General features: G+C 43.7%; 1 protein-coding gene across 2 annotated transcripts; it reads right to left on the reverse strand.

Annotated features, from left to right (window-relative positions):
• Nucleotides 1–9,981: 9,981 nt before the first annotated feature.
• NSUN3 (NOP2/Sun RNA methyltransferase 3) lies at nucleotides 9,982–67,306 on the reverse strand. Of its 2 annotated transcripts, none has more exons than XM_082246807.1 (5): nucleotides 67,159–67,306; nucleotides 61,456–61,796; nucleotides 52,198–52,352; nucleotides 47,175–47,296; nucleotides 9,982–10,245 (listed from the first exon to the last, which is right to left on the reverse strand). In XM_082246807.1, exons 1-5 carry the CDS (start codon nucleotides 67,251–67,253, stop codon nucleotides 9,987–9,989), a joined length of 972 nt encoding a protein of 323 aa, XP_082102933.1. In that variant the 5' UTR covers nucleotides 67,254–67,306; the 3' UTR covers nucleotides 9,982–9,986. The 2 variants fall into 2 exon arrangements, with proteins under 2 accessions (XP_082102933.1, XP_082102934.1); XM_082246808.1 differs by lacking the exon at nucleotides 9,982–10,245 and adding an exon at nucleotides 28,483–28,680.
• Nucleotides 67,307–118,323: the final 51,017 nt, after the last annotated feature.

A 118,323-nucleotide genomic window follows, 5' to 3' on the forward strand; every position in this document is an offset into this window, starting at 1 on the left:
ACTCTGGGGTCACAGAGACCTTGTAAAATAGTTATTTAGTCAGGTAGGCTGTGCTATTGGAAACCGGCAAGTCCTTCACCTGCATTTTTGGAACTCGTGGACTAAAAAGTTTTTTTATTGTGATGCAAAGTGTTTTCTGTTTTTCTCCACTAGATGGCGTGGGAGTGAGCAGTAAAATTCTATACTATTATTAAAATAGTTTAAAGTGGATTATTTTCTCTGATGTGTTGGCATGTTTCAGGGGATGTGCCCTTATCTAGGGGGTCTTATCTCTTCTTCTACCCCTGGAGATAGGCACCTTCTCTCTGACATGCAATATTTTGTAAATATTCATGGTAAATTGAGTAGAGTATTAGGATGTGATAATATGTGTTTGCTTATTAAAATCTTGTTTCCCTCGGCTGAGGTTAAACAACATTTTAGATGTATATATATCTAGAGTATAGTAACTGATATTATAAGTATGTTGCTAATTTTTCATACCCACAGTGTTCTCTCTCGGCTGAGGTGAGACAGTGCCTTTGGTGAGTATGGTTTTTGCCTTATAACACTGTAGGATGTACTGACAGTCAGTTAGTCAGTTAGGAAGTATTGTAATGTACATATTGTTTCCTATTTTTGTTTCGTGTGGAATGCCACACGTATTTGTACACCAAAGTTTAACCCTTTCCTTTTTTACCCTTACCCATCCATTTTTCCCAGGACATCCACTCTCAGGCTTGAGAGTCTCTGTCTCGGTAGACTCCGAGGACGTAGTCTCCTTGGCAGGGGGAGTGTGTAGCACCCTTGTCTTAATGCAAGGTTGCTGTTAAATTTAGTTTGCTGAGCCTTAACTAGCTTGGCTGTAATTATTCTGTGGTCATTGAGCTTCCCTTCTTAATCTAGGTTTGACTGCGTTTCTCCCTTCCGTCAGCAGGTGGCACTGTAGCCTCTGACACTAGTGTGAGAATTACAGTTAAACAAACTGTTAATGTCCATGTCTCTCTCAGCCAATTACAGTGTCACTACGGCATTGTGGGAGATCTTATTTAAGAGGGGGGAGGTCCAATAATCGGTCTCTTCCCGCCCGGACCCCCTTGGGGGAGGGTGTGTGCTGCTGACTAGGCCTGAAGCCTGAGGCCTGGTCAGATACCTGGGATTCTGCTGAGGAGAGCCAGCGACCCACATGGGAAAGATCATCCACAGACATCCAGTAACCGGTGTGAGTAACCTGCTTGTTTCTTATGGAGGACCGCTGTCCAGACAGTACAGACCACAGAAAGGGATTGTGTCTAGTGGAGAGAAGATGTCTCCCAGATCAATCTGAAGCTCATGGATACCTAATGATTCTCAAGGTCTGCTATCCTGTACTGCTGTCTGAATACCTGTCTTTTGCAATGGGAGTCTGCCTAATAGACTGTTCTTAAAGGGTGTCCTGGACCCTACCCCTCTCTCCCCCGGTTTATTCTTGTCCTGTTGAGAAGAAATAAACTATTCTTTTACTTCAGCATAAAAGTGACTGGCGCCCAGCATTTATTTTACCTGCATCACTACCCACCATGCCTGACAATTCACACCCACAGGAGGTATGTAGCCCCTCTCTGCCTTTGAAGGTCATCACTAGGCCCTAGGGGGTTCTGGGGGTCCGCTACAATTGGAACACCCGGAACTGCGCAGGACCACATGGGCATTCCAGTGTGAACTTGCCCTCAAAGAGAAAACCAAGCAATTAAAAATTGAAGTTGTGATTTGTGAACAGATTTAGGCCCCATTCACACACGGATTCCGCCAGGCGGACTTTGTTTTTCCCGCTGAGCAGGCAGGTGACAGCGGAGACACAGCTGTTAGGTCCCCATTCATCTCTATGGAGGAATCGGATGGAAACAGACCGTCTGTCCGTACTCATCCACTCCCATCCAATCCGATCCGCTGGATGAATGGAAAATAGGGTTTTCCATCCGCCCGGTTTTGACAGATCGGATGTCAGTGAACATGTCTCCGCTGCATAGAGATGCATGGGGCATCCATTCAGATCCGCCTGAAAAACTGACAGGTGGATCTGAACAGACTCCATGTGTGAAAGAGGCCTTAGGAAAATCTGAAAGAAAGTATTGCTAAAAATGATTTGTAGTAATAATAATAAAATAAGCAAACCTTTTAATACAGTCATCACTAATACCTAAAACAGCCTATTCAGTGCATGCTCAGAAGTACATCTAGAATTTAGATATTTCTATATACTTTACAAACGTAACCCCTTCCCGTCTGCCTTGGCATCCCCTTCAAAAGCTTTTAAGGCCTAGGGAGGCGGGAAGGATCGGCAATCATGTGACCACTGTTATTGGCTGTCAGAGTGGTCACATAATCGAAAACTGGTCCCGCCGGGTACCAATGTCTTCTTAGGATGAGAGCCTTTTTCACAGCTCAGCCTTTGTGCTCTGAGCGTACTGGAATGGCACTCCCGGGACAGAAACATTGCCCGCTCAGGAACGCATATATGCGGCATGTGGACCCAAAAGCCCGGCTTTTTGCTGTAACATATGTGTTACTGCGGTGTAAAAGGGGTTAAATCTGAACTGTAACCCGGTATATAGGATTCAAATGAATGCAACTCTGTATTTATCATTGCATAATCAAATCTATTGTTAAAGGCAAGCAGTGTAAGAACCTGAATTTGACTTGATATCAGAATCTAGCAGTCCTTGCATAGCAGAACTCTGACTGGGAGCAGGAGAAGCAGCACAAAAAAGAAATCAGTTAATGTGCTAACAAGGAACATGTAGTTGCTGATAAAAACAGACTGTCGCTTCTCTTTCATTGTCCAGTCAAGGAATGAGGGAAGGACAAGGCCTGTGAATATAACCTAAAGTGTTACTAAATCCAAACAATAAAATCAGTCTGTATATGCAGTAAAGCATGCTGGTTACACTCACTGTAGAACCTAAAAGGTTAATCCTCCGCATTGTGTAAAAAGACTGTTTGAGCCTGTTTTCTCTGATCCTCCCCTTCTTTCACTGTCCCCAATCCATCCCCTAATGCAGAGCCTTTGGAGTCACTCTGCACATGCTCAGTTTGGTGTGTATTGCTAGTTTTTTTTTTCTTTGGGAGGTGCATGTGATCAGCACAGGGCCAATCAGCACTGTCCAGACACAGGGTAAGGGGTCCTGCAGCCTCATAGGACAGTCAGATTAAAATGAAAACTCCTTCTACAAGCATTGACCAGACACTGATAGAAGTCACAAGACTGCTATATACTGAGATATTTAGCAGTTTATATTTACTAAAATAATTGCATTTCCATGTTCTGTGTACTGAGGGAAACCAGATATAGTGATTGCAAGGTCCTGGGTTTAGTAACACTTTAACCACTTAAGCCCCGGAAGATTTTACCCCCTTCCTGACCAGGCCCTATTTTGCGATTCGGCACTGCGTGACTTTAACGGACAATTGCGCGGTCATGCGATGCTGTACCTAAACGAATTTGACGTCCTTTTTTTCCCACAAACAGAGCTTTCTTTAGGTGGTATTTGATCACCTGTGCGATTTTTTGATAATGTGCTATAAACAAAAAAAGAGCGTCAATTTTGCAAAAATAACAATATTTTTCAAATTTTTTTATATGAAATTCCCCCCCCAAAAAAATGTAAAAATCAAAATTTTTTTAACATCTTAGGCCAATTTTTTTTCTACCATATGTTTGGTAAAAAAAAATCACAAAAAGCGTATTTTGCGCAAAAGTCCTTGCGTTTACTAACAAAGGGAAAGATTTTTGTCATTTTTTTTTTAACGCGTAATGGCGGCGATCTGCAATTTTTTTGTGGGACTGCGACATTGCGGCGGACAGATCGGACCCTTGACTGACATTTTTGACACTTTTGGGGTTACCAGTGACATTACTACAGTAATCAGTGCTATACATATGCACTGTTACTGTAAAAATGACACTGGCAGTAAAGGGGTTAACTTTTTTTGAGAGGGAGGGGTTAAGTGTGTCCCTAGGGGCGTGTTTCTAACTGTGATTGGCTGTGGCTTGATGTGTAAGAACAGTGATCAACGGTCCTACATAGCAGAACCGTTTGATCTCCATTCTTACACAGGGAAGAATGACAGGCGGCTTTGTTTACATTAGCCGCCTGCCTTTCTCCCGGTGTAACGGACGATCGCGAGTGCCCGGCGGACCCGATGTCGCGCGCGGGAGAGTCCGTGACCGCGCGGGAGCGCGCTCACTCCCTAGAGCCTCACAGGCTAGCGACGTAGCCCTACGTCGTTTTGCCTGTGAGGGGCTGACCGCCGCCGTAAATAGTCGTGCGACGGTCGGCAAGTGGTTAACTGAAGTAGAGAAGAAAAACTAGGTCTCCTGCTCTAGTCTCCTGCTCTAGCTCTAGTGTGGCAAAGCGGTTTACATCTCAGGACTAGATGGACAAAAATCAACATTTTGATGGCAGATAAAAGAGCTCCTGAATATATGTATTTAATCTGTTTATTTAGCTGTTTGCCTGGAGTTCAGCTTAAATTGGTATTATTTTATGTTTTTTGACAATCTGTAATCTTCATTTGCACAGCTGACCTTTTACATTTTCACACTGAATAATAAGAATTATTTTTAAGGAAATGTCTGTGATTTTTCACTTTTGCAGACAAATTTGAGAAAATTCCATACATTCCCATTCACACAGCATACCTAAAATAATGTCTTAAAAAATATATATTTCTTATCTTTTGTATGTTTGTTTGGAGCTGGCTTCTGGGAGACTGCAAACCGCTCTGAACATTTTCAAAGTGTGTCTCTTCTCAAAGACTGGAGACTCACTGAGCTTCTCCTTATTACCTTACAATACAAGAAGCCCAGCTTCTAGATCAGTGGTTCTCAACCAGGGTTCAGTGGAAACCTAGGGTTCCTCCAGAGGTTGCTAGGGGTTCCTTGAGCAATGCGCAATTTCTGCCTCTCAGATAAGTTCCCCTGACACCATTGATCTTTTTAGCTATCTGGAAGAAGGTAATTCTTCCCAATGTCCACAAGTGTAAGGAACATTCATCCCACTGACCATCACACTAATGTATCATGGGTTGTAAATATAGTCATTTTTAACATGGGTTCCCTGAGACCTGAAAATTATTTCAAGAGTTCCACCACATTAAAAAGGTTGGGAAAGGCTGTTCTAGATCTTTAACCATTTGTTAGGACAGACAGTGTTCAAATCTTGTTTACAACTGATAATAGAAACCACCAGCAGAATAGAGACAGGGTTAATTATGATAAACATGAACTCCCTGACCCCTCATAACCATTACACAGAAAGGAAAAGTAAGCAGGATTTCTTCAGTCCTGAAGTTTTTGCACAAGAGCATTAAGGCTCCGTTCACATGTAGGCGTTTTGGGGAGTTTTTCTGCTCTAGGATCAGCTCTCAAAACGCCCAACAAGACAATTCCTATTCATTTCAATGGCCCCTGTTCACATCTGAGCGTTTTGACGCTGTGAGCAAAATGCCCAACGCTCAAAAAAGTACATGAGCTTCTTTTAGGGCAGATTACAGGTGTTTTCCATTGGTTTCTATTCAATCTAAAAACGCCTGCACAAAAAACGCCTGTAAATCGCGGTAAAATCCGCGCGAAAACGCTACGCTCAGGTGTGAATGTAGCATTAGAAATGTGAACCGCAAAATATGTTTTTCAAGTGATGCTAGGTGTTATCCTAATTTGGCTGCAAAATACAATTTAGACTGATTGTGAACGTTTAAATTAAAAAACAAACGTCATACTTACCTGCTTTGTGCAATGGTTTTGCTCAGAGCAGCACCGATCCTCTTGTTCTCGGGTCTCCCTCGGGCGCTCTGCGGTCCTCTCCCCCCATCAACCCCCCCCCCCCATAGCATGCCCTGGAAAGCTTCAACTGGTTCTTTCATCCAGTTGGACCAGTGATGGCGAACCTTGGCACCCAAGCTGTTTTGGAACTACATTTCCCATGATGCTCAGCTACACTGCAGACTGCATGAGCATCATGGGAAATGTAGTTCCAAAACAGCTGGGGTGCCAAGGTTCGCCATCACTGAGTTAGACCAATAAGGTCGGAGGGTGGACTTCTGGTTTCTATATTTATAATAAGTTATTATCCTAAGCATCACCATGGTACCATTTTTTAGTGCCGGCAGACAGATCTCTTGCAAAAGCAATCCTAGCGGCTAAATAGATGTAATAGACTTGACTTGCAAGGGCTCTCCCATCCCACTGGGAGACCCAAGTGACTAGCCAGCATGTCCTGGCTGGTCGGAGTGCTGAACAAAGCTGGAATTAGCTTTGATAGACTCTCTGCTATGGTAACCTGGAAGCATTGACCTGATCAAAACCACATATCTTGGTGTATTGAAAGCTTTGAGAGATTTTGGGTCTTATAGACCCAAGATCTCTCCATAAAGAGTACCAGTCACATGCCTATTGCTGTCAGAAGGATATTTACATTCCTTGTGACAGCAATAAAATTGATTATAATAAAAGAAAAAAGGGAAAAAATAAAATAAAGTGTCCCCCCCCCCCCGGTCACGTGCAAAGGTGAAGTGTGTGTTGGTCCCACGCGCTCGCAAACAGAGATCGTCCCATACATGTAAGGTATCACCACGAATATCAGAGCATGGGCAGTAATTCTAGCACTAGACCTCTCTTGGATGTCTAAAGTGGTAACCTGCGCTGAGTAAAAAACATACAAATGACAGTATAAAGTGAACCTCAGTACAAATGATACACATATGTATATATATATATATATATATATATATATATATATATATATATATATACACACAGCTGCAAGAAAAAGTATGTGAACCCTTTGGAATGATCTAATTGGCCATAAAATGTGATCTGATCATCATCTAAGGCTGGCCATACACTATACAATTTTCTTGTTCAACTTTCCTTTAGATTTACCAAAACCATGTAATATAGGGTCAAACCTAAACACTTTCAATTTGTATGCAGTCAGGCAGGCCCTTGCACTACATAGTTTAAGGTAAATCTAAAGGAAATTGAATAAGAAAATTGTATAGTGTATGGCCAGCCTTAGCCATACAACAATAGACAATCACAGTCTGCTTAAACTAATAACACACAAAGAATGAAATGTTGCCATGTTTTTATGGAGCACACCATGAAAACATTCACAGTGCAGGTGGAAAAAGTATGTGAACCCCTACACTAATGACATCTCCAAGAGCTAATTGGAGTGAGATGTCAGCCAACTGGAGTCCAATCAATGAGATGAGATTGGAGGTGTTGGTTACAGCTGCCCTGCCCTATAAAAAACACACACCAGTTCTGGGTTTGCTTTTCACAAGAAGCATTGCCTGATGTTAATGATGCCTCGCACAAAAGAGCTCTCAGAAGACCTACGATTAAGAATTGTTGACTTGCATAAAGCTGGAAAGGGTTATAAAGTATCTCCAAAAGCCTTGCTGTTCATCAGTCCACGGTAAGACAAATTGTCTATGGGTGGAGAAAGTTCAGCACTGCTGCTACTCTCCCTAGGAGTGGCCGTCCTGTAAAGATGACTGCAAGAGCACAGCACAGACTGCTCAATGAGGTGAAGAAGAATCCTAGAGTGTCAGCTAAAGACTTACAAAAGTCACTGGCAAATGCTAACATCCCTGTTAGCGAATCTACAATACGTAAAACACTAAACAAGAATGGATTTCATGGGAGGATACCACCACAGAGGAAGCCACTGCTGTCCAAACAAAACATTGCTGCACATTTACAGTTTGCACAAGAGCACCTGGATGTTCCACAGCAGTACTGGCAAAATATTCTGTGGACAGATGAAACCAAAAAAAATCCTGTTAACCTCAGATAAAGATGCTGAACAGCGCAGATGCACAGATAATGGCCGTACCTTGAAAACGTAATTTCTGACGAAACGTACGTTGAGTTGCGGCGTGCTGATGTCATCCCTGTGTTCCCGGAAGTGAGGACGGGCGGAGGAGCCGACCGGCCGGCGGCTTATCTGTGCATCTGTGCTTTTACTCTGCATTTGTGTAAGTGCATTTCTTTTAAACTTCAATAAATCCTATGGGTTTACGCTATGGAGCTATTAAACTTCTTTTTTATGGTGGCGTTATTTGGGAGCCTCTGAGGGCAGTTCTCTGGGTGTCCATTGGAGTTTATTGGCCATTATCTGTGTATCTGTGCATCTGCACTGTTCAGCATCTTTATCTGAGGTCAACAGGATTTTTTCTGGATGTCTCCTCGATTGGTCACCCTGTTTTGCAATTACGGGCTTGATTTACCATATATCTGGTAAGGAATTAAATTTTACTGGTGGTGGATACTGCACAGCGTGGTGACACCATATTCCTTTTCTTCACGGATCGGGATTTATTGGACTTTTTATTGGTTTCACATTACCCATTTATTTAAATATATATATATATATATATATATATATATATATATATATATATATATGTATCATTTGGACTCATTTAATTGATTGAGGTTCACTTCATACTGTCATTTGTATGTTTTTCACTCAACGCAGCTTGTTTTTTGTTTATTTGGTTTTGGTGATATCACACTGGAAGCTGCAGCTATTTATCTATTTATTTTTCACTTAAGCGTGGTTACATCTTTAATTTTATAAAGTGGTAACCTGTAAAAGCTTTTAAAAGCGTCGCCTATAGATAGTAAAATTTATGTTGTTTGTCGCTGTTGCACGGGTATGCGCAATTTTAAAGGGTAACATGTTTGGTATCTATTTACTCGGCGTAACATCATCTTTTATATTTTACAAACCCGGGAGAATATGTACTGTGTTTTTTTGCATTAACATTCAAAAAGTGTATTTTTTCCCAACAAATTGTGTTTGAAAAACAACTGCGCAAATACCGTGTGACATAAAAAATTGCCATTTTATTCTCCAGGGCCTCTGTTTTTAAAAATATATAATATCTGGAGATTCTAAATCCTTTTCTAGCAAAAAATAAAGGATTGTTACATGTAAACAAAGAGTGCCGGAAAAGGCCTGGTCTAGGAAGTGGATAATTTGTATAGTAAGTACAAATACATTTGTAAGTTGTAAGCCTAGTTTATTTATTTATTTTTTTTTTTAAATAACAAACATATATTTACCTCCTCTCTGCAGTTGGTTTTGCACAGAGCAGCCTGGATCCTCCTCTTTGTGGGTCCCTCTTTGGCTCTCCTGGCCCCCCTTCCCTCCTGTTGGGTGCCCCCACAGCAAGCAGCTTGATATGGGGGTACCCGAGTCGAGTCACAGCTCTGTGTGTCCATTCAGACACAAAGCCGACACATGGCCCCGCCCCCTCTCTTTTCTGATTGGCTGAATAATTTTGATTGACAGCTGCAGGAGCCAATCTTGGGGGGGGGGGGGGGCTGCTGCACACAGAAGGTGTTTTTACCTTAATGCATAGAATGCATTAAGATAAACGAAACCCTGCCTTTACAATCCCTTTAATAAAATGCTGTGGATAATACACCCTTTTGTCTTTTGGTTTTGGACACTTGGGCATGCTCGCTCCCAAGCCAACTCTGTGTGTCCATAAACAGTGGCCCCGTCCCCTGCTCTCTCCTCATTGGCTGTGATTGACAGCAGCGGGTGTCAGTGATTCTCAGCCAACAAGGAGGGAGCTGAGAGAGCCTCTGCTCTTGTGCACATCGCTGGTTCAAGATCGGCTCAGGTAAGTATAAGGACGGGCTGGGGGGGAGCTGCATACTGAGGGTATTTTACCTTAATGCAGAGAATACATTAAGGTAAATAAAAAAAAAAAAAACCTTCTGCCTTTGAACGACTTTAGGAAGGTTCATTGCAAACACTTGTCCTCCAGAAATTATTTTACACTCACATAGGTATTAACACTGCCTATGGAATCCTGGATTGGAATTTGGAATAAGTGACTCCAAAATCTTAATCAACCAACCCAGGCTTCAGTAAAAAATATCAACTACTGACTTCAAATAGTGATAAATAAGTCAAATAAAAACACAGAAACAATGGCTAGAACTATTTTTTTATTAATTTAGATACAAACATGGGGCCCCAGGATTTTTCTTTATCAGGCACAACTAGAAGTCCATGGAGGACATGTTCAGCAAACCTAAATTCGTGAGATAATGTTTTGGCCATGTGACTCAGGTCTACGGGGATAACATCACTGCAGGAGTTCAAGACATCAGAAATGACATCGCTGTTTTCTGCTTTGGAGAGAGTGCATGTAGAATATACCAGAGTTCCTCCGGGTCTAAGGGCATTGATTGCAGACCTGTGCACAATTACAAACAAGAGCAAAGAAAAAAAAAAAAAGCTTTATTTGAAGGAAAAATTGGCCTGTCTGCAAAGTCAGAAACTTCATTTAGCTGGGATATTCTCCCTGTCTGACTTCAAGACATTTATGCTCTAAAATATAATGGTTTGGTTTTCCCTTTAGCAGCTGATGACCTTGCATTAATACACATAATATGGATCCTTCTCTGATCTCCTGAGGAAGCAACTGGGGAAACATGTTGAGATAGAGATGAGAAGAAGACTGCACCCCCATGTATCACTGAATATGTAATAATACCAAAGGACTGGCTGCAATAATATGACGTTTGTTAAATGAAAAGCATAGCCAAAGCTTTTTTTTGGCCGTACTTCTCTTGTAGGTCCTAGATTCAGTGATTGCAAAGTCTTGTTTTTTTTCTTTTTTTAAATAGCAAACATGTTATACTCACCTCCTCAGGGCAGTTGGTTTTGCACAGAGCAGCCCCAATCCTCCTCTTGTCGGGTACCTCTTCGGCTCTCCTGGCTCCTCCCTTCAGTTAAGTGACCCCACAGCAAGCAGCTTGCTATGGGGGCACCTGAGCCAAGTCACAGCTCCGCGTGTCTTTTCAGACACCGAGCCGCAACCCAGCCCTGCCCCCTCTCTCTTCTGATTGGCTGAATGATTTTTAGTAATAGCAGTGGGAGCTAAGCACTGTGCTGCTGTCTTAGCTAATGAGGAGGGGAGTCCCAGGCAACTTAATCCTACAACATCGCTGGATAAAGACAGGCTTAGGTAAGTATTAGGGGAGCTGATTGGGGCTGCTGCACACAGAATTTTTATTTTTTTTTATCTTAACCACTTGCTGACCACCCGCCGGCTTTTTACTGCGGCAGGGCAGCTCGGCTGCATCCAGTCACGTAGTACTACGTGACTGGAGTGCATGTGGTTTCGGTGGCGCGCGCGCGCCGCCGGAGCCGCTCTCCCGCTGTGTTTAGACACAGTGGGAGGCGGGCCACGGGAGGAGAGGCGGCGATCGCCACCTTCCTCCATCGATCATCCGGGAAACGGAGAGAAGATCTGCCTGCTTATATAAACAAAGCAGGCGGATCTTCTCTCAGACAGGCAGGGGCAGATCAGCAGTTTCAGCTAAGCTGAAACTGCGATCTGTCTGTGCCTGTCACAGAACCCCCCCCCCCCCCCCCCCACACACACACACACACACACACACACACACACACTTACACACACACAGTCAGTAAGCACAGAGGCACACATTTAACCCCTTTGATCACCCCCAGTATTAACACCTCCCCTGCCAGTGTCATTTATACAGTAACAGTGAATATTATTTAGCCCCGATTACTGTATTAGTGTCACTGGTCCCCAAAAAGTGTAAAAAATGTCAGTTAGGGGTCCGATCTGTCCGCCGCAATGTCGCAGTCCCACTAAAAATCGCAGATCGCCGCCATTACTAATAAAAAATAAAGAAAGAAAAAGTCCAAAAATCTATCCCGTAGTTTGTAAATGCTATAACTTTTGCGCAAACCAATTAAAATACGCTTTTTGGGATTTTTTTTTACAATAGATATGTAGCAGAATACAAATTGGCCTAAACTGATAAAAAAAATTTATTTTTAAAAATTTTTTATTGGGAATGTTTTATAGCAGAAAGTAAAAAATATGGCGTTTTTTTTTTCCAAAATTGTCACTCTTTTTTTGTTTATAGCGCAAAATCTAAAAACCGCAGAGGTGATCAACTATCACCAAAAGAAAGCTCTATTTGTGGGAAAAAAAAGGACATCAATTTTATTTGGGTACAGCGTTGCATGACCGCGCAATTATCCGTTAAAGTAACGCAGTGCCGAATCGCAAAAAATGGCCTGGTCAGGGGGCAAATCCTTCCGGGGCTGAAGTGGTTAAAGCATAGAATGCAAAAAAAAAAAAAACCTTCTGCCTTTACAATCCCTTTAAAGTGGTTCTAAAGTCAGAAGGTTTTTTTTTTTTATCTTAAGCCCTTCTCCCTAGGTGGACATCATATGATGTCCTAGAGTTAAAGTTGGTAAATCTGAATCATTCCTGCAGCTCCAGTCATCATTCAGATATCTTCTTTTTCAGCCAGTGAATCCTTGTCATGTAAAAGCAATCATAGCGGCTGTTCAGCTGTTTGATTGTTTTTACAAACGGTGGGAGGGGAGGTCTCCCCCTCCCGCTGCCCTCCAGTGCTTCTACTGGCTCGCCCAAGCGATCAGCAAACCGCAAATGACTCGGCCGCGGCGGCTGTTTACCATAGAGCTGACTGAGGACCAAATGTCCCCAGTCATCTCTTTGACCTTCGGAGGCTGGGCATGACGTTATGACATCACACCCGGCCTCAGCAGTTGTAATACTGACGTTTTCCCAGGTGGGAAGCCGAGATCATTTTTTTTTAATCTCAGGCTTTCCAGGCTAAAGGAGAGATCTGGGCACTTATAGACCCCAGATCTCACTGTAAAGAGGACCTGTCATGCTTTATTCCTATTACAAGGGATGTTTACAATCCTTGTAATAGTAATAAAAGTGATTAAAAAAAAAAAAAAATTGAAGGGAAAGTTAAAAAAAAATAAATAAATAAACAATAAAAATAAATAAAATAAACAATAGGATCAAAAAAAATTTAAAGCACCCCCATCCCGGCACACAGAAGCGAATGCATACGTTAGTCGTGCCCACATATGTAGACCGCGTTTAAACGCTACATGTGAGGTATTGCCGCAAATGTTAGATTGAGAGCAATAATTCTAGCCCAAGAGGAGTAACTCTGATGTAACATCATCTTTCATATAATACAAAAAAAAACCCAGGCTAACTTCAGTGTTTTGTTATTTTTTGATTCATGAAACTGTTTTTTTTTCCTAAAGAAAATGCGGAAATTGCTGTGCAAATACCAGGCGACATAAAAAGTTTCAACCACCACCATTTTATTCCCTAGGGTCTCTGCTAAAAAACATGATGTTTAGGGGTTCTGAGTAATTTTCTAGCAAAAAAAAAAAGATTATTTTAACATGTAGGAGAGGAGTGCCAAAATAGGCTCGGGATGGACGTGGTTAATGCATTCTATGCATTAAGATAAAAAAAAAAACCTTCTGTGTGCAGCAGCCCCCCTAATACTTACCTGAGCCCATCTCGATCCAGCGATGTTGCAGGATAGCTTCGGCTGTCTGGGGGCTCTCCCTCCTGATTGGCTGGCACACAGTAGCGAGTGCCATTGGCTCCCGCAGCTGTCAATTAAAGCCAGTGAGCCAATGAAGAGAAAGAAGCGGCGGGGCCGAGCCGCGGATCCGTGTCTGAATAGACATACAGAGCAACGGCTTGGCTCAGGTGCCTCCATAACAAGCTGCTTGCTGTAAGGGCACTTGGCAGGAGGGTGGGGACAGGAGCGCCGGCGAGGGACCAGAGAAGAGGAGGATCAGGGCTGCTCTGTGCAAAATCATCACACAGAGCAGGTAAGTATAAGACCCCATTCACACTGGGGCGACCTGTCAGGTCGCCTGCCATAGAGAAGCTGTGGACCCGTTCTAATAGGAGCGACACAAGTCGCTCCGACTTAGAAAAAGGGTCCGGAGCTTCTTTGGGGCGACCTGGAGCGACCTGCATTGACTTCAATGTTATGAAGTCCGTGCCGGCCGCTCCGAGGTCGCGGTGCGAACTGCGCACCGTGACCTGTGAGGTCGCCCCGGCAAGTCGGATCGCCCCAGTGTGAACGGGGTCTAAAATGTTTGTTATTTTTAAACAAAAAAAAAAACAAGGCTTTAATATCACTTTAGGAGCATCAATAGAAATGAAATTGAATTTATAAGTGGCTTTGTAAAGGGTCTGTATCTTTTTATGCACTTTTACCTTTTGAAATATTTGTTTCTATCCTTGGTATGGTATTAAACGCAAAACCATTAGGCAACTAAATATTGTAATGTTAGTGAACAAACTACAATAATGAGCCGTCATTAACCTTAAAGAATAAGTTTTGTTTGTTTGGTCAAATTGCACAATTATTACATCACATCTTAATGCCATCATTAAGCGGAAGCTGGTACTAACACAAAGAGAAACTGCAGCCAATTAAATGTAATGCTTGTTTTGCTCATTATCTGGTGGGCTATAAAATCAATGTAGAGTGCAAGAATCAGAAAGTTTAGTCTAGTAGACACTTTCAAAAAGAACTTGTCATGAGAGAAATATGTGCAATGCAAGTTATGTGCCTTTTTTAAATGCTTACTCCCTGGTGGTCATAAAGCTATTAGCTAATCACTGTTGTCTATGTATCCAGTGGAGTGATAATGCCTGACGGGAGATGTTGTGGTGGCTCACTAAGGCCTCTTTCACACAGGTGGTAATAACAGGCAGTTAAGCCACAGTTTTACCACTTCCCGACTGCCCACAAAAAGCCTACTCTACAGCTGGAGGGGGCTGTTCACATGGTGCTGCTGCGATGGCTAGTGTCAGGAAAATGTATTGTGGTATATCCAGTTGACAGACGTCACCACCTCTGAAACTGCCCCATTCACTTTGAACTATTGCCAAAACTTTTTTTTTTTTTTTCATTTTGGATAGAGCAAGGGAGAATTATAACCACTATCAGTTTTTTTTTTTTCGCCATTTGTGTCCCATTGCAGAGATTTCCCTTCACTTCCTGTCCTATAGCCAAACAGGAAGTGAGAGGAATTCCCTGCAAGTTAAGGGAATTTCTTGGGGAACCCCAGGTCACTAGAACTAGTGTCCCCATTGGAAGATTTCCTCTCTATTACTTTTCCGAGGGCAACCCAAAATGTGGGATTTTCTTTTACCTTCACTTTCAATGATAATGGTAAACAGAGCAAATAGAAAGGGGGAATCTCCATAACAGGGGTACAGACAGCAATAAAAACCTGACAAAGTATTCTAATCCCTATCCAAAACTAAACAAAAGTTTTGCATTTAGTTATACTTTAAAGAGGTTGTACACTGAGAAAAAAAAATTTTCTCTTCTTTACATCCTGAAAGAGAAACCCATAATGAGCTAGTATGCATCGCATACTAGCTCATTATGAAATACTTACCTTAGAACGAGCCCCCGCCGTGCCGTCCGCTTACCTGTATGACGGGCGACATGTATAGTCGCCCGTCTTCCGGGATCGCGGCATCCGGCCATCTGATTGGCCGGAGCCGCGGTGACGTCACTCCCGCGCACGCGCACGGGAGCCGACGGTCACGGCACAGGGCTCTGAAGGAACGGCACGATCTGCCGTTCCTTCAGAGCGCATGCGCCAGTGACATCACTGGCTGCATTAAAGGTAAATATCTCCTAAACGGTGCATGTTTAGGAGATATTTACAGTACCTATAGGTAAGCCTTAATATAGGCTTACCTATAGGTACAACTTCCTGAGGAGGGTTTACTTCCTCTTTAAGTCTATCAACAGCTTCCTAAAGAAATTGGACACATTAAAACCAACACTTCCACACTAGATCTAAAGGGTATTTAAAGCCTTTTAGGAAGCTGCTGGAAGTCTTCTAAACTACGCCTTTAAAAGAGATGTATGAGATTATTTTTTTCCCCCATTTATACTTACCTGGGTGGATGCAGCATTAGTCTCGCGGCGCTTCTACACTGAAAACTGAGCGATTGAACACCGCTGATTGCTCGGTTCTGATAGCTCCCTGAGTAGAGAGCCGGTAACTGTCAGTCACCGGCTCTCTGCTCTGCCCAATCCTCACTCATTGGAGCGTTGGGCTGTGGAGGGGCAGGAAGCAGCCAGCTCAGCCTATCAGCAGCTCGCCTAGAGGCTGAGCCGGGTGTTGGTCCAGGCACCTGGCGGATCCCGACTCCGTGGTAGTGATGAAACGGTGCCTGGACCGACTTCTGTAACATCAGCAGAGAGCGAACTTAAAGCGGAGTTCCACCTAAAAAACAAAAAAATACATAAAAATACCCCCGGGACAGTCAGGGCTAGTACATTCCACAATGGATAGCCTCTGAACTGTCCCGGGTTGCACTTACCTGCAAGAAGAAATACTTACCTTGAAAATGTCTTCTCCAGCGCTGCCATCTCAGGTGTGGGCAGCTTGAAGCCAGCGCGATCCTCTTCTCCGTCCTCTTCTGTCCCACGATGCACTGCGCCGGCCCCACCGTCACTTCTGGGTCTGCAGCGTCATCCCTGCACAGCTTCTGGGCATGCCCAGAAGCTGTTTAGCAAGGTATGATGGCGCCTGCACCGGAACTGACGTCGGGGCCGGTGCAGGCGCATTGATTCCTGGGAGTGATGACGTTCAGCTCCCAGGAATCATTGCATGCCAGGAAGTGACAAATCGCCGTGCCCGCCGAGGGGAGGAAGAGGAAGTAAGGTAAGTATATTATCTTCTAAACAAGGTAAGTTAAAAAAAAAATTGCGATTATCCATTTGTTTTTCAGGTGACCCGGACCAAGAAGATGGAACGAACTTTCATTTTCGGGTGGAACTCCGCTTTAAGCCCGCTCTCTGCTGAAAATGGGTCACAGGAGTGCAGAACGAACTGCACTCCTGTGATCAATAGGAGATGTACAGCCAAACAAGCTTTGACTGTACATCTCCTTTAAGTATGATCAGGTTCCACATTTATAAATCTCTTATTTCTTCTCAGATACATTTTGCCCTATGGATTTTATTGCCCATTATATTCTTTCTGTGCTTTCTACAAAGCAGCATGTGAACTGTATATACCAGGATGGCTACTGTTATTACAGTGGAACTGGAATAATTGGAAGGAGACTTAAAAACAATAAGAAACTTGACATAGCTGGGATTTAGCTGAACCTCAGTGTTCAAGGTTATACAGAAACACTATATGAAAGAGCTCTGCTTATTTGAGTTTTCTCCAGAACTACAACCGGCATTTATTAAACCTTCTAGCAATCAACCAGGTGCCAGGAAAAGCTTTGCAAAGTTTTGTTTTTAGCTATACCTGGAAACAATATTATATTTAAAGGGCTCCTCTCTCTAGGAGGAATATTATAAATAATACAGTACAAAAATAAAAACCAATGTGCAGGCACAATTCAAAAAATGATCAACTTCACCACTACTTACCTCACACATGAAAAATATGAAATAAAAAACAAAAACATAAAAAAAAACATACTATGCAGTGAAACCAGACTCAGCGTTTCTACCAGCTATGTCAATAAGTAACGTACAGGCAGCAATAAAATGGTGGAGCACACCATTGTCACCTGCCAGTTTAGAAGATAAAAAATAATGAGGCCCTTTGACTTGATGACTGCGTATATTTCCCACCTAGGCAGGCCCGGGTCGATTTTCTCCCATTACTTGGAGTGCTTCTTCCTTATACATTTAAATCTAGGTGTTTATATACTTACCAGTCTTCACGCTGCAAACCTGGATATGACTTCCTTCATATTCTGTATATTGCCTTTTCCTGTATGTTAGTTGTCCATTTTGCAGAGCTGTTTCTCCGTTTACTATGTGGTCATCTTCCATGCTCCTTAAAGAGGAAGTAAACCCTCCTCTGTAACTTGTACCTATAGGTAAGCCTATAATAAGGCTTACCTATAGGTACTGTAAATATCTCCTAAACATGCACCGTTTAGGAGATATTTACCTTACATGCAGCCAGTGACGTCACTGGCGCATGCGCTCTGAAGGAACGGCCGCTCGTGCCGTTCCTTCAGAGCTCCGTGCCGTGACCGTCGGTTCCCGCGCACGTGCGCGGGAGTGACGTCACCGTGCCTCCGGCCAATCAGATGGCCGGATGCCGCGATCCAGGAAGACGGGCGACTGGACATGTCGCCCGTCATACAGGTAAGCGGATGGCATGGCGGGGCTCGTTCTCGGGTAAGTATTTCACAATGAGCTAGTATGCGATGCATACTAGCTCATTATGTGTTTCTCTTGCAGGTTGCAAAAAGAAAACAACATTTTTTTGGGGGTTTACAACCTCTTTAACGTTTACTCCATAATCGTTTCACTGGTCATTTGAGCCTTTGTAATGTGAAAACAGTCAATAAACCCTAAAATAGTTAGGCCCCTTTTCCATGGGCACCCCCATTCCCATCTCCATAGAGGATCCATGGACTGATCCCCTGCTGATTTGGATCAGAAGGGAAAAGAGATGTCACATGATATATTATGTATGTTCCCATCAAAAAGCCTCAAAGTATAACTAAAGGCAAAACTTTTTTGTTTTGGATAGATTGGAGAGGGATTAGTACACCTGTCTGTTTTTATTGCTGTCGGTGCCCCTGTTCTAAAATTTTAATCAGACCCATTGGCTACCTGCGATAGAATTTTGGGGTCTCTAGCAGCTTTGGTTCGCCCGTGACAGCAATTTACCCACGGCGGTGTGTGCGTCCCACCTCAGCCCCTCCTCCTCTCAATCAGCTGTTCGCTAAGTCTTAGAATTTCCTCGGACCTTGTGCGCATGCGCACCGGGGCTCGCACCAGCCGGAAGTGACGAGGTCCGATTTTTTTCACAGGTGCGACAAAATTTTACAACACCCCATTGAGGAGAGTTACCCTGTCTATTTGTCCTGTTTACCATTATCATTGAAAGTGAAAGTAAAAGAAAATCCCAAAGTTTGGGTTGTTCCCAGAACAGCAATAAAGGGGAAATCTTTCAACGGGGGGCCTCCAAGAGATTCCTTTAACCACTTTAAGACCAGGCTTTTTCTAGCACTTTTTGTTTACAAGTTTAAATCAGCATTTTTCACTAGAAAAATTACTTAAAACCCCCAAACATTATACATTTTTTTAGCCCTAGGGAATAAAATGGTGATCGTTGCAAGTTTTGGAATTTGAAAAAATACACTTTAATGAGTAAAAAAAAAAAAACACAATATATACCCCAATTTTTTTTGTAAAATGTAAAACATATTAGGCCGAGTAAATAGATACCCAACATGCGTGTGCCTGTTTAGAGTTACAGAGAAGGTCTAATGCTAGAATTATTGCTCTTGCTCTAACGTTTGCGGTGATACCTCACGTGTGGTGCAAATAGCGTTTACATCCTGTGTTCCTCCTATTTAGGAACACAGGTTTTTAGAAAGCATCCCCTAGGAACACATTTAACCCTTTGATCGCCCCTGGTGTTAACCCCTTCTCTGCCAGTGTCATTAGTACAGTAACAGTGCATATTTTTAGCACTAATTAATGTCACTGGTCCCCCAAAAGTGTAGAAAGTGTTAGGTGTCTGATCTGCCCGCCGTAATGTTGTAGACCCGCTAAAAATCGCTGATCACCGCTATTACTAGTAAAAAAAATGTATAAATAAATAAAAGGACATACCGTATTTATGGGCGTATAACACGCACTTTTTCCTCCTAAAAATAGAGGAAAAAGCAGCAGTGTTATACGCCAATATTAAAAAAAAAGGCCAGGAAGCATCGCCGAGAGCAGAAGGGTCGGGCCGGGCCGAGGAGAAGGAAGGACGAGCTGTCATAAGAGCAGAAGGGGGCAGGCCGGGCCGAGGAGAAGGGAGAACGAGCGAGCGCAGTCATCGGAAGTCCCGCCTATGACAGACGTCACACGTCTCGGCAAAGGAGGCGGGACTTCCGATGACTGCGCTTGCTCGTTCTCCCCGGCCCGGCCCACCCCCTTCTGCTCTTATGACAGCTCGTCCTTCCTTCTCCTCGGCCCGGCCCGGACCGCCCCTTCTACTCTCGGCGCTGCTTCCAGGCCTTTTTTAAAACAGATTTGGATAGTTCCAATGGCGCTTGCGAGGCTGCATATATTGACACTGTGCTTACGAGGCTGCATATATGGACACTGCTGATGAGGCTGCATATATGGACACTGCTGATGAGGCTGCATATATGGACACTGCTGATGAGGCTGCATATATGGACACTGCTGATGAGGCTGCATATATGGACACTGCTGATGAGGCTGCATATATGGACACTGCTGATGAGGCTGCATATATGGACACTGCTGATGAGGCTGCATATATGGACACTGCTGATGAGGCTGCATATATGGACACTGCTGATGAGGATGCATTGCTGGACACTGCTGATGAGGCTGCATATATGGACACTGCTGATGAGGCTGCATATATGGACACTGCTGATGAGGCTGCATATATGGACACTGCTGATGAGGCTGCATATATGGACACTGCTGATGAGGCTGCATTCATGGGCACTGGTGAGATGTAATTTGATTAAAAAAAAAAATGTTCTGAGTTCAAAGCTGTTTATTTTAAATGTAAGCTTTTTTCCTGAAATTTCTCTCCAAATATTGAGGTGCGTGTTATACGCCGATAAAAACGGTAACTCTTTCCCCTAGTTGACAGTTGATAACTTTTGCGCAAACCAATCAATATACACGTATTGGGGTTTTTTTTTACCAAAAATATTTAGCAGAATACAAATTGCCCTAAAATGATGAAAATTTTTGATTTTTAATTTTTTTTTTTTATTTTGACTGTTTTATAGTAGAAAGTAAAAAATATTGTTTTTTTTTTTCAGAATTGTCGTTTTTTTTTGTTTTTGTTTAAAGCGCATAAAAATGGCAGAGGTGATCAAATACCACCAAAAGAAAGCTCTATTTGTGAGAAAAAAAGAACATAAATTTTTTTGGGTACAGCGTTGCTAGACCGCGCAATTGCCAGTTAAAGTAACGCAGTGCTGTATCGTAAAAAAATGGCCTGGTCATTAATTACTTCCGGACCGCCTGCCCGGCAGGCAGCCCTTCCTGCGCGAACCGACGTAGCTCTACGTCGGTCATGCTACTGCAGCTAGGGGCTGCGCCTCCACTCGGCAGCGGGGACACCGATGCACGGGGCAGGTGGCTTCAGATTCCCACCTGCCACCCGCGATCGTAAACACAGCTGACCGTTCTTCTCTCTGGAATAATCACAGAGCACCTGTGACCCTTCTATATAGGATCACAGGTCTCTGTGATCATTTCAAAAGCCCAACCCCCATACAGTTAGAAACACGCCCCTAGGTACACATTTAACCCTTTGATCACCCACTGTGTTAACCCCTTTCCTGCCAGTGCTATTATTACAGTAACAGTGCACATTTTTAGCACTGATTACTGTAATAATGTCACTGGTCACCCCAAAAGTGTCATAAATGTCAGTTAGGGGTCCGATCTGTCTGCCGCAACGTCGCAGTTCTGCTAAAAAACGTAGATCGCCGCCATTACTAGTAAAAAAATAAATAAATAAATAAATCTTTCCCGTAGTTAGTAGACGCCATAACTTTTGCGCAAACCAAAAATCAAACTACGCTTTTTGTCATTTTTTTACCAAAAATATGTAGCACACAACAAATTGGCCTAAAATATTAAAATATTTTGATATAGCAGAATGTGAAAAATATTGTTTTTTTTTTCAGAATTGTCGCTCTATTTTTGTTTATAGCGCAAAAAAGAAAAATCGCACAGGGGATCAAATACCACCAAAAGAAAGCTCTATTTGTGGAAAAAAAAAGACATACATTTTATTTAGGGACAGTGCAATTGTCCGGTAAAATAACGCAGTGCCGTATCGCAAAAACTGGCCTGGTCATTAAGGGGGCAAATCCTTCCGGTCCAGAAGTGGTTAAGGGGGTAAAACCTTCTGGTTCTTAAGTGGTTAAAGAAATCTCTGAATGGGGTACATACTACCAGAGGAAGTGACCACAGAACCTATGCGCCTTTTACTTTAGTGCTATAGAAAGTGAAAAAAAAAGGGTAAATGTGTTTCCATTTGAGGTGAAGGGAACGTATGTGCACCAAGGGGTACGGTTTGAGAAGAAACACAATAACTTTTTTATTTTTTATTTAAAACATTGGGATTTTTTTTTTGAATTTTAACAATGATAACTTCTATTAAATAATGTAGATTCCCTTACTGTGCATTTGATAATATATGGGACTTATTTAAACTAATTTGATTACTAGTTATAGAACACTCTAATAGATTTGTTTCATTTCACACGTGGGAGGGTGATGATTAGGATTATTTAACATAGTAGAACTGTGAGCACTACATGGTGTTTATTCATTTACTTGTGAATCAGATCATACTTGAGAATTAAATGCAGCAGCTGGGGTGTTGCGGTTGGCTTTATTAGGAATAATCGCATGAAAATGAGCACAGCAAGCTTTACTTTTATAAACTGGCCCATTCTTCCTTATAACCAGTGCTTTAAGTGACCCAAAAGAGATGCCGGTACTCTATTAAAGCCTATACATTTTGTCGACCCCCCCACACCCCACATCAGGGTCTCCACAGAGCACCCCCCTGGCCTGGACTGGGACTCCGGAGCAGGGGGACTCACTGGTGGTGACTGGAGTGGGAAATATTCTTGGGGGGGGGGGGGGCAATTGAGGGCACAGATGTCCAAAATGAGTGTACTGGTACGCTAAGGCACACAGAGAGGTGGCAGTATGCTCAAGAGCCATATTTGGAAGTGGCGGTACTGAGTACCAGTGCATACCGGCCCACTTAAAGCACTACCTTATAACACTTCTGTCCTTGGCACTGGCCCATGAGTGTGATTATGGTGGATACAACCCTGGACAGGGGAGAAGGGGGGTCCTACTCCACCCTGACATCAATTATATACAGTAAGCAATGATGTTAATTAGGACATATACTTCAATGTCATCCACTATCAACTTCTCAGTACGGACGGACACAAGTAAAACGGAACTGTTTTCAATGCGTCTCATGTGAAAAGATTTAGAAGAGAAAAAAAATATTGTCCTTTTCTAAAAACCTGATTTTTCCGTCCTTAACATTTTAGAGCCTTAAATATACAGTGTATGCTAACGAATGAATAGATATGCTGTATGCCGAGAAAAGGGTCAGATTTAATGATACCATAATTTAACCATATTCAATGTTAAAAGCAAGCTGAAACAAGTCACTTCTGCTAAATCTTAAACTTGCATTAAGCAGGACATCTGTATGAGTCAACAGTGCCACCTCGTGTTCTATTCTGTGTATCCGATCCCATTACAAGCCAGCAAAGACTCCATAGTATCTGTTAGATACACTTCATAAACCTGGGCAAAATACTGCATTTAACACACAAGTTGATTTTTGTAGCAATTCACTTCTTACTTTCAATTATTTGGTTAATATACATTTTAACAGGTTTATTCTGTTTGCTTACCAGGAAGGTACATTCTTTTCAATTGCCTTGCTTTTTTCTTTTTTTTTTATATACCTACCCAAAACATTGCAAGCTGTTGTTGAGATCTACAGAATATGTTCATAAAGTATAAAGTAACTGCAAATAGAAAGCATAACTTCTGGGTATTGTTGTCGGAGGGACAGTAAAATCAAGAGGAGTGAAGGATTCATTCACAATCATTACACCTGATAGGATGGTAGACATGTTCATATCCTGCTAATGAGAGAACATTACAAGGAATGCTACATAAAGTTCCAGCTGGTGGAAAAATAAATATAACACATTTATGTCAATACATAACAAGGTAACAAACCTGCAAGATAAAGCCATGAACAAGGAGATTTAACCACTTAAGCCCCGGAAGATTTTACCCCCTTCCTGACCAGGGGGTTTTTTGCGATTCTTTACTGCGTGACTTTAACGCACAAGTGCACGGGCGTGCGACGCTGTACCTAAACGAATTTGACGTCCTTTTTTTCCCACAAACAGAGCTTTCTTTTGGTGGTATTTGATCACCTGTGCGATTTTTACTTTTTGCGCTATAAACAAAAAAAGAGCATAAATTTTGCAAAAACAACAATATTTTTCACATTTTTTTTATATGAAATTCCCCCCCCCCAAAAAAATGTAAAAATCTAAATTTTTTAACATTTTTGGCCAATTTGTTTTCTGCTACATATGTTTGGTAAAAAAAAAAAAAAAATCGCAAAAAGCGTATTTTGAGTTGCGCAAAAGTTATTGCGTTTACTAACTAAGGGAAAGATTTCTGTCATTTTTGGTGTTTTTTTTTTAACGCGTAATGGCGGCGATCTGCGTTTTTTTTTTTTTTGCGGTACTGCGACATTGCGGCGGACAGATCAGACCCTTGACTGACATACATATGCACTGTTACTGCAAAATGACACTGGCAGGGAAGGGGTTAACTTTATTGGGGAAGGAGGGGTTAAGTGTGTCCCTAGAGGCGTGCTTTTTACTGTGATTGGACATGGCTACTAGTGTAGGAACAGTGATCAATGGTCCTACATAGTAGAACCGTATGATCACCATTCCTACACAGGGGAGAATGACAGGCGGCTTGCTTACATCAGCCGCCTGCCTTTCTCCCTCTGCACCGACGATCGCCGAATGACCGGCGGACATCGGGTCCGCCGGTCACACGCACGGCCTTGCTAGGGAATGAGCGGGGCGGGTGCGCGCCTCTGCGGGCGCGCGCTCGCCCGCTATTGGCTCCCAAGCAAGTGACAGGCTAGTGACGTGTATATATACGTCACTTTGCCTGGCCGGGGCTGACTGCCGACGTATATATAGTCGTGCGGCGGTCGGCAACCGGTTAATAAACTATATACATCTGAATGCAACAGTAAAACTGCTGAAGGACGACTGTCAATTAAAAATAGGTGCTGAAATCTCTAGAAGCATAGTAGTCGCACAGGACAATTTCTGAGTCATGGAGCAACCTATGTTGATGTGGACACTTTGCTACACTATATGGGATGCCCAATAGAAGGCAGCAGGCATACCTGAATGATGTAAACCAGTGGTCTCCAAACTGCAGCCCCTTGCTTACCTTTATCCGGCCTTTGGGATACAATTGCTCTAGGCACTAATCCTTCCACTAACACCTCCAAGGGGAGACTATTCCTCCCACTGATGCCAATAGTGGGACACTATTTCTCCCACTGATGCCAGTGGTGGGACCCTATTACTCCAAATGATGCCAATGGTGGGGCACTAGTTCCTCCCACTGATGCCAATGGTGGAACACTATTCCTCCACCCGATGTCAATGACGGGACACTATTATTCCACTGATATCAGATGGGGCACTATTTGTCCTCCTACTGACTACAGGCTCTAACTTTTTTACTCCCACCAACCACAAAGCCTAAGATATTGTTTACTTCCACTGTTGCTGAGACATTTTCTACTCCTACTGGACACAATCTGGCCTTCACTAAAGTATGACCTGGCCCCTTGTTTAAAATGTTTGGAGACCCCTGATGTAAACCAATAGCTGGATCATGGAAATACAAAGCACGTGTACAGAACATGGCTGGCAGCTGGAACTGTAGAACATGGCCCATGCTGTATGCGCACTAGTCAAGTTGCCTGAGGGTGGTCCCATGACATGGGATCATTCAAGGTGCGAAGTCTAAGGGCCAGCTGGCTTTCACCAGGTATCCCCTTATGAAATGGCGGTTTGGACTCTGCTGCATGGTGACCCCAGGTCCCATCCCTGGGGTTAACCCTGCTCTGGACACTACAGACAGCAGAGAGCACAGGTAACCATATCAGAGGTCAGGGCAGGCAGCAAACACAGATAACCAGAATACAAGCCAGAGGTCACGGCATGCAAGAAAAACTGATAAGAAGAATACACACTACAGGGCAAGACAGGCAGCGGACATGGATAAGCAAGCTAAAATCCATATACAGGAGTTAGAGCAGGGTACAGACAAGTTTAACTGTCAGAACTATCTCAGAGATGCATTACAGCTGGTTTTCACAAGTGTTGCTGAGGCAGTGAGCTTGGAGCTGCATTAAGCTCAAACAGGCCAGTCAGGAGGGAAACGCTGTGCTGATGGCCACAGCTGGGAGGGGAACATTGCAATGATTGGCCTAGGCTGGAAACTGCACTGACTGGCCACAACAACAAGACTTGGGGTAAAATCCTGACGTGTGTGTGGCCGCCCACCATAGAAGCAGCTGCAACGCTGGAACACTAGAGGTAAGTATTTACACTCTGGAACCATGGTAGTCACAAAAGAAAATCTCTGTAAGCATGGTAGTCACTCAAGGCAATATCTTGAAGCATCGCAGTCACACAAGTCAATGGCTGCAAGTATGGTAGTCACACGGGGAAATCTCTGGAAATATGGTGGGCACACAGCGCAAACTCCGGAAGTATGGTACTCACCTAGGGCAAACTCTAAAAGCATAGTAGTCTCACAGAGCAATCTCTGGAGCACAGTTGTCATACAAGGCAATCTTGGGAAGCATAGCAGTCCAACAAAGTATTCTCTGGAAGCATGGTAATTAACACAGAGCAATCTTTGGGCTATAGTAGTCATACAAGGCAATCTCTGGAAGCACAATAGTGACACAAGATCATCTCTGGAAGTTTATTAGTCATTCACAGCAATAACTGGAAGCATAGGAGGCACAGAAAGCAATCTCTGGAAGCATGGTAGTCATACAAAGCAATCTCTGGAAGCATGGTAGTCACACAGGGCAATCTCTGGAAGCATGGTAGTCACACAGGGCAATCTCTGGGGCACAGTATTCATACAAGACAATCTCTGGAAGCATGTTAATCACACAAAGCAGTCTCTGGAAGCACAATAGTCACACAAGGCAATCTCGGGAAAAACAGTAGTCACACAGAGCAATCTTGGGAAGCACAGTAGTCATACAAGGCAATCGCTGGAAGCATATTAGTCACACACACAGCAATGTCTGGATGCATAGTAGGCCAGAAAGCAGCCTCCGGAAGCATGGTAGTCATAAAAGACAATCCCTGGAAGCATGGTAATCACACTGGGCCATCTTGGAAAAATGGAAGTTCCATAGGGTAATCTCTGGAAGCATGGTAATCACACTGGGCCATCTTGGAAAAATGGAAGTTCCATAGGGTAATCTCTGGAAGCACAGTAGCCACACAAGGCAATCTCTGGAAGCATTTTAGTCACAGAAGGCAATCTCTGGCAAACACTGCAAAGACCCTAATGTGTGTTGTTGTATGCCGCATTGGAGCAGCACATGTCTCCAATCACCTAGTGCACAGAAAGGAAAGTTCCAGAAGCATTTTGTAAAGTACAGTAGTCACATTCAATAATAAGCTGACATTTTTGGGGGTTAAAAAGGCTACATCAGGGCTATAAAAAGGCACAACGGCAGTAGTAAATATGATATCCTGACTGAAACTGTCTCTAGGCTGGACACACTACTTTTATTTAGGATCTTCTGCAGTGTACCACAATTCATGACATGTTCCTTGTGATGCGCATCAACATGGGTTCAGCTGTGCTTTGGGGTGCTCTTCTAATTCAATGACACTGCACCGCACCGCAATACATAGGCATGAATGGGCCCTTCTGAATTTTTCTTTATATTTGCACAGGAAATATATAGAAATGAAACACGTGGAACTGTATTTTAGGAGATGTATATTGTTTTAAAGCTTTACTTTATGAAATTGTTTTAAATTATTTTAAATAATGGTTTTCATCATGTCTTACTGTTTTTTGTGAATCTTTTTTTCCCCCGGAAATCCTGTTAATAACAACAATTGGTGCTGCAGGTTGACAATACTAAGTCACTTCCTCAAAATTAGCAGCAGTGTTGACAACTTGCCATGTAAAGACCTTTAGCCTCGGTTCACACTATGAGCCGTATGTGAATCGTACAGGAATCAAACTGCATTCCTGTGGAATTCAGTGTGGTGCAATTTGGGCCCATTAATTTTGAATGGGCTCAAATGACACAGATTTGCACCAAAGATGTGCATGCACATTTTTTGGAGCCACACAGGAACCAGATCACACGGTTGTTTTGTACAATGCGATCTGATGTGGGCAAATGTACTGCGATTGCAACCTGCATTTGGAGTATTATTACCTTTGTACTGACACCCAAAGAGGAATGTAAGGGCAGTGTGATTGGAATTCAGTGTGGGAAACTAGCACAGATCACTGCGTTTCCAGCACTGCATTAGCGTGAATCTAAGCTTAGTTGGCCATTGGTCCGCATATCTGATGACCTGAAAGGGCAGCCCAACAGCCAACAGAAGGAGCACACATGGCAGGCTGACAACAGTGATGCCAATTACAAGGCAGTGGCTTAGTATTGTGAGCGTGCAAAAGGAAGTGATGTTACTGGCAGCATTTCCAGGTAAGAAATTTTGCAAAAGATTTACAAAAAACTATTTGCTTATATCATGGAGTAGGTACAAACAATCAGATCTTGGGTGCACATACAGTTAAAAACTGGGACTAAGGGGTACAAATTGCGAAGTTGTTAGTAACCACAAAATACAAATACCCTCCCAGGTAGAAGAAGAAGAGTGTGAGTGTATGGGAAATGATAAACACAGGAGGATCTGGAAGTAGAGTGTCTTACACATGAAGATAGTTTTGGACAGCCCTGTTTATCAGAGATACGATCTGTAGCATATTCACAATAACTGCACAGACTTGTCTTATTCTCCAGTCATGGCAAAGCATTCACAATGACACCAGCACAGTACACTCAGGGTAACAATGATGTATGCCTCGGCTTTACTCCAGCTTCACAGATTTTATTTTTCATGTCAAGTCTAGAGTGAGAAAATTATAAAGGAGGGTTGAGACTTTTGATGGATTCCTCCTTAAGAAATAAATGACATGATGCATTAGCCCAATAAGACACGCAAGTATTTCTGTGATCAATCAGAATGGTTTTTGAACTCAGCATTTTTCATTTTACCATGGAAAAAAATAACCATTGTTCAAGATCCTCAGTGGCTTGATGGTATTATATTCAGAGATCTATATATTCAGAAATATTTTCAGTGTCTAAATCACTTGGCAGCAGATATTCTGAGCATCGCTGTAAAACAAAGGCATAGAATCCGAGCAGGAAGTGGCAGCTTTAATAAATTCAACAAAAATCCCATAATGTGGAAAAGGCTTGTGATCTGTTCACTGCTTTGCAGAATTAGACTGGCTATGACATACTGTACAGTACATGGAAAAATCAGTAAATCAAAATTAAAATTAACATGTCATCAAATAAAACATCAGCCTGCAGAACTAATTCTTGCCATGGATATGAAAGGGTGCCTGCAAACCAAATCAATAAATTTTTGACAGGACTTCTATTTTTTGGTACGGGGAGGTTACAGAAGTCCGAAAGTGTGAAGGAGAGGATTTGGGAGAGTTTTTCTGTGAGTGTCACAGAGAGGTTTAGGCTTACATCAGTATACAGGCAGCCCCCGGGTTACAAACAAGATAGTGACTGTAGGTTTGTTTGTATGTTGGAACAGGTAAATTTTTTAAGTGTAGCTCCAGCCAAAATAATACGTTTTTTTGGATAGCATAGGGAAGGGTTAACACCCCTGTACCCCTGATGAGAAGATTTCACCTCACTTTCTGTCCCTATGACAACTGGATTCTGAAAATTTTGGGTTGTTGTGGAAACAAGGATTAGTGATAAAGCTTCAGCGGAGACATCTTTTTCCCATGATAACTCTTACAGGAGTGAATTTCCCTTCCTAGGGGGAGATTTCTCCTCACGTCCTGTTATCTCCCTCCGTTTGTAAGTAGGAGTAGTTCGCAAGTTGGATGTTTGTAACCCGGGGACCGCCTGTAAGGGGTTAGGGTTACAAAGAAGGCCAGCGCAATGGTTACAGAGAGGGCAAGTGTGATGCGACGCCAACAGGTCCACGTCTGGAGTGCCCCCAACGAAGGAACAACTGCAGAAAACACCTCCGGATGAAGGGTCCATTCCGCTGCATTCAAGGCCTCTCACCTGAGGCAATCCGCCCGCCAAGGTTTCCACACCTGAAAAGGGAACAGCGGAAGAGCTGGAACAAGGCGCACTGCCCAATGAAGAATTGACACATCCAAGGCTGCAAGGTTTCCACACCTGAAAAGGGAACAGCAGAATGCTGGAACAAGGCGCACTGCCCAACGAAGAATTAACACATCCAAGGCCGCAAGGACACCCTTGGTGCCCCCTTAGTGAATGACATAAGCCACGGTCGTGGCATAGTCGATTGAACGTGCACCGGGCAGCTGCAGGTGCCCGATCCAGTGAACCAGGCAAAGCTGGATCGCTCTCTCAGCCCCAGGACATTGATCAGTAACCTGGATCCTCCAGGGACCATACTCCCGAAACAGAGAACCCGCCGAAGACTCCTTCCCACTCAGACAGGCTTGCATCCGCGGTGATAAGTGTTCAGGAAAAAGGGGAGGGAGAATTCCAGCTCAAGACTCCATGGTCAGCCAGCACAGCCGGATCCAAAAGTCCAGAGAGTTTGGATTCTAGTCCCATTCGAGAAGGATCGCCTTCTGGGGGATCACCGAGAGGGATTGAGCGAAAGGGACCGTCTCGAAAGACGGCACCATCAGTCCCAGAATTCACATACAAGTCCGAAGTGCCGACCATGTGCGGGACATAAACCGCAGTCTGAAGTTCCAGGAGTCTTTTCCCTGGAGAGAGAAAACACCCTGACTGAGGGTGAGTCCAAAGTCAGGCCCAGATAGTCCAGTCTCATGGAAGGAACCATGGATGACTTCTAAACATTCAGAACCCACCTGAACTCCTCCATAGTTCTTGTGGTGACTTCCAAATCCGTTTGTCAGCACCGCAGGAGACTGCACACGGAGAAGCAGATTGGCCAGCAACAGCGCCAGGACCGGAGCCACACATTTGTGAAGACCTTAGTAGCATAAGCGAGACCCAAGGGCAATGCCACAAACCGATAGAGATCCTTCCCCGGGCAAAAAAAAAAAACGGAGAACCCGTAGGTGTCCTGAACATAACAGGATGTAAAAGTAGGCAGCTTGATGTCTATGGAGGCCAGGAATCCCCCTGATGCCCCGCCATGCGAACCGCTACCAACTTGAATTTTTGATTTGCCCGGAACCATCAAAGGACCAGTTGGTCCAGCTTGTTGAACCAGAGCTTGAACTGCCCCACAGAGCGCCAGTAAGCGATCCTGGGACAGCCGTACATAGGAAGGGTAAAAACCATACCGGAAATAAACGAATCGGGACTCGATCTTGCAACTGGACCGCATGACCTCCTGAACCCAGCAGCCTGGGATCCGGGCCAGCCGCAGGTCCTTGACAGGCAAGGACCTACCCCCCACCCCCTAGATGGGTTAGGAAGCACCTACAGGCTGAGTAGGCCTAGTCCGCAGGTCTGGAAAAAAATGATCTCATGTTCTCCAGACCAGGGTCATTTAGAACCACACGCGGAAGTCTGGAAGGACTTCGCCCCATTGACCGTCCCCGAGGGACAAAGAAACTGTTTGCGAGCCGAAAGGGAAGAACCCCTACTGCGACGAAGGCCCTTACTCTTGTTAGCCTGTGGAAGAAAACACTTATATAATGTCATCCAGGGCAGCCCAAACAGGCGATCCCCCTAAACAGGGAGATCAATTAAGACCGTCATAGAAGTTTGATCCGCAGACCAACACTATGGTCAAGTAGACGCTGGACAACCACCGCCGAAAATGACAAGGTGACCCATATAAGGGAGCCTCGACCAGCGCAGCTGTGACCCCCCAAATCGCAGGGTGTTACGCACCGAAACAGCCAGTGCATCCACCAGTGCCTGTCGCGGCAAGGGAGGTAGAAATGTCCTCTTCATCATTCGAGGAGACAGGGTGCGAGGTAACAGACCCGGCAGGTAGGCCCCACGTCTGCGGCGGCTGAGCCAGAGTTAGACTCCGAGACATCAGATGAGGCAGGGGTAGGTGGAGAAGCGTCTCAGCGCACCTACCACCTTCACCCAGGCCAAAATGCTTCCCGAACTGCCGAAAAGGCATAGATGGACAGTGGAGATCCGGGAGGCCCTGCGGCCTCCGTGAGGGGGTCAGGTGGGCTCAAATGGCCTGCAGGGTTCATACTGAACCTGAGGAACCTGCAAGAAACTTTAAAAAAAAAAAAATTTTTTTAAAGCGGCCCCACAGCGCCCCCCGGAGATCAGGCACCCGCTAACAGACCCCCACAGAGAGGGAGACATCCCCCTCATGAAACACTGTCCTCCAGGCACTCCCACCAGCCTCCGCAGCAAAAAATCTTCTGCAAAATGGCCGAAAACACACCATCCACAGCAGAAAACCCCACCAAGGGCCCCCCTTGCAGGATCGGTCGAGCGCCGCGGACAGCGCACTCCCTCAGCCCCCCATGCAGCCTGCACACTAGGCCCCAGCATCAGGTAGGCCCAAACAGTCCCCCACGTGGGAGGGGGAGGGGGGGTAAGGAGGGGATGGTGGAGAGGAGGGGGGTCACAACAGGACAGAGGAAACCCAGGAGTGTTAGGGTCCGACCATCCCAGAGAGAGGGCCTGCGTCCACCCCAAAGTCCGCCAGGGAAGGGGAGGGGAACGTTTACTCACCATACCGGGAACACAGGTGGGCGCCATCTTATGACAGGACCCCACGCCACCGGAGTAGGTGGGCTGTCGACCAAATAGGAACACTGCGACATCAGCCTAGACCCTGTCGTGTGCGTCCTGACGAGACATTTAACTCGCGGGGCAAGTCCCCATCCAGTGGGACTATGTCGGGGCCAACCCAGCGCGGAGCTAAGACCTGCACGCGCTCGATGGGCAGACCGGGGTGACCACTGGATATGGGGGTCCAGTCTGGCGCCCAGCCCGGCATAATTGCTAGAAGATCTCACAGGAAAAACGATCCGGAGAAAAAAAGTCTAGCTAAAAAAGAATTTACATAAAAAAATTACTTCTATGCCAGGACCAAAGATCCCAGCAAAAAACTAGGTCCTTACTCCTGACGAGGCAGATTAAAAACTGGCATCCTATGCAGGAAGAGAGAGGGTGTACCCTCCGGGACTGCCCATATGCATAGCCAGAACTTTTTTCTGCCTAGTGTCCTACTCCTGTAGGGGGCAGTATTACCCTACTGATATGAATCAGAGAACTGCGTCCGTCAATGAACGATAGAGAAATCGCAGATTGCTGCCATTACTAGTAAAAAAAAAAAAAAACAATAAAAATTACATAAATCTTTCCCGTAGTTAGTAGACGCGATAACTTTTGCGCAAACCAATCAAAATACGCTTATTGGGATTTTTTTTACCAAAAATATGTAGCAGAAAACAAAATTGCCCTAAAGTGTTAAAAAAAATGTATTTTTTAATTTTTTTTTTTTGAGAATGTCATATAGCAGAATGTGAAAAATATTGTTTTTTTTTTTTTTCAAAATTGTCGCTCTTTTTTTGTTTATAGTGCAAAAAATTAAAAATCGCATAGGTGATCAAATACCACTAAAAGAAAGCTCTATTTGTGGGGGAAAATAAGACGTAAAGTCAGCATTTACGTTGTTTTTTTATTTTATTTTATTTTTATTATCTCTGCCAGAGATTAATTAGAGGGGGTGGGAGAAGGTGGATGTGGGTGATTGCCTGAAGAGCAGCTTTAAATCTTAAATTTTTCATCTAGCATTAAAAATCCATGGATAATCGGAAAATATTTCACTCCAGACTGTCTACAGTGATATCTTAGTCCGCTACACTATTTAGATTTCCTGGCAGAATAAGAAAAATAGAGAAGCTGATGGGATGGTAATTTCAGGAGCATTATTGGATTTAGCACAGTCCAGTAGGAAAGCATATATCAAAGAAGACAAATGCTGGAACAAGAGGTCGCGTTCCCAAGCTGGTGGCTGCCAAACTGGCAAATGTACGGTCACACCGGGGCAGGAGGCCAGAAGTAACAAAATACAGAACTACAGAGGTTTAAAAATAAATACCATATATTTAGGAATAACGAGCTGAATGCAACTCAATTAGTATTTAAAGTGATGCTGTCACTAAAAAAAAAAAAAAAGACAAAGAAAGCCAGTTAGAGCCCATTCACACTAGCGCGACTTGTGAGGCGACTTGTGTCCCCCCAGGTCGCTTGACATAACAAAAGCAATGTTAATCAATCAGTGCCATCTTAATTGGCACTACTGAATTCGCTCCGACTTCAGAAAAGGGTCCTGTACTACTTTGAGACGACCTGTGATCCGACTATCCCATATACTTCAATAGGAGTCGCCTCCTTATCTTAATTGAAGCGACTTGTTATCAGACTTTCCAGGAAGAAGAAAGAGATTAGCCAGGCATTCCCCACATTGCAGCCATGCCTATATGGTATATTATATACTGTATATATATATATATATATATATATATATATATATATATATATTCCATTATCTCTGCTTGGTCTGTGTGAGTGGCACTAGTGGACACAGATAAGTGGCACTGGTGGACACTGATTCATGGCACTGATACGTGGCACTGATAAGTGGCACTGGTGGACACTGATTCGTGGCACTGATACGTGGCACTGGTGGACACCGATTCGTGGCACTAATATGTGGCACTGGTGGACACTGATTCGTGGCACTGGTGGACACTGATACGTGGCACTGGTGGACACTGATACATGCCACTGATACGTGGCACTGATTCGTGGCACTGATATGTGGCACTGGTGGACACTGATTCGTGGCACTGATATGTGGCACTGGTGGACACTGATTCGTGGCACTGATACATGGCACTGATACGTGGCACTGGTGGACACCGATATGTGGCACTGGTGGACACTGATTTGTGGCACTGATACGTGGCACTGGTGGACACTGATTCGTGGCACTGGTGGGCAGTGGCACTGGTGGACACATACGTTACACTGGTGGGCAGTGGCACTGGTGGACAGTGATACGTGGCACTGGTGGACACATACGTGGCACTGGTGGGAAGTGGCACTGGTGGACAATGATACGTGGCACTGGTGGGCAATGAGGAAATGAGTAAAAAAAAAAAAAAACAGAAAAGGGGAATTAGGTCACAACACATCATATTCTGATTGGCCAAACACAAAGTCGTCTGTCATATAAGTCGCGCAAAATAATTCACAAGTCGCGGTAAAGTCGCAGTAAAATCGCGGTAAAAAGTCGCTCCGACATGGGGCGACTTATGGTCGCAGCAGTGTGAACCGGCTCTTAAAGTACATGTAATATTTACCAGATACAGTAATGCCTCCAGTGACACCATTTTTTTCTCAATGCAGAGCTACAGCCACCTCTGGAATCCTCCGCACCCATCAATTCTGAGTGTGTTGAATTACTGCATCGCCCTGCTAGCGGTTCCGCCTTCCAGCGGCTACTTGCCAAATGGTGAAAAATCCAGCAGTGGCTGCACCTCTGCAGAAGAATGAAGAATCGAGTGTATCTGGCTTTGCCAATATAAAGTGAACATGTGATGAAAGAAATATGAGAGGTGCCATTGCTGGCTTGCTTTAGAAGTTTATTGTTCTGGTTTTAAAGCCACTTCTCTACATGGTTAGCTCTGCATGTGAAACTGGCATGCATCCAGTGAAGTCTTTTAACCACTTAAAGACCGGAAGGTTTTACCCCTTTGGCCCCTTTCACGCGGCTTTGTTCCGTCGAGGGAGCTGTTCTGCTCAGCGGGGGATCGATCCGCCGATGCCCGCTGTGCAGGCGGATGACAGCTCCGTCTCCGCTTCTGTATTTTATTAATTCATGTGGTTAGAAGATTATATATTTTTTTAGCACTGATGCACTTTTTTGATAACATTTTTAGAATTTACAATTTTTAGTGCACTTTATATTTATTCCTATATGCCTGATAGCGCTGTTTTAAAATTGTATTCCATTTCATCAGATCTTTTATTGTCCAATTTTGGTGAGCGTGTGCAAATTAAAGCCTTGGTTTCCTGTTAGCTGACAGGAGTGGTACCCGATGTGGTCTTCTGCTGCTGTAGCCCACCTGCTTCAAGGTTCGATGTGTTGTGCATTTGGAGATCATTTTCTGCATACCTTGGTTGTAACGAGTGGTTATTTGAGCTACTGTTGCCTTTCTATCATCTCAAATCAGTCTGCTCATTCTCCTCTGACATCAACAAGGCATTTTCACCCACACAACTGCCACTCACTGGATATTTTCTCTTTTTCAGGACCATTCTCTGTAAACCCTAGAGATTGTTGTGCGTGAAAATCCCAGTAGATCAGCAGTTTTTTAAATACACAGACCGGCCCATCTGGCACCAGCAACCATGCCACGTTCAAAGTGACTTAAATCTGCTTTCTTCCCTATTCTGATGCTCGGTTTGCAAGTCATCTTCACCCCATCCAGATGCCTAAATGCATTGAGTTGCTGCCATGTGATTGGCTGTTTAGCAATTTGTATTACCAAGCAATTGGACAGGTGTACCTAAAAAAGTGTCCGGTGAGTGTATATCGCCAATGGTTTTCACAATGCTTTAAAAAAATGGCTAGGTTTCGAGCATATATATAAAAATGTAAAATATTTTAATTTCCACAATGTATTGCAATTATTTTTAACATTTTCCTATTTATCTAATTGGTCCTGAGGTTTGTGAACTTACTCTGTGAAGACCCCCACACATTCACTTGAATTCTGTGACACATATTCACCATGTCCTGTGAGTAGGCACTGCTGTGTCACACAATTCACAGAGCCTGCCTTCTAAACTACAGAGGTGCTGAGAGGTGGAGTCAGTACAGGAATCACTACTTCCAGGCATAGAGGTTGTTCTGTCTCAGCATCGATTGTACCTGTGACCCTCTTGTAGACCTCCAGTCTGTAAGTGTGTGCAGCAGGTTGAATGATGGCTTTAACAGATAGTTTACTCAATGAATAAAGACTCCAGAGGTGTTCTCCAATGCTTCTTTATGCTTCAAGTTAGCAAAGACATAAACATAGAGGCTTTTCCATAGTGGTTTACAATGAAGTTACACAGCTTCCACACTCTGCAGTCTCCTCATAACAACTAAACAAAATGGCAGTTACAGCAGGAAAATGGAGATGGGAGAAACCATCTAGCCAGAAACAGCAGGGGTGCTAGGAAGATACCAATATCATAGCATAACATAACATGTAATAACAACTGCTAGACAGTTAAAGCTGCGTGGCAGCACACTCCCCGCCTGGTATCGTGAGATACCACTACACAATTATTTTCCATAAACATACAATTAACATTGCATACAGTAGAATGCTATGTAGCCCTCTCCTCTAAGCTAACTATGCTAGAGATCTAAGTGACTCCTTCACATAACACTGAATCAGAATTTTTGGAAGCAGGCATAATTAGGACTGTCTCAGTGACTGGTCTCAGGAAGGTTTTTGGGCTCCTGTCCTTTACAATCCTGACTTCCACACTTCGGACCTTTCCATCATCACTAGCAATGGCCTTTGTAATAACTCCAACTGGCCACTGGATCCGATTGGTTTGCTTTTCTTTTAGAAGAACCAGGTCTCCTTCCTTTAAGTTAGGCTTCTGGGTTTGCCACTTTTTACGTCCTTGAAGAAGTGTGAGGTATTCCCTCCTACATCTGTTCCAGAAACAATCTGCAAGGTATTGAGCATATCTCCATTGACGTTTATATATGTCTTTTTCATCAAAGATGCTCTTTGGCGCTGGGATCTGTCCAATTTTCCGGCTCAATAATGCAGCTGGAGTTAAAACAGTTGGACATTCTGGGTCTGTGGATACAGCTGTTAGCGGTCTTGAGTTGATTATTGCTGCGACCTCAGCAAGGAATGTAGTAAGTACTTCATGGGTAAGACGTGAAGAACTCACATCAAGCAACATAGAATCCAATATGCGCCTTGCCATCCCAATCATACGTTCCCATGCTCCGCCCATGTGTGAAGCGTGTGGTGGGTTGAATTTCCACTGGTTTGCAGTGGCGGAGAAGGTGGCCCTTGGAGGTGGCTCTGTCTGAGAAGCTCGCTCCCGCAGGGGTTTGTTAATTCTCTGGGACGCTTTCTCCCTATAAGTGAACTGGTTGGTCAGTTTTCTCTCCTTCTTGTTCCTGGATGGTATTTCCTCACCTTCTGTCCATTCTTCACTAGCCTGAGCGTCAGACTTCCCATCTGTATCTTTGTCTCCCGGCTCTGTGGAGTCGTTGGTCTGAGTCTCTTCAATGACTCCCAACTTCGCCATCTGTCGCCGCGCTTTATCAGAGTCTTCGTTTAACATGTTTCCATCCAGGGAGAAGTGTACGGCCAGCTGGTCCACGATGCTAATGGGTTTGTAGGCCAGTTTCTTAAAACTGTACCTCACAATGTTCTGGGGGGCATGAGGGTTGTTTGCAGTCAGGATACGAGTGAATTCCTCCTTAAGTTCAGCGTCACTGAGTTCCAGCTGGTCCGGAGGCTTAACCAGAGTCTTGGCCTGCATCCATTCATCAGCTCCAACCCCAATATCTGTGGAGTCATCTTCATCCTCCAAATTTATTCTTGAGCAGATGTTGGAACTCAATGCTACAAATTCAGGCCGGATTTCCGGATCAGTATCTGGATCCTCCAGGTGGAAATCGATATCTTCTTCTGAGTTTGTAGAAGACTGGTCCATTAAAAACTTGAGTCTGTTGGAATTGTCCTTGAAGAACTCTTCATCCATAATCTTGATGAACTCCTTGTCTTCGACTGAAGAGGCAATCTTGTTGTCATCACAAGTAGTCTGGTACACTGAATCACCAAAGTCCTTTTGAGAAGTGAGCTTGCAGTTAATGCTTTGGAGTGCTTGATATGGAACTTCGTTCTTAAAATCAAGTCTTTCCTTCACATAATAGTGCGATGGACATTTCATCAATTGACAGGTAACATTAGTTTTGTAGGAAGCTACATCCAAGAGCTTGTGAGATTGGTCTAAGCAGACTTCTCCTATTATCACCCATCCAAGATCGAGTTTCTGGGCCTGAGGAGCATCATCTGGACCGTTACATAACTCTCTTATTTTATGAACTCTAGGAATGTCTCTCCCTAGTAGAATCAAAATCTTAACATCCTTGTTAAGTGGTGGAATGTAGTTAGCAATGTGACTCAAATGAGGGTGATGACGTGCAACCTCTGGTGTGGGGATTTCTTCTCTGTTGTTCGGTAGCTGATCACATTCGATTAGAGTTGGAAGAGGAAACTCTGTGTCCTCATATTCTGATGCAACTACGAAGCCATGGGCTCTTCTTCCAGAAGTATTGACCTTTCCTGCACATGTCTGCAAGGTATAGGACCAGATCTCTCCTTGAATGTTGAATAGGTCAAAGAATTCTGTACTGGCCAATGAGCGATTGCTCTGATCATCGAGTATGGCATACATTTTTATGGATTTTTGTGGACATCCTTCAGGAAAAACTCTTACAAGACATATCTTGCTACAAGACTTGCTATGAAGCCCTTCTCCACATACCTCTGTACACCTTGTGGTTACGGGGTCGACATATTGCTCAGTTCTCTCCCCGCCATCATCTGATGTAGTCTTGGGGTTGCTGCCGAGTGAAGGTTTCCTTTTGAACAGATCTGAATGAAGAGCGTCCACATGTTTGTCACTGTTGCAGAGAGAACATCTGATGGCGATCTTACAGTCTCTAGCTAAATGATCGGAGGATGCGCAACACTTAAAACAGATATTATGCTCTTTGAGAAATGACTTGCGTTCTTCAATAGGCTTGTCCTTAAATGCACGACATTTGGAGAGAGAGTGTGGCGCATTATGAATAGGACACTGTTGATTAAGATTGCTAGCTTTGATGTCTGTAGCTAAGACGTTGGATGCTATCGCGGTCTTCCCCACTGCAATAGGATGCCTTAAATCCTTGAATTTACCGTTGGTGGCAATACCCCTTGAAGTACTTAAAGGAATGGTGGTTGTATCTGGATAGAAGAAGCTTGGGTCATTCTTGGATCTTGCAACCTTCCGCACGAACTCTGAAAAATAAGAAAAGGGAGGGAAGGAAACACAATGCTCATACTTATACTTTGATCCTACACTAGTCCACTTTCCCTGAAGATGACTAGGCAACTTTGCTACAATAGGATTTACGCCCTGAGCAGTGTCTAAATAGCTAAGACCTGGTAAACTAGGATCTAACTTAGCAATTTCAAGTTCATGAAGGAGGTCACCTAACTCTCTAAGCTTATGATTGTCCTTAACAGAGATTTTAGGAAAGTCGTTTAGTCTCTGGAATAAGGCAGATTCAATGACTTCGGGGCTCCCATAGTCTTGTTCTAGACGTTCCCAGGCAGCATCAAGGCCTGCTTTAAAGTTATAAATGTAGACAGATTTAAGTCTCTTTACTTGTTCTGAAGATTGACGCCCCAACCACTTTATTAGTAAGTCAAGTTCTGCTTGAGGTTCAATGTCCAAGTTCTTGGTTACCGCCTTAAATGTAGATCTCCAACTCCTGTAGTTCTTTGGGCGGTCATCAAATCCAGACAGTCCAGTTGTAATCAACTCTCGTCGAATCATATACTTGCTGAACTCTGCAATGTCAGTGCTTTCAGTTTTTATAGCCACAGGGTCTACTGATGGTGTGCCGTCTTGGACTATGGTTGGTATCTGATGTTGGCTGGTAGGTAGAGAGAAAGGTGTTGCAGATGGGTTTAATTTAGGTAAGGGTCTGTTGACTGAAGGTCTCTGAGCATTTGAAGTCAAAGAGAGCTGTATCAAAGGGGGTATAGAGTTCATTCTGTAGTCTTCTGCTGTGCCCTTGTAATCTCTATGCACATAGGGTTGTGGTGGCACATGAGCTGCGTAGGTTGATTCACTTGATTTTGTGACGTGCGGTAGTTGTGGAGGGTCTCTGTTAGTAGGTGCGTCTAGTTGACCAGCTTGCTTTGGCGACACATTGCCTTCTGATCCACTTGCTGGATGATTATGAGAAGAATCTCCAACTGTAGGTGGGACTGTATTGTCGTGGTTCTGAGTTAGGACATACTGTAGGGTCCTTTCAACAGGGTCTTGACAAGCAGCTAAGCTGGTACAAGCTGCTCCTTCTTCTTCCAATAGGGCTTGTTCCAAGACAGATAACTCTGCTAAAGCTACTTCCTTTTCTCTATTCTTCTGAAGAATTTCTAGCTGAGCCTCTGTTTCTGCTTGTATTCTTGCCTGAATGCGTTTAGCTTCTGCTTCCTTGCATTTAGCTTCTGCTTCCTTGCATTTAGCTTCTGCCTTGATGGCTGCTTCTTTTTCAGAGCAGGCGGCTTGAACCTGGGCTACTGCAACCTTTTGGCGAGCTTTGAGAATTTGGTCGCTCAGTATTGACCTTATAGAGCAGGACCGCAATGACTTAGAAGAAGATTTATGATATGAGCGGGCAGACCTAGAAGATTTTCCTGAGTGTCTTGAAGAAGCAGAGTTACAGGATATAGTCTCATATAGCTGTGCCAATCTCCCTTCTATCTGTGCCTTTGCTTCAAGATATGTACTATGCCTCTGCTGGTCATTAGAAGTAAAGTCCTTTAATTCCAATGCAGCTTCCTCTATGTTGGAATGTGACAATAGGGAATAGTACTTCTCAGAAAGTCTTTTATAATTCTCAAATGCCTTCTTAACCCTTGAGAGAGCAGTGTTCAATTGCTCAGAGTTGTTGCTAGTTTCATTAGTGGCTGTTATACAACTTAAAGTCTTTTCCCATAATGCAGTCAGGTTACTAGATGTTTCTTCCTTACTTGCTTCATAAACCTCCCTTGCATTCAAGGATGGATGAGGGGCTCTGACAGGACGAGCAGAATGAAGTAAGGAGTCTGCTTTATCTTGACTAAATGCAGGTAACTCTGTGAGATCTCTGTCAGACATAATAAGTACTGTATTTCTGGTGTCTTGTTAGAAATCTGCCAGAGCTCAGCTCTGTAAGTAGTGACTTCTGTTATTAAGCAGGCTGGCTGAGGTATTTTTTGTTACAATAGTGGCTATTGCTGGAACTAGTTCAAACTGGATCACCTCAGAAGGCTGTAACAGTAATGAAGCAGTAATAGGTGGCTGGTTTCATATGCAGAGTGATGCTTCTGGTGACTCACAGACAAGTTTGGTACTTACAGTTCTGAAGCTGTATATTACCATGGACATTTACTTCAAGTACTTTTTGGAACTGTACTCTCTGAAGCTGTGTATTCCTGGAAATTTACTTTTTGAAGCTGTGTACTCCTGTAAATTTACTTTTTGAAGCTGTGTACTCCTGTAAATTTACTGTTCTGTCTCAGCATCGATTGTACCTGTGACCCTCTTGTAGACCTCCAGTCTGTAAGTGTGTGCAGCAGGTTGAATGATGGCTTTAACAGATAGTTTACTCAATGAATAAAGACTCCAGAGGTGTTCTCCAATGCTTCTTTATGCTTCAAGTTAGCAAAGACATAAACATAGAGGCTTTTCCATAGTGGTTTACAATGAAGTTACACAGCTTCCACACTCTGCAGTCTCCTCATAACAACTAAACAAAATGGCAGTTACAGCAGGAAAATGGAGATGGGAGAAACCATCTAGCCAGAAACAGCAGGGGTGCTAGGAAGATACCAATATCATAGCATAACATAACATGTAATAACAACTGCTAGACAGTTAAAGCTGCGTGGCAGCACAGAGGTATTATGGAATATGTAGTCCTTAGAAATTGAAAGTAAATAAATAACAGAAGAGAAGCTACAAAGCATGCAGGGAATCCAGGAGGTTGTGGAAATAGATGACAAGCTTACAGGCAGCTCTCATATCATAAAAGAAGATTTTGATTTTTCAATCAGCAAAAGCTTGTTTGGCTGTACTTGCCCTGTGGATCATAGAAGTGCAGTTCATTCTTCTGTGACCTGCTTTAGCAGAAAGCAGGCTAAAGCCATATGGTCAAAATCCACCCAGAAGCCTGGACCGCCACCTGGCTCAGCCTCTCAGCTGCGCCGCTGGGAGATTGAGCCAGCCGCTCCTGCCCCCTCCATAGTCCAGCACCCCAGTGACAGTCACTGCTCTCTGCTCAGAGCGGCAGGGGGAACGGAGCGATCAGCGGTGTTTGTTCGCTCAGTTCTTAGCCTTAGAGCGGGTGGGGGACAGATGCAGCATCAGATCAATACTGCATCTACCTAGGGGAGTATGATTTTTAAAAAATAATCCCTAACTTCTCTTTTAAACTCATATTGGACTGTCAAATGTAACTATTGTTTGTTTTGTTATTACAATGCCGATTTTATAAAATGAAAGTGTAAATTGTGATCATAAAACTCCTTTAACACCAAAATATTTGAACATATATGCTCTGTTGTGTATTCATGTTACCATAGTACACCTAGTAAGTATGTGTGAGAGCAAGGTATCTCTAGCACTATTATTCTGGGGAAGGTGAAGGGAAGATAACACAAGCTAGAGAAACACGCCAGAAAAAGAATTAGCTGCTAAAACCAGGTGACAGATTTCATACTTTCTTCTGAACATAACAGATGCCGGTAAGACACTGAAGCTGGCCATAGCGGCTGCAGCAGTAGATCCGTGTATTCTGACAGCGGACAGTCCCCGTCAGACAAAAATGTCCTGGCAGTGAAGATTCTTTCATCCACCTTGCTTGTGTAATGGAGGAGTCAGGTTTTTTTTTCAGCCTGCTACCTGAATGAAAAAAAAAAGCCCCATCTGTGCCTAACTTTCCAGCACTGCCTAGCAAACACGACTCCTTGTGGTGATTGAATTCAAAATATGTGCTCAAAAACCAGTAAAAGAAATGTCAACATTCAATGTCCAAAAAGCAAATGCACGCCCCAGTGCAAGTGATGAATTTCAACCCCAAACCTTGAAATGCGTAGAGACCGCCACCAAAAACCTTCCAGGGTATGTTTACCTTATACAGTAGATAGGCCCTTGTAACAGGGGCTAGTGAAGCCTTAACTACACCAACAGATCTCTAATGTCCACTGTAGGCAGTATTCCCATAGACACACAAACACTCTTCAACGAGTTATCAGTGTGTTCAACCTCAAAACCTGGCCTCCAACCAGCAGCCCTGCTCAAAAAGCAATTTGAAATTGATCTGGGATAAAGAGTGTGTTACACAGTGTGCTGTCAGCTCCTGCAGGTTTCTTAACAGCACAGCTTGGCTACACACTAATGCTGAGATGTGAGTGTATTTGGGGACTCAGTACTTTCATTCATTGATTTATCTACCTTCTGCTATTATTATGTAAGTGCATACAGTTTTGGGGGTTTTTTTGTAAGAAAAAGTGTTTAAAACGGTGAAAACTATGAAGTTCTCTTTTTGAGCTGGGCTGTTGGTTGGAGATCAAACTTTGAGATTGACCACACTAATAACTCATTGAGGAGTGTTTGTAGGTTTATGGAATTTCTGCCTACAGCGGCCATTAGAGATCCATTGGTGTAGTTAAAGCTTTACTAGCCCTTATTACAAGGGCCTATCCATAAGGTGAGTACATACCCTATAAGGTTTTTACATAGTTACATAGTTACATAGTAGGTGAGGTTGAATAAAGACAATAGTCCATCCAGTTCAACCTGTGTAGGTGTGTGTGGCTGTAATCCTCTCACATACCCCTGAATGTTCTGATCCTTGAGATGTAAGTCTAAGAGTCTTTTGAAAGCCACCATACTACCCGCAGAAACAACCTCTTGTGGTAGAGAATTCCACAATCATGTAGCCCCAACAGTAAAGAATCCCCCACGTTGCCTGAGGTTAAAACGCTTCTCCTCTAATCGCATTGTATGCCCTCGAGTCCTCATGCAATCCCTTCGAATGAACAGCTTTTTTTCTAAGCTGGGATCCCCATTAAGATATTTATAAATTGCTATCATGTCCCCCCTCAGACGTCTCTTCTCCAGGGAGAATAAATCGAGCGATTGCAGACGCTCTTCATAGTCAAGGTCCTCCAATCCCCTAATTAGTTTAGTTGCCCTTCTCTGGACTCTCTCCAGCTCCAACACATCCCTCCTGAGGACTGGCGACCAGAACTGGACAGAATACTCCAGATGCGGTCAGACCAGAGTTTTATAAAGTGGAAGGATTATAGTCTTATCTCTGGAATACATCCCTTTCTTTATGCATGCTAATATTCTGCTGGCCTTGGCAGCTGCCGCTTGACATTGCATGCTGTTGCCTAATCTATCATCAACCAAGACTCCCAGATCCTTCTCCATTTTTGATTCCCCTTCTAACGTGTATTGTGTTTTTATGTTTTTAGTCCCCAAGTGCAAAACCTTACACTTCTCCACATTAAACCTCATTTGCCATGTCGTTGCCCACTCTGTTATTTTGTCCAGGTCATTCTGTAGGATATCTGCTTCATGCTGTGCAGTTATTGCCCTGGCCAATTTTGTGTCATCTGTAAAAACTGATAACGCACTACTGATCCTGTCCTCAATGTTGTTTATGAATAAATTGAACAAGGTTGGACCCAGGACTGAGTCTTGGGGGACCCCGCTTACTACCTCAGACCAGTCTGAGTATGCGCTGTTTATTACCACCCTTTGGACACGCCCTTTAAGCCAATTCCGTATCCAAGAGCAAACCCTGCTGTCGTTACCTGCAGACCTTATTTTATAAATTAAGCGCTTGTGGGGAACTGTATCAAACGCCTTAGCGAAATCCAAGTACACCACATCCACTGGTCTCCCCCTATCTAGCTCACAGCTCACCTCCTCGTAGAATGTTAAGAGATTGGTTTGACAAGAATGCCCATTTGTAAACCCGTGCTGATTACTGCTGATGATGTTGTTGTCTTTAGCAAACTCTACGATATAATCCCTTATCATCCCCTCCAGAAGTTTACATACTATTGATGTCAAACTGACAGGCCTATAATTTCCCGGGATATGCCTCTGGCCCTTTTTGAATATTGGAATCACGTTAGCTTTCTTCCAATCCTCTGGTACATCTCCTGTCCTAATACTGTCAGCAAAGATCAGGAACAGTGGTCTCGATATAACTTTACTGAGTTCCTTGAGTACTCTCGGATGTACGCCATCCGGGCCTGGTGATTTGTTTGTGTTCCGTTTATCCAGCCTTTCCCTGATTTCACCCTCTGTTAGCCATAGTGGCAAGTCCTGTGTATTACTACTAACCAAACAGTCATGGTCAGTGTACCCCTCCGTTTCCTGTGTAAAGACTGACGAGAAAAAAGCATTCAGCACGGTTGCTTTTTCAGTGTCTCCACTTTTTGGTAGTGCTCTCCATTCATTTCACAGTTTGGGATTGGAATTAGTCAAATCCACTGGAATTTGGACTTTGCTCTTTGGGCATTTGATGTTGACGTTTTTTCACTTATTTTTGAACACATATGGACAAGGATTCATCACAAAGACTCATGGTTTATGCTTTTATGTGCTTTATTGATTGCTACATTTTATTTATGGAACAAGCATGTTAGGATAGTGAAGCATTATATAAATTGAGTTTATTTAATTTTTTTTACTTTTGTGGGCTGGCTTACAGATATATTTTGTTGTGCAAACGCATCTTTATTTATTACAGTAAATACCTAATCAGTGTAGATTCCTAGGTTTTCCTTGGTTAGTCTATACTTTCTGTATCTGATTTGTGTATTTTTATCACATTTTATTTATTAGATTTACATTTCTACCATATGACAGTATATGGGCCCTCATTAGAGTGCTTTTAAGGACCCAACTAGTGCTAACCTTCCCTGATCACTCCCAGCAGGGTGACTCTTACCTCACCCCATCACTGTTTCCCCATATGACACTGCACCCCCCCCCCCCACCCCATTTCTCTCTTCATGGGGGCTTTCAAACTACACTGATATTAGTTTAGTCCCTCCTCAATGTACATATAACTCGATTTGTTTACCTGGGTCCAAAACACAGAGCACTTTCAGATCCATGCCGTTAGAGTGGTCCTGGTAATGCAGAGATGCCACACTGACTTTGTACTAATCACCGGTGCTCCAACCAACTCCACACAACCTGCAGAGGTCTGGTGGGTCAGCCTGAGCACCAGCTTTCACTCACTGAAACAACTTTGAGCTTGATATTAAGGAGAAGGTAAGGATACTGACTGCAATTGCTTGGACTAACTGGAAGTAATGCTGCTCCACTAGTAAATTTAAGCAAAAATCTATTTTATAATCTAGAAAAAGTTATATACTGTATATAAAGTTATATAAATATACGTTATAGCATGGAAAAATAAAACTAAAAATGTAAAAAACTGTGATATCTATTTTTGCTATAATTTTCCATTTAACTGACTCTCACAAACAAAGAGACGAGGAATGAATACGTTTGAACCTGTAATGAAGTTTATGTCTTGCTGTATACCTGAGTAACTCTGTCTGTATTACAGGAAGAATCTTCCTCTCCGATATTCGAGATTTGGCTCTTTCAGTATCAGAAGAGAATAGCCAACTCCTGTCATTAGAACAAGGGGCATCGACCAACACCTGCAGCATGAGACGTAACAGGAAAAAAAAAGTGAATTGCCTATACAGCCCAAAAATTATATAGAGATACAATAGTCGCCCCAGACCTGTGTCATTTTAATTCTTTGAGTTTTTCTGCATGTATATTTTTTTCTGATTCTGCTGTCTGTTATTATAAGACTTAACCACTATCTGTCCAAGAAAATTTAGAAATATTTAACACTCATGGTAAAAATCAGCATCTTTTTGCTAGAAAATTACTTAGAACCCCCAAACATTATATATTTTCTGAAAGCAAAGGCTCTAGAAAAAAATGGCAGTTTACATTTTTTTTTATGTCACACAATATTTGCACAGCCATTTATCAAAACGCAAATTTGTTAACAAAAAAATATATATACTTAAGCCTAGTACACACCATGAGGGTTTTGTTGGTTGAACAGCTTTGGTTGGAGTCGCTGGAGTAAGTATCTGATGTTAGTATAGCGATCTCCCCTGCTGACATGTTGTGTTTTGACAGGGAGGGGGGGCACCCCGGGGCGCCCCGGCTCTCCACCAGAACACTCTGGTCAGCACTCTCCGCCATTGGCTGAGAGCGCTGATCTGGAGCCGGCGGGCTGCTGGTTTTCCAGGACTCACATCCAACATGTCGGACTGGCTGCCATACACATGGGCTGAATTTAACCTGGTTTTTATTGAACTGGTCGATGTCGCCAGACATTCGGCCCGGGTGTACTAGGCTTTAAATTAATGTAAGTGCACATAAACACAATATAATATCCAATGGCGAAAAACTACAGTACCTAACTTTAAAAGGCTTTACAGGTTACTGGTTTAGAATTAAACCCAAGTTCTGGTGCAAGAATTACTGCTCTCACTCTGACATTTGTGGCAATACCTCACATGTAGCGCAACCCCAGTTTACATATGCAGGACCTAATGTGTGTGTTTGCATTTGCACATGAGCATAGGGAAACCTGGGGTGATTTAAATTTGTTTTATTTTATTAAAATTTACTGTTTTTTTACACTTATTAAAAAAGTTAAAAAAAAAAGAAGTTTCTGATTCAACTTTATTGCTTTTTCAAGGAAATACCAACATCCCTTGTGCTAGCTGGGGCAGTGACAGGTCCTCTTAATGAAGAGATCTGGGATCTATAAAACACCTGATCCCTCCTCTGCCTTTAAAAGCAGCCAAGATTGGCTACTTCAATGGCCGATAACGGACAGTAAACAAAGAATCAAAACCCGGAAGTGACGAAATCCACATCACTTCCAGCTTCATTTAGCACAGAGAGGAAGGGGATAAGCGGATGTTTCCTCCTGTCCTCTGACTGCCTGTGTAGCGGTCTCGGGTTCCGCGGTGGAAGGGGAGAGCTCAGGAAAGGCAGTTGGGGGAGGGGTGTAAAATGATGAAAGCTGCTACGGTCACTTTTACCAGAAAGCCCATCGTCAGGCCTAAAACTCAATACTAAGGTCACAGCTGCAGCTATGATACTGCTATATAACCACTTGCTCCCAAAGATGTACAGGTACATCCTAAGCAGTGAAAGCGGTTAAAGTAGTATTCACCTCAATGGGTCGTGCTTGCCGAGCGCTACACCTGTTGAAAGCGACAAGGGATATAATTCCTGCCAGGAATGGGAAGCAAACTATTGTGCTCGTGGCCTGCATAGAGCCCCAGCTGCTGCCTCTGCAGGTAAAGGGGGGGGAAGGGGGTGTTTGGGGGGGGGGGGGGGTGTAAAAGGGTCTCAACAGAGGTTTTACCACCCCTCAACCCTCAGTGTGAACAACCCCCGAAAGTGATCATTTCCCATTTTAGCCTTGTAAAAAAGAAAAAAAAATCCACAAGGTATTTGTGGAGCACCGTCTGGCGAGACTTGAACGCCTGTGCAACATGTCCAAAATGCTCATTAGGCATATAGATGTATTTATATGCATTAAAGAGGAAGTAATCCCGTTTAAAAAATGTGAAAAAAAAAAACCTGCAAAGAGAAAGGCATAATGAGCTTGTATGCATCGCATACTAGCTCATTATGAAGTACTTACCTAAAAACAAAGCCCCCTCAGTGCCGACAGGACGGCTGACATGTCCGGCTGTCCTGCTTCCTGGATCTCGTTCTCCGGCCATCCGATTGGCCGGGGGCACGATTACATCACTCCCCCGCATGCGCGCGGGAGCCACCGTTCACGGCACTGGGATCTGAAGGAACGGCACGGGTGGCCGTTCCTTCAGAGCGCATGCGCCGATGACTGCACTGTAAATATCTCCTAAACGGTGCAAGTTTAGGAAATATTTATAGCACCTACAGGTAAGTCTTAATGTAGGCTTACCTATAGGTAAATGTAAACAAAAGGGGTTTACAACCTCTTTAAAGCAGGGGTAGGGAACCTATGGCTCGTGAGCCAGACGTGGCTCTTTTGATGGCTGCATCTGGCTCGCAGACAAATATTTAATAAAAGGGGGCGTGTCCGGACGTGAGCCACGCTGGACGTTTAGTCCCAGAGCTCCGCAGCGTCTACCACTCAATCCAGTGCCATCCGCGTAGCTGTGCCCGGTGCCAAGGAGATTTCTGCACCCATCGACGGTACACTTTGTAGGCTACCCACCGCTACCCTCAGTTCATCTCTGGGTGACCGGATTGCCGCGTTACGGACCCCGCGTCCTACTCGCGGTACCGCCGCCGGCTCGTGTGCTGTGCATCTGAGGGCCTTGGTAATCACCGCCCGTTAAGGAGACCTGCCATCCGGTCCCTGTGCCCCGACAGACACAATCTCCTTCCCCTCGGATACCCAGGGACCCGCGGGAGCTGCCTCTCACATCCACTTCTGAGGCCTTCAGCAGCCGGCCGCCATTTTACCAGGGCCTATACTCACCTCCATCACTCGCAGGCCTGCAGGCGCTTCACCACTCCGGCCTCATTGCATGCCTGCCTTCTCTGCTCTCTTCCGGACCGGACTCCAGGCACTTTCATACGGCTCCATCTACTCACTGTATAGCTGCGGCCCATGAATATGAATATTAAATAAAGGTTCCCGACCCCTGAAATATAGTGTATGGCTCTCACGGAATTACATTTGAAAATATGTGGTGTTCATGGCTCTCTCAGCCAAAAAGGTTCCCGACCCCTGCTTTAAAGGCTACGTTAAGGCTACGTTAAAACAGTGTTTGTAGTCCATTTAAAGGCATATGTGCGGCAGCTGGGCATTAAGGACTACTCATCGTATATGTGTAATGCGTAAGAGACAGGTCAAAGATGACATTATAAATGAAGTCTTTTAGTGGCTCTTCTAGTGCAATATACAGGGCCTTGAAAAAGTATTCATACCCCTTGAAATGTTCCACATTTTGTCATGTTACAAACAAAAACGTGTATTTTATTGGGATTTTATGTGATAGACCAACAGAAAGTGGCACATAATTGTGAAGTGGAAGGAAAATAATAAATGGTTTTCAACATTGTATAAATATCTGAAAAGTGTGGCGGGCATTTGTATTCAGCCCCCCTGGGTCAATACTTTGTAGAGCCACCTTTCACTGCAATTACAGCTGCAAGTCTTTTTGGGGATGTCTCTACCAGCTTTGCACATCTAGAGAGGGACATTTTTGCCCATTCTTCTTTGCAAAATAGCTCAGGCTCTGTCAGATTGAATTGAGAGCGTCTGTGAACAGCAATTTTCAAGTCTTGCCAAAGATTCTCAATTGGATTTATGTCTAGACTTTGACTAAGCCATTCTAACACATGAATATGCTTTGATCTAACCCATCCCATTGTAGCTCTGGCTGTATGTTTAGGGATGTTGTTGTGCTGGAAGGTGAACCTCCGCACCTGTCTCAGGTTTTCTTCTAAGATTGCCCTGTATTTGGCTCCATCCATCTTCCCATCAACTCTGACCAGCTTCAATGTCCGTGCTGAAGAAAAGCATCCCTACAACATAATGCTGCCACCACCATGTTTCACAGTGGGGATGGTGTGTTCAGGGAGATGTGCAGTGTTAGTTTTCCATCACACATAGCGTGTTGCTTTTAGGCCAAAGCTCAATTTTGGATCTGACCTAAACACCTTCTTTTGCATGTTTGCTCTGTTCCCCACATGGCTTCTAGCAAACTGCAAACAAGACTTATTTAACAATGGCTTTCTTCTTGCCAGTCTTCCATAAAGGCCAGATTTTTGGAGTGCACGACTAATAGTTGTCCTGTGGACAGATTTTCCCATCTGAGCTGTGGATCTCTGCAGCTCCTCCAGAGTTACCATGGGCCTATTGGCTGCTTCTCTGATGAATGCTCTTCTTGCCCAGCCTGTCAGTTTAGGTGGATGGTCATGTCTTGGTAGGTTTGCAGTTGTGCAATACTCTTTCCATTTTCAGAGGATGTATTGAATAGTGCTCTGTGAGATGTTCAAAGCCTTGGATATTTTTTTTTTATATCCTAACCCTGCTTTAAACTTCTCCACAAGTTTATCCCTGGCCTATCTGGTGTGTTCCTTGGCCTTCATGATGCTGTTTGTTCACTAAGGTTCTCTAACAAACCTCTGAGGCTTCACAGAACAGCTGTATTTATACTGAGATTAAATTACACACAGGTGGATTCTATTTACTAATTAGGTGACTTCAGAAGGCAATTGGTTCCACTAGATTTTAGTTAGGAGTATCAGAGTAAAGGGGGCTGAATACAAATGCACGCCACACTTTTTAGATATTTGTAAAAAAAATTGAAAACCATTTATCATGTTCCTTCCTCTTGCCAATTATGTGCCACTTTGGGTTGGTCTATCACATAAAATCCTAATAAAATACATTTACGTTTTTGGCTGTAACATGACAAAATGTGGAAAATTTCAAGGGATGCGATTACTTTTTTCAAGGCACTGTAACTTGTTATTTAGGTTCACTGTTCCTTTAATGACATAAAACAATACCCACCTTGTCATAAGAGCTGGCGTATAATTTCCCAATTAACCTTCCGTCTAATAGAGTAGTTGAGAGGACATTCATGTGGGACAGCGGCACAAAGGATTCCAGTGTCTTCCTCAGCCACAGTGATCTGTGCACATCCGGCTCGTTACAATGAAGAAGTCCTGAGAAAAGCCATTTCAAAGGTTCATCAAACACTATAAACTGACATCGCTGGCAGCAATCTTGTTTTGCAGTTTTACTGTTCTTTCCTTCTTATACTAAAAAGATCCTCTGCTAAGAATAATTCGTCTAAAGGGGCGCTCCACAAAGCATTATTTTCAGATAAAATGGGCACTGCACAGCACGAGGCTATCAAAAAAAAAATATATATATATATATATATATATATATATATATATATATATATATATATATAAATATATTATGTTATTTTTTGAGCCAGTCTCCCGCCGCTGCCATTCATCCCAAGAAAACAATAACATGTTCCTGCTCCCTCAGCCTCTTTAGGAGCAGGAACACAAAGCAGCCAGGGGTAGGATGCCCGACTCCAGAAGAGGCAGTTGGCTTTTGACATAAGGACAATGTTGTATTCATGGATATGTGAATTGGGGACAATCCAGCCTAATGCCTGGTTCACACAGTAAGTTGTTTTCCTTTCAACCCAGCGAGCTGAATAAAAAAAAAAAACTGAGCTCCCTGTACTAACTATGTGATGTTAGTACAGCGATCTCCCTGCCGTGCTATTGTGTTCTGACAGGGGGACCGCCCCCCCCTGCCAGGACACACCAGTCAGTGCTCACAGCCAATGGCTGCAAGTGCTGATCGGATGATGATCGATTGCTGGTTTTCTAGCATGCTCGATTGACAAAAACCTGTAAACACAGGCCAAATGTTGGCCAGTTTCTACTGTATCGGCTGATTTCGCCCAATATTCGGCCCATGTGTACAGGGCTTAAAGCAGGTGTTCCAGCTGGTGAACAAAAAATAATTAAAAGTCAGCAGCTACAAATACTGTAGCTGCTGACATTTAATATATAGACACTTACCTGTCCAGGATGCCCGCCAAGTCAGCACCCCAACCAATTTTCAGATCGGCTGCCAGGTGCTGCCGCCGCTGCCATTCGCTCTCAAGAAAACCGGCAGTGAAGCCTTTCGGCTTTACAGCTAGTTCCCTACTGCGCATGCACATTCTAATTGGCTCACAGTGGGGGGGGGGGGCAAACTTCCGAGGGACGGCACTGCGGTGCTGTCTCCCGGAAGCGGGGAAGGGTACCTGTCAAAAACATGTGGTACCGGAGGGGGGGAGGAAGCAGATGAGTGGAAGTTCCTCTTTTAGGTGGAACTCTGCTTTAAGGCTGGCCATACATTTTTGTTTTTTTGGATCAGCTGGTGGACTGACAGAAATAACAGCAATGGATTCTCCCATCCACACAAGCAAGGTACAGTAGATGGAGGAGTCCTCCCCATTGTGCTATTGTATTATGGTAATAGGGACTCCTCCGCTGTCAGAATACACTGCTGCAGCCAATAATAGCCAACTAATAAAACACACTATTTCTCAAATCAGAAGACAGGGGGGGGGGGGGATCTGACATCACACACTGCCCAGCATAGGACAGGGAGTTCATTTGAGACCTGGGGGAGGGGGAATAAACACACCCCCTCTACACAGTCTCATAGGGAAACTTGGGTTGAGGCAAGTACACACTATAAAGGGATATGCTCTGTTCATTTTTCATTTCAGAGGTTTACAACCACTTAAGTAAATGGATACTTTATACCACTTTGATTTTATGATAATCTTTAACTTGATAAATTGATTTGTAATATTAAGGATTGTATTGTGTGGTGGGTACCTTAAAGTGTTACTAAAACCACAACGTTAAAATCATTGTGTATATGCAGTAAAGCATGCTTGTTCTACTCACTGTGGAACCTAAGGGGTTAATCCTCTGCATTGTGTATAAAGGCTGTGTGATCCGGTCTCTCTGATCCTCTTCTTCTTTCACTGACTCCAACCCATCTCATGATAGAACAGAGTCTATGGAGTCAGGCTGCACATGCTCAGTTTTTTTTTTTTCTTGGGAGAGTGCATGTGATCAGCACAGGGCCAATCAGCACTGTCCAGACAGAGGATCAGGGGAGAATGAAAACTCCTCCTACAAGCTTAAAGCAGAAGTAAACTTCCTCTGCAGACATTTACCTATAGGGAAGCCTATAATAAGGCTTCCCTATAGGTAGTTACTACATGACACGCAGCCAGTGACATCGCTGGCACATGCGCTCTGTAGGAACGGCCAAGGGTGCTGTTCCTTCCAAGCCTTGTGCCGTGAACGGCAGCGCAGGCGCAGGAGTGACGTCATCGCTGGAGCCCGCGAACCTGGAAGAAACTCCAGGGAAAGGGTCAGCGGTGTGTGTAGGCGCCGCTGGAACAGCTTAGTTCTAAGAACAGTATTATATAATGAACTAGTATGCGATACATACTAGTTAATTATGCCTTTGTCTTTTTATATATTCATATTGTTTTTTTTTTTTCTTTTTATTATATTAATATTGTTTTTTTTTTTTTTTTTTTCCAGAGTTTACAACCTCTTTAAGCAGACAGTGATAGAAGTGACAAGGCTGCTATGAACTGCGGATGAGAAAAGATATTTAGCAATTTATAATAACTAAAATGATTGCATTTCTATGTTCTGTGTACTGTGGGAGACCAGATATAGTGAATGCAGGAAACAAAATAAGGTGAAAGACACACCTTTCTCCTGTGCTCAGAAGACGAGGCTCCCCGACTGCTCTTCCCACAGGACTTTGCAAAAGGCATCTCAGATGGCTATGATCTTGCTGCCCTAAAGGACTGGGGCAGTCCAACAGTACTGCAAACAAAAAACACAAAAAGGGCGCACCGACCTAGCGCATTATCCTCAATAATGGTTCTATTGTTGTAACATAAAAATGGCTACTCACAAACGCAGATGAAATCAATCATATCGGACTCAGAAACTTGAGTGTCAGAAGTAGTCCATGCGAAAGTCCATTGTCCTATTAGGATGACGGCTGACGCGTTTCGATGCCTACGCCTCTTCCTCAGAGCCACTGTATTGTATTCTACTCCCAGGTTTAAATAGCAGCACAATGGCTCAAACCCCATCCATGAGGTCTAGAGAGCTCCTCCCTCTGGGGTGTGGCAGTAATGCTGAACCCCCTCCCACTTGCGTCACTGCCCATCCACCAGGGTGGGTTCATGGTATCCATATACTACATACATCCTATTCCGATATTCGAAACACGCAATACATAAAAGAAAAAATGCAACTGAAAATACAAATACAATTACAAATTTTTAAGTCAAAATACAATAGTAGATCTAGGTGTAGACCAAAAAATCTTGAAACCCTAAATAGAGATAAAAATGATAAGATCACCAGTGACCTTTACTACATTCACTCTTAAAAAAGGTCACTGGTGATCTTATCATTTTTATCTCTATTTAGGGTTTCAAGATTTTTTGGTCTACACCTAGATCTACTATTGTATTTTGACTTAAAAATTTGTAATTGTATTTGTATTTTCAGTTGCATTTTTTCTGTTATGTATATGTATTACGTGTTTCCTGCTGGAGGTGGATGGGCAGTGACGCAAGTGGGAGGGGGCATTACTGCCACACCCCAGAGGGTGGAGATCTCTAGACCTCATGGATGGGGTTTGAGCCATTGTGCTGCTATTTAAACCTGGGAGTAGAATACGATACAGTTGGTCTGAGTAAGAGGCGTAGGCCTCAAAACTTGTCAGCCTTGATCCTAATAGGACAATGGACTTTCGTATAGACTACTTCTGACACTCAAGTTTCTGAGTCCGATATGATTGATTTCATCTGCGTTTGTGAGTAGCCATTTTTCTGTTACAACAATAAAACCATTATTGAGGATAATGCACTAGGTTGGTGCGCCCTTTTTGTGTTTTTTGTTTATAGTGAATGCAGGTTCTAGGTTAAATAACAGTTTAACCACCGACCGCCCCACGCAGATTTACTACTACTTTACTAATATCTACGTGATCATGTGCACGCCGAGCTCCCGCTATGATTAGCCACAGCGGGAGGCAGACCGCGGAAGTAGTGGGCTAGATGGCCGCCAGCCTCCCGCAATCTTCGGCAAAACTTACAGGAGAGCCGTCTGGAATGTAAACAATGCAAGACAGCTCTGCTGTCAGAGAGGCAGGGAAAGATTGTGTGATTCCGCTAAGCTGAATCACTGATCTCTCTTTGCCTCTGTTCAATCCATCCCCCCCACAGTTAGTAAGCACATCTAGGAAACACATTTAACCCCTTGATCACCCCCAGTGTTAACCCCTTCCCTGACAGTGTCATTTATACAATAACAGTGCATATTATTTAGCACTGATTAATGTCACTGGTCCCCAAAAAGTGTCACTAAAGCCTCGTACACACGCACATATTGTTGGCCGTAAATTTTCGGCCAACGTCCGATCGGCCAATTGTCGGCTTGTTAGTATGATGCTTCCGACAACCGACTGCGACTTTTCGGCCGAACAAAATCTGGTGTGCAGGCTATAAAATTTTTGTTGGCTGTCACCAGAACGGCCGATTTTCCCTCAGTCAGTACAGATTTCGGCAAACAAAAGTCAGATGAGCAAGACTGGGCATGCTCAGAGAAGAAAAAACACACGGAAAGTAAACCAGAACATGACATCACTTCTGCAGTTGGTTGTTGTTGGCCAACAAAATTCGTGTGCAGTCTGAAGCACATTTCAACCAACACGACAGCACTGGACAAAAGACGGCCGATCGGTCGGCCAACAATCGGTGCGTGTGTACGAGGCATTAGTGTCAGATTTGTCTGCCGAAATGTCGCAGTCTTGATAAAAATGGCTGATTGGCGCCATTAGTAATAAAAAAAATAAAAAGATTCGATTTTTTAATTTTTTTATTTGGGAATGTTTTAGCAGAAGGCAGACAGTAGAAAATATTGGTGGTTTTTCAAAATTGACACTTTGACGCTCTTCTTTTGCTTATAGCGCAAAAAAACAAAAAACCGCAGAGGTGATCAAATACCACCAAAAGAAAGCTCTATTTGTGGGGGAAAAAAGGACATCAATTGTATTTGGGTATGGTGTCACACGAGCGCGCAAATGTCAGTTAAAACAACGCAGTGCCGAATTGCTAAAAATAGCCTGGTCATTAAGGGGGTAAAAACTTCCGGGGCTGAAGTGGTTAAAAGTCCATCTTTTCCACATATTTTTTTACAGTATACAAATGCAGCAGGAGCTGTGAGATTATTACAAAGTTGGCATGAACTTTCACAACTCCAGATTGAAAGGAGTATCAGGAATGGTTGGAATTCCTCTGGAGATACAACTCAGCCCAGCAAACTCCACCTGTAACTGCACTGTCACTCAGCGTGGACGTATCCTTTAATTCTCCTCTTTTATTGCAATAAAAAAAAAAAGCGATGACTGGGTAGTTTAAAGAATTATACACTAAGGAGCCAAAAAAAAAAAACAATTAAGCCCAGGTAAAATGCCTGCTAAGTTTCTCCATTACACGGAGGAGAAGAGAGTGTGCTGACGCAGATGGTGGAAGTGGTCATGTCTCCTTCAGCTCATTTCCCCCCCATAACATCCTACTAAGCAGTTCTGGCCTGACATTATGGAACATCAATCACGGCTGGAAAGATGCACTTCGGATGCAGTTATCAGAAGTCTGGGTGAGCAGAGAGCAATGATTCTGACAAGTGACTTGATTCTGGCAGCCAGATAAGCACTATTGTCTCCCATGCGCCTGACTGACTCCACTATCGCTCTCTCAAAAATGTCATTTCTAAGATCTTGATATGTCTATATAACCTACAGAGAGACAGAGGATAAAGTGTGGCCGTTATCACAGCCATACAAAGAAAAGAAGAATGACTGAGGAAATATACATTTATAAACATTGCACGAATCTGACAACAAGCTGCATGTCATTAGCTGCAATCAGGATAAAACAAAGATCCTAATTAAATGGCACTACTGTCCAATTACATAATACAAATGTTGCTTTACCATATCTGCCCCGTTGTCCCAGAATACAACTTTTTTCAACAGCTAATTAACTACTTGACTTCCGGAAGATTTACCCCCTGCATGACCAGGGTATTTTTTGCGATACGGCACTGTGTTACTTTAACTGACAGCCCGTAGACACTGCACCCAACTAAAATTGATGTCCTTTTTTTCCCCACAAATAGAGCTTTCTTTTGATGGTATTTGATCACTTCTTCGGTTTTTATTTTTTGCACTATCAATAAAAAAATATTGACAATGTTGAAAATGAAAAAAAAAAAAACAATAATTTTTACTTTCTGCTATAAAACATACCCAATAAAAAAATGAAAAAAATCTAATTTCTTCCTCAATTTAGGCCAATATGTATTCTGCTACATATTTTTGGTAAAAAAAAATCTCAATAAGTGTATATTGATTGGTTTGCGCAAACGCTATAGCGTCTACAAACTATGGGATATTTTTTTCTTTTTTTTCTACTAGTAATGGCGGTAAACAGCAATTTATAGTGGGACTGCGATATTGCAGTGGACAAATCAGAAACTGACTCTTTTTGGGAACCAGTGACACTAAAACAGTGATAAGTGCTATAAAATATGCACTGTCACTGTAATAATTCCACTGGCTGAGAAGGGGTTAACATCAGGGGAGGTCAAAGGGTTAACTGTGTGCCTAGCCTGTGCTTTCTCTCTGTGGGGGAGGTGCTTTTACTATGGGAAGGCATTGATCCGTGTTCCTGCTCTGAACAGACAAAGGATCCATGCCTTCCATACTGACAGAACAGCAGTTTGCCTTGTTTACATAGGCAGATCGCATTTCTGCTTGTGTATTGTACAACTGGTGGGTGCCAGCAGACATCGAGTCCACAGTACCCGCCACTGGGCTCCCGCTGTGTGTGATCACAGCGGGAGTGGGTTGCCGGCAGCGCGTGTGCCTGCCCCAGAAGTGTACGTGATCTGGTACAGAGCAGCCACTCTGCCACAGTATATCTGCAGTGGGCGGTCTGAAAGTGGTTAAAATGATTGTAAGACTTTGTTTTTTGTTTTTTCATAAAATAAGAAACAGGCTTATACTTACCCGCTTTGTGCACAGAGCAACCCTGATTCTCCTCTTCTCAGGTCCCCCACCAGCACTCCTGGCTCCCCCCACAGCTGCTTGCTGTGGGGGCACTAGCTCATGCTCGCTCCCAAGCCCTGCTCTGTGTATCCATAAGACACATAGAGCGGAGCTCGGCCCCTGGTCACTTACTCTGACAGACAGAAGCAGGAGACAAAGGCTTCTGCTGCTGTTTCTAAGCCAATGAGAAGCGAGAGAGCCTCAACACTTGTGCACATCACTGGATCGATATCAGGTTCAGATATCTATTTGGGGGGTGCTGCAGTCGCCCATAGGCTCCCGTGATCCATCCGTTGTCGGCACTCTCTCCCCTCCCCAGTGATCAGAAAGTCATTGAAAAATACAACGTGACATTTCCATCTACATATCAGTAAAAGCACCCTACTTGGCCTTGTGCACCTTAACTATATAATTTGGAGGGCGGTCCACACACAATACTTTTGGTCATTTACTACATGATGTAATGGTCAGGAATTTTAAATAAATGAGCTGTGTGGCCAAGTAGAATGCAAAGAAGCACACTGACCTCACTGGTATGGATGTGTTACATACCCTGGAGTGGTAAGATTGACCCGGAGGATTGGCAGGATCACCAGGTATTTCACACAAAAGGAAGCAATGCAAGAAGAACAGGATCATTTTTAATACAAGTGGTAACATGGTAACACAGACTAATATCAGAAATGTAAAATGTAAGAGTAAGAACCAGTAATAACCAGTATAGAAAGAATTTGCACATTTATATTGTCATCTATATGAAGTCAAATTGTGCACAGGTCAATGCCGACACATTTTGAGGATAATGTCTGCCTATTCAGGTACAAGTATTTGTTTGGTTTAGTGTTTTTTTGTGGGTGGGGGGGGGGGGTGTTGTTTGTCTTGTTATGCTTTGATTTTGTAGCTATGTTTAACATATTTTATTGTTTTTTCCAATGTTTTTTTTGTTCGATTGTATGTATTCTGCATTTGTTCTGTTCATCACCTGTTTGTCCGCTCTATCCTAGCGTGGATCTCTGGGCATGGCGGAGAGGTGGATTCGCACTGAGATGTCCACTTTTAGACTGCGTTTTGGCAGTATATGTGTCGCTCTAAACCAGTGGTCCCCAAACTGTGGCCTGCAGTCAGGATGTGGGGCACTATTCCTCCTGACACCAACAATGGAGGCATAATTCTTGCCACTGACACCAGCAATGGAGCACTATTCCTCCCAATGACACCAATGATGGGCTACTATTCCCCCCACTAACACCAAACATGGGGCACTATTCCCCCCACCAACACCAAACATGGGGCACTATTCCCCCCACTAACACCAAACATGGGGCACTAATCCTCCCACTGACACCAACAACGGGGCACTATTCCACCCACTTACACCAACAAGGGGGCACTATTTCTTCCACTTGCACCAATAATGGAGCACTTTTCCTCTCACTGACATTAATAGGGCACTATTCCTCCCACTTATACCAACAATAGGCACTACTCCACCTACTGACACCAATGATGGGGCACTATTCCTCCCACTAAAGCTTTTTAACTACTGCGGTATATTACCTAAAAGATGGAGATCTGTATTTTACTGCAATCACTCTGCTTCATTAGAGGCAAACAGAAACTAGTAAGAAAAAGTGCCATGTTTTCAAGAACACAGATCTTGCACTAAAAACAAGGAGACGGCCCCCCAGTATCTGCCTGTCTCTTGCCGCATGCCTAAAATTTCTGACTGTCTACTGCGGCATGCCCCCAGTCTCTGATTGTCTCCTGCTGCATGTCCACTGTATCGGACCATCCCTTGCAGCGTGTTCCCAGTCTTTGTCTGTCTACTGTGGCATGTCCCAAGTCTCCAACTGTCTCTTGCAGAACTGTGCCCAGTAGGTGGCATTCCCTTGTGGCCTGCCCCCAGTCTCTGACCCTCTCCTGCACCATGTCTCTAGTCTCTGACTGTATACTGGGGCATTTTCCTTGTCTCTGGCTATCCCCTGCGGCATATCCTCAACCTCTGATAATCTCCTCTGAAATATATCAAGTCTTTTACCTGGGGAAAAAAAAAAGCAAAAAAATACACTACAAATCAATGGCATTTACCTGGTGATGCACATTGCAGAAGTGTCACAGACTTTCCACCAGGAGCAGCACACATATCCAAGACCATCTCACCATCCTTGACATCTAGCGCTAGAACTGGGAGAAGTGACGAGGCATTGAGTATATAGTAATCTTTGATCTTTCCACTCTGATGTCGCTGAGAAGGAAACTTTCCAGGTTTCTTACTAATATAGCACTTTATGGATTTTTGGTTGTTAAAGTTCTCACTAGACAGTATATGGTATCCCAGCATAAGCAAATGATTCTCCGTCTCCACAGTGTTCTGGTAATTATTTAGCAGCACAGCATACTGCCAGAGCCCAGGATCTGTGAGCACCTCCCTGAGGACAAGAAAAAGAAAAATGTAATTTAATATATTTTTTTATTGTTTTTTTTTTTTTTTTGGGATAGAGCTGGGAAGGGTTTGAACAAATATCAGGATTTTACTATTGTCTGTACACATTGCGAATGTATCCTGAGGGGAAGGACCTCAAGTAACTTTATACTGCTGCCTGTGTTGCCATTTGGAGATTCTTCCCGGGATAGGCAGCAGAGATAGATAGTAAGTGCAAATTTCCCCAACAGGGGCAAGGCCAGCATTCAAATCCGACAAGCCTTCAATATAATATCCAAACCTAATGAGAACAGAATTCCACTTTAGAGAATCTTGAGATAAAATAATCATCTGTAAATATACTTATTATGAAATAACTTATAAAAATACATTAAAAGGCAAGTCTATGGCCCAAAAAAAAAAAAACATATACTTAAATGTGTGCACAATGGATAAGTGTTACAAAGCATAAAAATGAATGAATGGGATTCATATTGTGTGTATGGCTGTATGACTGCAGTGTGGACTGCAGTAAGGTCAGCAACATCTTCGAGGCCAGTGACTGCAACATTGCTGGGGCTATATACTGTAATTTAATAAAATTAATATACATTGGGTGGGTGGCAACTAAGCAGTGAAATACCTTTACGGCACTGCTGTTCGACTCTAGATTCAACACCCACAAGGGCCCCATCTGCATACAGTTTGGAAAAATCTGATTTTCCACTTCTTGCTTTATGCATGCAAGACCCAGCAGCCTAATGACCGTTGCTATTAAAAATTGCTCCAAAAACATTCACATTTGCATTGGGTCTCCCAGACCCTCACAAAACAATAGGAATTCTGTGATTCACATTGACATGAAATACATATGATATGCAGAACATCCAAATATAGAAAAAGGAAAACCAGTGATTTTAAATCCCATTTTAATGGAAAAACATACCAAATACAAAAATGTATCACATGTGCTTCAACACATGTAACCTACCTCCTTTCATGCCCCTGTCGGATACAATATGTAGGGAGAACTACCAGAGAACTAAGAGTGAGGTTGAGGGAACACGTTTTAAACATCAAAAAGGGTTTTAAAAATCATAGTCTCTCCCAACATTTTAAATTGGCACATCAGAGTGATTCAAGTCTTTTAACGTTTTGTGCCATAGATAGAGTAGAGCCCCACTGGAGAGGAGGTAATCTCAAAAAAGCTATCTCACAAAACGAGACCCAGTGGATCCATCGCTTGGAAACTTTAAAACCCAAAGGTCTCAGTGTTGATCTAGACCTCAACTGTTTTTTATCAAATTGGTAAAATATTTATTATCTACTGGTCACAAAGATCATCCAATATGCCCCTTATATGTCCAATATACTAATATCCTTTTTAATCATATTATATTTATTATATTACATTAAATACCTCTCTCTTACCTTCCTTAAAACAATATTTAAAACATTGACATTTTAACCTCTACTTATTTATATAGTTTTTATAACAATATAATAATGTAATTTTTAGCCATTAAGGCTCTCTCTCTAATGTATATCTGCTCAGTCTGCCTTATTTATAGTTTTTTATAACAATATATTAATGTAATTTTTAGACAGGTAATCTCTCTAATGTATATTTTTTAAGAATATCTGCCCAGTCCCTATAGTTTTTTAACCCTATTTATTATTTTTAATATAGCTCCTCAGATATATAGCAATATCATTTTAATAAAAACTTCTTTTACCATATAATATTTCGTAATTTTATAATAAAATCCTTTTATGAATATCAGTATATACAAATTAATATTAAATTAAAGTGTTTTCAATTTACAGCCAATACACTAATAATAATCATGTATGAATATCAGTATATACAAATTAAAACTAAAAGTTTTTTCAATGTATAGCTAATACATTAATAATAAAGGTTATTTTAAAATTATTCATCAGCGATATCTCAATAATACACCCTAAAAGGGTTTGTTTTTTGTAATTATGTCAATATAAATAAAGTTTTTTGTAAACAGGAAGTGATGCCCGGACGTACTATTCATCATTAAATATATTTGTATTAAATAATACATTATTATAACAATTAATTTACAGAATTTGGTATGGCACTGTCCGCCAAAAGTCTAAATATAATTTGAACATTAGAAAAACCTAATAATATCAAATCCAGATATGACCTTAGCCCTGGATATAAATAAAGTCCGTAAACCGGATGTGATGTCTTTGAAAACGCCCAGGAGGAGGGCGAAACGCGTTCACGCAACTTCCGGCTACGGACGAGACGCATCGTCACTTCCGGTCAAACACTTCCTGGTCACACTGTGGAACGCACGCCGATTGCGGCGTCCACGAGCTTGTGATACATGCGATATTTTACTATTCTGTTTGTGAGTATGTTTTTGACCTCTCGATTGCTAATAAACTGTTAAAACATACTTCACCATGCACGGTCTTTTTATGTTTTAATGGTGGATACGGAGGCGAATCCCACCTACCTTTATCCAAGGATATATGAAAACAGCGAATGATCCCTGAAAGAAGGCCTTTGTGCAATATACATTTCAAGCACAAACAATCTGGCATTGTGGTGAGTGGGGAACCAAGAGGGGTCACCTATCACCTTGGAGCACCTTTGAATTATCTTTGCACTTGAGCACTTTATTTGGATTACTTCACAAGGACTTTTTTTAATCAATTGAATTATTTATTTATTTATAATTATCTCTTGAACTATTATTGTTGTTTTTTTGCTAGCGCTGCTTAATTTTGTGTTTTATTTGAAATACCTACACTGCTCCTGTGACCTGTAAGACCTATGATAGGTTCACATTGAAACTAAGCCGGTGTCAAGGCCCCAGTTACTCCTGGGACCAGGATGCTGTACGGTAGTGTTTTACAACATTTTTTCACTTGAGTTCCTCTAGCCTTCCCTTTTCCATAAATTGTACACCCCCAAAGCAGTAAGTATTGCAGCACACCAAATGGTAGACGAGATTAAATTGCTTAGTGTGTGTGTTTGTGTGTGTGTGTGTGTGTGTGTGGGTGGGAAGGGGGGGGGGGGTTACATGTGTACAGTAAATAAAATCTAAACTTAAAGCGGGGGGTCAATTTTAGCTAAAAATACCCCCGGGACAGTCAGGGCCAGTACATTCCACAATGGATAGCCTCTGAACTGTCCCGGGTCGCACTTACCTGTAAGAAGAAATACTTACCTTGAAAAGTTCTTCTTCAGCGCTGCCATCTCAGGTGTGGGCAGCTGAAGCCGCAGCGTCCCTCTTCGTGTCCTCTTCCGTGACGTTGGAGTCCCACAATGCACTGCACCAGCCCCGCTCGTCACTTCCGGTGCAGGCGCGGCATCCCTGCACAGCTTCTGGGCATGCCCAGAAGCTGTTTAGCAGGGAATGCTCACTGGTACCCCTTAACATCCTAGGTTGAGAACCACTGCTGTAGAGCCTTCTTTTCCTATCTGTTAGTTCAGCCTTTCTTCAGCCTTTCAGACCCAAACCCGGCTTTCCTAATGCATAACTGTATGATTAAAGTGTGAGTTTTTTTACATTTTTTCACCTGCTTCCTGGTTTGTGGCCTAGGCCAAAATGATGTCATACATTGCAGGAGTCTTTGTGGGCATTTTTCTTCCCTTTCATCTGGAGGAGGGGAGGGGCTTTCTCAGCTAAGCACACCCTTCTGTCTGTTTACCTAAGCAAAGGGCAGATGTATTCCAGGAAGTAAATGCTGCATAAATCATCTGCCCTTATTCAAGATGGCAGTGGCTAGAAATGCTAGAGAGGTGCTTTTGGATGGGTGAGTTTGCTTTGGATATCAAAGCGGAAATTTTAGAATGTAAAGTGGTTGTTAAGCCTAAACATTATTTACCCTAATGCATTCTTTGCATTAAGGTAAAAAAAAGTCAGCACCCCCCCCCCCTTTTACTTACCTGAGCCCTCATTTGATCGAGCGTCATGCATGTCTGCAGCTCTTTTCTCCCTTCACTGCCGGGTTTTTTTCTGGGGCACTGGGAGCCATTGACTCCCAGTGCTGTCAATCAAAGCCAGGGACGAGGGAGTGGGGGGCAGGGTTAAGTCCCACTGTCTGCGTCAATGAATGCAGCAGCAGGGCTCGGGTGCAAGCGGCTTCCCATGGGGGTACTGGACAGAGGGGAGGGGTCCAAAAAGAGGAGGTTAGCGGCCGCTCTGTGCACAGAGCTTGAAAATATAAAGATGTTTGTTATTAAAAAAATAATAATTTATATATATATATATATATATATATATATATATATTTTTATATATATATATTTATATATATATATATATATATATATATATATATTATATATACAGGGCTTGCCAAATTTGCCTGAAATCTAGGAGCCAGCTAAAAAAGTTAGGAGCCATTTTTTTTTTAAACTAACAACCAAGCTTTATTTAATAAAACGGATACTAAATTTACACATAAATACGACTAGAACCCCACTCTCCTCTATAGCGCAATTGGATGGAAACAGACTGTCTGTCTTTTTCCATCCGATGCCATCTGATCCGATCCACGGTCGGGATGGATAGAAAATAGAACAACCATCCGTCTGTTTTTGGCGGACAGGATCAGATGGCGGCAGATTACTGCTCTATAGAGGAGAATGAAGGGTCCGATCAGGTCTGCCTGAAAAACTGACAGGCGGACCTGATCAGACAGCCCGTGTGAAAGGGGCCTTCGGCTGTGGCCTGGCAATGAGGAAAAGATATATATATATATAGATATATATATATATATATATATATATATATATATATATATATATATATATATATATATATATATATATATATATATATATTTATTTATTTTTTTTAATAATTGAAAAAAAAAAAAGAAAATTTTTTTTAATAATTAAAAAAAAAGAAAAAAATTATTATTATTTTTTTTTTTTTTTTTTTTAATTTAAAACATAAATTAATAATAATAAACACACTCCCTGTCCACTCTCCTTTAAGCAAAGGAAAGTGGACAGGGAGATGAAGCCTGCAAAAACTTCCCTCTCATTTCCTCTTGGGAAGGAGATGAGAATGCTTTGAGAACAGGCAGTGGAAAGTCACTACTCCCGGCCACCACAAGAGGGCGCCAGATCCCGATTGGAAGCCTCTCTCATTCACAAAAGAAGGCCGAAAAGCCGGGGCCTCAATTTTCGTACGGCGTCAAAGTTCGTGCACTCGGGGAGGAGGTGGGGGTGCAAAAGGGACAGGACACCCCAGGCGCCAGGTCGCTAATTCTAGTCGCAAATGCGACCTGGCGCCCAGGGTTTGTCGAGCCCTGTATATATATATACACATATACCTTTACAATCAGTTTAAGCACACTTTACTTACTTGACAGTATGCCAGTGGTCTCCAAGTTCTTTTGAATATGCTTGATCAAAGTAATCTAGTACAAATCTGCAGATCTGTTTCCTAAGTCGTCCCATCTGATTGCAGTAAGAAAACAGAAAATCCACATAGACATATGATATTTACTGGGACTTCCCACTGGAGATCCCAATCACCAGAGCCTTGCCAGCTATAACTCCAGAAACGAACTTCGCTGTCATGTTCAGCAGGGCTGTGTAAATCTTGGAACTGCCTTGGAAAAAAATGATGATTATTAGTCTTAAAGGTCAGAGGGAAATTATCCAATCTACCAATATAAATAGGATGAGCGGCTCACACATCCAAGCCCAAACCAATAAAATGTAGCTTTTATTTATAACGTAAAAAATAAGTGTGACAGATATATAAATGTACTTATACTTCAGCTCCTTTTATTATCCTTCTGTCATTTGCACTAACAGAATGGAAGAGAGTGGGAATAGGAATATTAAAGCATCCTATTACCCTTCCAACAGAGTTCACTTATCATTTATTATTATATTGTCCTCTAATTAGCTCATATATTTCCTGGCTGTCTCCTGCTCTCATTTCTTATTTCAGAGCATATTTTTTTTTTCTTTCCTGGTTCCTTTCTCCCCCTCCTCAGCATGCTAATCATTTTTAAATAAAATCTGTTTTCATTACATACGTTTTATAGACCCAGTAATGTTTTCACTGGGTCTCTGTGCTTCTCTATGCAATGCAGGCAGCTCATGGCTGGTGGGAGAGACTGGTAGTGTTGCTGTACATAGCTTCCTGAACACATCACATCAACCTACTTCAGTACTCCCCTAATGGTCATTTCTTGGAGAGGAATTAGAAATTGTCAGGTTTTTATTGCTGTGTAAGGAGATTCATCCTATCTGTTTTCCCCATTTACCTACCATCATCATTGAAAGTAAAAGAAAATCCCAAATTTTGGGTTGAAGTCAGAACTGTTATAGAGGGGGAATCTCCCAATAGGGACACTGATGCTGGTGACACCATAACAAGGACCCAAAAGGATTGCAATTTTGGGGTATAGAAAAGGTAAAGAGACACTGGAGGGGGTGACATTTTATTAGACAGCTAAGCAGAAGAGAATACTGGTGGATTTATAGTACAAAAGTTTTATCTCCAACAGGTTTAAATATCAAATATGACTTAGGCTCGGTTCACATTAGTGTGATGGCAGACATCGCATGTGTTCTGAAAATAATATGCGATGTCTGTGCGATGCGAATTCAGCCATACAGATAGTATGATACAGATAGTATGGCTGAATTCACATCTGATTCGGCACAAACACGCACAGGACCCTTTTTTGGGTCCGCACCAGAATCGGATCGCATGGTGGTTCACACTTATGTGATCCGATTCATGTCCGCATGTCAGATCACACTGCAAAATGTGAACTGATTTGGGGGTGTCGTTAATTTTGAATTGACACCCCCAGCGATTCGCATATGGCAGTGTGAACTGCCTGCGCTGGGAGTGCGATGCAGGAACCCACAGTAGATTCGCAGGGTTCCCGCATCGCATAAGTGTGAACCAGGACTTAAAGTGTTTTATCAGTGATTTATGATATAGCAATGTTCTTTTGTATTTATTTATTTCAGGTACTTATATAGCGCTGTCAATTTACACAGCGCTTTACATATACATTGTATATTCACATCAGTCCCTGCCCTCAAGGAGCTTACAATCTAAGGTCCCAACTCACATACATACATATGTGTGAAAAAAATGTAACTAAAAATTACAAAAGTGCGCTATTACTAAACAATAAACATTGTCCATATGTGAAAAAATACAAAAAACAATGAGGAGTCTATTCCATCTGAAGGGGAGTGTTCTCAAGGTGATGCATGTAAAACGGACCAACTTGATTGGTGATAGGTGAACTAACCTCTTACCAAAACAATAATCCAGTAAAACGTGACTTAGTGCAAAAACTGAAAATTGAAGTGACACCCAGTGATGTGAATGGACTCTTACCACAATGGAGAGAGAATGGAGCATATGCTGTGGTACCAGGGAGTCCAGTCAAAAGGCCACACTTGATAAAATATCCAGAGGGATGGATGGACGGAGCTTCCCGGTATCTTTTTATGGGTCTGGAGGCTTCCACAGGTAGAATTGCCAGCAGGAGGGCCACAATAAAGAAGAGGAAGGGACTGATAGTGCATTACCCATGGTTTATTGAATAAAAAATGGTAAAAACACTTACAAACATCCTTTGAGGTTAACAGCAAAATGCTCAGAAGAAGTCGCGGTCGCCTGCAGTGCGATCCGGGACCTGTAGCAGCACGGCTGGCTCCCACCGACGCGTTTCTACTGAAGAGTCGCTTCTGGGATTGGAGCTAAAGCTTCCTTTTGGAGCTTCCTCTTCTTTATTGTGGCCCTCCTGCTGGCAATTCTACCTGTGGAAGCCTCCAGACCCATAAAAAGATATCGGGAAGCTCCGTCCATCCATCCATCCCTCTGGATATTTTATCAAGTGTGGCCGTTTGACTGGACTCCCTGGTACCACAGCATATGCTCCATTCTCTCTCCATTGTGGTAATGCCTTGTACACACGTACCGATCATCGGCCGACCGATCGGCCGTCTTTTGTCCCCGGGCTGTCGTGTCCGCTGAAAAGTGCAAAAGACTGCACACGAATTTTGTCCGCCAACTACAGAAGTGATGTCATGTGATGGTTAACTTTCCGTGTGTTTTTTCTTTTCTGAGCATGCCCAGTCTTGCAAATCTGCTGTCTGTCGGCCGAATTCTGTATTGACTGGCGAACAATCGGCCGTTCTGGTGTCGGCATACAAAAATTTTAATGCTTGCACGACAGATTCTTTTCGGCCGAAAGTGCGCTGTCGGCTGTCGGAAGCATCATACTAACAGGCCGAAAATCGGCCGAATCTTTTCGGCCGACAATCTGCACGTGTGTACGGGGCATTAGAGTCCATTCACATCACTGGGTGTCACTTCAAGTTTTCAGTTTTTGCACTAAGTCACGTTTTACTGGATTATTGTTTTGGTAAGAGGTTAGTTCACCTATCAAGTTGGTCCGTTTTACATGCAACACCTTGGGAACACTCCCCTTCAGATGGAATAGACTCCTCATTGTTTTTTGGATTTTTTTCACATATGGACAATGTTTATTGTTTTATTGTTTAGTAATAGCGCACTTTTGTAATTTTCAGTTACATTTTTTTCACACATTCACTTCATCACAGTGCTGCTTTTACACTTTCATATTGGTTCGTGCACCTTTTTTCATCATTATTTCAAGTTCAAATACATACATATTAGGGCCAATTTTATACAGGATCCAATTAACCTACCAGCATGTCTTTGGAGTGTGGGAGGAAACCGGAGTACCCGGAGGAAACCCACGCAGACACAGGGAGAACATGCAAACTCCAGGCAGGTAGTGTCGTGGTTGGGAATCGAACCAGCGACCCTCTTGCTGCTAGGTGAAAGTGCTAACCACTACACCACTGTCCCATAAGAGGTTTATCATTTAACTTTTTCTTTTTTTTTTGCTCCCCATCAGAAATTGATGATATAGCCAGGATCCTATTATTATTTTTTATCCTTGTTTCCTGTAAAAGGTTTATGAGTGTATTTAAATATATTTTTTTATACATTTTTGATTTCTAAATTTTAAAAACTTTTTAAATAAATATCCATTAGTTTCTTATATGATTTTTAATATATTCTGAGGAAATAAAGTTTTAGTAAATGGGAAGATTTTACAAATATCACAATTATAAAATATCACTACTATTATATTTTTAGTTAGTATAAACTGTATGATTGTATTTGTCTATGAATTTGCCCTGGAATACTGGCTATTCGGTCATTTCTATAGGTGACAATTGTGGAGTAAGAAGAAACATGGTATAGCAATACTGATGCTGCAATGATAAGGTTCTGGCTGTTAGGGAAGTCCACAGTTTTGTTTATATGTTGCTATAGTGACGGGTGGCAGCTCATTGTTCTAAGGCTGCGTTCACACTTATGGGAATCGGATGCGGGTTTCCTCACATCCAATTCACATGGCAGGAGATTGTGACCATCTTTCATTGGAGCCGGTTTACACATCTCTGTGGTGGCTGCGGAGCGGATTGCAGCACAGGAGTCCTGTGCGTCTTCGGCTCTGACTTTGCAGCGCTGCACTGATTTGCAAAAGTAGTTCCTGCACTACTATTGGAGACTTCAGGGGCGACTTTAATAGATATCTGTGCCCGAAACCACAGATATGTCTTTCAACTCAGGCCCAAAGTCACACTGAAATGCGGCTTTGAAATCGTGTGATTTCAGATGAAGTCGCACAATTTCAATGCTGCATTTAATGTGAATGAGGGCTTCACAAATTCTCCAGTAAGCACTATGAGCTTTTTATCTTTTTTATGAGTTTATATGGCAGTTTACCTGGTAAATCTGAAGATAGCAGTGTTATTTGAAGTGGATCTTTTAACATTTATATCAAGCAGGAGTCCAGGGGAAAGCTGCTTTAACCACTTCATGTCCGTGCTATAGGGAAAGACGGCTACAGCGCGGACCTTAATTGCCAGGAGGGCATCCATGTACGTCCTTCCGTGCATGAGCTGCCTGTGCGCTCCCTGTGGAACGCACGAGGCTCGCTCTGTGAACAGCGAATCCATGATCCAAGGTACCGGCCCCTTACCATGTGATCAGCTGTCAGCTAATGACAGCTGATCACGTGATGTTAACAGCAGCCGGAGTTCAGCTTTTTTTTTTCTCCTCACGCTGTCAAAAAAAGCAGATTGCCGACTGCTGTCAGAGGGACATCGGTCCCAAAGAGGAAAGGATCATCTGTGCCCCAGTGCCACCTACCAGTGCAGGTCAGTGCCCACCAGTGCCACCTATCAGTGCCCACCAGTGACAATCAGTGCTGCCTATCAGTGTCACCTACCAGTGCCTATCATTGACACCCATCAGCGCCCATTGGTGCCACCTAATAGTGCCCTTCAGTGACACCTATCAGTGTCCTTCAGTGCCGCCTTATCAGTGCAGCTTATCAATGCCCATCAGTGGTGCCTCATCAGCGCACATCAATGAAGGAGAAAAATTACCTGTTTGCAAAATTTTATAACAAACTATAAAAACTGTTTGTTTGTTTTTTTTTCAAATTTTTGTTTGTTCAGCAATAAATAAAAAAACCCCAGTAGTGATTAAATACCACCAAAAGAAAGCTCTATTTGTTTGAAAAAAAAATTATAAAAAATTATAAAAATGTAATATGGGTACAGTGTTGCATGACCGCGCAATTAAGTGCAACAGAGCTGAAAGCTGAGAATTGACCTGGGCAGGAAGGGGGTTTAAGTGCCCAGTAGGCAAGTGGTTAAATATTTGTGACCTCCTATTCCTTTGCTGAGGTCCGTCAGTATTGCGCCCCCACCTCCTCCCCGAGTGCACGGACTTCCGCGATGTCCGAAAATTGAGGCCCCGGCTTTTCGGTCTTCTTCTGTGAGTGAGAGAGGCTTCCAATGGGGAACTGGCGCCCTCTTGTGGTGGCCGGGAGTAATGACTTTCCACTGCCTGTTCTCAATGCATTTCCATCTCCTTCCCAAGAGGAGATGAGAGGGAAGTTTTTGCAGGCTTCATCTCCCTATCCAGTTACCTTTGCTTAAAAGGTAAGTGGACAGGGAGTGTGGTTATTATTATTAATTTATTTTTTAAATTAAAAAAAATGAATAATAATTTTCTTCTTTTTTTTTTTTTTTTTTAATTATTAAAAAAAAATAAAAAATGTATTTTTCCTTTTTTTTTTCCAATTATTATTAAAAAAATTATATATATATATATATATATATATATATATATATATATAAATAATCTTTTTTTTTTTTTTCCCCTCATCGCCATGCCACAGCTGAAGGCCCCTTTCACACGGGCTGTCTGATCAGGTCCGCCTGTCAGTTTTTCAGGCAGACCTGATCGGACCCTTCATTCTCCTCTATGGAGCAGTAATCTGCCGCCATCTGATCCTGTCCACTAAAAACAGACGGATAATTGTTCTATTTTCTATCCATCCCGACCGTGGATCGGATCAGATGGCATCGGATGGAAAGAGACAGACAGTCTGTTTCCATCCAATTGCGCTATAGAGGAGAGTGAAGTTCTAGTCGTATTTATGTGTAAATTTAGTATCCATTTTATTAACTAAAGCTTGGCTGTTAGTTTAAAAAAAAAAAAAAACTGGCTCCTAACTTTTTTAGCTGGCTCCTAGATTTCCGGCAAATTTGTCAAGCCCTGTCACAATACTTATATTATAATTTATTTATATATTTTATGTAACCTTTTCACTATTAGCACCTAGCATTTTATTTTTTGGGTCTAATTTACAGCATATACACATTGTAATCTCATTGGTCACAGTAATTATACTACTGCACCAAATAGTTTATAATACTTCTTTATTTGCATTTAATCTGGTTTGAATACACAGTAATCAGAATGTGTCTGTATCTGCACTCAGTGTTCCTGACCTCCAATGCAAAGCGGAGCAGGGACGGCTGAGCTGCTTTGCTACATTCTACGGCACACAGTGGAAATTTTGAAAACATGACTCTTTCCAGTATTTATATATAAAATGCCTCCCATAATTTCCTGACACTTTCCCGATTCCAGGGAGCTGTATGTGCCGTACAGCCTGCCATACGTGCCAATGGCTGTACATTGCCATGCTATTCTAAACACTGATGTTTCTTTTTTTTTTTTTTTTTCAAATATTTTTATTGAAGAAAATAAAAGCAATACAAACTGTCAAATGCAGCCACTAGCAATAAACAATGAAACAAGAGATCAAGCTTAACAGTGCAGAGCAGCAATGAAATATGCAGGAGAGCTTGTACTGGCCCACTAGGAGCAACAACCAAAGAAAAGGCCTGTTATGTATACCAAAAACCAGGGACCAGTGGTGGAAAGACTTCCCCACATCCTTCCAGGAGCCAAGCGGAACCATGTGGGGATGAGGAGTCAAAATACAATTAATTGGCGAGTGAAACCCTGGCCCCAAGCACCCAGGAGGGTTGCGACACATTTGGGGACCAGGTCTCTCACCAGTATGCAACAGGGATCTCAGCAAAAGAATCCCTGAGCAGGTACGGAGGCAAATGCAATAGGGAGAGGCTCCACAAGGAGGAGTGGGGGGAAGCCCCAAGCCTTGAAACAACGTACATAAAACAAAAAAAAAAAGGTAATACAAAAAAACAGACGAAAAGAGTAGAAAGGTAGGGGTAAGGAAAACAGAAGGGAGATGGGGAAGGAAATCAGGAAGAGGAGTAAAGAAGGGAGGGTGAGTCACCGGGGGTACAGTAGGTGTGGTAAGTCAGGGTAGTCTACAGGGTTATATGCAGATATTGAGCCCATGGATCCCAAACAGCTTCGTATTTAGCTAATCGGTCCTGGAGGATTGCCACCATTTTGTCCTGGGCCATGATCCAAGAGATCTTACGTTTAGCAGCGTTAAGGGAGACCGAAGGTTGTTTCCAGGACTTAGCCAAAGTGAGCTTCGCTCCCAGGAACATGAAAAACAATAGGGCGGACAAGCCCTTAGGGTATGTCCGTGGGAAGTCATGGAGGAAGGTGACATGTGGTGTTTGGGGGACCTGGAGATTCGTGACTTGTCGGAGCAGATGGAAGAATTTATTCCAAAAGGAACAGATTCTAGGGCATGACCACCAAATGTGAATGAAGGACCCCTGGTGTTCACAACCCCTGAAACACAAAGGTGATGTGCCGGGGAACATAAGTGCTAGGTGGGTCGGTACCAGGTACCACTGAGTCAAAATTTTAATGTTTGCTTCAATGAGAGTCGTGTTAATGAAGCCCTTGAAGGATCTATGAAACATACGGTGCCATTCGGCTAGCGAGTAAACTGTCTGTAAATCACTTTCCCATTTGAGGGCATATGAGGGCTTATCCAAGGGATCCATCAGGGCTGCGTATATGGTTGATATGCCCCCCCTCAACTCCGAGGATTCAGAACACCACCGCTCGTAGGAGGTCAATCTTGGAGGTACCTGTTTGTCCGACCACATTGCATTCAGAAAATGTGAAATTTGAAAAAAACTGAACTTTTCCGACTCCGGCATCTTAAGTTTGTTAATGCAATGGGAGAGGGAGAGTGGGCCAGAGAGTGATAGGAAATGTCCTATGCGGTATAGACCTTTGTTTGTCCACCAGTGAAAAGCTTTGACGTCATGTCCAGGCACGAATTGGGGATGATGGAATAAATGAGTTAATGACCTCATGGGTGAGACCAGACTAGGGAGTCGATAGAGCTGTCTACATAGGCTGATAGAGTGTGACAGTGTGGGTGCCAAGATCGCAGGTTGAAGCCTAGGTGGGCACCAGGCGACATAGTCCAGTGTGTAATTAGGGATGGCCTGCCTCTCAATATGGATCCAGTCAGGTTTAGGACCGCGAGTATAGATCACCGAAAACTGGGCAAGCTGAGCTGCCTGATAATATTTCCACAGATTGGGCAAGGCCAATCCGCCTTGTGTCCTTTGTCGGAATAGCACTGAGCGTGAGCAATGGTAACCCTTCTTGCCCCAAACAAATTTCACTACGCTTGATTGTAGGGCGTTCAGATGGCTTTTACGAAGGGGAATGGGAAGGGAACGGAAGAAGTACAGCAACCTCGGTAACAAGGTTAGTTTATCCTACCCAGCCAGGAGAGATTGTGAAAATCCCAGCCTGACAGGTCAGCTTTCAACTTTCTGTATAAGGGGGGATAATTAGTCAAATTGCAATGACTTCAAAGTAGTCCCTGCACCACTTTGGTCTGACTTTGATGCGTTTAGAGGTCCACAGACACTGGCATTGCTTCAAGTCCAGTTAAAATTGCAGCAAATTGCGTCAAAATCGTGGCAAAATGCTTCTATGGTTTAAGGGTGTGTTACCTACAAAGTGCAAGGGTCAGGAGTAAGCAATGCACGGAGCACAAAGATCAGGGGTATATACCATACAGAGTGCAGTGTCCAGAGGTATGTACTGTACAGGGTGAAGAGGTCAGGAGTAAGCAATGCACGGAGCACAGAGGTGACGGTAAGTGATCATACATTGGACGATCTGACGCACATTGCTTCTGGTGGTAGATGGCACCTTTTTTGCCTTCATGAACATGTATATGGACTTCTGGCTATAGAGACTTTTTTGGTGAACACTTTTATTACACAATATTTTTATTATTTGGAGCACATTTTTATTTTATAATTGACACTTTGATTATTTGTATATATAATTTGTATTCACTTAATTCACATACAGTATTTATGATTGAGTGATTTATATTTGGATAAACTTTGTTTTGGTGCTACAAAAGTTCAGGAGTAACTCACAGATTGCAGGGGTAAGCAGTTACTATTTCATGTAGTGCAGGGGCCAGGAGTAAGTAAAGCACAGAATGCAGGGGTCAGGAGTAAGTAAAGCACAGAGTGCAGGCACCAGGAGTGAGTAAAGCACAAAGTATGGGGGTCAGGAGTAAGTAAAGCACACAGTGCAGGAGAAAGGAGAAAGTAAAGCACAGAGTGTAGGGGCCAGGAGTAAGTAAAGCACAGAATGCAGGGGCCAGGAGTAAGTAAAGCACAGAGTGCAAGGGCCAGGAGTAAGTAAAGCACAGAGTGCAGGGGCCAGGAGTAAGTAAAGCACAGAGTGTAGGGGTCAGGAGTAAGTAAAGCACAGAGTGCAGGCACCAGGAGTAAGTAAAGCACAGAGTGTAGGGGTCAGGAGTAAGTAAAGCACAGAGTGCAGGCACCAGGAGTAAGTAAAGCACAGAGTGTAGGGGTCAGGAGTAAGTAAAGCACAGAGTGCAGGCACCAGGAGTAAGTAAAGCACAGAGTGCAGGCACCAGGAGTAAGTAAAGCACAGAGTGCAGGCACCAGGAGTAAGTAAAGCACAGAGTGTAGGGGTCAGGAGTAAGAAAAACACACAGTGTAGGAGAAAGGAGAAAGTAAAGCACAGAGTGCAGGGGCCAGGAGTAAGTAAAGCACAGAGTGCAGGGGCCAGGAGTAAATAAATCACAGAGTGTAGGGGCCAGGAGTAAGTAAAGCACAAAGTGTAGGGGCCAGGAGTAAGTAAAGCACAGAGTGTAGGGGCCAGGAGTAAGTAAAGCACAGAATGCAGGGGCCAGGAGTAAGTAAAGCACACAGTGGAGGGGCCAGGAGTAAGTAAAGCACACAGTGCAGGGGCCAGGAGTAAGTAAAGCACACAATGCAGGGGTCAGGAGTAAGTAAAGCACACAGTGCAGGGGTCAGGAGTAAGTAAAGCACACAGTGCAGGGGTCAGGAGTAAGTAAAGCATGCAGTGTCGTAGCCAGTAGTAAGTAAAGCACACAGTGCAGGGGTCAGAAGTAAGTAAAGCACATAATGCAGGTGTCAGGAGTAAGAAAAGCACATAGTGCAGGAGCCAGGAGTAAGTAAAGCACAGAGTGCAGGGGCCAGGAGTAAGTAAAGCACAGAGTGTAGGGGCCAGGAGTAAGTAAAGCACATAATGCAGGGGTCAGGAGTAAGTAAAGCACACAGTGCAGGGGCTGGGCCAGGAGTAAGTATCACACAAGGTCACAGTATGCAAAATTAGGTATTGTTCAGATTGTGGCAGTCAGTTAAATGTAATGCATGGAGAGCAAGGTCAGCAGCAAACAATGCAGAGAGAGCAGAGGTCAGGTCAGAAGTAAGTAATGAACAAGCACTCCTGGGCTCCCTCCCCAGCTGCACATGTATACAGTAGGTAATTGAGAGTCATTGATAGATTTCTGGAGCTGCACATCTGGCACTGGAAGCGTCCCATCATCTAGAGCAGGGATATGCACACTGTGGCCCTCCAGCTGTTGCAAAACTACAAGTCCCATCATGCCTCTGCCTCTGGGTGTCATTCTTGTGGCTGTCAGAGTCTTGCTATGCCTCATGGACTTGTAGTTCTGCAACATCTGGAGGGCCACAGTTTGCACATCCCTGATCTAGAGATTAGATTGGGGAGGATAATGGTGTCAGCAGAAGAAGAGGTAGGCATTAGTCTGGGGAATGGATCACAGAATGTGAACATATCGGGGACACTGTGGTGAATAGGGACTATTTTGGCAAACTTGTATAAAAGGTGAACTTCTTCTTTAAGTCTTCTCCTAAATCTCACTGAACTCATCACCTTCACTATGAGGAACCCCGAATGTAATGCTGCTAAGACACAGGTAAACAACAGAGGGTAAGAGAAAGACATCACACCTGTGGGAGTCTCCCATCCCCCTCCGCTGTGTACTCGGTGCCATGGCAGTGCTGGCTCAGAAAGCAAAAGTGCCATGTCTCCTGAGACTCAGCATGAGGAAAGTGTGCCATCCACACATGACAACGATGTACAGAGAACACACAGCAGTGTCTGTGGAGGTTGTACAGTACATGTATGGCTGGGTTCACATGTTCTTATTTGTGTGGATCCCCGCAGACAGAATACATCTGGCGGGACTTCTGTATTGCCAAAAACTTAATTTTTGTCTTCCCCACCTCATCTCACCTCGCCAAAGGTCAATCAGGACATGTGTTCCATTTACACCTGTCTAAGGCTGCCCATACATAAATCTTTTTTTTTTTCCTGAACAGCCAGAGGGCTAATGGAAACAACTGAATAGATTCCCCCATTGACACAAAGGAATCCTCCCCGCTGTATAAGGCTCCATGTTCACTGGCAGCTCCTAAATTTTAGAGTTTAAATTTAAAATAGAGTTTTGGCGTTTTATTTGCTAAAGCTCCTAAAATCAAATCCATAAAAGCCTATCTGTCCATGTACACATAGGCTTTAACCACTTTACCACCGGAGGATTTTGCTGTCTTACGTCTGGGCCACTTTTTGCGATTCGGCACTGTGCGACTTTAACTGACAATTGCGCGGTCGTGCGATGCCGTACCCAAGCGAGATTTACGTCCTTTTTTTCCCACAAACAGAGCTTTCTTTTGGTGGTATTTGATCACCTGTGCGATTTTTACTTTTTGCGCTACAAACAAAAAAAAAGAGCGTAAGTTTTGAAAAAATAACAATATTTTTCACATTTTTTTATATGAAATCCCTCCCCCCCCTCAAAATATTTGGCCAATTTGTTTTCTGCTAGCTATGTTTTGTAAGAAAAAAAATCACAATAAGTGTATTTTGATTGGTTTGCGCAAAAGTTATTGCGTTTACTAACTAAGGGAAAGATTTCTGTCATTTTTGGTGTTTTTTTTTTTTAACAAGTAATGGCGGCGATCTGTGATTTTTTTTGCGGAACTGCGACATTGCGGCGGACATATCGGACCCTTGACTGACATTTTTGACACTTTTGGGGGTACCAGTGACATTACTACAGTAATCAGTGCTAAAAATATGAACTGTTACTGTAAAAATGACACTGGCAGGGAAGGGGTTAATTTTTATTGGAGAGGGAGGGGTTAATGTATGCCTGGTGCTTACTGACGTGTGTGGGGGGAGGTGACTGAGTGACACTGGGACAGATCGCAGGTTCAGCTATGCTGAACCCTGCAATCTGTCACTGTCTGTCACTTAGGAGATCTTGTGTAAACAAAGCGGGCGGATCTCCAAACTCGATTCCCTGACGATCGGGGAAGAGCGGCCCTGGCCCGACTCCCGCTGTGACTGAATACAGTGGGAGCGAGCCTCTGGCGGCGCGCGTGCGCCGCCCACAGGGGGAGGAGTCCAGCGACGTAGGTCTACGTCGCTGGACGGGAACTAACCACTTTGCCGCAGTAGAGCTCGAGTGAGCGGTCGGCAAGTGGTTAAGGATCGATCGTTTGTGCAAGTGGTTAAGGAGTTTAGGAGCTGCCAAGGTTAGGGGAGGTTCAACCTCCCCTGACCTCCCTCTGCTGAACATAGAATAATCGTGCTTAGGATAGGACAGGAACGTTTTGACCACCAGCTACAAAACACGCAAAATCGTGGTAAAAATCGCAGCGCGGCCGGCGGTCAAAGTAGTTCAAGTGTACATGAAGCCTTATTGTACTTTGACATCAGGGACTCCTCCACTCTCAGAATACACAGATCAGCACTGCAGCTGATAGGCTGCGGCACGGATCAAAGGAAAATTTTCCAACAAGCTGGTTTGAGAGAAATCCATCATTAGACTGACTTCTCTGAAACAGGAATGGCCATAGATGGATTAAAATTTGTCTGAACTCTGCTGAACCACTTGAATTTCAATCTGTCTGTGGCCAGCTTAGTGTATGTAAACCCTCATCTTCTAAGACCCATTCAGTTTAAAATAGAAACAAAAAGCAAACCATTTTTGGATGTGGGTGTATATATACAGTATCTCACAAACATTTTTGTAAATATTTTATTATATCTTTTCATGTGACAACACTGAAGAAATTACACTTTGTTACAATGTAAAGTAGTAAGTGTACAGCTTGTATAACAGTGTCAATTTGTTGTCCCCTCAAAATAACTCAACACACAGCCATTAATGTCTAAACCTCTGGCAACAAAAGTGAGTACACCCCTAAGATAAAAATGTCCAAATTGGGCCCAAAGTGTCAATATTTTGTGTGGCCACCATTATTTTCCAGCACTGCCTTAACCTTCTTGAGCATGGAGTTCACCAGAGCTTCACAGGTTGCCACTGGAGTCCTCTTCCACTCCTCCATGATGACATCACGGTGGATGTTAGAGACCTTGCGCTCCTCCACCTTCCATTTGAGGATGCCCCACAGATGCTCAATAGGGTTTAGGTCTGGAGACATGCTTGGCCAGTCCATCACCTTTACCCTCAGCTTCTTTAGCAAGGCAGTGGTCATCTTGGAGGTGTGTTTGGGGTCGTTATGTTGGAATACTGCCCTGCAGCCCAAATTTTCAAGAGAGGGGATCATGCTCTGCTTCAGTATGTCACAGTACATGTTGGCATTCATGGTTCCCTCAATGAACTGTAACTCCCAGTGCTGGCAGCACTCATGCAGCCCCGGACCATGATAATCCCATCACCATGTTTGACTGTAGGCAAGACACACTTGTCTTTGTACTCCTCACCTGGTTGCCGCCACACACGCTTGACACCATCTGAACCAAATAAGTTTATCTTGGTCTCATCAGACCACAGGACATGGTCCCAGTAATCCATGTCCTTAGTCTGCTTGTCTTCAGCAAACTGTTTGCGGGCTTTCTTATGCATCATCTTTAGAAGAGGCTTCCTTCTGGGACGACAGCCATGCTGACCAATTCGATGCAGTGTGCAGTGTATGGTCTGAGCACTGACAGGCTGACCCCCCACCCCTTCAACCTCTGCAGCAATGCTGGCAGCACTCATATGTCTATTTCCCAAAGACAACCTCTGAATATGACGCTGAGCACGTGCATCAACTTCTTTGGTCCACCATGGCGAGGCCTGTTCTGTGTAGAACCTGTCCTGTTAATCCGCTGTATGGTCTTGGCCACCGTGCTGCAGCTCAGTTTCATGGTCTTGGCAATATCCTTATAGCCTAGGCCAGCTTTATGTAGAGCAACAATTATTTTTTTCAGATCCTCAGAGAGTTCTTTGCCATGAGGTGTCATGTTGAACTTCCAGTGACCAGTATGAGAGAGTGAGAGTAATAACACCAAATTTAACACACCTGCTCCCCATTCACACCTGAGACCTTGTAACACTAACGAGTCACATAAAACTGAGGGGGGGGGGGGATGACTAATCGGGCCCAATTTGGACATTGTCACTTAGGGGTGTACTCACTTTATGGCTGTATGTTGAGTTATTTTGAGGGGGCAGAAATTTACACTGTTATACAAGCTGTACACTCACTACTTTACATTGTAGCAAAGTGTCATTTCTTCAGTGTTGTCACATGAAAATATATAATACAAATGTGAGGGGTGTACTTACTTTTGTGAGATACTGTGTATGTATATATATAAGCATAGCTAGAGAACTGATAATGATGTGCTCTCCTGCTTAGTGTGGTCAGTTGTTAATAGGAAAGCAGGAGGTGTGAGCCGAGCCTTAGCACAGAAACGTTTTTTTATAAGGCCGCATATACACATACTATCGGCAGAAAGAGCTTCAAGAATATGTTACCCCAACACTTCATATTCCTGATATGAGCCTGCTGTACCATGTACTTGTATGGGAAAGTATCCTGTTCTCTTTGTTTTGCTTCCTTTATGTGAAATCCCTGCCTGTCCTTCTTTTATTTTTTGCGCTATAAAAAAAAAAATGACAATTCTGAAGAAAATTTTATTTTTATTTTTTTTATCATTTTAGGCCAATTTCTATTCTGCTACATATTTTTGGTTAAAAAAAAAAAAAAAAAATTGCAATAAGCGTATTTTGCTTGGTTTGCGCAAAAGTTATCGCATCTACATACTAGGGGAAAGATTTATGTCATTTTTATTATATTTGTTTTACTAGTAATGGCGGCGATCAGCAGTTTTTAGCGGGACTGCGACATTGCAACGGACAGATTGCACACCTAACTGACATTTTTGACACTTTTTGGGGGTACCAGTGACATTACTACAGTAATCAGTGCTAAAAATAGGCACTGTTACTGTAATAATGACACTGGCAGGGAAGGGGTTAACAGCAGGGGCGATCAACGAGTTAAATGTATGCCTAGGCGGTGTTTTCTAACTGTGGGGGGGATGGGCTTGTGGAATCAACACGGAGACCTGTGTTCCTAAATAGGAGGATCACAGGAGCTCTGTGTTGATTGCTGAGAAAACAACGGTCTGCTGTGTTTACAACTTCCCCGCCGGACAATGTGCGCGCACCACCATGATCACTTCTGCGGAGTGATGCACGGGTACGGCGTTTAGCAGGAACCTGACTTTTTTTTGCGGTGGCTGGTTGGCAAGTGGTTAAGGGGGCGTGGCAGGGGTGTGACCTATGCCTACATACTTTTGCCAATAGGTGTCTCTCATTCATTCCCAGTTGAGGGTCTGGTATAGAAGTGGCGGTGTATGAAAGGACAGATTTTCCACAGCTGATCACTCAGCAATGCAGCATGCACAGTAAAAGCAGTGTGCTGTACATAGAGTTGTCACCTCATCCCTTTAAACCAGGACACACATGAATTACACAGGTTCTGGGGCTAATATAATACACATAAGGCACTGAGTGAGTTTAATTACCACCTTATCAGCCACAGAACCTGTGTAATAATGTGTGTCCTGGTTTATAGGGATGAGGTGACAACCCTACCTGTACATCATCTCACACAGCAGCAGCAGAGAACTAGAAAAGATAGATATTAACTATGCAGAAAACATAACACAGCAGTGTAACCCCTATTCATCATTCACAGAACTACAAGTCCCAGCATTCCCCATCAGTCTCATCACACAGCCCTCCATGACACTCCCAGCTCATCCTCTCATACATGGAGGTCCTCCTCACCTTCTACTGTCACAAACCACGTGAGTCCTCACTGGTCACCATTGCTGTCGGACGGGAAAGGGTCAACCAGCCCCACCATGTGACCCGAGCACCACGAACGAGTGACATCTCCAGTCTGATCCCTCTGTTCTTCCTGCAGCGAAGCATTCTGGGAAGTGTAGTCTGATTCAGCATATCTTCCAGTCAGTTCAGTGAGGTGATGAGTCGCATGATGCTTGAGCCGCCATCTTTACTGAGGGAACATTTTTCCTGAGTTTATGTAAATGAATAGACAGAGGTGGTAGACTGGGTAAGAACAGCTAGGCAAGGTTCAAGGGACACACTGCTGGATTTGCAAAGGGTGAACCCAAAGAGAGTGCCTAGACAAATGTGCTTTCATTTTTGATAGAATAAAGCTGGATACACACTATACAACTTTTTTTGTTCAATTTCCTTTAGATTTACCTTCAACTATGTAGTGCAGGGGCCTGCCTGATTGTATACAATTAGACAGTGTTTAGGTGTGACCTCATATTATATGGTTTTGGTAAGTCTAAGGCATAGTTGCCAACATTTTAAAAAAAAATTCCAGGGACACTTTACAGCACAGCTATCAATTTCCAAATCCACTTCCCTGAAGCTCCGCCCACTCTCCATAATTAATCTCGCCTACTTATCAAATTATAGAGTCTACTCAATATAGAGAGAATTACAGGAAATTAAAAAAGGGAATTTCAAACTTAAAGCGGAGTTCCACCCTGGGAATAATTTTTTTTAATAAAAATACCCCAGGGACAGTCAGGGCTAGCACATTCCACAATGGATAGCCTCTGATCTGTCCCGGGTTGCACTTACCTTTTAGGAGAAATACTTACCTTGAAAATGTATTGTCCAGCGCTGCCATCTCAGGTGTGGGCAGCTTGAAGCCAGTGTGATCCTCTTCTGCGTCCTCTTCCGTCTTCTTCGGTCCCACGATGCCCTGCGCCGGACCCAACGTCTCTTCCGGTGCACGCGCGTCATCCCTGCACAGCTTCTGGGCATGCCCAGAAGCTGTTTAGAAGGGGATGACGCGCGCGCCCCGGAACTGACGTCGGGGCCGGTGCAGGCACATTGATTCCTGGGAGCGATGACGTTCAGCTCCCAGGAATCATTGCAAAGCCAGGAAGTGACGAATCGCCATGGCCGCCGAGGGGAGGAAGAAGGAAGTAAGGTAAGTATATTTTCTTCTATACGAGGTAAGTAAAAAAAAAAAAAAAATTGTGATTATCCATTTGTTTTTCAGGTGACCCGGAGTGAGAAGATGGAGGTAAGTATAAATTTAGGGTGGAACTCCACTTTAAGGCCACAGTAGTAGAGTTGGAATAATTCTCCCATTCAGCTGCGTTACCACTGAGTAACATTTATGGGCAGCCCGATTAACCACTTTACCACCGGAGGATTTTGCTGTCTTCCGTCCAGGCCACTTTTTGCGATCCGGCGCTGTGCGACTTCAACTGACAATTGCGCGGTTGTGCGACGTCGTACCCAAACGAAATTTACGTCCTTTTTTTCCCACAAACAGAGCTTTCTTTTGGTGGTATTTAATCACCTGTGCGATTTTTACTTTTTGCGCTATAAACAAAAAAAGAGCGTTTATTTTGAAAAAATAACAATATTTTTAACATTTTTTTATATGAAATTCCCCCCAAAAAAGATGTAAAAACCAATTTTTTTAAAAATTTTTGGCCAATTTGTTTTCTGCTACCCATGTTTGGTAAAAAAAAATCGCAATAAGCGTATTTTGATTGGTTTGCGCAAAAGTTATTGCGTTTACTAACAAAGGGAAAGATTTCTGTCATTTTTGGTGTTTTTTTTTTTTAACGCGTAATGGCGGCGTTCTGCGATTTTTTTTGCGAGACTGCGACATTGCGGCGGACAGATCGGACCCTTGACTGACATTTTTGACACTTTTGTGGGTACCAGTGACATTACTGCAGTAATCAGTGCTATATATATATGCACTGTTACTGTAAAAATGACACTGGCAGGGAAGGGGTTAATTTTATTGGAGAGGGAGGGGTTAATGTATGCCTGGTGCTTACTGACGTGTGGGGGGGGAGGTGACTGAGTGAGTCATGGACAGATCGGATGTCCAGCTATGCTGAAAAGTTCGATCTGTCACTCCCTGTCACTATGGAGATCCGGCCGCTGTGTTTACACACAGCGGGCGGATCTCCAGACTCGATCCCCGACGATCGGGTAAGAGCAGCGGCGATCGCCGCTGCTCCTCCCCTGGCCCGACTCCCGCTGTGAATGAAAACAGCGGGAGCGAGCCTCCGGCGGCGCGCAAGCGCCGCCCAGAAGGGGGAGTGTCTGACGACGTAGTACTACGTCGTCAGACGATAACGAGCCACTTTGCCGCAGTAATATTACTGTGAGCGGTCTTAAAGTGGTTAACAGGCGCTTCCAGGGACAATATAAATTACCTGGGACAGGCTCCTATTTGCAGGGACTGTCCCTGGAAAAAAGGGATAGTTGGCAAGTATGTCTAAGGGTCCTTTCACACGAACGATCTGATCAGATCCGCTTGTCAGTTTTTTAGGCGGATCTGATCTGATCCCCCATGCATCCCTATGGAGCAGCGGATGTCAGCGGTGACATGTCCGCTGACACCCGCTGCCATCCGCATCCGATCCTGTCCGTGAAATCCGGATGGAAACCCTATTTTCCATCCGTCCAGGAGATCGGATGAGAGCGGACAGGCGGTCTGTTCTCATCTGATTCCCCCATAGAGAGCATGGGGCTCTGACACCTCCCTCTCCGCACACAGAGCGGAGACGGAGCTGTCACCCACCTGCTCAGCAGGGATCAGTGTATCGATCCCCCGCTGAGCAGCATGGATTCTGCCGACGGAGCAGACCATGTGAAAGGAGAATAAAGGAAAAAAATCTAAAGAAAATTGTATAGTGTGTATCCAGCTTAAGGGAGGGTTACAACCCCTGTCAGAAATGTTTAACAATTTGTGTTCCATTAGGAAGATTTTCCTTTACTTCCTGTCCCATAGTCAGTGAGAAAAGAGGCCTCAGTCACATGAGCTTTGGACTGTAAAGAGTGATATACGTTTGGATCACACTTCAGAGTGCAGTGAGGAGGCATACTATTACCAACATACCCCCAAATGTTTTGCGATAGGAACGAGGGACACCTATTAACAAAAGTATGTAGACATAGGACACACCCCTTTCACTGCCAGAGCCGTTCTTGCGTTTTTTGCACACGTTTAAAAAATTATTTTTGGCCTGAAGATTACACAAAACCCCCAAACATGATATATTTTCTGACGGCAGACACCCTAGAGAATAAAGTAGTGGTAGTTCCATTTTTTTACATCACACATTATTACCACAAAGGTCTATGGAACGCAACATTTCAGTAAAACACACTAAAGTGAATTTTAGGGCAAACAAATGTAATAAACTACCCACATTTCTGGTAAAATATAAAAGACGCGGTTGTGCCGAGTAGATACCCAACATGCCCAACCTTGTAAAATGGCAACAAACTTCAGTACCCTAGATTATCTATAGATGACGCTTCAAAAGCCCCCTATAGGTATCAGTTTATGGTTACGGAGGAGAAATTGTGTTAGAATTATTGCTCTCCCTCTGGCGTTTGCGTCAATATGTAACATGTGTATCGCAATCAACGTTTTCATGCGTAGGTGTTTTGGGGGGGATTTTATGTGATTGGGTGTAACTTAATTTTTTTGCATTACATAGGGAACAAAAAGACCCTTATGTGATTATTTTTAGGTGACATGTCTCCCTTGTGCTCCAGTCAATGTTTTGCAATACAGATTGCATTGCAAAACATCCTTTCCCCGCTAAGCGAGTCGGGGACACCAAGAGCTTGACCCGGAAGGGACATCAGAGACATCGTTTTCCAGGTCACAATAAGAAGGGGAGGAGAGCGGACGCGTGTCAGCTCTTCTCCTTCCCCTACATCCCCTATGGAGCTCACCGGCCCGATCAGCGATTTCTAGCGGCACTGCGACATTGTGGTGGACAAATCGGACCACTGACTGACATTTTTGACACTTTTTTGGGGACCGGTGACATTACTACATTGATCAGTGCTAAAAATATGCACTGTCGCTGTACTAATGACACTGGCAGGGAAGGAGTTAATACCAGAGGTGAGCAAAGGGTAAAATGTGTGTCATGGGGATGCTTTCTAATTGTGTGGGGGATGGGCTCACTGGATGAACACAGAGACCTGTGTTCATTAATAGGAGAAACACAGGATCCCTGTGTTCATCACTGACAGAGCAGTGGTCTGCTGTGTTTACATCAGCAGACCGCCATTCTGTCTCCATGGGGAGCGATCATGGGTGCCCAGCGGACATCGTGTCCGCCGGACCCGCTGATTAGATCCTTCTCTAGCCAGTCGGCGCGCATGCGCCTCCACTATCTGCTACACGAAACTACGTACATGTATGTCGTTTTGCGTAACAGAGCAGACCTGCCACTGTATAACTACGGCAGCTGGTCGGCAAGTGGTTAAATTCATTAAGTGTTTGAGCGTTAATGGATTCCTTTGGCCATTTATTCTGGCTATTGGAATGCATTAATGCTCAAGTATATTTTCTGCTCTTCAGCTCCTCTCCTGAACACATCTGAACACAAACCACTATACGTATATGCGATTTGATCTGGGGGTGTTGTTAACTTTGAATTGACACCCCCAGTGTATCGCATATGGCAGTGTGAACTGCCTGTTCTGCGGATGCGATGCGGGAACATGCTGTATATTCGCAGCGTTCCCGCATCGCATAAATGTGAACCGGCACTAATAGTTGCCCAATAATTGTGCACACATAGATAATCTCCTAAGAAAACCTAAACCTCACTTTTACTTTCTTAAATATTCAGGTTTGAGGTTTATTAACTTTTTGGATTCATCAAGAGCACTGTAGGTGTTCAATAGTAAAAGTAATACAACAACTTGTCTAATGATTGTGCACACGGTGTATATGCATTTTTTTTTTGCACATTTCATTTGTTATTAACCACCTCAATACTGGGCACTTAAACACCCTTCCTTCCCAGACCAATTTTCAGCTTTAACGCTGTTGCATTTTGAATGACAATTGCGCGGTCATGCAACGCTGTACCTAAACCAAATTTATGTCATTTTTTCCCCACAAATAGAGCTTTCTTTTGGTGGTATTTGATCACCGTCAGGTTTTTTCTTTTTTGGTGCACAAATAAAAAAAGACTGAAAAGTTTGAAAAAAAAAAAACGTTTTTTGTTTAGGTTATAAAATTGTGTAAATCGATAAGTTTTTTCCTGCACTGATGAGCACTGATGATGCCGCACTGACAGGCGCTGATGAGGAGACACTGATGGGGTGGCACTGATATGCAGCACTGATGGGCACTGATAGGTAGCACTGATATGCAGCACTGATGGGCACTGATATGTGGCACTGATAGATAGCACTGATATGCAGAATTGGTGGGCACTGATAGGCAGCGCTGATGGGCACTGATGGGCACTGATTGGCGGCACTGATGGGCACTGATAGGTGGCACTGTTGGGCGGCACTGATCGGCACTGATGGGCGGCACTAATCGGCACTGATGGGGGGCACTGATGGGCACTGATAGGCAGCACTGGTGGGCAATAATGGGCACTGGTGGGCGGCACTGATAGATGGCAATAACGGCACTGGTGGGCAGCACTGATAGATGGCATTGGTGGGCAGCACTGATAGGGCGTGCACTGGGGGGCTCTCTGAGCCCTGTTTGCCATCCTTGGTGGCCATGGTGGGCATCCCTGGTGGTCATGGGTGGGCATCCCTGGTGGCTCTAGTGGCACCCCCCCCCCCCCCCCAGGGCTGCACTGGTAATCAATGTTCTGATTACCAGCACAGACCCCCCCTGTGATCAGTGAGTAATTAGAAATTCTCACTGATCACCCCAGCTGCAGCAACGATCATCCCTCTTCTCCTCACTGACAGGATCTGTCAGGAGGAGAAGAGATCGAAGCCATTACAACGGCTCTATTTACATTACATGACGGCTGTGATTGGACACAGCCGTCATGTGATCAGGAGGGCCAATCACAGGGCCCTCCTGCCGAATGATGTTGCTCTGTGTCCGAGGGATCTCTCTCCTTCTGAAGAACGTTCCGGAACGTCCGATCAGAAGGAGGAGACTCCCACCCGGCCGTATATTTACAATGGTCCGGGTGGGAGGTGGTTAAACTTAGCGCAGCACTGGTTTTATAATCAATATACACTTATTGGGATTTTTAAATCAAAAACATATAGCAGAATGCATTTTGGCCAAAATTTATGAAGACATTTTATTTATTTATTTTTTTAGATATGTTTTATAGCAGAAAGTAAAAAAAAATATTGGTTTTTTTTTAAAAAGTCTTTTATTGGTTTATATCTATATACAAAAAAAATAAAATAATAAATAAAAAACCCAGTGGTAATCAAATACCACAAAAAGAAAGCTCTATTTGTGTGAAAAAAATTATATAAACTTTGTTTAGATACAGCATTGCATGATCGCGTAATTGCCACTTAAATTCGCTCTGTGCCGAATAGCAAAAAATGTCCTGGTCATGAAGGGGGTAAAATCTTTAGGCGCTGAAGTGGTTACATTTTTATAATCAATATTGTTTTACACGCTTTTGTTTGTTTACATTTTCTCCCCTGGCAAGGAGAGAAAGATGCAATGTATCTTCCTCTCCATTTAGAGGAGAAAAATAACACATGGGCAGGCTGGACAGTGACTGATCACTGTGATAGCCAATCAGAGGCTATCACAGAGATTAGGTAGTCAGGAACTGGGACTTCTGGTTCCCAAAGTAAAGCCTCGTACACACGTAGCGATCGTGGGCCGAACGATCGGCCGTCTTTTGTCAAGGGCTGTCCTGTCCGCTGAAAAGTGCAAAAGACTGCACACGAATTTTGTCGGCCAACAACAGCCGACTGCAGAAGTGATGTCATGTGATGGTTAACTTTCCGTGTCTTTTTTCTTCTCTGAGCATGCCCAGTCTTGCAAATCTGCTGATTGTTGGCCGAATTCTGTACTGACTGGCGAACAATCGGCCGTTCTGGTGTTGGCCAACAAAAATTTTAATGCCTGCACGACAGATTCTGTTCGGCCGAAAATGCGCTGTCGGCTTGCGGAAGCATCATACTAACACGCCTACAATCGGCCGATCGGTCGGCGGCCGAATATTTGCGGCCGTCAATCGCTACGTGTGTACGGGGCTTTAGTATGAGGCCCGGGGCTCCCAGGGAGAGACAGTCTATGTGATGGGAGAGCACTATGAAGGGCACTCCCGGCACAAACACTGGTACGTATATATGCAGCCTTACAGAAGAAGACCCACTTCAGTGAGGCCGCATATACAGTGGGTACGGAAAGTATTCAGACCCCCTTACATTTTTCACTCTTTGTTATATTGCAGCCATTTGCTAAAATCATTTAAGTTCATTCTTCTTCCTCATGAATGTACACATAGCACCCCATACTGACAGAAAAACACAGAATTGTTGACATTGTTGCAGATTTATTAAAAAAGAAAAACTGAAATATCACATGGTCCTAAGTATTCAGACCCTTTGCTCAGTATTTAGTAGAAGCCCCCTTTTGATCTAATACAGCCAGGAGTCTTTTTGGGAAAGATGCAACAAGTCTTTCACACCTGGATTTGGGGATCCTCTGCCATTCCTCCTTGCAGATCCTCTCCAGTTCTGTCAGGTTGGATGGTAAACGTTGGTGGACAGCCATTTTTAGGTCTCTCCAGAGATGCTCAATTGGGTTTAAGTCAGGGCTCTGGCTGGGCCATTCAAGAACAGTCACGGAGTTGTTGTGAAGCCACTCCTTCGTTATTTTAGCTGTGAGCTTAGGGTCATTGTCTTGTTGGAAGGTAAACCTTCGACCCAGTCTGAGGTCCAGAACACTCTGGAGAAGGTTTTTGTCCAGGATATCCCTGTACTTGGCTGCATTCATCTTTCCCTCGATTGCAACCAGTCGTCCTGTCCCTGCAGCTGAAAAACACCCCCACAGCATGATGCTGCCACCACCATGCTTCACTGTTGGGACTGTATTGGACAGGTGATGAGCAGTGCCTGGTTTTCTCCACACATGCCGCTTAGAATTAAGGCCAAAAAGTTCTATTTTGGTCTCATCAGACCAGAGAATCTTATTTCTCACCATCTTGGAGTCCTTCAGGTGTTTTTTAGCAAACTCCATGCGGGCTTTCATGTGTCTTACACTGAGGAGAGGCTTCCGTCGGGCCACTCTGCCATAAAGCCCCGACTGGTGGAGGGCTGCAGTGATGGTTGACTTTCTACAACTTTGTCCCATCTCCTGACTGCATCTCTGGAGCTCAGCCACAGTGATCTTTGGGTTCTTCTTTACCTCTCTCACCAAGGCTCTTCTCCCCCGATAGCTCAGTTTGGCCGGACGGCCAGCTCTAGGAAGGGTTCTGGTCGTCCCAAACGTCTTCCATTTGAGGATTATGGAGGCCACTGTGCTCTTAGGAACCTTAAGTGCAGCAGAAATCTTTTTGTAACCTTGACCAGATCTGTGCCTTGCCACAATTCTGTCTCTGAGCTCTTCAGGCAGTTCCTTTGACCTCATGATTCTCATTTGCTGTGACATGCATTGTGATCTGGAAGGTCTTATATAGACAGGTGTGTGGCTTTCCTAATCAAGTCCAATCAGTATAATCAAACACAGCTGGACTCAAATGAAGGTGTAGAACCATCTCAAGGATGATCAGAAGAAATGGAAAGCACCTGAGTTAAATATATGAGTGTCACAGCAAAGGGTCTGAAAACTTAGGACCATGTGATATTTCAGTTTTTCTTTTTTAATAAATCTGCAACAATGTCAACAATTCTGTGTTTTTCTGTCAGTATGGGGTGCTATGTGTACATTCATGAGGAAGAAGTATGAACTTAAATGATTTTAGCAAATGGCTGCAATATAACAAAGAGTGAAAAATTTAAGGGGGTCTGAATACTTTCCGTACCCACTGTATGTGTACAGTCAGCAGAAAGGGGTTTTTATGATCAAGTAGCCGGGGATTCAGATTTTTCCGCCCCCCGACACCTTAAGGCGGCTGCCTAATCAGCCTTATGCTGGCATTGGCCCTGGCCACACTGCTACCACATGCCAAATACCTGAGTCGCATCTGTGGCTAATCCTATTAAAAATCACTTTTCTCCCAAAAATAAAATAAATTGCAAAGAAAAAACAGGCATTCAAGAGGCAGCAGGATCGCTTCTTGAACACCTGCAAGCCACTCTGAAAAGTGATTCAGAGTGGTAGGAACTGCTGCCCTTCTAAACTAAAGGCTAATACACACTATAAGAAAATAAGGCAAACATTTTCGTCCAAAGAATTTTTGTACGATTTTCGTATAGTGTGTACACAACTTTCAACGGCTGATTCTGAATGTTTCGTACGAAAATTCTTGATGGGAAAAAAATTTTCTCATCTTTCTCGGAAAGAAAAGTGGTGTGGGAATTTTCGTTCATCGTTTCCGATTTGCTGTGACACATTGAGGAAAATCGGATGATCCTTCGCCCGATTTTCTTATAGTATGTACCCCACTTTAGCCTAAGGGCAGCCTTTGCCTGAACAGGATCGCTGCTTCCAGATTGCCACTTCACCATTTTTTAGAGCTCCAGCAAATTGTGATTTAAAGCGGTGCAGTGTATGGAAACACTGAAGCATTGCGGTGAGAGCTGAACGGTAGCCAGGAAGGTGTGTAATGTTTGTTCCTGCCCAGCTGTCCTTTATCTCAGTCACAGGTCTCACATATTGTGTGTCCTTTCTATTCCAGGTAACTGACTAACCAGGTGTTCCCTCTAATCATTATCCTGCACCGGGTCATAAATCCTGCTGTAAGTGTTCCATTCATAATTTTCAGTTGGTTTTTGAAATTTGCTCAACTGCATTACAAGTACAATGGAAGCATTGTGAACATTAACTACTTTAAAACAGTACTAAACCCAAAAACTGAATACATTGCAGCTTACCAAATCTTTGATGTGGTGGCTGCATTCGTTTTTTTTTTCCCCCTATTTTTACCTGGTGATCTGACCACTAACACACCTCCTGTATTAGTGAGACACAACTCTGGAGGAATTAACACAGGAGGGACAGCAGACAGCACTATTGTCAGGGTGGAGTGTGGGGGGGAGGATAAGGTTAAATTAATTAGCAAATTTATTAGCTTACCGAACATTAGATGTGGTGGCAGCATTTGTTTTATTTTCCCCCCCTCTCTATTTTCATTGGGTGATCTGGCCAGTAAGGCTGGGTTCATGCTATTGCAATTCGGGAACCAGTGCAGGTTCCCGCATTGCATGTCTCTGGCAGGCAGTTCACACTGCTGCGGGTGTCAATACAAGGTAATGAAACCCCAGATCAGTTCGCAAATCGCAGTGCGAACTTTGAAATGCAGGAATTGGATCGCATGGGTGTGTGTGATTTGAAAATACAAACAGAAGGAGCAGAGCTACTACCAGAGCTACTACCCATACAGCTCACCAATAAACAAGCTCCCGGGTGCCCGATTCACAGACGTTTAACTGAGTACATATGTAGAAAGATGATCCGCACACCGGTACTTGCTTTTAAAAAATCTTTATCTTTGTTCAGGAACCACAGAACACAACTGCTGATAATATAAATTGACGTGTTTCAGCCTATAAGGCCTTAGTCATAACGTTAGTTATGACTAAGGCCTTATAGGCTGAAATGCGTCAACTGATCTTATCAGCAGTGTGTTCTGTGGTTCCTTAATAAAGATAAAGATTTTTTAAGAGCAAGTATCGGTGTGCGGATCATCTTTCTACGTGTGTGCGGTTTGATTCCAGTGCGGACCAAAAAGGAGCCCTGCACCATTTTTGTTTGAATGCAATGCAAATTCAGCCATACAATCTGTATGGCTAAAGGCCCGTACACACGTGCAGATTGTTGGCCGAAAAGATTCGGTCGACGTCCGATCGGCCGATTTTCGGCTTGTTAGTATGATGCTTCCGACAGCCGACAGCGCACTTTCGGCCGAACAGAATCTGTCGTGCAAGCATTAAAATTTTTGTATGCCGACACCAGAACGGCCGATTGTTCGCCAGTCAGTACGGATTTCGGCCGACAGACAGCAGATTTGCAAGACTGGGCATGCTCAGAAAAGAAAAAACACAGGGAAAGTTAACCATCACATGACATCACTTCTGCAGTCGGCTGTTGTTGGCGGACAAAATTCGTGTGCAGTCTTTTGCACTTTTCAGCGGACACGACAGCCCGGGGACAAAAGACGGCCGATTGTTCGGCCGACAATCTGCACGTGTGTACGGGGCTTTAATTTCCATCGCACAGACATTGCATGTGATCTGCACAGCAATGCGGTGCAAATAACATGCATGTCTGACAGCACAATAGTGTGAACCCAGCCCAAAACACCTTCTGTATTAGTGATACACAACTATGGATGAAGGAGCACAGGGGGCACCTTTGGACAGCAGCATTATCAGTCTGGGGGACACGAGGGGAGTGTTAGATGCACTAGCAGATTTAAATACACTAACAAATTGAAGCCAAACTCCAGCTGACATTTTATATTCAGTTACAGCAAAAAAAGTTTTCTTCCTTTGGGATAAAGTTTTTACATGTATAAATAAAAGCTGATCATTTTAATCACCCCGCCAGTGATTTGTCTCATCCATGTAAACTGATACATTCTGCTGGAGAGCTTGTGCTGTGAAAAATAACAGACTTGCTGGCTGAAACACCAGATTAAAATAGAAGAAAGAAAGCCTAAAAAAATAGAAAATAAATATAGCCATCACATCTAAGAATTGGTAAGCTGCAATATAATAAATGTTTGCTTTTGGGTTTATTACAACCTTAACCACTTGCCTACAGTGCACTTTCACCCCCTTCCTGCCCAGACCGATTTTCAGCTTTCAGCGCTCTCACACTTTGACTGAGAATTACTCATGCAACACTGTACCCATACAAAAATTGTGTCCTTTTTTTCACACAAATAGAGCTTTCTTTTGATGGTATTTGATCAATACTGGGTTTTTTATTTTTTGTGCTATAAATAAAAAAAGACTGAAAATATCGTGAAAAAACGCATTTTTCTTTGTTTCTGTCATAAAATTTTGCAAATTAGTCATTTTTCTTCAAAAATTTTGGCCAAAATTTATACTGCTACTTATCTTTGGTAAAAATAACCCAAGTAAGTGTATATTATTTGGTCTTTGTGAAAGTTATAGAGTCCACAAGCTATGGTGCGAATCATTGAAAATTGATCACACTTGATCACACCTGATGTACTGAAGGCCTATCTCATTTCTTGAGACACTAAAAAGTCAGGAAAGTACAAATACCCCCCAAATGACCCTTTTTTGGAAAGTAGACATTCCAATGTATTTAATAAGGGGCATTGTGAGTTTTTTGAAGTTGTAATTTTTTCCCACAATGCTTTGCAAAATGAAGTTTGTTTTTTGTTTTTTTTACAAATTACCGTATTAACAGGTTATTTCTCTCACACAGCACATGTATACTTGCAACTACACCCCAAAACACATTCTACTACTCCTCCTGAGTATGGCGATACCACATGTGTGAGACTTTTTCACAGCCTGGCCACATACAGAGGCCTAACATCCAAGTAGCAGCGTCCGGCATTCTAGGAGCATAAATTACACATATAATTTCCTGACAACCTATCGCACTTTTGAAGGCCCTGGAGCACCAGGACAATGGAAACCCCCAAAAAATGACCCCATTTTGGAAAGCAAACAGCCCAACGTATAATTTTTGAGGCATATTGAGTCTTTTCAATATGTCATTTTTTCCACAAGTTTTTGGAAAATGTGGAAAGAAAATGAAAACACATTTTTTTTACACAAAGCTGTCCATTTATGCAATATTTCTAACACATAGCATGTACATAGCAAAAATTGCACCCCAAAATACATTCTGCTATTCCTCCTGAGTATGGAGATACCACATGTGTAACACTTTTTCACAGCCAGGCCACATACATAGGCCTAACATCCAAGTAGCGCTTTACACAAAGTTGTCCATTTATCCACTTTAAGACTGGGCCTATTTTTGACACTTGGTGTTTACAAGCTAAAATCATTTTTTTTGCTAGAAAACTACTTGGAACCCCCAAACATTATATATTTTTTTTTAGCAGAGACCCTAGAGAATAAAATGGAGATTGTTGCAATATTTTTTATCACACCATATTTGCGCAGCAGTCTTCCAAATGCGATTTTTTTGAAAAAATTCACTTTTTTTAACTAAAAAATAAGAAAACAGTAAATTTAGCCCAATTTTTTCCATAATGTGAAAGATAATGTTACGCCGAGTAATTAGATACCCAACATGTCATGCTTCAAAATTGCGCATGCTCACAGAATGGCGCCAAACATTGGTACTTAAAAATCCCCATAGGCAACATTTTAAAAATTTCTGCAGGTTACTAGCTTAGAGTTACAGAGGAGGTCTAGGGCTCAAATTATTGCTCTCGCTCTAACGATCACGGCGATACCTCACATGTATGGTTTGAACACCGTTTACATATGTGGGCAGGACTTGCGTATGCGTTTGCTTCTGCGCCTCGAGCTAACGGGGACAGGGCGCTTTAATTTTTTTTTTTCCTATTTATTTTATTTATTATTTTTTTATTTTTTTCACAGTTTAAAAAAAAAAATGTTTTGATCATTTTTATTCCTATTACAAGGAATGTAAACATCCCTTGTAATAGAAATAGGCATGACAGGTCCTCTTTATTGTGAGATCTGGGGTCAAAAAGACCTCACACCTCACAACTACACTAAAAATTGTTGAAAGAGGAAAAAAAAAAAGAAAAAAAAAAAGCGGCCCTTTAAACCGGTTGCTAGGCAACGTCTTTTGACGTAGCTTTGGTCCTCCAAGACCATAGAGTCGAGTGAGGGCCATCTTGCCCTCACTCGACTTCCTGTCTCTGAGGATCTGGGACCGGATAGTTTTCCCCGCTGCCGGCGGGTCCGGTAAGCTGGGAAAACGTCTGGGACGCGGCAGGAGGGGGGGGCACCTCTTCCCCTGCACCGTAAGGGTAATTCCGCTGCGAATCCGCCACTGGGACCACCCTTATCTGAAAGCCGACCGCCCGCCGTTTCAAAAAATATCAGGGTTATGGGGGCTATCTGCTGCCATAACCCCAGTATTTAGCTTTTAATGGCCAACGCATATAGTCGTTAGGCGGTCAGTAAGTGATTGCATGTATATGGCAAACAGGTGACGATGACTGATGGGGTGACAGGTGACGATGACTGATGGGGTGACAGGTGACAATGACTGATGGGGTGACAGGTGACGATGACTGATGGGGTGACAGGTGACGATGACTGATGGGGTGATAGGTGACGATGATTGATGAGGTGACAGGTGATGATGATTGATGAGGTGACAGGTGACGATGATTGATGAGGTGACAAGTGACGATGATTGATGGGGTGACAGATGACAATCACTGACGGGGTGACATGTGACGATGATTGATGGGGTGACAAGTGACGATCACTGATGGGGTGTCATGTGACGATGATTGATGGGGTGACAAGTGACGATCACTGATGGGGTGTCATGTGACGATGATTGATGGGGTGACAGATGACGATGACTGATGGGGTGACAGGTGACGGTGACTGATGGGGTGACAGGTAATGGTGATTGATGGGGTGACAGGTGATGGGCGATGGTCACTGATGGGTGACAGGTGACGGGCGATGGTGCACGGCGGTACTGATGGCAGTCTCTGGTGACCGGTGAACTTTAGGCTACGTTCACATGTGAGCGTAGCGATTGCGGGCAGAATCACTGCGATTCTGCCCGTGATCCAGAAATCATTGCAAATCACGGGACGCCTGTGCGTTGCCCGTGATTTGCAATAGCACCCCAAACGCTGTGCGATGTTGCTGCGATTTCCGCCTGCCGAATCGAGGTAACATCACGCAAACAACGCATGACGCCCCAAAGAAGCTCTTGTACCTTTTTTGGGCGTCATGCGATGTTTGCGCGATGTTACCGCGATTCGGCAGGCGGAAATGGCGGCAACATCGCACAGCGTTTGGGGTGCTATTGCAAAAAACGGGCAACGCACAGGCGTCCCGCAATTTGCAATGATTTCCGGATCGCGGGCAGAATCGCGGTGATTCTGCCCGCGATCGCTGCGCTCACATGTGAACGTTATGGGTGTCAATTTCTGGGCACTGATGAGGTGACTGTTGGGTGACAGGTGACATTGGGGGGGGGGCTGAGGACTGTGTGGGGACCTTTATTTTTGTGATTTTACTTTTACAGGTACACAGAGCAGTAACTCACTATTTCTAGCTCTTCTCCCCTCACACTGGAAACTGTATGAGGGGAGAAGAGCTAGTAACAGTGAGTTACTGCTCTTTGTTTACATTTTCTGATCGGCTGTGAGCCGATCACATAGTAAACAGTCACTGTCAGTGACTGTTTACTACTGCCGGTGACAGCTGTGTTCCTACGGAACACAGCGCCACCGACATGACCGCGCTGCTCGCTCGCAATCGCGCATGCGCGGTCATCTCCCGGGCGCCTCCATTGTGATCGGCTGTGTCATTGGAACACAGCCGATCACGTGGGAAACAGCCACGCCCATTGGCTGTTTCCCCCCTGCCGGTGACGGGGGGTGTCCCGGGGACACCCCGACACCAGCAGTGCAGGGCGACGCGCACGCGATCGCGCGCCTGCCCTGCATTCCTGGGATCACATCATATGACGTCTTCCCAGGATAATGGTCGCACTGCTCCGCCGTCAATTGACGGCGGGCGGGCAGCAAGTAGTTAAAGTGGTTCCAAACCTTAGGTTTTTTTTTTATTATTGAAATAACAAACGTGTTATACTTACAATACCGGCTCTGTGCAGTGCTTTTGCTCAAAACAGCCCAATCCCCGGCGCTCTCGACCTCTCCTCTTCAGCATGTGCCCCAACAGAACGCTGCTTCCAGGGGGGCACCTGTGCATGCTCGCTCCTGAGTCCCACTGCTGCCTCCATGGACATAGACAGCAGGACTCATCCCCGCCCCTGTGTCATAGCATTTGATTGACAGCAGCCAATGGCTCCCACTGCTAGTTATCTGCCCAATGAGGAGTGAGACAGCTGCTCTTGCATCACATAACTGGACTGGATCGGGCTCAGGTAAGAAAAAGGGGGGGGGGGGGGAGCTGCAGTAGAGAAGGTTTTTCACTTTAATGCATAGAATGCAATAAAGTGAAAAACCCTAAGACTTTAGAACCACTTTAACTTTACTTCACCATTCCCCAAAGTTCTAGTACCAATGCATTTGTTTACAGGGTTGCCAGATGTTAGCAAGGGCAGTGTAAGGACATATTTGGTCCTGTAAGGGGGTATTTTTAGTAAGACAATTTTAGAATTGTTAGGGATTACACTAGTCTAGGCATAGGTGTGCGCAGCCTATTGCATTAGGGTGTGCACTGTGCACCCCAAAGTTTAAATACACATGCATGTGTTTGCCTACATGTATATGGCCCCGGTACATTACTCTCCCTGCTGGAAAAGTGAAATAGAAGTGTGTGGCACTTCTCTTATGGCAGAGCAGGTCCGAGGGAAATCTTTCCCATCTCCTCACTGGCAAACAGAGCGATAATGCTAATGTGCCCTAGGTGATTAGGGTGTGCCCAGGCACACCCGGCACACCCTGTGCGCACGCCTAGGAGTCTAGGGTAAGAAGGTAAGGTTAGGTGGAGTTTTGGAATAAAGATCAAGTGTAAAGGGATTTGGTCACTTTGTCAAGAAAAATTAGGCTGCTAGCACCCAAAGGTGCCTACACATACCTGCAGCAGGTTTCAGTGCCCCTTCTGTGCCCACTTGTTGGTCCATACAATCATGGCTGCTGGGGCCCCGTATAAACATGGGGCCTCATATAGCCTACCTGACAGCCCCCCCCCCCCCCCAGACATGTGGGTGCAGGAGCCAAAAACAGACATTGTGCATTTGGCTGCTTACCCACACCTGTATACCTGTCAGATTAGAACATGTGGCTGTGTTTTTACAGCCGCTGTGTCCCCATAAAGTAGCAAGTGGCTTTAGCTGCATGAACAAACCACTCATTCACACGGCCTTAGTACCAAGAGATTAAGGACATAGATTCCTCGATCCTTTTTTCTGCAGCCTCAACTGCACTGCAGAATGAATAAACAGGAAACATTGTGTACAGAAGCTCCTTGTTCATTCACAAACGGAAGCACAGTAAACACAGTTTACTATGCTTCAGTTATAAAGGAACACTGGGACGATCTGTACCCATTGCTTACCTTGTTCATTCAAGAAATAAAGGGGCCGCCAGTAAATATAACATGTTTACTAGTCCCCCCTCCTCTCAATTCTGACACCCAGCAGCGCTGCAAGGGGGGCAAACACGGGGATTGAAGCTGCAGGAAATAGAGGCGGGTAATTAGAATAGTGTGGACACAATTACTGGAGCTAAGCAGGAGGGAGAGGAGGAGAAGATGGTTGTGATACATGGAGAATCATGGGAAATATGTTCCAGTGCTCCCCACATTGCTGGTCTAGTGATCTGCCATAAAGCTGTATGGGCCTCTTGTTGAACATATAGAGCCTGGGCTCTGCAAAGGTGGATGGGTGCTACTGCCTTATCGGTGGCCCTGCATACAGTCAGACAGACCTCCAACACTTTCTGGCAGTGTTCTCCCTCCCCATTACATTCCTATTGGACTCATCCTATGATGGTCTATCTCACTGACCTGTAGAAATGTGCGGGTGGAAGCAACCAAGCTTTGACACATCCAGGTGTCAGAAAGTTTAGTGGACCCACTATGTCACAGGAGTGACGTCTGTCATTAGGCCAGATGCTAGAGCAGTATAAGTCTCCATAAAAATGGTTAGAGCTAACAGCAGACAGAAGCAGAGATAGTAGATTGATGGCTGAATAAGTCGCATACAGACCGATCCTAAACAGGTTCTATATAGTTAGATGGAACAATGACTGACAATGTCAGAGGTAACAGCATAGGCATGCATACCGATCTGTATGCCCATGCAAAAATAATTTGTGAAAAGTCAAGGATTGCCAAAAAGGCACCAACATCCTAAAATTATATTCAAAAAAGAAAAAGGAGACAAGGTTACCTTTTGAGGTGCCAACAGAAGACTCATAAAACAAAAAATATATATATATTTTATTTCTATTATTCCAAATGTGTCTAAAAACATAATACATAAAAGAGTGGGCCAACTCAGTATTGAACCCTACGGACTAAGACTGGGATGCCATTTAAGTTCATGTGTAAAGGCAGGCGTCCCAATACTTATGACAATGTAGTTTTTATATATATATATATATATTTATTTGTAAACATTGAAAATACTTTCAATTTCCTGCAAGGATTGTTGATGGGGGAATCTTCTGAGGCAAAATAGTGTAATGTAAATGTGGTTGATTTACAGCCTGGTCATTACAATTAACAAAAGGATGGTGTTTGTGCCATGATAGAAGGCAGCACACTGTGCGTTACTTCAACAATCGCTGTGAGAGGTTTTCAGTTAGTAGTTTAAATATGAAAAGAAGGCGAAACCGACATTATATTCATATGTACTCAGCCAGAAGACACACCAACGTAGACTACTTTCTCTGTACATGAAACTCAGTGCTCACAGCTGTTTATGTTGCATTCACAAATCACAATTAATTAAAAGCAATCCCCTAGGTACCCAAAATATGGATAATGGGTGGTGCACCTTACCAACTAAAAGTGAAACTTTGGTTTTGCAGCAGGGCCGTAGATAATTTTTTGTCCTGGGGGGGGGGGGGGTTCAGCATCAGGTACCAAATTGTGAAAGGGGGGGGGGGGGAGCCGGCGTATGGATAAAGCCTTCCTTTTAGTTACACAAAGCTACAGGTTTTCACTGTGCAACCTTACAACCTTCTAGCTGCCGGAATCCTAACGACCAATGGCATCATCAGTTGATAAGGAGGATGTCAGTTGCCTGCATAGCATCCTTGTTTGGCCCTCCCCTGCCCCTCTCCATAAGCTTTGGGTTCACATTAGCTGAGTGATGGAGAAAAACTGAGAGAAACACTGGAATACTAGTCAGTACCAGTTAGCAAAAGTGTATTTGCTTTGGAAGAATAAAATACCTCTAATGTTAGGTGTCCTGCGTTTGGATGTTGCTGCATTATGTAAAACAAGTAGAATAGTTTTTACATTTTAGAATGGGGTGCCTCAAGTCTGTCCATAATTTTCTAAGGGTGCCTTGACTGAAAAAAGGTTGAAAAACACTGATTTAGTGCCAGACATACTACAAAAGATGGTCAGAGAATGAAGACATACTACAGGAGATGGTCAGAGAATGAAGACATACTACAGGAGATGGTCAGAGAATGAAGACATACTACAGGAGATGGTCAGAGAATGAAGACATACTACAGGAGATAGTCAGAGACTGCAGACTTACTACAGGAGATGGTCAGAGACTGCAGACATACTACAGGAGATGGTCAGAGACTGCAGACATACTACAGGAGATGGTCAGAGACTGCAGACATACTACAGGAGATGGTCAGACTGCAGACATACTACAGGAGATGGTCAGAGAATGAAGACATACTACAGGAGATGGTCAGAGACTGCAGACATACTACAGGAGATGGTCAGAGACTGCAGACTTACTACAGGAGATGGTCAGAGACTGCAGACATACTACAGGAGATGGTCAGAGACTGCAGACATACTACAGGAGATGGTCAGAGAATGAAGACATACTACAGGAGATGGTCAGAGACTGCAGACATACTGCAGGAGATGTTCAGAGACTGTGGACATACTACAGGAGATGTTCAGAGACTGCAGACATACTTCAAGAGATGGTCAGAGACTGCAGACATAGTACAGGAGATGGTCAGAGACTGCAGATTTACAACTGGAGATGTTCAGAGACTGTAGGCATAATACAGGAGATGGTCAGAGACTGCAGACATACTTGAAGAGAGGGACAAAGACTTCAGACGTACTGCAGGAGATGGTTAGAGACTGCAGACATACTACAGGAGATGTTCAGAGACTGCAGACATACTTGAAGAGAGGGTCAGAGACTAGAGACGTACTGCAGGAGATGGTCAGAGACTGCAGACATACTACAGGAGATGGTCAGAGACTGTATGCGTACTACAGGAGATGGTCAGAGACTGCAGACATACTTGAAGAGAGGGTCAGAGACTGCAGACGTACTGCAGGAGATGGTCAGAGACTGCAGACATACTACAGGAGATGGTCAGAGACTGCACTGCTCCATGTACTGTCTGATCTCCTATCCCTGTACATTGTCGTCTCAACACTCACAATGATCCTTCCTGATCACCATAAAAGGTTCTGTCAGTGCACCCACACCACACGTCATTTACTTACTGTGTGACACGGACAATGAGGACAGGTCCCAGACTTTCAGCATGGGCTGTACAGAAAGGCAGGAGCGGTCCCTCTCCTCCCCACTGATTACAGCTTTGGTTGTTAGGGGGCGGAGTGATCGTTTCTTAGGCGGATAATGAAGACATGTCAGGCAGTGGTTGGTCGGGACTTGGGAGAGATGACAGAGCACCAAGCCGGGAGATTTAAGATGAGGTTAGAGAGAGCCAGGCACGCATCCTCCCGGGCCTGCCCTGCCGCCAGACAGCTCAAGTCCAACTCTGCCCCATTAGCATTTGGCTGTCATCTTTTTTACAGGCAGTGCAGGCTCACAGAGCCCCACAACAAGGACTGGGGCTGTGTCCAGGGCAGCTATCCCTTTTGCCCTGCGTTAAAGGCAGCCCTTGTACAGGACACACGTTGCAGGTTTTCTGCATCACATCCTAGTGTTAACCGGGGCTTATTAATGCCTTTATAACACATTTAAAAAAGGGCCAGGGCACTGAGGCTAGCAAACAGTCCAGTCTGGCTCTGGCAGCCATGTTGTGCCTAGTAAACCCTCAGCCCTCTAACTCTGCATTCAGCAAAACAACAACAACGGCTGACGGAGCCAGACTGGACTATCAGTACCAAACTAGCAGTGGAAAATGGTAACCAGTTATCCCAGTGTATCGTGAAAAACATTGCCAGTTGCCACAGTCTCACTTTCCCTATGGCAGCACAGCAGCGGTAAGTGATATGTGATGTCAGTTTCTCAGGCAGAAAGCTGAAAGGCAAAGAGGGAGGCTCAGCTTCTCAGCAGCAGCACTGCTACCTTGTGTGTTCTCCACTCCATGCTCCTCCGAAGACAAGTCCAAGGCAGGAATTACAAAAAGTGTAGAGGCAGTTGGTAATGGTGGGTGGGACTACAGGTGCCGCCCGCTCTTACTGTGCCTATGATCTGTCAGCCGGGAACCCAGCACAGCCTGGCCATAACAGAGTGACGGGAGTGCCTGTGCCAGTGTGCCTTACATCTGTCCCGACCTTCTGCATCCACTCCACTCGCCATACTGACTGCCTTGCTGCCTGTAGTAGTGGCACTGGCGCCATGAGAGGCAGCAGGGCAGAGACGCTTTTCATTTTACACCGGTCCTGACCTACTGCATCCACTCCACTCATCATACCGACTGCCGTGCAGCCTGTTGTAGTGGCGCTGGCGCCGTGAGAGGCAGCAGGGCAGAGATGCTTTTCAGTTTTGGCAGGATGCTCTGGGGGGGGTTGAACACCCCAACCCCCCCCCCCCATCTATGGCCCTGTTTTGCAGGACTTGCATTGGAAAGGTTTTTTTTTTACCATAAGGTGGAGTCAGATCTAGATTAAAATGAGCTTGTCAGCACATCCTTAGTTATTATTTCTGTAATTCACCTCTTGTAGACTGCACATACCCTTCCACAATTCAAGCACCCCTGAAACCAGACAATAGACTCTGCACTTTGCAAGGGCATCAGCTCCAGAGCTTAGTAAATGACGTCTTGATGACGTGATTGCGTGACGCAACGCGTAGGAGGTACCCAAAAAAACGGAAGTGACGTTTCGGACGGGACGGAGTCCCCATAGCGCTGTTTGCACATGTTTTATGCTGAATACAAGAACTAAAACTGTAAGTGCATTACTTTATTTACAATAAAAAGAGTTTGTAATACTGCACCATGATGGCATTATCTATTTAATGAGCCCCTGAGGTGGAGTGACTAAGGAAGGAGCCCGCATTATAAGGAGTCCCATGTAAGAAGTCCCAGACACAAATTACTGATCGGGAATATACACAGGATCCCTTAGGAAGGACTCGGGAGCCATAAGATACTACGCTGGAGAAAAGGCATATATAACACAGGCGTTTGACCCTCTTGTTTGAGGTGAGAATTTAGCACACCTAGAAGTGGCACAAGGTGGAGGAAATAAGTCACATCATTTATTTTCACAATAATGCACCTTTGAACCGTTTTTTATTTGGATTGAAGATCATTCATTGCAACTTTTATGAAATTGGACATTTATTTATACGGATTTGAATAATCACACACTTGTTAGCATTCTGTTGTATTTTGTTTATTTTAAGTAGACATATCACCGCAAGCACCGAGCACTTTAGATAGTAATTTTGTCACGAGTTTAATGATATTTATGTATTTGCACACAACTGCAATTTAAGATTATGAGATTCACCCAATAACTATAATAGAGTTAAATCAAGCCCAAAACAATAATTGTGAAACACATGTAACCACTCCAACTTATGTTTATTTATTTCACTCTTGAGGCGCACCATCACCCCCACTTTACCATCTCTTTATGGATAACCTTATGATGGTCATTTGTTGCAGATCATCTCCTCAAACAGTTCTTTATATCTTCAAACCAGATATGCCGTATACGCACAGCAGTGGTGACTAAGGGTAGATTTGGACGTGAGTCGGTGAGATGTGATGCGATGCCTCCACACCACCAGTTTTACCTCCATTTTTTCTAACAAATGCACTGCATTACACGCGGTTGTGGAGCAGTTTGGTGTTTCCCAATTTCCTTGAGTGTGTAGTGTTTGGTGGGCTTGCCCCCTGCCAATCACTACATGTCAGATAAACTTTGTCACTGGTGCAAAGCATCCTGACTGCGGTATATACAGTCAGGTCCATAAATATTGGGACATTGACACAATTCTAATCTTTTGGCTCTATACACCACCACAATGGATTTGAAATGAAACAAACAATATGTGATTTAACTGCAGACTTTTGTCTTTAATCTGAGGGTATTTACATCCAAATCAGGTGAAAGGTGTAGGAATTACAACAGTTTGTATATGTGCCTCCCACTTTTTAAGGGACCAAAAGTAATGGGACAATTGGCTGCTCAGCTGTTCCATGGCCAGGTGTGTGTTATTCCCTCATTATCCCATTTACAAGGAGCAGATAAAAGGTCCAGAGTTCATTTCAAGATTTGCATTTGGAATCTGTTGCTGTCAACTCTCAATATGAGATCCAAAGAGCTGTCACTATTAGTGAAGCAAGCCATCATTAGGCTGAAAAAACAAAACAAACCCATCAGAAAGATAGCAAAAACATTAGGTGTGGCCAAATCAACTGTTTGGAACATCCTTAAAAAGAAAGAACGCACCGGTGAGCTCAGCAACACCAAAAGACCCGAAAGACCATGGAAAACCACTGTGGTGGGTGACCAAAGAATTCTTTCCCTGGTGAAGAAAATACCCTTCACAACAATTGGCCAGATAAAGAACACTCTCCAGGAGATAGGTGTATGTGTGTCACAGTCAAAAATCAAGAGAAGACTTCACCAGAGTGAATACAGAGGGTTCATCACAATATGTAAACCATCGGTGAGCCTCAAAAACAGGAAGGCCAGATTAGAGTTTGCCAAACAACATCTAAAAAAGCCTTCACAGTTCTAAAACAACATCCTATGGACAGATGAGACCAAGATCAACTTGCACCAAAGTGATGGGAAGAGAAGAGTATGGAGAAGGAAAGGAACTGCTCATGATCCAAAGCATACCACCTCATCAGTGAAGCATGGTGGTGGTAGTGTCATGGCGTGGGCATGTATGGCTGCCAATGGAACTGGTTCTCTTGTATTTATTGATGATGTGACTGCTGACAAAAGCAGCAGGGTGAATTCTGAAGAGTTTCGGGCAATATTATCTGCTCATATTCAGCCAAATGCTTCAGAACTCATTGGATGGCGCTTCACAGCGCAGATGGAAAATGACCCGAAGCATACTGTGAAAGCAACCAAAGAGTTTTTTAAGGGAAAGAAGTGGAATGTTATGCAATGGCCAAGTCAATCACCTGACCTGAATCCGATTGAGCATGCATTTCACTTGCTGAAGACAAAACTGAAGGGAAAATGCCCCAAGAACAAGCAGGAACTGAAGACAGTTGCAGTAGAGGCCAGGCAGAGCATCACCAGGGATGAAACCCAGTGTCTGGTGATGTCTATGCGTTCCAGACTTCAGGCTGTAATTGACTGCAAAGAATTTGCAACCAAGTATTAAAAAGTGAAAGTTTGATTTATGATTGTTAATCTGTCCCATTACTTTTGGTTCCTTAAAAAGTGGGAGGCACATATACAAACTGTTGTAATTCCTACACCGTTCACCTGATTTGGATGTAAATACCCTCAAATTAAAGCTGAAAGTCTGCAGTTAAAGCACATCTTGTTAGTTTCATTCCATTGTGGTGGTGTATAGAGCCAAAAAGATTAGAATTGTGTCAATGTCCCAATATTTATGGACCTGACTGTAAACACTCCTGTCTGCTGCCTATTGAGAGGAGGGGGGGATGCTTGGCGAGCAGCAGCTGAAATGCGGCTCAACTACGCTACCATCCGCTGACATCCGATTTTCATCCTTTCAGTTCTATTCTGTTTTTTGGAATGGAACAGAACCCTATTTTTCTTCCGTTTAAAAAATGGAAAGGAAGCAAAATCGGATGTCAGCGGTGTCATCCGCTGACATCCGCAATCCCCATAGACATGCATTATGTCCGTATATCATCCGCAAACGGATGGGATGATATTCGGACATACGGAGCGGATGACACAAGTGTCATCCGTGTCCGTGAAAAAAAAAAAAAAAAGTGCCGCAGCGGAATAGAAAATCGGAGCGGCCATGTGAAAGAGCCGTTAGACACATTTTCTGCAATCATGAGATGGCAGTCTGGCTATTGTTAGTTGGTAAGTGTTCGTGTTCATGCAAAATGCTAGCCTGAAAGACTTTGGACTGGGTCTGTATGCCTGCTTTTTGATGCCTTTGGGCATGTTTGATGTTGACCAACTGTGGTTGTTACCAAAGTGCGATGGCAGACAACTTCAGTAACCAATTTATGTGAGAGAAAACAATTATCAGGCAAAAAAAATCCAAACTAGCCGATTGCCAATTGGTCTGGGCTATGATGGACAGTCATTATCACCCAACCCAAACATCCACAATAGGCAACAATCATCTCTTGTTCATGTGTACCTTCAAAAGCTGAAATCACTGGTGTTGGGTAGTGACTGTAGGATCATGGGGTGTAACTGTATAATCACTATCCCAGAGATAACGTGATAACTTGACAGTGGTTTCCTAATCAGATTACAAAGTGCATTTCCAAATATTTGCTCTTTCCTATCCAGATAATATCTGATCATGGAGACTTGAAGAATGTGTAAAAACAATCCTAGCTTTGAAGTCAGGAACCTTGTCTGAAAAGGAAAGACGTGAGGGAAAACATGATGCCATTTAATCTAGACAATATATATGGAAAAGGCCTAAAAAAAGTGACATACTAGAAGCAACACAGTATAAATCAGTGATTCTCAGCGTATATACTATTTTACATACAATCATATATACTCATACATATATACAACACTAAAGCCTAGTACACACGGGCTGAATGTCGACATCAGCCAGTTAAAAAGTACCTAGTACAAAATCCGGCCTGTGTGTATGGCAGCCAGTTCGACTGAGTTTCTTTTGTCGGATGAGCATGCTGGAAAACCAGCAACTGACTGGCTCCTGATCAGCCATTGGAGTGCTCTGGCTCAGAAGACAATGGAGCAGCAGGGGAGATCGCTGTACTAACATCGAATTGTTAGTACAGCGGCTCCAACCTCCAAACTAGTGGGATGTACCAGGCATTACCAAGGAACTCAAGCCAGGCTCCCATTTTTTGGCACTTTTCCACTGCAAGTACTGGCTCGGCTCTACTCGGCCCTGCTTGGCCCTGCTTGGCCCGGTTTGCTTTTCCACTGCTGGTGTTGGAACGGTTCGGTACGGTACGGTATAGTTTGCTTTTCCACTAAAGTAGTACTAAAGTTAAGTGGGTGGGATAACAAAAGGGTGGGTGGGATTCTCTGACCAGTCAGTGGCTAGTAGTGACTGCATGCAAAGGATCGTGGGATATGGTACCGGGTATGGTACCTCTTGGAACCACAATCGAGGTGGTACTGTTTTTGAGAGCTGTACCGTTCGGTTCCATACAGTGGATAAGCGCTGCCGTACCGTACCGAACCGTTCCTACACTTTACCATGCGGTACCAGCAGTGGAAAAGCACAAAAGCGAGCCAAACCGTTCGGTTCCATGCAGTGGAAAAGCGCCTTTTGCTCCTAGAAGCAGTACTTGTACAGGGTGGAGCACACTTCTTCAGCATCATGAACAGTGACAGACCTGGGCCAGAAGTAGTACATCCCTGCTTTGCAGGGATGGAAAGCTGACAGATCACTCCATGTATACAGAGCTCTGTGTTGTTTACAAACACAGAGCTCTGGGCTGTGATTTCACACAGCCAATCAGTAGGTTTCGGCTGTGAATCATTGACCAGGACTTGCTGACAGACTCCTGCTGTGTACAATCACACACGCCCTAAACACTGAAGTAGGCAGCTACACACGGGTACATGGCTTTGCCTACAGTACCCACTCGCCCGCAGTACATTGCAGGTAGTCGGCAAATGGGAAAGAAATTGATTTGGTGCTTTAAAAAAGGAAAAGCTATTCAAAATGTTTAAGAGCTTGTTTACAATTGTGGTTGGAACCTAACTGCCCTCTCTTTATTAAGGCAGCCAGACGGGGTTGTGCGCATGTCATGGCTGTGGTGCATAACGTTAAATGACATGTGACAGCATGCAGGCTGGTGTGGACAAGCTTTAAAAGCCATTAAAACTATGGAGGAAGAGCCCATGGGAAACAAATAGTGGTCCTGCACTGCTATAGTAAATCATTCCATTTGATCTGAGGGTTTAGAAATACTTTAAGCAATATTTTGGATCACTCATACATTATTACTTTTAGAGCATTCTTGTTTTCATTCCCAGATCTGACACAATTCATGGTTATTGTATTTCCACACCGGTGACAGCTGGCTTTTCGGCCAACACAGAACACAAATGATTCCTCTGTTCACAATTCAGTCTAAAATAGTCAATAAATGAACCGACCAAACCGGTCTTATACGTCTACCTCATAAGTATAAAAAGGAAATTTACCTGGATATCCAAAATTAAATGTCAGTAGCTACAAACAGTAAACACATACTAGCCCATGAAGTGCAGCGCTGTCTTCCGCACACCTAAAGTCTTTGCAGCATTTTTTTTCTATGCCACCATCTTGGATTCGGGAGCTGGCTGTCACTTCCTGATTACTCACAGCCAGACCCCCTGCTGAATGCATAAGATCATCAAAAGCCTTGAAGCCTTCTGGGATGTGCATTGTGATATCCCAGGTGGCTTCAGGATCTGAGGACTATGGCATCCTTGCCTAGGAACAGGGAGCGTGTATCAAGAAAAATGTTTCTTCATTTACTAAAATTAAAAAAAAAAAAAAATAGAAAGCCATCTCACTGCTGAAGCGCCACTTTGTATTCGTGAGATCATCAGACTGTGGGTGGACTGACCTGAAGCCTCCTGGGTTGCGCATTGTGATATCCCAGGGGCTCTGTGTGCTAAGGGATATGTCGTTCTTGCCTAGGCAAAAAATGAGGGAGAAGGAGCTAGAATTCCAAAAAAAAAGGCTCTACCACAAAATAAAGCTGAAGCGCCACTGCCCATGGCCAAGAATATCAGACTGCAGGGAGACTATCCTGAAGCCTCCTGGAATGTGTGATGTGATATCCCAGGGAGCTCCAGGGGCTGAAAGCAATATGATGCTTGCCAAGGAAAGGAAAGAGGAAGTGGGAGCAGGCATCACAAAAAAAGGTTCTTGCTTTACTAGAAAATAAAGCAGGCTCCATGCTGAAACCCCACTGTGCATTAGTGAGATCAGACTGTGGGGATGTAAGCATGTGTAGTCTAAGTTCTCTACTGCTGCAGCTGCAGTGCAGAGGTAAAGGAAGTCAAGAGGAACATAGTTCCTCTATGGTTTCTGGGTCACTTGGGTAGCAGTTGGATGATGACAGCCTATGTGACGATGTCGGCCATTTTGGGTCAGACAGAGTCTATTTAAGACCCTGGCACTTGAATTTCATGTGTATTTAGCGTGTGGGTAGTGTAGGGACAGGTCACTCATCTGCCAGGGAAAGTAATAGCAGCAGGGAAATGTTCCAGACAAGTAGGGGAAGAATAGGGATCCACACTTCTCCTAAAAACTTCCCCGCTTGAGTTTGGAATGGCCAGGCCATGATCTGCCCCTCAAGACAGACGCTGTCAGTTCAGCTGAGACCTGCTCTGCTATACTCTGCTTTTCACCTGTGAGTGTTTCCTGGTTGGGCTGCCTTCCGTTGGGCTTGTTGTGAATTGTTGTATTCTGACTACAATACAAGTTCTCCCTATTTGCCACTGGACTGTGTGTAAGTTACTGCTGCCGCACCCTCCCACAGGGAGACTGCCCTGAAGCCTTGTGGGATGTGCATCTTGATATCCCAGGGGACTGCCGGTGCCAAGGGCTTAGTCATTCTCGCCTAGGCGAAGGAGGGAGTAGGAGCGAGTACCACAAAAAAGTTTCTTACTTTGATAAAAAAAAAAAAAATGCCGCTCCCTGCTGAAACCATGCCCAAAATCAGCAAACTGTGGGGAGACTGTCCTGAAGCCTCCTGAGATGTTTAACATGATATCCCAGAAGGCTGCGGGCACAGCGGGCTATGTAATAGTCGCCTAGTTGAAGAAAGAGGAAGTGACAGTGAGTAATAAGAAATTACAGGCAATTATGTAACAGGGAGTGCGGAGGAAGCAAATGGGAAGAACATACTTAACAAAATGTGGTAAAGTAGAGAACTGGGACTTTAAATGTATCATCGGTAGCTATTAGAATACAAACTTGTTAGATATATATAAAAACTCAGTTTTTTTTACAAAATATCCTTTAAAAAGATCCAACATATGATTATAAAATGATCTATCATATGATCATAAAATAATCACTAGGTTACAGTAGTAAGTGGTTATTTCTATTGCTGTCACATGTCCTTTTCTGGGTCTACATGTTTCCCGGGACCACTTGCTTCTTCAGGACCGATAATGACTGTTTAAATTCTTCATGCCCATGCTATGGCCAAAAGACGGCTACAGCGTGGACCTAAATTGTCGGGAGGGATTCCATTTACATCCTCCCATGCATGAACTGCCTGCGCGTGTCCTGCGGGGCGCACGCAGCTTGCTCTGTGATCAGCGAGTCCATGAGACTCGGCTGATCACAAATCGGAGTAAGGGGCTGGTCCCGGCCCATAACCACGTGATCAGCTGTCAGCCAATGACAGCTGATCACGTGATGTAAACAGCAGCCAGCGATCAGCTTTTTTTTTTCTCCTCAGGCTGTGAGTGTGAGGAGGAGAAAAAAAATGATCACCGGCTGCTGTCAGAGGGACATCGGTCCTGTAGAGGAAAAGCAACTGTGCCCACCAGTGCCACCTATCAGTGCCCACCAGTGCCACCTATCAATGTCCACCAGTGCCATCTATCAGTGCTGCATCATCAGTGCTGCCTATCAGTGTCACCCATCAGTGCGTATCATTGCCCATCAGTGCCAGCCATCAGTGCCACCTATCAGTGCCAATCAGTGCCACCTATTAGTGCCCACCAGTGCCCATGAGTGCCACCTTTCAGTGTCACCTATTAGTGCCCTTCAGTGCTACCTACCAGTGCCCTTCAGTTCTGCCCATCAGTGCCCATCGGTGCCACCCATCAATGCCGCCTTATCAGTGCCACCTTATCAGTGCCCATCAGTGCCACCTTATTAGTGCAGCCTATCAGAGCCCATCAGGGCTCATCAGTGCCGCCTCATCAGCGCACATCAATGAAGGAGAAAAATACTGTTTGCAAGCATTTATAACAAACTATAAAAACTCTTTTTTTTATTCAAAATTTTCAGTCTTTTTTTGTTTGTTCAGCAAAAAAATAAAAACCCCAGTAGTGATTAAATACCACCAAAAGAAAGATCTATTTGTTTGAAAAAAATTATAAAAATGTCATTTGGATACAGTGTTGCATGACCGCGCAATTGTCATTCACAGTGTGACAGTGCTGAAAGCTGAGAATTGGCCTGGGCAGGAAGGGGATGAAAGTGCCCAGTAGGCAAGTGGTTGAGAATGATAGATTGCACAATGTACATTATAGACACATTCTAAGAGAAACAGAGAAGATATTTTACAACGTAATCAAAACTTAATCCATCCTCAATGTTTAACATGAGCAATGCTCTTGCTGAATGCTTAGAAAAAGTACAACAGCTTCTTTGATAAATGATTGCACATTTTTCTATCCCTAAGGGTCCTTTCACACGAACAATCCGATCAGATCCGCCTGTCTGTTTTTTAGGCGGATCTGATCGGATCCTCCATGCATCCCTATGGAGCAGCGAATGTCAGCGGTGACATGTCCGCTGACACCTGCTGACATCCGCATCCGATCCTGTCCGTGAAATCCGGACAGATGGAAACCCTATTTTCCATTCATCCAGGGTATTGGATCAGATGAGAGCGGACATGCGGTCCATTCTCATCCGATTCCCCCATAGAGAGCAGCGGGGCTCTGACACCTCCCTCTCCGCACGGAGATGGAGCTGTCATCCGCCTGCTCGGCGGGGATCGGCAGATCGATCCCCACTAAGCAGAGAATGGAACTCTTCGGAAGGCGAATCGTGTAAAAGGACCCTAAGACTGCATTCATACCTCAGCGCTTTGAATCGTGGGCAGATTAGCCACGATTCTGCCCGCGATTTCAAAAGTAGATCCTGAAGTATTTTTGGGCGACAAGCTTCATGTGATGTGAGTTTTCAGTGATTGCAGCACAATTTTAGGTGCCATTCAAATGAATGGCATCTCAAGTGTGCATTGTGCGCTTTTGTTATTCACACCTCACCTCTTTAAAATCGCAGGCAGAATCGCAGCAAATCTGCCTGGGATTCAAAACGCAGAAGTGTGAATGCAGCCTAATAGACTTCAATGGAAGTATCTGAAAAAGTGCAATTTCACAGCCAGCAACCATCCCCTCCTCCTCGTAACTAGCTAAGCCCCTAATCACACCTGAGCATTTTGTAGCTCAAACCTCCAGAACATTCAACAAGCCAAATCCCTCGCTTTCCAAATGATCCTGATCCCATTTAAACATTCAGACCCCTGTACAGTAAACCCCCCTCCATTGCGGGGGTTACGTTCCGGACCCAGCCGCAAAAAGTGAAAATCCGCGAAATAGAAAAACCCTATTAAAATGCATTGTAGGCATGTGTTTTTACTGTCACTGTACGTGTAGAAGCATTTTAAGGTCTTTAAACACACTTTTAAAACAATAGAAACTAATTTAAACACATAAAAGATACTGAGAGACAGAGCAAGAGCTATGAAAAACACAAAAATATTTCATTTTTAATGATTTATATAGTAAAATAACATTACAAAAAAAAACGCAATATACCGGGACCGCAAAAACTGAACCGCGATGGAGCGGGGTTTACTGTATTTCAACACCTGAAGCTTGAAATGGTACATGGGCTACTTTTGAAGCAGAATTGGAAACAACTTTGGTCTCATTGATTTCAAAAATAGCACATGAAAAAAAAAAAAAACGTGCAAGAGCGCACGTTACGCAAGTTTTTCTAAAATTCTATGGGCCATAAACACACAATACTGCCTAAAGAAGCTCCAGTATGGCATTTAACCACTTGCCGACCGATCACGTTGACTGTACTGTGGCAAAGTGGCTCGTTCCCGCCCAGCGACGTACACCTACGTCGCTGGACTCCTCCCCTTGTGGGCGGGGCGCGTGCGCCGCCGGAGGCTCGCTCCCACTGTATTCAGTCACAGCGGGAGTCGGGCCAGGGGCGTAATCACCGCCGCTCTTCCCCAATTGTCGGGGAATCGAGTCTGGAGATCCGCCCACTTGTGTAAACAAAGCGGGCGGATCTCCTAAGTGACAGACAGTGACAGATTGCAGGGTTCAGCATAGCTGAACCTGCGATCTGTCCCTGTGTCACTCAGTCACCTCCCCCACACACGTCAGTAAGCACCAGGCATACATTAACCCCTCCCTCTCCAATAAAATTAACCCCTTCCCTGTCAGTGTCATCTTTACAGTAACAGTGCATATGTATAGCACTGATTACTGTAGTAATGTCACTGGTAACCCCAAAATTGTCAAAAATGTCAGTCAAGGGTCCGATCTGTCCGCCGCAATGTCGCAGTCCCGCAAAAAAAATATCGCAGATCCCCGCCATTACTCGTTAAAAAAAAAACACCAAAAATGACAGAAATCTTTCCCTTAGTTAGTAAACGCAATAACTTTTGCGCAAACCATTTAAAATACGCTTATTGTGATTTTTTTTACCAAACATATGTTGCAGAAAACAAATTGGCCTAAAATGATAAAAAAATTTTGATTTTTACATTTTTGGGGGGGGGGGGGGGGGAATTTCATATAAAAAAATGTGAAAAATATTGTTATTTTTTCAAAATTTGCGCTCTTTTTTTGTTAATAGCGCAAAAAGTAAAAATTGCACAGGTGATCAAATACCACCAAAAGAAAGCTCTATTTGTGGGAAAAAAGGAAGTAAATTTCGCTTGGGTACGGCGTCGCACAACCGCGCAATTGTCAGTTAAATTCGCACAGTGCCGAATCGCAAAAAGTGGCCTGGACGTAAGACAGCAAAATCCTCCGGTGGTAAAGTGGTTAAAGCATAAAGCTGCGCAGAAAAAGACAGCAAAAAAAACGCACAGGGCACAGAATAGGGATTAAGCAAAATTTCCCATGCTTGAAAAAAAAAAATCACATGAACCTGTTGAAGCCCCAGTGTTATTTATTATTGTAACAATGAAATCCCAAGCAGGGAAATTGATACTAAATTAATTACAGACACTTGGATCTCTCAGTTTTGTCTGAAAGCAGAGTGACAACATTCCTATTTAATATCAAGTATGCAATTCAGGAAGAATAGATTCCTGAGCTCCTCTCTGATTGGCTGCTGCTAAGCCTGCCCTATTTCTTTAACATAAAGCAGGCGTTCTAACAGGCAGAACTAGATTCCTCGCAGTGACACTAACACACAGCACTTCTAGGTCATACTCTCTGCACTATTCCCTGGGAATTCTCTTCTTCTAATGAATCATAATGGATTACAAGGCTGAGAGTGTTTCGGGGCTCATTATATAAAGGGTTCCACAATAACCGAGGACAATCACTGACACTGACAAGGTAAGTGGATCAGATTGTTGCTTTTAAGATGCTCAGATGAGATTTTCAGAATATTACAGCATGTGATAAAGCAATGAAAAATACTTGCAGGTTTCATCAATCTATTGTGTATGTGAGCGCTCAGGATTTAAAGTTCCTTTGCGCTCAGATGTTGGGTGGCAGGATCTGAGTTTGATTTGTTGGCCATTAAAGGGTCATCCCAACCCAATATGTCAGTTTTGGTTGATGGGGATCGCCAGCCTTGGAATGTTAAATTGGTATCAAAAACCAAAATGTAATATATTGAAGCTTACCGATCTTTAAAGGTGGCAGCTGCATTTGTTTTCTTTTTTTACATTTTTTCCCTCTCTGTTTTTAGCTGCAATATAGTAAACGTTTGCTAATGGGTTTAATACTGCTTTAGGCTCCATGTACACGGGACGTTGTTAAAAGTCCCTTTGAATGCTGGAATTTTTAGGACGTTTGAAACGTCCGTTCGGTCGCCTTTTTCTACCCGCGTTTAGCGGGCGTTTGCGGGCGTTTGCGTTTAGAACCGTTCCTAGAGGTCAAAAAAATTATTCCCCTTTAAAATGGAAAAACGCGAATGCTAAACGCGGGTCATCGCGTTCGGTTGCGTTCGGACGCATTTTTTGCGTTTGAAACGCCGGGAAAAACATGTTCGAACGCATATAATTGCGTTCTAAAAAAAGTCCCTGAACGCAACTGCCTGCAAATGACTGTAAACGACCCTGTGTACATGGACAGATAAGATAAAATGTAGGTGGGTTCAGGGGCTTCTGAAAAAAATGCCCAACTGCTCCTAAACTGCCATTTCCAGCGTCCCGTGTGCATGGAGCCTTAAGCTGGCTATGCGCGTATAGAGTTCTCTTGTTTAGCCTACAGGCTGATTTCTCCATGCACGCTAAACAGAATGGATGGAAGATTCTCCCCCACTGTTGTACCCAGGGCTGTCAGAATACCCAAACAGTAACAGCATCTGATTGGATGCAGTCACTGTTTGACCAGCAACTTTCCCCCTGACTCCTTCGACAAAAGTCAGTTGAAAAAAATCAGCTTTTGCTGAGCCAGGGGATGCCCACAGATCCACCAATGGCTAGAATTTTGGTAGATTCAGCAGGAATTATAGAAAACTGAGC

The sequence above is a fragment of the Pelophylax lessonae genome, assembly GCF_965119305.1.
Source record: "Pelophylax lessonae genome assembly, chromosome: 2".
NCBI lineage: Eukaryota > Metazoa > Chordata > Amphibia > Anura > Ranidae > Pelophylax > Pelophylax lessonae.

Bases quoted from the DNA above. Each gene is read 5' to 3' on its own strand.
- NSUN3 (XM_082246807.1), bottom strand. From the start codon at position 67,253: ATGGGACGACTTAGGAAACAGATCTGCAGATTTGTACTAGATTACTTT. The intron at 52,353-61,455 runs GTAAATGCCATT...GGCTTTTCTCAG, and splicing joins TCTGCAATGTGCATCACCAG to GACTTCTTCATTGTAACGAG. The intron at 10,246-47,174 runs GTATACAGCAAG...AATTGTGCACAG, and splicing joins ATACAGACAGAGTTACTCAG to GTCTGCAATCAATGCCCTTA.